General features: G+C 40.8%; 2 protein-coding genes across 9 annotated transcripts; one reads left to right on the forward strand and one right to left on the reverse strand.

Moving 5' to 3' along the window:
- Window positions 1-3,913: 3,913 nt before the first annotated feature.
- Window positions 3,914-11,594, reverse strand: RAG2 (recombination activating 2). 2 transcript variants are annotated; one of them, XM_058688683.1, is made up of 2 exons: window positions 11,434-11,594; window positions 3,914-6,931 (listed from the first exon to the last, which is right to left on the reverse strand). In XM_058688683.1, the coding sequence occupies exon 2, from the start codon at window positions 6,901-6,903 to the stop codon at window positions 5,320-5,322; it is 1,584 nt and encodes a 527-aa protein (XP_058544666.1). In that variant the 5' UTR covers window positions 6,904-6,931; window positions 11,434-11,594; the 3' UTR covers window positions 3,914-5,319. The 2 variants fall into 2 exon arrangements, with proteins under 2 accessions (XP_058544666.1, XP_058544667.1); XM_058688684.1 differs by lacking the exon at window positions 11,434-11,594 and adding an exon at window positions 7,769-8,874.
- Window positions 7,223-73,856, forward strand: IFTAP (intraflagellar transport associated protein). 7 transcript variants are annotated; one of them, XM_058688690.1, is made up of 8 exons: window positions 7,223-7,384; window positions 24,530-24,685; window positions 50,506-50,579; window positions 52,024-52,095; window positions 53,466-53,532; window positions 64,011-64,105; window positions 64,428-64,567; window positions 69,921-69,983. In XM_058688690.1, the coding sequence occupies exons 2-8, from the start codon at window positions 24,553-24,555 to the stop codon at window positions 69,925-69,927; spliced, it is 588 nt and encodes a 195-aa protein (XP_058544673.1). In that variant the 5' UTR covers window positions 7,223-7,384; window positions 24,530-24,552; the 3' UTR covers window positions 69,928-69,983. The 7 variants fall into 7 exon arrangements, with proteins under 7 accessions (XP_058544673.1, XP_058544672.1, XP_058544674.1 ...); XM_058688689.1 differs by lacking the exon at window positions 69,921-69,983 and adding an exon at window positions 73,612-73,856 and having other exon boundaries at window positions 7,228-7,384; XM_058688687.1 differs by lacking the exons at window positions 64,011-64,105; window positions 69,921-69,983 and adding exons at window positions 10,959-11,031; window positions 73,612-73,856 and having other exon boundaries at window positions 7,232-7,384.
- Window positions 73,857-144,179: the final 70,323 nt, after the last annotated feature.

Raw genomic sequence — 144,179 nt, forward strand, 5'->3', positions numbered from 1 at the left:
TCTCTATGATTGTTTTTCCTCTCTTCATGGTGACGATGTATCTCTGCCTTCACAAAATACACACTGAGTTACTTGTAGGCCAAGTATGTGCATTTAAGTTTATTGATTTATTTATTTGAGACAGAGAGAGAGAGAGAAAGCACGAGGAGGGGAAGGGCAGAGGGAGAGGGAGAGAGAGAATCTTAAGCAGGCTCCACGCTGTCAGTACAGAGCACTATGTGGGGCTTGAACCCATGAACCGTGAGATCATGACCTGAGTCGAAGTCAGACACTTAACCGACTGAGCCACCCCGATGCCCCCAAAGTTTGAAGTTTCTAATCAAGGCTTGCTCTCTTGGGTGACCAGCCCCCATGCTGAAGTCATCCAGGGCTGTCTCAATAGAACAAAAGACTCTCCTAGCACCCTTATCACTCAAGAAATGCCAGGAGTTTTAGGAGCTCTATGCCAGAACCAGGGACAAAGACCAAATATTTTCCTCTGACACCACATTCATAGTTTTTAATGGTTAAAAATTGATGATTTGGTCATCTTTAATATGTACACCCACACCCCTCCTCTTTTGGTTATCACCATACATTTTGGAAGGCACTTTGAGCAGTCTTTTCCACATTTTAGAGTTGTCTTGGACACAACATCTCTTCAGCTAAGGTCAATATAACAAAGGAGACTTAGAGATATTTTAGTCCAATTTTTAAATTTTACCACCATATTCCAGGTTAAAAAAAAGAAAACTGTTATTGCAAGGATAGCTTGCACTATACAATTTCAAATTTGTCACCAACTGCTTCCAGTATACGATTTCACTTTCTGTAACTCTCCTGTCCTGCCCCTTGCCCCGTTCTGCAGTAGGACAATAAGTTCCCTAAAGACGGGGCTCTTCTTTTGTTCCTTTTCAGGTCCCATAATATTTATTGTGGATCTTGGATTATATTTTCTTTTTTGTTTTTTAATATGAGAGAGAAAGTGCATTTGAGTGGGGAGAGGGGAAGAGAGAGAGAGAGATAGAGATAGAGAGCGAGAGAGAGAGAGAAAAAGAGAAAATCCCAAGCTGGTTCCACAGTGAGCATGGAGCCTGATGCATGGCTTGATCCCACAACCCTGGGACCATGACCTGAGCCAAAATCAAAAGTCAGACATTCAACCAACCGAGTCACCCAGGGACTTCCAAGGATGTTGGATTTTCAATAAACACTTACTGATGGGTGCCCTGAAATAGCCTATTAATAGAGGAATTAAGCCAGAGATTCAAGGGATCTTTATCCTTAAGCTATACATACTCACAAGCCTTTTTTCCCCCATGTTTATTTATTTTTGAGTAAGAGAGCATGTGTGGAGGAGGAGCAGAGAGAGAGGGACAGAGGATCCAAAGCCACCTCTGCACTGACAGCAGCAAGCTTCATCTAGGGCTCGAACTCATGAACTGTGAGATCATGACTTGAGCCCAAGTCAGACACTCAAGCAACTGAGCCACCGAGGAGCCCCATATCCGCCAGTCTTTTTAAAGGGGTGTTATTGATAACTTTTCTTTCCTACTCTAAAAATAATAATTTAAATGAATATACATTTACTGGATTGATATCTAGAGACAGAATGAGGTATTGGTTCTCTTAGTAATAAACGTGCTGTATTAGATGTTTCTTGACAGAACTAGGTTTGGGAAAATGTAATATCATTTATGGCAAATTCCAAGTCAAAAGGCAATGTTCTATGGTAGAGTAGAATTTGGTGGTGTATAAATCATTTGAAATTCCTGTGACTGTGGGTTAGAATGGCTGCCTATTCAAGCTAAGTTTACCAAGAAATGCCCGAGAGTGGTACAGAAATAGACAAGTCCTAGGTGGTCTCACAGAGAGAACTGTGACCATACTGAGAGAGGAAGGGCAGAATGATCTCCTCCATCATATGAGCCCAGTAGGGACCCAGGAAGCAGCTGAGAGAAAGCTAGATATAATGATGTCTGGTGGTTAAGGCTGAGATACAACTCAGGAGTCATCATGAAGCTGATAACCTTGGCCCTGTGGGGGTGTGGGTATTGTGGCAGAAGCCAGTGAGAAGGGATGACGACCCTTAAGGACAAAATGCTTCAACCCTACTCATTCCCACTTCTGGAAACCCAGTATTATGTTTCTCCCTGGAACCTGGATAAAAAGCTGGGTAAAGAGGGTAGACCCTAAATTTATTGAAATTAAATTTCCAACACACAGTAAAGGTGATGCATAATACGATGTGAGTTATATAAAAATACAGATGGTTTTGTCTCTTGTACTGCTGAGTATATAAGCAGAGATTTGTAAGTGCTATGGCCATCAAGGAGGTAATGAGGTTCAGAACAGCCTTTCTGAGGGAGAAGGTATCTGAACTGAGATGTAGAGTGGGTAGGAATGGGCCAGATAGCCTAGGATATTAGCAGGAGTTATAAAGCACCAGAGGAAAGGCATGCCCAGCAGAAGGGATGGGTTGCTCAAAAGCTTAGTTTAGCATTTTTGGAGATTGAATACAAAATGCGAAGAGTAGTGGGGCGCCTGGGTGGCTCAGTCAGTTAAGCATCTGACTCAGGCTCAGGTCATGATCTCGCGGTCCGTGAGTTCGAGCCCCGCGTCAGGCTCTGTGCTGACAGCTCAGAGACTGGAGCCTGTTTCAGATTCTGTGTCTCCCTGTCTCTCTGACCCTCCCCCATTCATGCTGTCTCTCCCTGTCTCAAAAATAAATAAACGTTAAATAAAATTAAAAAAAAAAAAACAAAATGCGAAGAGTAGTGAAACAGGAGGGGGAGGGGACAGGGCAAACAGTATGAATGCAGTTGTATATGACTTTAGTTTACCGATGAAAACCTCAGGGAGCCGGCCCCTTGCTTTAGGGTCACACCATTCCATACTCCCTTTGTTTACTATGTTTTAACCAGACTGACCTTTCAGTTCCTCAAACGTGATAAGCTTCATCTCACCCCAGGGACTTCAGACTAACTATTCCTTTTCCTTATGCTTCCTCTCTTTCTAAGACATTCAGCCCCTTAAAATGGTCACCTTGGAAAGCCAAATACTTATTTATTGATATTATTCTATGTAAGCAGTTTCCAGACTTATCTTTAGGACATATTTATGAGCCATATCAGAAAGACCATTTGTACTCAGACTTTCTTTTTTCTTTTTAACCTAAAGTGGTAATACTGAGAGTTATACCCTACTAGGGCTTTGGATGACATTTGTCTGTTTCCAGAGATGTTTCCTACTCCATCTCTAATGGTGGAAGAAGGACAGTTGTTAAGTGTCTTCAAAGGAATGAACCATAGGACCCGAAGGTGACTGAAGTGTGAGTTCTATAAATGTTTTAAGCAAAGGCAGTATATCATTAGAATAAGTGAATCCTTTTCTAATGTGGTCCATTTGAATGTTTGCATGTGCTTATCAGAACAGAAACTTCATCATCTTTAATGTCAGCTGCTGAATTCACTTAGGACTTAAAAAGACCTAATTCTACTAAAAAATATGGTAGTAAAACCAAAGTACTTGCTTTCACGACACATACTCATATAACACACACACACACACACACACACACACACACACACACACACACTCTAAAAGTAGCTATGCTGGCGGCATCTGAGTTTAACTATAGAACCCAGTGAGTTCAGAATTAAATCACTTAGATTATCATTGACTACAAAATAAATATGGTAATAATTCTTCAGCTACTCAGTCACTATAGATGAGTTAAGGGAATGTATCTACCTCTTGAAGAAATAACCCTTTTGAACTTTGTAAAGGATATTTCAGTTCTAACTTATGACACTTCCTATGAACAACAGAAAAAAGAAATCAAAGTAGAGTGATCCTGAGAAAATTAAATAGTATAATTTTGTCCTTAATTGGGTAACTATGCATATTAATAATGAGAAATCGATATAAATAAGACATTTTAATGCTTTATTGGTTTTACATAGATGACAAAAACAACAAAAAATCAAAGCAAAGGTATAGCAAATGCTTCAAAAGGAGTATTCATTAAGCAACATTACTGAAACAAACAACAGGACTTAATTCATCCAAGTTAGTTTTAGTAGCTAAGACATGGAACTGGTAGCAGACGAACTTGTATTCCAGGGATTTATCTCCTGTATGGTCATGTGCCCCCTAAATCTGGCAATAGAACTTCACACACTGTGGACTTTCAATGAATACTGATGAATAGGAAGCTGTGGCTTAAGCTCCTAGGATAAAGTAAGATGCTTTTCTAGAAAAATACTCCAAAAGGAAAGACATTGATTTCTAAGGTCATCTAATTATCAGTTGATGTCTTAAAGCCTCAAAGTGAACAGTCTTTTTAAACTCTCTTTCTAGAAAGTATCTAATTGAACCATAGCAAGTTCATTGATTTTGCAATTTTCATTGGCATCCAACACCACATGTCAACTAGACACATACACACACAAATTTATTTTTCCCCACTTAAAATCTTATACCTATTAACTTTAGAACATTCTTTAACTTCTTTTATTGGGGGGAAATAATACTATTGTTCTTTATGAGATTTTAACTGGTGGTCTTTTCTTAGCGTGCTCTGACTTATTCCCTTTTCCCAGACTGCTAAGTAGCAGTGGACTTCAGTTTTCATTAAATCTCTCAAAAAATTGGTTCAAGCAATTGGCCTTGGTCCATCATCTGTGCACCAGACAGGGCAGAGAGGGGGAATCCTCTGAATAAAGTCATGCAGGTAACTTGATAACATATAACACACTTGATGTAGAGTCCTTTTCTCCTCCTTCATGTCAATGGAGACTATGTTACAGCTTAAATAAGCTTTATGGAACTTTTTCTGTTCATAGATATAATCAAGAGACCAGTTTAGAGTTAGAGACATATAAAGAGTACTAGCATGGGATACAGGTGATCTTGGTTTTAATTTTTGGCCAACCATCAAATTGTTATATTGTGCAAAAAATTCATTTAATTCCTTTGGGTGTTAGTTTCTTTACTGGCTTAATTTTGTCTTAACTACTCTATAGCTTATTTGTTATGAAAAATTATATGAAGGATATAAACATATCTTGATTATTACTACTGCCTCTGTATTGAAGATTGCTTGAATGAAAAAATTCAGGTCAGAAATTCTCATTTAAGATACCTTTGACTAAAATTTTTTCAAGCATTTAGCATTGTATTATGAGCACTTTCCCCTGGCACTTGATTCATAAGACTAAAAGAAAACACGGGCATTTTCAATAAACAAAAATAGAAATATAATTTTCATCATTGTTATGATTCTTTAAAACAGGTTTAAAAATTTGATGCACTTGAATTTGGAAGACATTTGTGAAACTAATCAAACAGCCTTCTAAGAAAAGATTTCTTGGCAGGAGTAAAAATTTTCCCAGAACCTTTTTTGTGGAGGGATTTCAGTGGAGGCTTTTTTAAAGGTAGGTCTCTTTTGGGGGTTTGTAGTGCTCTTGCTATCTTCACATGCTCATTGCAGTAATACTTGTTGCTTCCTTCTGATAGATGGATGAGTGTGCGTTCTGCCAGATCCATGCATTGGGCATGGACCCAGTGCCCATCTCCATGAGAGCAGTAGATCATGGCAGGTTTATTGAGCTCAGTTGAATAAAATGGTACCCAAGTGTTGATATCCACATCACAAGTAGCACAGCATGTAATCCAGTAGCCTGTCTCAGACTCATCTTCTTCATCGTCTTCGTTATAGGTGTCAAATTCATCATCGCCATCAAAACTATTTGCTTCTGCACTGAAACAAAATTCTTCTGAGTCTTCAAAGGGAGTGGAGTCCCCTGGGTCTTCTGTTGATGTCTGACTATTTGTGAGTGTTTTCTGATCTTCATTCACATCATCTTCAGCACATTTCAACATATAAAAATAGAATGCCTCTGAAGAAGCCTGTTTATTGTCTCCTGGTATGCCAAGGAAAACATTTCCATTTCCCATGTTGCTCCCAAACCAGATCTTGCTGTGCTTAATATCTGGGGTCCAATCTGGGGTCTCCATCTCACGAATTTCTATCTTGTTGTCCACAAAAGAGACAATGTTGCAGACCATTCTCTTTTGATTTTCAAGCTGATAGCCACCAACAATAACAAATTCATCATTGTTTGTTTGAGTCAGGATCGCACTGGAGACAGAGATGCCTCCTGGCAATACTGTGCAATTCACAGCTGGGCTACCCAGTGGGAGATCAACCTTTATGCTGTATAGGTTGCCAGGGCGGATGTTATTGGCAAGTGAGTGTCCTCCTAAAATATAAATGGTATCATTTCTGGCAATGGAGACATGAAAAGATAACCCATCCTGAAGTTCTGGCAGAATGTATGACGTAGAACACCCAAATTCAAAATCTACCAGGAAAACATGGGGCAGACAGTCAGCTACACTATTCCATTTTTCTGTGATTCTTTGGGCAGAAGGCATGTATGACCGTCCTCCAAAGAGAACACCCATACTTCTCCCTCGACTATACACCACATCAATGGAATGACCATATCTGGCTTCAGGAACATCTCCTACCAAGTCTTTCTCCGTGCAGCAAAAAGTAACTTTTTTGTTGTTCTTGCCAACAACAGACATGACATAAATCTTATCTGAAAGCTCATTATTTGGTGTTTTCCCTCCATGGATGATATATTGATGCTTTTCAGACTCTAAGCTGCCTCTGAAGATGCAAGTGGCTGGGTAACGAAGAGGAGGAAGGTAGCAGGAATCCTTAGAGAAAACTGCAGGCTTCAGTTTGAGATGGTTATGCTTTACATCAAAGTGGAAAACTCCAGTGGGGCAGGATCTCTTGGGCCAGCCTTTTTGGCCAAAGAAGAAAACTTGCCCATCAAAATTCATCAGTGAGAAGCCTGGTTGTATTAAGGCTGTATTATTACTGACTGTTATCATCTGTAGTGACATATTTTCTGATAGTGGATGGATCTTTTATCTGAAAGAATTACACACACAAAATTACTGTATCTCTTCATATAAATCATTATGTTTGCATCACCTTACATGTAAAACGCTTATTTAAAAAAAGTTCTTCCACAAGCTTGTAGAGGGACTGAATTAGCAAAATCCAGGCAGCTAGGTAAGTAAAGAGCCACAGAACCTTCCTTCCTAATAGGATCCAAGCAGTTGGGACATGTTTTCGACATGGACCATCCTCCCTTAGATTTCTGGGAATTGTAGTCCTATCCCCCCCACCCTCTCCACGGATTCACCGCTTGTCGGCCGAAAGAACTACATTTCCCAGGAATCCGTTCTCTATGGGATGCGTGGTTGGAGACAGTTTCTGTTGCTCCAGGAGAAGCGACTCCTGGGATGCCCCTCTGAATAAAGACGCTCAAAGTGCGGAGTGACTAGAAGGGAGCCAAAGCGGAAAACTAGGGAACGGGAGGTGAGCGCGGCTGACGCAGACCTAACATCCGGGTTACGGGAAGGCTGCAGCACCAGGAGGGGCGTCAGGCCGACTGCTGCCAAGTGTTCCCGGTGCCTCTCCGGGGACTCTTAAACAAGTGACCCCGTAGGAAGCACAGTTGTTTCTGGCCCTAGTGGGGTTGCCTGGAAACCGCAGCTTAGAAGGAAGCCCCGGATGAGGCGTCCTAGCGGACTCCTGCCTGGATGCTTTCGAGGACTCGAGTCAGTTACACCCCTGAACGTCCTTAGGTTGCTGGGTCGGGGCGGGGGGTGGTGTGGAGGACCTGAGGTCACAGAAGCTGTGACTGTTTTACGGAAGCCAAAGACCAGGCTCTGAATACCTGGAGCGCGGGGGAGAAATTACCTGATAATGATTTCGTAGTGGAAACACTAATTGGATTTCAACGAGTGTCTTGGCAAAAGCCCCTGGTTTTTCCTCAATCGCTCTTGCTCCTGCATTTAGGGTTCTTTCAGGGAAGCAGAGAAGGTTCCTAAATACCCCCCTGCCTCCATTCTCTCTTCCTCTTACCTCTAGGAAAATACAGCTGTTATTTCAGATCGCTCTTTCCTGCACAAAACATTTGACATAAGCCTTTAGAAACGCTGTCGTAAGCAGGTACTAAGCAAAGAGGTGCCAGAATTATTCAGGATTTAATATTAGTCATAATATTTTTTAAAAAGCTATTTATTAGATGAACTCAGCTGGATACATTTTTATTTTATTATTATCACTTACCTTAGGGAGATGCCAGGAGCCTTAATGAGAAATATACTCTGTTTGCAGAGTGAGGTCCTAGGCACCAAAGGTTAAAGGAATCAAAAGGGTACAGATTCCCGACTGTTCAGAGTAAATTATTACTATGCTTCAAAAACAGGATGAAACAGTGTCTCTGAATATGGTTCTCAGTAGAGTATGGACTCTGAAGGCCGTTGGCTATAATCAAATCCTTTGTCTGTCACCTATTAACTATATGAACTTGGGCAAGTAATTTAACATCGCTCTGTCTCAGTTTCCTCATCTGTAAAATGAGATAATTTACCTACCTCCTTGGTTGATGTAAATTATCATTAGTAAATTACTGCATGTAAATTATTTACAATAGGGCTTTGCACACTGTGTTAGTTATAATTATGCTTGAACTTATCAAAAGTAGCGTTGTTAGTACACAATTACCTACAAGTCATGGCAGATGATACTTAATGTTGGAGATGGTTAAAAGAAATTTAGGATCTGGGATCTGGTCAGTGGGTATAGATTGATGAATTTTTTAGACTAATAAGAATTGGATAAGCATACACAATGGAGGTGCGGGTGGTGAGTTCAATTTAAATAACAGGAAATCATTCAGTCATTCTTCTGTTACCCTTTCTCCAACCTCTCCTTAAAAATGCAGACTTTGGGGGTGCCTGGGTGACTCAGTTGGCTAAGTGTCCGACTTCTGGTCAGGTCATGATCTCACGGTTTGTGGGTTTGAGCCCTGCATTGGGCTCTGTGCTGACAGTTTGGGGCCTGGAGCCTGCTTTGGATTCTGTGTCTCCCTCTCTCTGCCCCTCCCTTGCTCATGCCCTGTCTCTCTCTATCTCTCAAACATAAATAAATGTTAAAACATTTAAAAAAAATGCAGACTTTGCAGCCTGAGTCCAAATCTTGGTCAAGTTATTTTTTCTCTGTTCTTTCTTTTCTGTAAAATAGGAATAGTATTAGTATGTATTCATTGGGTTGTTTTGAAGGATAAATGGGATAACACATGTAAATCACATAGCACAGTGCCTGGCACATAATAAACATTTGATAAATGTTGGTTGATACTATAGTTTTTATCTTGCCTGCAAAGATTCCTTGGCCCATTTAGAATCTATGTGTTCAGTGTAGTGAGATTTTGGTAAGTCTTTTTGTCTTGAAGCACTTCTGTAGATCAGATGTAATTAACCACTAAATGTGCTCTTCTATTTAGTTTTAGTTTACTTGGGAGATTCCTCAAGGTGTGATATTTTAAGAATCACATCTTGTGGGTTATGAAACCAAGTGAGGACATGGTGAATGAGAAGGGTTATTGTTAAAGTCATGAAAGCAAGCCTGCCTCTTCTTCATGATGGTTTGTAGGTTCAGCAACTTGCCCTGCTTATGAAATCACATGGGTGTCTTTTTTATTCATGGCCCATCCAAGTATGCATGAGAGAAGGCCTGGTGCAACTAAGAACATGCTCTCCATAGGGATTAAAAGGAAGTATCGTTCCCTCAATTCAGTAAATGAAAACTGTAAGTGACTCAGCGTGATACATGCTTGTCAGACAGTTGTCCGCTTCTGGGTAGGGAGAGCACTGAAGCCAAAGCCAGTTTGTTTTAAGTATCTCTGAAGACTGTTATTGGAATAAAAAGCAAGCTCTACAGGGGTCATGGAGTCCATATCCCAGGGGGTGAACATATACCAAGAACACTAGCTTTTAAACAGCAGACTTAAAAAAAAAAATTAATGTTTATTTATTTTTGAGAGAGACAGAGACAGAATGCGAGTGGGTTAGGGGCAGAGAGAGAGGGAGACACAGAATTGGAAGCAGGCTCCAGGCTCCAAGCTGTCAGCACAGAGCCCAATGCGGGGCTTGGACCCACGAACCCTGAGATCATGACCTGAGCTGAAGTCGGATGCTCAACCGCTCAACCAACTGAGCCACCCAGGTGCCCCAACAGCAGGCTTTTTAAAAAATAAGGTCTCATTGTGGCCTTTTGGCTTCATTTTAAGGTTGTCTTAGGGAATTTGGCTTCTCATAAGTGAAAATATGACTACTACAGATGAAACAAATACATTTTCTTAGGCAAGACATAAGGGATACTACCCATTTTTTTTTACAGCTTAGTTTGGTTCCCTAAAGATTTCTGACCTGTTCTCCTTTTGATGCCCTGCTCTTGATGCACCTCGTAATTTCAGGGCCCTAAAAAACAGGCGAGGTTTATTACTGTTAAGGTGAATTTCCTCCTCTTGTAATGCAGGTCAAGTATCTGTGTATTTAATGTTTAGATTACCCATTTAAAACCATGACCAGATGGCACACTTATTTAAAGAATAAACAGGAACACTGAAAGTATTTTCACATTAATTTGCCATATTTTTTTAGCTTTTGAAATTTGCTTTATTCACTTAAATATGCCCTCACTGGAGTGGACTATTGTATATTTTCCATAGTTTTAACATGACTATATTAGTCACATCTTGGTTTTTAAGAGTTTTTAAAAGGTAATACTAGAACTAAAATAATCTACTTTCTTTAAATAGTCTAGATAAAAAAGGAAGATTTGGAAAAAAAAAAAGATACTGTTCTTCAACTGAAGGAAGTTTCAAAGTCCACGCATTAAAGATTCTTTTTAAAAGACAGAAATAGAGGACCAATAAATTTATACAATTTTCCCAACCCCATGCTAACATTCCTCAGCAGGGAGGTTTTCATTTATTCACTGTGAAGCTAGGGCACAGTTGAAAATCAAAAGAGGACTAATGGTGTGAGGTCTGGGTTTGTAGTTTCCTGTGTCTGAACTGACTCTTTTTTTCCTTCCAAAGAAAGGTACTGTACTCGGAGGCATTAAATCTTACTGATCAGTGTTGCCCGTGTTTTCTTGATTGCTCCAAAAGAGTAGGTAACCTCATGTAACCACAGTCATTTCGGGCATGAATTAACACTATCTTGCACAGCTAATTGGGTCTGAGATATACGTTGTTTGCTTTTTTTGCTGGCACTGAAGCCAGGATTAGGTCTTTTTGTTTTGTTTTTTTTTTCCTGACACTTATGCCAGAGAAGCATTTATGTACTAAGATGAACACATGGGCTCTGATGCCACAGGAACTGAATCCTTGCAGCAGCCTGACAGCAGAAAGCCCCATAGTTTCCAAATTTTACAGCATCCCTTCCCCATCTGGACACCCAATGCATCTGTAACTCACCCGCTGCTAAAGTGGGGCATCGTCTTTCCCTTCAAGTTGACAAACGTAGGTGCCCATCTTTTAGCTTTGATAGAAATGAAGGTATCGGACCTACCTGAAGGCCAGAGAGGCTGCTCACCCCTCTCTGAATCTTTGCCGCTAAACCAGGTATTAAATGTCAGCACTTGGGGAAGATTCACTGACTGCCCACTCTGACTGTGGCAAGAGGAAGGCTCACAGTAAAGAGAATGTGTATATGTGCCTCCAGATGTTCCAGTGAACACTGATCTAACGGGAGTAACTGACTGTGACCTTTTTTTTTTTTTCTTTTCTTTAGATGGTTGAGGGAGATATCCACCGGGTACATGCTCAAGATTTAACTATTTCCTTACTGGCAAACAATGGAAACACAGTCAGCTATTTGTAAAGACCAAAACAAAACAAAACCTGGCTGAAACCTGACTTATATTTTTATTAAAAACATTTTAGAAAAATATAGAAGAAAATGAATATAATTGCTATGATTTAAATAACACTATTAAGAATCAAATGATAAATTATTTCCTAAAGCAGAGACCACTGATACCAATGTCAGTTATTTTGATCTTGAATTGCTCTTCAACAGTCTCATTTTCTTTAATGCAAAGCTCAGAAGTCATTCTAATTATTGGAGGCCTACTGCCAACTTCATATCATATATCAGGAGCTGCTGTGTAATATTACCCAGCAGAATGATTAAGCAAATGGGCTTTGGAGTCAAACTGACCTGGTTTTCTTTACCAGCTCTGCCATTTTCCACTGGAGTCATCCTAATCTCTAAGCCTCTGATTGTCTGTCTCTGTAGTGGGAATAATAGAAATAGTCACCCCAAAAGATTGTTGCAAAAAGATTAAATAAGATAATGTCTTTATTTTTTTTAATTACAATTTTAAAAAAATGTTTATTATTTTGAGAGAGAGAGACAGACAGACAGACAGAGCGCCAGCAGGGGAGGGGTAGAGAGATACAGAACTCGAAGCAGGTCCCAGGCTCTGAGCTGTCAGCACAGAGCCTGATGGGGAGCTCAAACTTGCAGACCGCGAGATGGTGACCTCAGCTAAAGTTGGATACTTAGCTGACTGAGCCACCCAGGTGCCCCTCAGTTAGTATCTTTAAAGTGCTCAGTGCCCAGTAGCAACAAATGAGCGTTCCTATAGCTGCACATCCTCACCAGCATTTGGTGTTGTCAGTGTTCTGGATTCTGGTCATTCTAATAGCTGTGTAGTAGGATTTCATTGTTGTTTTAGTTTGTATTTCCCAGATCACATATGATGTGGAACATCTCTTCAGGTTTTTTGTTTGTTTGTTTTTGTCATCTGTATGTCTTTGTCAGGTATCTCTGAGTTTTTGTTTTGTTTTGTTTTGTTTTGTTTTGCCAGGTTGTTTGTTTTCTTATTGTTGACTTTAAGAGTTCTTTGTATATTTTGGATAACAGTCCTTTGTCAGATGTGTTTCTGGCAAATATCTTCTCCCAGTCTGTGGCTTTTCTTTCTATTCTCTTGTCAGTGTCTTTAGCAGAGCAGAAGTTTTTAACTTTAATAAGTTATTATCAATTATTTCTTTCATAGATTGTACCTTTGGTATTATATCTAAAAAGTGGTTGCCAGACCCATGAGCTATGAACTTTATGGTTTTGCATTTTTTTTGTTTAGGTCTGTGATCCATTTGAGTTAATTCTTGTGAAGGGTGTAAGGTCTGTGGCTAGATTAATTTTTCACATGTGGAGATGCAGTTCTAGAATCTTTGTTGAAAAGACTGTGTGTATGTCTACTCTATTGCCTTTGTTTCTTTGTTAAAGATCAGTTGATTGTGTTTATGTGAGTCTATTTCAGTGCTCTCGGCTCTGTTCGATTGATCTGTTTGTCTATTTAACTAATACCACACTGTCTTGATTACTATAGCTGACTTAATTTTAAAGCAACTCATTAAAAACAGTTCCATCAGGAGAAATATATACCACTCATTAGCTTATTGCCTAATCATAAAATTTTTTATTTGTGCTCTATTACAATGTTTATCCAAATGTATATACATTTTACCTGATTATAATAAATAAGAATGCATTTAAATTTTATTTTCTCTTTTTAATGTAACATTATTTCATATACACTATGAAATGTATATTTTATTTCCACCTTTATGATTTTTAATAACTTTCTAAAATTCCATTCAGTAAATGTAAGATAATTTTTCTGACTAACCACCATTGTTGGTTATTTAATCAGTTTCCGTGTGGCTTAGATGATAGAATGCATGATCAGAAGTAGACAGATCTGGATTTGAGTCTCAGTTTTGCCACTTACTAGCTAAATTCTCCTTTTGAGCTTCAGTTTCCTTATCTCTAAAACAGGAATGATCCCTGCTTTGTTGTAAGAATTAATGGATACAAAGTGTCTGATATAAAAGAGTGTACTAGTAAATCTTGTCTGATGATGATGATGATGCTATAAATATATTTGTACAAGTGACTGAGTTTTTGCAAAATTTTAGTATATATATGTTCAGGGTTGATTTTTTAAAAAACTAATGAGTAGCTCAGTTGTTTGGCTGATTTTCATCATTTGAAGTGTTGGTCCATCCTTTAAAAAGGCATCATCATCTCTTCTAGTTACTTCCATGATGATTTTTTTCTTTGTCTGCAAAAGAGTATTGGATTATTTCCCTAATCTGTTCATGGTGTTATATGATGATTATAGTACTTGAAATTCCAGCACCAATGACAGCTCTCATAAAGTTGATGTATTGGGTATCTCCACAGTAAATACAAAATAAGAAATGCAACATAGTAACCATGGGTAGGTTTAGGCAAATATTTTAGCCTTTCTGTGTTACTAACATCAGAAAACAGGCAGTTTGTTGCTGAATGGGTTAGTTGTTTTCTGAAGCAGCTGGAATTAGCAACACATTTGGAAATGGATTTTAAAACCTTTAGCCTTTGCCACACCATTAGGAGAGCATTAGATTTGCAGTGATCTCAGTCAAGATCCCAATCTACTGAAATGCTCAGCATAGAAACTAAATGTGAAATAGTAAACTGTATTTATTGTGCATCCACTATGTATAGGGGCATGTGGAGAATTAGAAAAATTATCACAGACACAAATCTTGTCTTTAAGAGACATACATAGTAATGGGACAAAGCAACTTTACATCCTTCCTTACACTTACCCTTAGAAGGTCTTAAAAGTTCACCAGGAAATTGTAATTATAGGTTACTCAGCCCATTCTTAAACCCCTTTGGCACAATCTAATTCAAACTTCTGCTGAGGGGCACCTGCGTGGCTCAGTTGGTTAAGCATCTGATTTTGGCTCAGGTCATGATCTCCCGGTTTGTGGGTTCGAGCCCTGCATCAGGTTCTGTGCTGACAGCTCAGAGCCTATAAAGCCTGCTTCAGATTCTGTGTCTCCCTCTCTCTCTGCCCCTCCCTCACTCAACTCTCTGTCTCAAAAATAAACATTTTTTTAAAATTTAAAACAAAACTACTGAAATATATTAATTTCTCCTACCTTAATCCAAAACACAGTGGATAATTAAAGAATGAGAGTCAGTGCAATTACAGAATAAAATAATTTTTCTTTCACAGTGGGGAGATAAAAGTAAGAGGATATACTGACATAGTAATTGAACAATTAGGAAGCATAATTGGAGAAAAATAGAATGCCAGAGATGGGGGACAGCTTCAAGTCCAGTGCCTTTATTTTCACATTCAAACTACTTTAAGGTCAGAGAAGTTAAATAACAGAACAAGGGTAGCAGAGCTGCAGGGGTGTGTATCCATGGTGGGTTGAGGGGACGCAGGGGAGGGACACTCTTCTGTGAACTCATGATTGGTTTTCAAGAAGTACAGAGTGCCTCTCAAGCATTTCCATCCCCATTTTGCAAATGGAGAAAAAATTACATTGCTGCTCAACGAATTAATAAGTTTGAGTCAAGGACAACTTTTCATAGCATTCGGATAGGAATAGACAATTTTTACTTTTTAAATAAGTGGCTGATGTTTAAGGAAATAATATAAACAGCCTAGGAAAAGGAGATATTTGACTTGTTGAGTGAATCCCGTAATGGGAGCCACAATGGAAACTGGCAGAGAGGAGAAAAGAGGCAGGAAAAGGAAGTCTATGGAAGGAAGCAAACTACAGTTAGTATGATGGATTGTCAAAAGAAGGACATGACAAGTGACCTGTCACTTTTTATTTAGGACAATTAATTAAATATGGCCACCTGACTGCAATGACTGGTATTTTCCTCTTCATTGTTCTGTGATTTAAGGTGGACTCTGCTGTAAAATAAAATGGAGAAAAATTGCAGAGGTGATTTACAATGTTGTACTAAAAAAAATTGACTTCAAAATTTTATTTTTAGAGAAGGAGGGATTTTGTGTTTCTTAGTTACTGTCTTTGGATATAGAAACCACATTTGTGTATGTGTGTTACATTGTGTACATTGAGGCAAAATTGCAATTAAAATGCTGAGATTAATTGGAAGCTAGGGAATTACTGTACTCCCTGTTAAAGCTCATTTATTATTCCACAGTCATAGTCATAGGAGTTTAGAATAAAAAATAGTTGAGAAATGCATCTTTAAAATCTTATTTCTTTCAAGAAATGTCAAATGAAAAGGTCGATTTTATTTGCAAGATCTGGCATTTTGAAGCACTTAGAAATGAATTTCTGCAAGCAGAGTTGGTTTAGTTGGGTTTGTCTACACTTGCTTCTAACTGGCTGTGTGGATTTTGCTTTAAAGCAGGATTTCTGGTATTGTAACAGTACTGTGCACTGTGCAGGTGGCTTACAGACTCAGGACGCTGGAGAGAAGGGGATAGCTTTAATTAAGAGTGGATACCTTTGTGCTGCAATTACTATGCAATACAGGTAACATAGGCATTAATGGGGCATTGCATCCCTTGTGAAGGTGGGATTACAACTGAGCTAAAAAAAATTCTCTTATGATTGAAATATTATTGCATGGTTATAGAGCCATAAAGTTGACTCAGAAACTCTACTGCCTCTACTGGATTCACAGCTTTATCAGGCACCTTGAAAAAATGTTCGATGAAAGACTCGTCACCATTCATAACGCACTGATGTAGTTGATCACATTTCTGAAGATAGGAGATCAGTTTTGAAAGTGGTTGAAGGACATGTGTGGCACATTTTTCTTGATAAATGGACTAGCCTAGAGTTAATGTACTTGTTGGAGTTTTACTAGGGGGTGAAGATAGGGTATTTACTTGTGATTACCCATAATGAAATTTTTCAACAAAGCAAATAATCAAAAGTGGTAGTGAAAAAGTAGTCTTTCTGATTTCCCAAACAGTGGATTTTCTGAAATTTGTCTTATGGGTATATCCTTCAGATTCCATATCCACTGGTAATCTGCTTTTTTAAAAAAATTATAGGAAACGAGTGGGGGGAGGAAGTTTGAATGCTTAACTGTGTGCATTTTTCTTTGCTTAATGGAATTAATAACTGTGTAATTGAAAACAATCTAATACTCAGTTGACCTGCCTCAGTGAGTCAATGCAGACATTTCTGGATTGACTTAAACAGCTTGAAGGAAGAGTATATTTTGGGGACATAAAATTGATTTTATACAATCTGCTGATGAACAGTAAGGCTTAATGAATGATAGCCTCAAGAAACCTCATTACAGTAGCTTGGATGGATGAGCAGGAAAGGGAAGCAAATTTTTCAACAGGAAAGTTTCTGCTTCAACATGTAATTTTATAGATTAGTGTTATTCCCATTCCCCCAGAGCTTTCTGCAGGGGAAAAACAATCAACATGCATAATTTTATTTTCTTAAATCTTTTCTTTTACCTTACTTGCCTTAGCCTTCTTCTCTTGCTCCCCTTTTCCCCTTTTAAACTTTTAACTTTGAAATAATCACAGATCACAGAACGGATTCATGTGAGGTTGCAAAAAAAATGTATAGGGAGGGAGATTTTGCGCACTCTTGTTGCAGCCTTTTGCAATGTTAACATCTTGTGTATCTGTGTACATTATAAAAGTCAGGAAATTGATATTGGTACAATCCATAGAACATATCCCGGTTTTACCAGTTACATATGCACAATTTGTGTGTGTAGTTCAGCTGTCTGACATGCGTAGCCACATGTCCAAATACGACAGTCAAGATACCCAGCTCTATCACCACTGCCAGACTAATGTTACCCCACTTATATCCACAACACAAAATTGGTGTTCTCACAATTTTTCTGATGATTTGTCTCACCCATTCTGATGAGTGTGTAGGGGTATCTCATTGTGGCTTTAATTTACATTCCTTTAATGGCTAATGATATTAACATCTTTCCATTAGATTATTTACAATTTATATATCCTCTTTGGTGAAATGTCTGTGCATGTCTTTAGTTTTTTTTTTTAACTGGACTTTTCTTTAATGTTGGGTTTTGAGAGTTCTTTATATGTTCCGTGTGCTAGTCCTGTGTTGGATGTGTAATTTATAAATGTTTTCTCCCAGCCTGTGATTCTTTTTTATCTTCTTAACAGGATCTTTCCCAGAGCAAAGTTTTGAATTTTGATGAGGTTTAACTTATCACATTTTCTTTTTTTTTTATTTCAAGTTTTTATTTAAATTCTATTTTTTAAAAATTTTAACTAATTATTTATTTATTTATTTTGAGACAGAGAGAGACAGCGTTAGCCGGGGAGGGGCAGAGAGATAGGGAGACACAGAATCAGAAGCAGGCTCCAGGCTCTGAGCTGTCAGCACAGAGCTGGATGCGGGGCTCGAACTCACAAACTGTGAGATCATGACCTGAGCCGAGGTCGGACACTCAACCAACTGAGCCACCCAGGCACCCTGTTAAATTCTACTTAACATATATTGTAAAATTGGTTTCAGGTGTAGAATTTAGTGATTCATCACTTATATATAACACCCAGTGCTCAGCACAAGTGACCTCCTTAATACCCATTACCCATTTAGCCCATCCCCCACCCACCTTCCTCCATCAACCTTCAGTTTGTTCTCTACACTTAAAAGTCTCTTATGGTTTGCTTCTCTCTTTTTTTCCCTCCTTCCCCTATGTTCACCTGTATACACACACACACACACACACACACACACACACACACACACACATATACACCACATCTTTATTTGTTCCTTAGTCAATGGACATTTGGGCCCTTTCCATAATTTGACTATTGTTGATACTGCTGCTATAAACGTTGGGGTGCATGTGCCCCTTTGGATCTGTATTTTTGTCTCCTTTGGGTAAATACCTAGTAGTGCAGTTGCTGGGTTATAGGGTATATCACTTTTTCTTCTTAGAGACATGCTTTTGGTGTCAGTTGTAAGAACTCTTTGCCTAGTCCTATGTCCTAAAGATTGTCTATATATTTTTTTCCTGCTTCTTTTATAAAATCCACTGTTTTGTCTTGATATGTTTTCATTGTTCTTACTATTACAGCCTTCATTAAAAAGTACTTTCACTCCATTCCATATTGCTCTAATTTAAAAATAATCACCAAAAAAATACAAAAAATAAAAACAATCACCATACATATGGATCATCAGAGTCATTCTTGTTACAAAAATGGAGTCCTGTACAGAGTGCATAGATTATAATCCTCTTTAGGAAAGGAACTAGATCTGTTTCTCTTAAGGCATCTCTTGTATCTGTGTTCATGGTGAGCATGTACTTAGCTCGCATGTTTTATTAGATGCAGCTTTTAGTATGGGTGTCTCTTTTTTCTCTTTTCCTCACGGTGAGATTTTGTCAAGGAAAAAAATAAGCTGCGAAATTCCTATTACTAAGACCATTGCATGGATGACAATACAACTTCTCTCTTCTGAAGCTCTGTAGTCGGCAGTAATCCCCAAGCTTTTTCACCTCCCTCCAAGTGCTGCCCTTAAAGCTCAATGCAGAAGTGTGCCTAGGGAAGTCTTTATATAGACATGTAGATGCTTATGCCATCAACATTTTGGTGATAATGAAGAATTCTGTGCCTTTAAGTGTTAGGAAAGTCTCGTTGGGAGAAGCTTATAACTTGAAGTGCAGTGTATTCTTTGATGCTAGAATTGTATGTTTTTATCTCATTCTGGTAAAACACAGCAGAGGAGTTACTGTGCACACACATATACACATATGCTTTGCCTTGCTTTGCCTCAAGGTTTTTGTATGTTGTTGAGGTACAGGATGTAGTTGGGGGCATGGTTACAACAATCCTGATGAGATTGCTGCCTTTTCCTTAACTTCCTGCTGCCTTCATGTTTGCCTTGAAATTCATAGTCATAAGCATGTTGTCATTACTGTTTTGATATGCAAACCATAGTACTGCTCCTCATCAGTAGTCCTTACTTGACAAAAACCCTACCTAAAGTTTCTTTGCCAGATTTATTCATTTATTCTCTGTCATTGGACTAGATGACCTCCAGGTTTCTCTCAACCCTGAGAATCTGTGACAATTTCAATCACTGGATTTCTTTCTCTCTTTAATATGATCTAAAAGACATAAAAAATATTAGAGGATGCAAAATAGGTGTAGTTCAGTCAAGGCAGAAGAAATCAGTTCATACCGGGTCTCTTCTATCATCTAAATAAATCAGTACACTTGCAATGTAATTTTGGTCTTTTTAAAATTTGCCCATTTTCCAAAAAATAAAAGAAGACCCATCCTGTGAAGTACCAAGGTTGATAGTTTCATCTCTGTAGGCAAGGTGAATTCTTTTGATAATATTCCATCTTACCATTCGGCACAGCAGGAGATCCTTGTTGAGCAGAACTATGAACATTTGAGGAAGTGGATTTTGACAGCCTCTGCACAACTCTTTAAAAATGTGTTGTTATTATTTTAAAATATCAGCAGTAAACCTCACAGTTTAAAAAAGACAACCCCATTTTTGTCAACGTACAATTCTTTATGCTGTTAAAAGCAGGTTATACACTTTGAGGGGAGACCAGCTCATGGCGACTTGTTTCCGAAGACTTACCACTCTTGCCTCTGAAGGTTGCAATTTGTTTAGGTAGGTTGCATTAGGCAGAGGTCTGCAGATAAACATCAAAGATGTGTTAAGTCAATGGTGATAATTCCACATGCCATGTTTCATAATTATGCTTTTCAGAGACCACAGAGCACTAATTGGCTTGGGTGGTTGTTAGTTTCATTATTTGGTAGTAGAAAACAGGACCCCGGGAAGGTTCTGTTATTTTCTCTCCATCTCTCAGTGACTGGATAGGAAGAGAACCGATCCTGTGGTCTTCCTGTGAAATTTAGTAGTCCAAGCAGAGCAAAATATCCTCCCTGTGTTTCCCTCTGGAGGCTGTGATTGTGAAAGTGTTGTGTGTGATTTTCCAGTCAATATTTCTACTCATTTACTTATCGTCACAAAAGTTCTGGGTCTTTCATGTGGAGCTCTAAGCCTTAAAATATAAAATCCATGCTAAAATAAAGGATCCTATTATGGGCAAGTCGCTCTCGCTCTCGCTCTCTCTCTCCCCCTTTTTCCTTTTTAGAAATAATACTTCACGATAAAAACAAATAAACGTGAATGGCAACTGAAAAAGCATTGCTTCCTTCTAGAAAACCACTAGGATTTGCATAAACCACTTGACTGTCTGGTAAATGATTACCTGCTCTGTCAGTCCCTGGGGACTTTTAACATTAGGCTATTTGCATTTTTAGAGATAAGGAAAGTTCTAAATTTGAAGGTGAGTATTTGTTACACTCTTCAGATGATGACAGTTTACAAAATTCTTTATAAAGTCAGTAAAAACATTACCTCTTCTGTATTGGGATAACCACATGAATTAAATTAAAGGCCTTGAAGGAGTTTGAATGTGTCCTGTGCATAGCCTGTTAATTATGTCCTTTTGGTAAAACTGAGATGTGTTAAGGCTAAAATCTCAGAATATTACCACTTTGAGAATTGGAAAAGAAGTTTAAAGGATTTTCTATTGTCACTCTTAAAGCATCCACAAGGAGACATTTACAGCAATGTAAAACAGCCTGGCCGCCTCTTTTCGGTATTTATCGGCTGAAGTAGATTTGAGGAAGAGATTGATGTCATACGGAGCTGGAATTTCACTGGGGTTCCATCCTGGAAAAGCAGATTGACGTTAACATTCTTGTAACTAAGTCCATGTCCTACTGACAGTGAAATAATAGCCACCTTTGAATTTATTATTTTTTATCTGGCAACTGCAAGCATAGTTTATTAAACTTCGAATTGCTGAAGCCTGGCAGTGTTATGGGTGAATTTGCATAAACTCTACCTGATACTTTTTCCTGTATTTAATTTTCAGGTTACAAATAGTTTGAAACAGTTTCTTTCATTTTGAGTTCATATATAGTTACATTAAAATTTTTCCTTTTATTTTTATTTTATTTTTTGTGGTTTTCAGACTTCGATAGCACCATATTTTTTCTAGGGTTGTAAAGCATGCGGGCTTATCTTGATTTATCTTGAGGTGACATCAATGCCTTCAAAGTCAGAGGGGGTTACACACAGTCAAGGCAGGTCTTTGTGGAGGCAATGGACAGAATACCAAGGCTGATCCATTATCATCATGATCATCATGGCTAACATTGTTTGACGGTTCATTTATATCCATTTAATTCTCACCGCAATCCTGTGAAGTATGCGAAACTTAACAATTCCTTACTTAAAACCCTTAGGGTCAGATGTGTTTCAGAATTCAGAGTTTTTTGGAGTTTAGAAAGGTAATCAGGGGTAATACCATGTGTCACACAAAATCTCCAGTGGGGTCCGGGAAAACACCTCAAAAGCATCCCCCTTAGAACTTCTTCAGGGAAACGTCTGAGTGGTCACACTGAGTAGAATTAATAAAAACCATAGACACTTTCATGTTAATTCAGGTCAGGTCTTGCCACCAAATGAGGTTGGCCATTATCTTATGAAAACATTTCTGTGTCTTTCTGAACTTCTGGTAGATACCAAATAAATAAATTTAATAACAGATAACAAAATTTTGTGCTTGTTTTGGAAAACTAGAAGAAGCTTGGTGCTTTCTCTCCCTCCTGTACACTATCAGAGAACACCCTCCTTTTTATTATCCCCCACGAATTCTACTTCTTAGGCAGTAATTACTCTTCTGCTTTCTGTAGATAGTAAATTTCTCAAAGCTATGATATTTCATACCGAATGAATGGAGTTTAACAAGGTGAAATGTCACAAGGAAAAACAAAGTTACACTGCAAGGATTGAGGCATTGTGTCCTAGCCGACACGCATTTAGCAGTATGTTAAGTAACTGACAATGTGAAGAGGCCACCAGCAATGTGAACACACTGCAGCATACAGTAGGAGTGCAGTATTCAGAATGTGGGAGTTATGGGGCGCCTGGGTGGCGCAGTCGGTTAAGCGTCCGACTTCAGCCAGGTCACGATCTCGCGGTCCGTGAGTTCGAGCCCCGCGTCAGGCTCTGAGCTGATGGCTCGGAGCCTGGAGCCTGTTTCCGATTCTGTGTCTCCCTCTCTCTCTGCCCCTCCCCCGTTCATGCTCTGTCTCTCTCTGTCCCAAAAATAAATAAAAAAAAACGTTGAAAAAAAAAAAAAATTAAAAAAAAAAAAAAAAAAAAGAATGTGGGAGTTAGTCAAACCTCACTGGATCCAGAGCGTATCTGGAGTCTTGTCTTCATTTCTGGTTGGCATACTTTAAAGGGATGCAGGCGGTGTGAAATCTCTTCCGGGTAGACTGCTCAGGAGAGCGGAACCGCTTGAAGCTGTGTCGTGTTAAGGCACAAGTGAAATAATTGGGCAAGTTTAGTTGAGTTTTGCCCGTTTCTAGCAGTATTTGACTACCCTACCTGCTCAAATGAGTAACGTTAGCTTCATATTGATGGGTGCCAGCTGTATGCCATGTCCTGAGCTATTTAGCACTTGGGATACAAAGAAGGAAAGACATGGGCCCTGCCTGTCACAGGCTTCATGTCTAATGGGACCCAGAAATCTATACAACTATTTCCAATACAGTATGTTAAGTGTAACCATAGACACAGTATGAGGCAGCACAGAGAAATTGTGATTAGCTCTCTGTGGTGATGGGGTTGGAAGGCCAAAGCCTCTGGAGAGAAACTGAATTCTTTTTTTTTTTTTTTTTTTTTCTTCATCGAGAGAGAGTGGGGGAGGGGGAGAGGGAGAGAAACTTTTTTGTAATTTTAAATGTTTATTTTGAGACAGAGAGAGGGAGAGTGTACACGTGCAAGCGGGGGAGGGGCAGAGAGAGAGAGGGAGGGAGAGAATCCCAAGCAGACTCTGAGCTGTCAGCATACAGCCTGACATGGGGCTTGAACTCACTAACCGTGAGATCATGATGACCTGGGCCTAAATCAAGAGTCAGACAAGTGTCTGACTGAACCACTCAGGTGTCCTGAAAGAGAGAGACAGGCAGACAGTGAGAGAGAGAATCTTCAGCAGGCTCCACGCTCAGCATGGGGCTTGACGCAGGGCTCAATCCCACTACCCCGGGATCCTGACCTGAGCTGAAATCGAGAGTTGGATACTCAACTGACTGAGCCACCCAGGCACCCCGAGAAACTGAATTCTGAGCTTGGTTTTGAAAAAAAAAAATTAAGTGAGTGAGATAAAATTGAGAAAGGACAGCATAGGCTTGTTCAAATATTTGGAAGGATGTTATGTATAAGAAGGATTGAAATTGTGCAATATGATCCCCAGGGGCTCAGGGCCCAGTTGGGGAAATGTGCAGGGAGAGAGATTTTGAAGGAGTCTTTGATAGAGCGGTCCAAAGGCTTCTTTGGAATGTTCAGAGTTCCCAGTCCTTGGATGTGTTAAAGCACAGACGAGTCAGTTGTTTGGTGGCAACAGTACAGTAGCACGTGGTGGGGGCAGGGGTATCACACAATGGCTAGAGGTGAAGCACAGTGAAGTGCTTAAGGGCATGGGTTCTAGATTTGACTCCTGGAACTGGTCCTTCTAACTACTGGCTCTGTGACCTGAGCTAGGATTGTTAGGAACTTAACATCGAAGGGCTCAGAACTGCACCCGGTACACAATGAGTGCTAAATAAGTAGCTAATGAATATTAGCTGTTATTGTTGTCGTTGGATATACCCTTTGAAGTACCTCTCACCTTGAAAGACTGAATTTCTGCAAATTTCTACAACATTTTCAAGAGAGGCTGGTACCCCAACTCTCTCTAGCTCATGCTTTTCTTTGTCCCATAGATAAAGTGGCCTCGTGAATAGGAATGCCTGCCCGAATATCAGAATTGGAGATCATGGATGAAGATCGATTAACTGAAGAAGTCTTGGATAAGTTTGTTAATTGTCATGAACAAACATATGAAGAATTTCTGAGCACTTTTCCTCATCTTTCAAAAGGTAAAATGGGGAAGTCAACTCTCTAGAGCAGTAGAGATAAAGAATTTTATTATAATTTTATGTCTTTGCTGTTTTTTCAAAAAGACTATTTAATAAGCATTCATTCATTCCTTTCCTTTGATCAGCTAATGCATATCAGGGATTTGAGACTGATGCATGCAAATTCCAACATTTTTCTACAACCAAGAGTTGTATTATGGAGTCAGAGCCATCGAATTTGAGAACTAAAAGAGACCCGAGAAATCATTTCGTATAATTCATTTGCTTTTGAAGAGATATAAGCGCAAAGAGTGGAGGTTTTTAAAAGCATGTTTAAAATGTTTAAGAAATATAGCGTAATATAGGCTATGGAGTTACACTGTATCCCTTTGGGTCCTGGCATTGCCACTTTCTAGGTATGTGACCTTGGGAGAGGCGGTTGAGTAAGGGGGGTGGGTAATAATGGTGCCTTAAAGGTTTATGAAGGTTAATTGAGAGACTCCAAGTAAAACCCTGAGCAGAGTGGCTAACACAAGAAATACTCAATGCTAGGCATTGTTGGTTGTTGTCACTGGGATGATAATGATGCTATGGTCACTGGAGAATGAAAACACCCCTCCAGACTGGAAGTGATAAACCGAAGCCTAAAGTCCAAGCCCATGTTGTGTGTTTCATTATGTGTCTTGCTCGCCTCATACAGTGGTGTTGTGTTTTTTCGATTGAGTCAACCTTTAAAAGTTGGGAAATGTTACATAAAAAATCTTAATTTATGGTCTTCTTTGATTAAGAGGGAAGACCTGTTACCTCTGATTTCCCTGATGGCAAGATCAGCTAGAGCTGGGGAGCCCTTGCCCTGTGAGCGCCCTGTTTGTCACACCCTCTGGCATTTGCACGTTGTGAAGAAGTGTGTATGCGTTGCCTGCTTCATTCACCGAATGGCTCCTGTAGGCATTTGAGTTTGTAGTCTTTGTTCTGGGTTCTGCCTCAGATGGCCTGCCATTGGCTCGGTCTCAACTTTGGTCCTTTCTGGGTCCCTGATCCACATTTGTGAGACAATTGGTTCTCCCCCTTGCTGCACATAGGACTCACCTGAGGGGTTTTTTAGAGCATGGTGATACCAGGGCCCACTCTAAATCTTAGCTGGGGCCCAGGAATTGGTATTTTGTAAAAATTCCCCTGGTTATTCTAATGCGTACCTGATTGAGAATAGGGAGTTTCATAATCTCTGGGGTGATCACACTTTCAAGATACTTCATGATTTTAAGTCATGATTCATGTGCCCTTAACAAATGTAAAAGAAGGGTATTTATAATGAAGAAAAGGAAAAGTGATTCTAACTGGTTACTTTGTGCAAGATAGTTGGAATATTGATATTTGTTTTGTTTACGCTTGAAAACTGTGGGCGATGTGTTTATTTACACTTAATGGAGAAATTAGGAAATATCTTGTTTACTTTGAGGCTGTGAACGATCTGTTTTGACATGATATGTCGATCAAATTAATCTTGCTTAAGGCCAAATCATCTTTTGGTCTATAAACTTGGGTTTGGGAAGATGTTTGCTTTCTCAGAGCCTAATGATTTAGTTCCATCCTTTCTGTACCTAACAAAGCAGTAGGAATGGTTGGGGTGGGGTGTGGAAACAAGGGCAAAACTAGCAGAATTAATATATTTTTTATGACAATTGCATTTTGTGTGTGGTGGTTTTTTGTTTTTTTGTTTTTTGTTTTTTTTTTGGAAAGAGTGTGTATGCAAGTGGGGGTGGAGTGGGGTGGGGGGAGAAGGCTGGAGAGAGAGAGAATCTTAAATAGGCTCCATGCTCAGTGTAGAGCCCAACGAGGGCCTCAATCCCACAACGGTGAGATCATGACCTGAGCCAAAATCAAGAGTCGAATACTTAACTGCCTGAGCCACCCAGGCGCCCCACCAATGGCATTTTGATAATCCAAATTATTTTGGAAGTTGCAAAGCTGACTTTATTTTCATACTCTGGAAAAGTAAGAACTTCTTGCAAGGACTTGAATGTTTTAAAGGGGTTATGATGTTTTTTGTTTTGGGGGTAAGGGGCATATTGTGTTTTCAGATTTCTGTAAGATCATTGCATGCTGAGAAAGAAACTGTTGCAGATGTGGTGAACTCATTCTGAGTTCAGTTTTGTGCCCCAAATTAGCTGAAATAAATGATGATGCAAGTTACATTAACTGCATCTCCAAGCACACTCTTTTTTTTTTTTCCTTTCAAAATATCCCTAGGCACCAGTTCACATTATAAACTAATGACCTGAAAAAATTCCTCTTAAAGCACAAAGAATCGTGAGTGCAAAAATGTGTCTTAAATCAGTAAGCATCCTTCCCCTCCCCACCCCCGAAACATTTAAGTACCTTCTGAAAAACCAAATAGTACTCAGGGACAGGCCTAGGAGTCCGCAGAATTGATTGAACTGAGTGCGGTTAGTTTTGTTTTAAGGAAGAGATGAAAGCTGTTTGTTCAAAGTTTTCCTGTTCTTTCCAGCCCTTCATTTGTCTTGGTGTGCTCGCTTGTTTTGCTGGTGTGTAGAATCTTCTCTCCGTGAAAGTGGTAATCACCACACAGGCTCATGTACATTTCTTTTTTTTTTTTTTTTTTTTTTTTTTTTTTTTAATTTTTTCAACGTTTTTTATTTATTTTTGGGACAGAGAGAGACAGAGCATGAACGGGGGAGGGGCAGAGAGAGAGGGAGACACAGAATCGGAAACAGGCTCCAGGCTCCGAGCCATCAGCCCAGAGCCTGACGCGGGGCTCGAACTCACGGACCGCGAGATCGTGACCTGGCTGAAGTCGGACGCTTAACCGACTGCGCCACCCAGGCGCCCCATCATGTACATTTCTTGAGTAAGTTTGGTTTCTCAAGTCTATTACAATTTCCTCTGATTGACTGTTCTATTTATTTTTATAATAGTTATATGCCAGAATGCTTATAAGATTCATTTTCTTTCCAAGACTGTTAAAAGGGTCAGTAATCCTATTAAAAATATTTCCCTGGAAAAAGATTAAACTATAGCCTGATTGAAAGAAATTCACATCACTGTTTCAGACTGTTGGAAAATCATTGGAAACTGTGAATATTGTAGCAAAAGTCTCACTCCAATACATTGATGTTGATCCTATTTTGCAAGGGTTTTGTTTTGTTTTTTAAAGCAACTCTGTTTTTTTTTAAACTATGGTACATACTTGATAATAAATACAATGTTCTATCAAAATGTTTATAGAGACACATTAATTATGTGTTTCAAACAGACAGTTGTAATTGAATTCTCAATAGTATCATCAGTTCAAGAGAGTAAGACAAAGTTGTGAGATTTGTATTAGAAAATCAGTGTGCAGACTTTGGTTTTATTCATTATTGGTGAGATGTTTATTATATTGTTGATATTATTGAGGGTAAAGATAAGAGGCTAAGTTTCAATCCTTGGCATCTCAATTTCTTTGTGAATATAATTCTTTTATCCATATAAAGGAAAAAAGCGCCTTTTCCTTCTTGTCTGTCATATTTCTATCATTTGCTTAGGTTAGGAAAACATAGATGTGAAAACTTATATTTGATTTTCTGCTAATGCATTTATTCATTTATTCATTCATTAATTCTGTACCTCCTAATGGTCTAGGTATTGTTTTAGGTGCTAAGGATCCCAAAATAAATTAAGATATACTTTGTGTTTTCAAGCATACATAGTCCAGGATGAGAGGTACATAAGTAAACAAAAAAATTACACTATTGTATGATAAATACCATAATAGAGAAAAGCAGGGAGTTCCGTGAGAGCTCACAGGAAGGCCATTCAGCCCCTGCCTGGGTGGGGAGGGCAGTAAAATCTACTCATTGGCGACAATGTCCATGGTGAGCCTGCAGTAACCACTGAACCAGTGGTTCAGTGCACAAGGTTTTGACAGATAAGAGCCAAATTGAACGATGTTAAAAATGCCTCCATTGTTGGTTGTCCTTTGGATCATATTTCCCTTTGTGTTGGTACTAATATATATATTTTTTAAATAATAGGTTTTTTTTTTTAATTTTTTTATTTAAAAAAAAAATTTTTTTTTTCAACGTTTTTTTATTTATTTTTGGGATAGAGAGAAACAGAGCATGAACGGGGGGGGGGGGGGGGCAGAGAGAAAGGGAGACACAGAATCGGAAACAGGCTCCAGGCTCCGAGCCATCAGCCCAGAGCCTGACGCGGGGCTCGAACTCACGGACCGCGAGATCGTGACCTGGCTGAAGTCGGATGCTTAACCGACTGCGCCACCCAGGCGCCCCTAAATAATAGGTTTTTAAGGTAGAGATGTAGCCTTATCTTAGTGAGGGTGAGAGTTGTTTCTAATTTCCTTCCACACCAAGATCAATCACCACACGAGCTGATAGGGGAGGCATTTGCTCCCTTTTTTTTTTTAATTTTATTTTTTAAAAATTTACATCCAAATTAGTTAGCATATAGTGCAACAATGATTTCAGGAGTGGATTCCTTAATGCCCCTTACCCATTTAGCCCATCCCCCCTCCCACACCCCCTCCCGTAATCCTCTGTTTGTTCTCCGTATTTATGAGTCTCTTCTGTTTTGTCCCCTTCCCCGTTTTTATATTATTTTTGTTCCCCTTCCCTTATGTTCATCTGTTTTGTCTCTTAAAGTCCTTGTTTGAGTGAAGTCATATGATATTTGTCTTTCTCTGACTGACTAATTTCACTTAGCATAATACCTTCCAGTTCCATCCACATAGTTGCAAATGGCAAGATTTCATTCTTTTTGATTGCCGAGTAATACTCCATTGTATATATGTACTGCATCTTCTTTATCCATTCATCCATCGATGGACATTTGGGCTCCTTCCATACTTTGGCTATTGTTGATAGTGCTGCTATAAACATGGGGGTGCATGTGTCCCTTCGAAACAGCATACCTGTATCCCTTGGATAAATACCTAGTAGTGCAATTGCTGGGTCGTAGGGTGGTTCTATTTTTAATTTTTTTGAGGAACCTCCATACTGTTTTCCAGAGTGGCTGCACCAGCTTGTGTTTCCACCAACAATGCAAAAGAGGTCCTCTTTCTCTGCATCCTCGCCAACATCTGTTGTTATCCGAGTTGTTAATGTTAGCCATTCTGACAGGTGTGAGGTGGTATCTCATTGTGGTGTTGATTTGTATTTCCCTGATGATGAGTGATGTTGAGCATTTTTTCATGTGTCTGTTAGCCATCTGGATGTCTTCTTTGCAGAAGTGTCTATTCGTATCTTTTGCTCATTTCTTCACTGGATTATTTGTTTTTTGTGTGTTGAGTTTGATAAGTTCTTTATAGATTTTGGATACTAACCCTTTATCTGATATGTCATTTGCAAATATCTTCTCCCATTCTGTCGGTTGCCTTTTAGTTTTGCTGCTTGTTTCCTTTGCTGTGCAGAAGCTTTTTATTTTGATGAGGTCCCAGTAGTTCATTTTTGCTTTTGTTTCCCTTGCCTCTGGAGACGTGTTGAGTAAGAAGTTGCTGCGGCCAAGATCAGAGAGGTTTTTTGCCTGCTTTCTCCTCGAGGATTTTGATGGCTTCCTGTTTTACTTTTAGGTCTTTCATCCATTTTGAGTTTATTTCTGTGTATGGTGTAAGAAAGTGGTCCAGGTTCATTGTTCTGCATGTCGCTGTCCAGTTTTCCCAGCACCACGTGCTGAAGAGACTGTCTTTATTCCATTGGATATTCTTTCCTGCTTTGTCAAAGATTGATTGGCCATATGTTTGTGTGTCCATTTCTGGGTTCTCTATTCTGTTCCATTGATCTGAGCGTCTGTTTTTGTGCACTCCCATTTTTTAAAGTGTTAGTTACTACTCATGTTGCGGTCACACAAATTGTATACGTAGGAAGCCAGCGACTTAGAAATTGACATTCAGTCTTTTCAACTCCATTTTGTTACATATGGTAGTAACTTTGGTGGGGGGAGGGTTATAGTGGTTACATCCAGTTCTCAAACTCTCTCTATCATACACATACCCCGTCATTGTTCTGGTTTTGTTCTTTAGGCTGCATGATTAGTTTTCATGAAAGTTATGTACTTTACCAACTGTTTAACTTAAAATAGTTTGGAAGTTGAAATGAATACACTGTGATTTTATTAAAACAATTTTTTTAACATTATTTATTTTTTGAGAGACAGAGACAGAGCGTGAGTGGGGGAGGGGCAGAGAGAGAGGGAGTCAAAGAATCTGAAGCAGGCTCCAGACTCTGAGCTGTCAGCACAGACCCTGATGTGGGGCTCGAACTCATGAACCGCAAGATCATGACCTTAGTCGAAGTTGGACACTTAACTGACTAGCCACCCAGGCACCCCTATACTGTGATTTTATGATTAACTCTTAAATAAGTCTTTGGTTTTCATTCTCTCCTTTCAATCTTAAAACACATAGGATCCAGTTCCCAAGTGATTTTACCAGTTTTTAGGATTACCACATAACAGCTTTCTATTCACTGCTATATCTATCTACTTTAGCTTGTTTTCTTATGTCTAGATCAAAGATTTTATTTCTGATTTTGATGTGTAATTTCGTTTCTGGTTTTCCTTATGCTACTCTCATTTTACTAATAATACTTTGTGCTTTTAGCATTTTATTATTCTTTCAATATATCTTTGAAAAAACACCCATCAACTCAACCGCCCTTCTCCCTTCATACTTGTTAATATTTGAATTAAATTCCCCCTGAGGTAGAACGTTCAGTACAAATGGCCATGCATGTGGCTTTATAAGCTGGTGGTGTTCTGGCCTTTGTTCCAAACTCTTAAGAGTTTCAAAACCTCTGAATAGGTTTCAAGTTTTCTTAGATTTTAGTAATCTTATATAATCATAAGAGAGCTTATTCTATATTTTTCACTTTATTCACATTTTGTTCTTTAAGGAGCTGTGCCAGTGCTCTATCACCATTACAAATTTCAGGAATGTACAGTTGCCATAAGATTTGTGATCATTCGGCCTGCAGTGTCCAGCACGAGAGACACAGATGGTGGTTGAGCACTTGAAATGTGGCTAGTGCTGCCCACTTGAGTTTTAGATTTCACTTAATTTTAATTAGTTTAAGTTTAAATAAAAATGCTCATATTCAGCTCAGTTATTGGAAAACTTTTAAATATGTTTAGGACAACTTGGGTATGTGAATTAATTTTTTCAAATGTAAATTTTATGAAATATTGAGGAGTCCCCTTCTGTGGTTTCAATTACCTGTGGTCAACCAGGATCTGCAAGAAGATGGTCCTCCTTCTGAATTATCGTCAGAAGGTCATAGTAGCCTAATACTACATCATAGTGCCTGCCTCATTCACATCATTTCATCTCATCAGGTAGGCATTTTATTGTCTCACCATCACAAGAAGAAGTGAATATGGTATAGTAAGATATTTTAAAGAGAGAGTGACCGACCATTCACACTAACTTTTATTATAGTTATTGTAATTATTCTACTTTATTATTGTTGTTGTTAATCTCTTACTGTACCTAATTTATAAATCAAAGTTTACCATAGGTATGTATGTACTGGAAAAAACAGTTTATATAGGGTTTGGTACTGATTGGGGTTTCAGGCATCCATTGGGGGTCTTGGAACAAATTCTTCATGGAAAAGCGGGGAACTACTCTAAACACAGATCGAGTATTTCTGTGAAAAATTTTCACCTGGGGGCACCTGGGTGACTCAGTCGGTTGAGTGTTCGACTTCGGCTCAGGTCATGATCTCTTGGTTTGTGAGTTCGAGGCCCACATCGGGCTCTGTGCTGACAGGTTAGAGCCTGGAGCCTGCTTCAGATTCTGTGTCTCCCTTCCTCTCTGCCCCTCCCCTGCTCATGCTCTGTCTGTCTCTGTCTCTCAAAACTACATAAACATTAAAAAATTTTTTAAAAAGTTAAAAAAATTTTTCTTCATCTGAATTGAGATAAGCTATAAATGCAAAATATGCAAGGTTTTTGAAGAATTTGTATAAAAATAGAATATAAAATATCTCAGTAATATTTTCATTTTAACTGCATTTAAAATGACAATATTTTAGAAAATTGACTTAAATAAGATATGTTATTAAAATTAAATTCACTTTCTAAAACTTTAAAAAATGTGGTTGCTTGAAAATTTAAAACCACGTATGTGGCTTACATTATATTTCTACTGAGCATCACTGCTCTAGATCAGTAGTTCTCAAACTTGGCTAAATATCAGAAAAACTTTTATAATCTCAAACTTGTATAAGCATAAAGATTTCCAGGACCACCTGGGTCACTCAGTCAGTTAAGTATCCGACTCTTCATTTTGGCTCAGGTCATGATCTCACAAATCAAGCCCCACGTCGGGCTCTGTGCTGACAGCCCAGAGCCTGCTTGGGATTCTCTCCATCTCTCTCTGCCCCTACTCCACTTACACACTCTCTCTCACAAAATAAATAAATAAATAAATAAATAAATAAATAAATAAATAAATAAGCAAGCTTAAAAAAAAAAAGAATAAAGATTTCCAGATGCTTTCTGGGCTTATTAAATTAGAGGCTCTATAGTGAAGGGTCCAGGAATTTTTACATTCATAATGCTTTTCACTAATTCAGCTGTACCACTAGTTTTGAGAACCTCTGGTTTAGACTACAATTCTGATAATGCAGTCCCTTAAAAGGCAGAACTATCTAAATACCTTTTTTAAGGTATTTAGATTTTTTAAACAATACTTATTTAAGTAATCTTTATAGTCAACGTGGGACTCAAACTCACGATCCCAAGATCTAGAGTCACATGCTCTTATGACTGAGCCAGCCAGGCATCCCCTTGTTTCTGTTTAAACTATAATGTTAGAAGAGACATTCCAGTGCTCTTAATTTTAGCTTAATTCACTGATGTATTCACTAAGCATTTGTCTTGAGTAACTTTAATTGTGACAATGATGCAAAGAAGAGCCATTACTTACCCTTCTTATAGCTCAGAGAACTGAAAGCCATTGTAAATTAACACCTTGCCTGAGGACCAGTCAGGGGTTCAGACTCCAGACATCTGACCCTCCTCTGTATCACTATACTCCCACAGAAACATCTGGGAAGGTGAGATTGTAGGAAAACTAGTCTAATATTATTATTGATAAGCAGCTAGCATTTAGTAGGCACTAGATATTGTGCTAAGCACTTTACCTGGGTCATCTCATTTCTTACAATAGCCTAGTGAATTTTTTCTTATGTTTTGATTTTTACGATTGCCAACTTTTAAACAGGTGAGGACATGAAGACTTAAGGTTAATAAACACCTTACTATTGTGGACTGAACTGTGTCCCGCCAAAATTTATACAATGAAAACTGAACCACCAACGTGAGTGTATTTAGAGATAGGGTCTATAACGAGGAGATTGAGGCTAAGGGTGGAGTCCTAACCCAATATGATGTGTGTCCTTATGAGAGAGACACCTCAGGGATGTGCACACACAGAGAAAGGCCCCAGGAGGACTCAGCAAGAAGGTGGCCTTCTGCAAGCCAAGGAGAGAGGCTCAGGAGAAACCGAACCTTGCTAACACCTTGATCTTGGACTTCTAGTCTCCTGAATTGTGAGAAAATATATTTGCGTTGTTTAAGCCACCCAGTCTGTGATATTTTGTTATGGCATCCCTAACAGACTTTCCAAGGTTATGTAGCTAGTTATTGGTGGAATTAGATTATGGACCGAGTCAGTGTAGCTCCAAAGCCCATAATCAACCCACTTTGCTTTTTCTGTCTTCCTCGTAGCATCGGGCAGTTCTTCTCAAGATCTGGGAGTCACTGGCATGCAGATACTGTGGACCACGGGAATAGTTGCACTTCCTCAAAAGATAATTATTTCAATGTTCTTTAGAGTGTAACCTTCATGAAGGCTGGATTTTGTTCACTGATGTTATTCTAGTGCCTGAAGCAATGCCTGGCAATATAGAATAAATAGATGCTTAATAATATTTGTTGAGGGCCACCTGGGTGGTGGCTCAGTCAGTTATGTGTCTGACTCTTGATCTCAGTTCAGGTCTTGATCTTAGGGTCATGAGTTCAAGCCTTGCCTTGGGCTCTGCACTGGGTGTGAAGCCTACTTGAAAACAAATATTTGTTGAATAGATGAAATTAAAAAAAAAAAAAAAGAATGTAGAATGCCAAACAGGAGGGCCTCTGAGATCCAAAGAACATCCACATTTAATGGACGGGTACAAGAAGAAGAAGAAGCCCATGAAGAAGACCATGTCAGATGCCCCCTGTTTGGATTTAGTATACTAGCTAACTGGGAGCCATAGTAGAATTCACACACACATAGACACACACACATACACAGGGAGAGAGACAGAAACAGAGACAGAGAGACAGACATTGCAAGCGATTTTGAAAGGCAGAAGCAAAGAAGGAGAGAAACAGTTGGAGTCAGGGAGACCAGCAAGGACCCTGAGCAGAAATACTTCTTTGGAGGTACGGAGGAGGGCAGTGGAGGGGGATACGGAAAGCGGGGAAGCCTATAATGAGACCCTGACAGCACCTGGCACAAGGTGAGTGCCAGAGGATTAGGGAGAAGCGTCAAAGATGAGTCACAAGTGTCTTGCCTGGAGAGGCTGAGGCCCACGGAGGCCGAGTGACTGGTTTGAAGGCACACAAGTCTCATTTCAGGAGGCTTTTGTTTCTTTCCTTATTGGGCGTCTGCTCTGTCAAGAGCTTAGAATCTTGGGCTGGGATTTGCTTTACGCTTCCGGACTGATGAGTTCTGAGCTGTCAGTTCAGCCAAAGGAATATCACTACTCATACTTGACAACTTCTAAAAACTGTAATTAAAGAGGAAAGTGGTGACAGCGCGTAAAACAACACGTTTCCAAAGTTGACACATCATTTTGGTCCCCAAAGCTGTTTTGAATTTGAACGCTAGAAACGCATCTTTCAACTTCCATAGGGTTCCAAAGAGTCTCTTCCCAGTCTGAAGAATGAATTTAAAATCTGCGATAGAAAAATACCACAGAGAAAAATAGAGAAAGCAGCTGGCACTCTTACCCACTTCAGAGCAGGAAAGGAATTTCAGCGGAGCATGAAAACAGCTTTCTCTCATGAAAGAAAACACAACAACAAAAAATAATCCCTGCTGTGTAGCCTTTTGCAGTTGTTTCCTGTCGAGTATTAGACAGAGACCGGCGGGCTTAACATTGTTTTGATACCCCTGCAACCCGCAGACAGCGGAGGAAGTTGGAAACGAACCGCCCAGCTTCATGCTTCCAGGTGGCACGTTCGCCACATTTTCTGCGCTGTTGTTATCAGTCACTTAATTCCCTACTGAATATTGAGTGGTGTTTTTAGTTCACAGGCCATTTGCAGTGTCTTTCTGTTTCTCCTTTTTTTCTGTTAGCCACGTGAGAAAAAAAAAAGGCAGCTTGGGAGGCGCTTTTGCAAATGGGAGTTTAACAGTGAAGTGCACGATGGAAAACAGCACAGCAAATAGCAGTAAACTTGCCTTGACCTAAGATATAGGCCACTGGGATGTTAACCTCAAGAGGAAGTTGTAGGAAGCATAGTATGAGGGCTTGCTAATAAAAGCCACTAGGCAATTAAAAATCCCTGCTAATTAGTCTGGCATCCCCAGAGAGAGAATAAGGAAGCGGTGTTATTTTTGAAGATTTTTATTGATTTTTTTTTTGTTTGCTTTTTGGTATTGCTGAAAGAATTTTTTAAAAAAATTCATGATTTGGGGCGCCTGGGTGGCTCAGTCGGTTAAGCATCCGACTTCACCTCAGGTCACGATCTCGCGGTCTGTGAGTTCGAGCCCCGCGTCAGGCTCTGGGCTGATGGCTCAGAGCCTGGAGCCTGTTTCAGATTCTGTGTCTCCCTCTCTCTCTGCCCCTCCCCCGTTCATGCTCTGTCTCTCTCTGTCCCAAAAAGAAATAAACGTTAAAAAAAAAAAATTAAAAAAAAATAAAAAAGTTCATGATTTTATATTGACTTATATTAGTTTTATATCAGTAGTTATATGTATGTGACCTCTTTATCAAAACATAGTACCGAGCGGGGAGGGGGGGCGGGGGGGGGGAGGGGGGCACCCGGGTAGCGCAATGGGTTAAGCGTGGGACTCTTGATCTCAGCTCAGGTCTTGGATCTCAGGGTCATGAGTTCCAGCCCCGCATTGGGGTCCATGCTGGGCATGAACAAAACAAAACAGAAAAACATAGTACCAAGCATCACATAGAACCCTCAAGGAGGAAGAAAGTGTTGAATAAAGGGAACTCATTTGTAGCAGAGCCCCATGGAAGAAACAGCACCAGCAGCATTAACCTATTCTTTCTCTTTGAGGGAACATCTGCAAACTGTAATTAAGCAATTTTCATTTGTTTCTCTGTTTCTTTTTGTCATCACTAAATCACTACATTTAGGGAGCAAATTGATAAATTAGATAACACAAAATGGCTGGTTCAGTGGTGGAAGGAAATCTCCCCTCCCTCAAATTATGATGCATTTTGAACTGATTAAGCCATTTTGTTTTAGATACATTAGCGTAAATCTTCAGCTGTGGTTGTTACAATTCACTTTCTACACATGAATATTTGGTGCATAGATAATCATTTGTTTTCTGTGTCTTCTATAACTCAGGTGAAATTGGGTAAGGAAAGAAAATGTATTGGAGTATTTACAATGTTTTGAATTATAATCATTAAACTTATTTTTGGTAATGTTGTTAACACATAGTATTTTGTTGCAATAAATTTCTAGTGTGTTTTTTCAGTGAAGTAAGATATTATGAGCATTTAAATTGGGTTTGTGTGTAAATAAAGGATCATTTTCTTTGATTCTCCTTATATGTTTTTAGTGTATATATATTGTATATATTTTGTGTGTGCATATAAATGAGAGAGGTGAATTTTCTTGGGCAAACGGAATCTTGAACTTTTACAAACTAAAGCAGAAAATTGCTGGTGGCCAAATAAACTTTTAAGGTGGTCACGGTCAGCCTTTAAGTGGCTGATTAAAACAATATTAAGTGAGTGCGCAGTTGTTTTGTATGCATTTGTCTTTAACTTGAGACGTTATTTTTACTTATCGTTGTTAAATGTATTATCATACTTGAAGAGAAAGAGTAAATTACTTAACTTGAAACCGAGTTGGTTTTAAGACTGTGTCCTTGGATTCAGTTGAACGGGCCCGTATTCAAATGTGAGTGGTTTTCAAATCTGGAATCTTTCAGCTGTAGAACAATAATATTTTCTTTGAAATGGTCAGCTAAACCCAACGGGATACAAACAGGAAACTTTATGGTAACCAAACTCATATCTTCTTTGTATGAAAATCAAACCACAGTCTGTCTAGTTTGAGATTGTTAGTGTCTTTTTTCTCCTCTACTTGGATTGCCTCCAGATGAGATGGATTTACGTGACACCACTTAGCTCAGTGTTCTTGGAGCCCATTGTTTGTTTAGCACAGAGAAGAATCATTGTACCATTTTTGTGAGTTTTCTGGACTTAACCTGCCTTTGCATTAGCTATTACAGCATACGGGCTGCTGATTAGAAAAAAGGGATTGTGAATCAAGTACCCTATTTCCTGCCTCTTCTCTATAAATTATACTTTGTGTGACTTGCAGCCCGTCATCTAATTTCAGGGTATAAGGCTTAGTCCCCAATTAAAGTGTCAGTGCAGTTCTTGCAAATGTTGAGATCATTTCAGTATTGACTGTATTCCTGCTATGTTTAGGCATTGAGCTAAAATCTGGGAATAGAAGATGAATGAGACACAGTCCCTACTCTGATATATCGTTCTTCCTTATTTCTGTGTGCCCTGTGCTCCACACGCTCTAGATGTGTGAAGGCACATTAGCAGTCACAGGCTGCATGGTTAGGGGCTGATTGGTAAGGTAATACTAACTATTCTTTACATAGTGCTGATAAAACACTACCCAGAATATTGCGCTTGGTCTGGAGGACTCAGTTTTAGATTGAATAAACACTCTATCTGAGTTTTAAAAAGAGCAATTAGAATGATTAGAACAGTGGATTCTTCAGAATTTTTCTCCTTTTTTTTCTTTCAAGCTTTTTAAATTTATTTTTTATGAAAGATGCCCTGAATTACCCTGAAAAATGAGGGAATGTGAGAGACGTGTATAATTTAAGTGTATTCTTGCATTGCCCTAATGCTGTATGCCAATGAATGGGTCTTGGATTATTACAGATTTGTGCAGAAGATGTTATTCCACCTCATAAAGTTTGAAAACTCCTAAAAAGCATTTATTTGTAAAGGAGATGGAAAAAAAATTACTTTCTCTAACTTTCTCCAACCTGTGTGAATAAAAGAGGTTGTTCTTAAGTTGACACATCGTTGTGCAGGTAGGCAGAAGGGCATGATCTCAGGGTGAAGGAAAGTTTTTTCGGTCGATGGGATTTTGTTTTATGAAGAGTTGGGTATACTGCCCTTGTATTTCTTATTTTGTTGTAGGCAGGGCCAGTGTATGGAAAGGATTCTGTTCCAGCTTAGGATTCAGAAGACCTGGTCTAGGCATTTATTACTTCTTTGACACTACAGGCCTACCACTTAATCTCTCTGAATCAGTAAATCAGGGATAATCCTGCCTTCTCAGTGTGTCTCATATGGTTGTGAGGTGAATCAGCTGAAATATACATGAAGGTACTTGGTAGGTTTTAAAGATGTACACCAGTGTAGTTTTATTTATGGGGCCTATTTAGGATTTCAAAGAGAAACATCAAGGTTAAATATTAAAGAAATCTTGAATCTACAATACAGAAAAAAGAAAATATTGTTTACAGTGTTAGTGGTCCACATCCCATTCCTTGATGGAGTCACAACCAATTCTGTATAGTATATATTGTATAGAGTCTATGTACAGTGTCTATTGTGTAGTGTAAGACTATACAATTCAGGGAATAATCCTACACTGGCCTCTGGTGGATAGAATAAATAGTATGTTTACACATAACCTTCAGGTAAAGGTATTTATCTCCTTTGACAAAGATATCAGATACTACATCTTTATGTGATTTTTTTTCTTTTTAATTTTTATTTTGAGAGACAGAGACTGAGTGTGAACAGGGGAGGGGCAGAGAGAGAGGGAGACACAGAATCCAAAGCAGGCTCCAGGCTCTGAGCAGTTGGCACAAAGCCCGACACTGGGCTCGGACTCAGGGGCCATGAGATCATGACCTGAGCTGAAGTCGGACGCTCAACTGACTGAGCCATCCAGGTGCCCCTTTAATTGAAGTATAATTGACACACAATGTTACATGAGCTTCAGGTAGACAACATAGTGATTCAACAGGTGTGCATTATCGTGTGCTCACCACAAGTGTAGCTACCATCTGTCACCGTACAACACGATTAAAATTCCTTTGACTATGTTCCTTGTGCTGTACCTTCCATCCATGTGACTTATTCATTCTATAACTAGAAGCCTGTACCTCCCTCTCTTTTTAATTCTCAATTTTTACATCCTACTCCCAAGGAATCTTTACTTGGGAGTCTTAAGTATCACCTGGGAGATGCTTATTAAAATGCAGATTCTTGGGGAATCACTCCCCAAATTTTGGTTCAGCAGTGCTAGTGCACAGACTTTTGGATCAGCTTTCAGAAATATGCCCTATATGAGATCAGGGAGAGATATAGGAAGATGTATTCATTCCACAAAATTCTCTGCTTTTGTATATTGTGTTTTCCTGGGGATAAGGTCCACAACTTTCATGAATCTGTACAGTTATTTCACTTTAACCATTTTTTTTTGTGCTTAATGTTACCCTATTTATATTATTTAAAAGGAACTTGGACAGTAAAAAGTGTGATGGGTTACAGGAGCAATTTTACTGTGATCTTGCTAATTGTTAGGACATACTCGCTCACAGAATTTTAGGGTGGGCTTTGGTTTTTGGCATACGTTCTGTCCCAGGTCTGAGGGATTATAGAGCATGTGCACACAGGGTTACTCTAGCACAGGGAAATCTCCTGGATACTTGTGTTGCCAGAAGAACTGTGTTCCTTACGAGCATTTTTCCATTCGAAGTGTGCAGGCAAGAGTCTTGGGAGACCACAGGGATATAGAGGCATCTTGTGTGTACTTTAAGGAGATGCTCCTCCAATAATTTTGGTGCTTTTGGTACATTTTTTGCTGTGTATTTTACACATGAAGGTACTTTTAAAGACTCACTCAAGTGTAAAATTTTATGATTAGGTAACTATGATTTAAAAGAGGGACGTCAAAATTGAATATTAAAAGAATCTTGGACCTATAATATAAAAAATTTAATTGTGAAATATTATGTATGTATATGTATTTTTTTTCTTCAGTATTTCCAGGAAGGGCTTAAAAGTATTTTTTAATGTTTATTTATTTTTGAGAGAGAGAGAGAGAGACAGAGTGTGAACAGGGGAGGGGCAGAGAGAGAGGGAGACACAGAATCCGAAGCAGGCTCCAGGCTCTGAGCTGTCAGCACAGAGCCCAGCATAGTGCTCAAACTCATGAACCATGAGATCATGACCTGAGCTGAAGTCAGATGCCCAACCGACTGAGTCAGTCAGATGCTCCTTCAGGAAGGACTTTTTAAGAAGGAAGGAAATCTATGTAGGTATCCTCCCTAGAAGAAGAGACTTGGTTAGGTAAAATGCTTTTCACCTATAAATAGGTTTATTTTTTTGTTCATGGTAGGAAAGCTAGAAAATACAGAGGTATGAACACACACATACTCTCTCTCTCTCTCTCTCTCTCTCTCTCTCTCTCTCTCTCTCACACACACACACACACACACACACACACACACAAGAAAATAGAAAACATATCCTTTCTATAGCAATAACATTTTTAGCTGCTCCACAGTCACTCAGAATAAAAATGACATGTCTCATTCTCCCTGCAGCTGGGTATAGCTGTTTGACTAAGTTTGTGCCATTAAAAAGTGAGGGGAACTGATATGTGTAACTTCTGGGTGATATCCCTGAGACACGTGCCCAAGTCTCTTCTAATCCTTTCCCCCAGTCTGGAAATAGGCAATCGTGGAGCAGTCCTTAGACACGGAGGTGGAAGCCATATGCTGAGGATGGCAGGGCACCCTGCCAGCCCAGCTCCCTGGACCATCTCATGGAACAGGGCCTGCCCACTTGTCTAAACTGTTACATAACAAAGAAATGAAATTATGGGGCTCGAACTCACAAACTGTGAGATCATGACCTGAGCTAAAGTCAGACACTTAACTGACTGAGGCCACCCAGGCTCCCCTATGAATACCTAAATTATAGTAAGGGCTCAACTTACTATATTTATATACACACACACACACACACATATATATGTATATATATATATATATGTGTTATATATTTTTTCATTCATTTATATATTCAAATTTATTATGACTATTTTATAAAAGTGATACCATACTATACATACCTTTGTAACTTGCTTTTTCACATAATAAACTTCCCAATTAATAAATATTATTTAACAGAATTTTTAAAGACTGCATAGCATTCAATTGTGTGCCCTAATTTACTTAACCATTCTCTTTTTTGTTGGACACGTAGTTATTTCCAATTTTTGGCTATTAAAAACGATGCTACATTGCACATCCTCATTCATTCAGTAAATGTTTATTGAACATCTGTGTGCCAAGTACTGCTCACATAACTGACCAAAAGAGACAAAGGTCATTACTTTCAGGGAATTTGCATCCTAGAAGGGAGAGAGAGCAATGAATGGTAAACATAATGAGTAAGAAAAATATTTGTGTTAGAAGATAGTAACTGCTCTGGTAAAAAAATATACAGAGCAAGATGTGGGATCATGAGTGCGGGTGGGGGGTAGAGGGTTGCATTTTTATGTAGAGTGGTCTGGTTAGGCCTCCTTGGGAAAGTAAAATGTGAATGAAGTTTGGTAGGAAGCGATGGAGTAAAACCTATGCATTCTTGAAGGAAAGGCATTTGAGCCCAAGGGAACAACCAGTGTGGAGGCCTGGGGACAACAGCGCCCCTGCCTGGTTGAAGAGTAATGAAGAGGTCACTGTGGCCAGAATGGCATGAGCAAAGTTGAGCAAGGGAGCTGAGACCAGTGGGTATGGAGGTGGTGGGGCACAGGCAGCCTTGCTGGTCCTAATAATGCCTCGCTCCTTATTTACCTTTTTGGTAGCTCCGGCTTTGCACCCTTCTTATTCATGGCCTTTGGATACATTTTTACACATGGAAATGCTGGTTCAAAGACATGCAAAAGTTTAAGGCCTTGATTAAGTAAAAATTTTCAAGGGAATAGATTAGATATTTTCTTGTGGATAAACTCTTAGACATGGAAATGCTGGCTGAAAGATATGCAAAATGTTATGTCTTTGAGTGAGTAGAAGTTGTTTTTTTTTTTTAATGTTTATTTATTATTGAGAGACAGAGACAGAGTGTGAGCAGGGGAGGGGCAGAGAGAGAAGGAGACACAGAATCTGAATGAAGCAGGCTCCAGGCTCCGAGCTGTCAGCACAGAGCCCGACACGGAGCTCGAACTCACAACTCACAAACCATGAGATCATGACCTGAGTCGAAGTCTGATGCTTAACGGACTGAGCCACCCAGGCTCCCCGAGTGAGTAGAAGTTTTAAGAGAATAAATTATATGTGTCTCACAGGCAGAGGCCAAGTCCTAATAACTTTCTTAACTCCTCCTCCAGTCTTTCAGCTTAGCACTCAGTGAACTCACTGGTTGAAGGGTTGAGTATCAATCTACATTCAGTCTTAAATGTTACATGTCCTTTGGACTGGAGAATGAATGTTTTCCCTTTTAAGAACTGTAAGTACTTTCCTGACAGAGAGGTTCCTGCTTTCTTTAGGCTTACATTTTAGTGGGAAGAGATAGACCATGAAGAGTTAAGAAAGGTAATTTGAGATGATTTCAGATACATTCGAAGAAAACGGGAACATATACTAGAGTGGCCTCATGCTAAGGCTAGACCGTGTGAGGAGATAAGATGATCAGAGAGTTTTAGCTCCAATGACTACTGCATTCCTTCCATTGTCTGGGTGTGGAGGGAAGTTGAAACTATAGTTGTCTTCTGTTTTGGTTTCATTATGTTGTGGCACTGCATGGAACCGGGTTAGCAATGGCGTTCCTGGGATCAAACTCAACATCAGAATCAAGGGGGAGCAAAATGTGGAAACTACCCAAATGTCCATTCACTGGTGAATGGAAAAAACAAAATGTGATCTATCCATACAATAGATAAAAAGTAGCAAAGTGCTAATACATGCTGAACCTCAAAGATGTTATGCTGAGTAAAGAAGTCAGGCACAAAGACCACATATTGTTTGATTACATTTATGTTGTCTAGAAAAGGCAAATCCATAGCTATAAAAAAGTAGATTAGTGGTTGCCTGCCGTTGGAAGTAGGAACAGAGAGAGACTCCAGATGAGCAGCAGAGACCTTTTTGGGGTGATGGAAAAGACGTAAAATTTAATTGTGGTGATGGTTGTACAACCCTGTGTTTACTAAAAATCATTGAATTATGCATTTAAAATAAGGAATTTTGCAAATTATACCTCAATAAAGCTATGGAGAGGTGGAGCTACCATTCATGGGTACTTAGATCCATACTGTGAGTTCTTCACTGGATGACTATATGACCTTGTGACTCTGGATTTGGCTCGAGAAGAGGAGCATCCCATTTGTCTGTAAATATTTCCAGTTAAGAAAATGAGTTGTTTGTGCACAGACTTGAAAGTTCTAAGTAGGTAAACTTGTGATACAAAAAGAAAGAAACTTTTGGATGCAGCAAGATCCTGCCTTGTGTAGACAATGTCAGCAGCAACTGTCACCCTGTTACGGACTCTGGGAGCTGAGGGAGGCTGTGCTCACGCATGAGGTATCTGCTACTAAGGCAGGCCACCTCCCTTCTGTGGCCTTGGCTAAATCAGTTGGGAAGGTGAGCTTATCTTATGGGATGATATGTGTAGCCTCTTTGCACCAAAGTGTAATCCATTTCACAGGTTGCAAGCATGCCGTATTATCTACTTCCATCATCACAGAGCTTGTTAAGAAAAAAGAAGTTACTTAGGGTGTACCAAATTAAATTAAAAGAATAGTACAGGTTGCAGTGGAGAGAGAAGGTGAATATTTGGAGATATCTAGAGGGAGGAAATATAACCACCTGGAGATAGTGTCTTCATTTCTGTTTTGGAGACAAAAAATAAAAATAAATAAATAAAACGAAAGAACTCCCTTTGTGAGCTCTTTTTTTCCTTTCTTAAATCCTTTGCTGAGGGTCCCTTTAGCTCTTACCTGGATTACTTCTTGTACTTTCTGCTTTTCGCTCCAGTGTCTGATCTCCTCTGCTCCATTCTCTCCATCATCTCCTTAGAGCACAGCTCTGATTGTGACTCCCAAGGGCCTAGGTTAAACTACAGAGTTTTTGTTTGGCCCTCCGAGTATCACCCCTTCCACCTGTCACTGAAGGTGTGCTCCCACCTTCCTGGAATACTCTGTGATTCTTCCTCAGGCCCCCTGTTTTCCCACCTTGGGAGCTCTGCTCATGCAGTTTTCCCTTTTTGTGGGATAACCTCAGCAGTGCTCCGCTGCTGACATTGTAGCTGTAGTTTTCCAAAGCCCAGCTCAGATGCTCCACGCCTATGTGAAGCCTTTTGTGATTCTTCCAAACCTGTTGTGATTTCTCCATTCTCTTACTTTGTACTCCCTTACATCGTCCGCCGTAGTTGTGTTCTGTCTTGGTCGTTGACATATCCAGCTTAACTTCTCTGGAGACTCTGTAAGCGTGGGGACGGGGTCTTGCCCATTTTTGTCACCTTGCATATAGCCGATGCCCACAATATAACTTTCAGATCGAATGGATTGCACGGCTCAGCGGCCACTCGGATTCTCTTCTTGTAAATCACCTTTCGGCTACTTTACACTCCCTTCACAGTTTTCTCTCTGTAAGTACCTAATGCTGGACATTTCAAAAATTTCAACTTATTCCTGTTGTGTCCCTCATCTTGGTCTTTTGACACATGTTTTTCCAGGCCAGGGTTGTACATTTGTGTCTTGGCAGCTTGAGAGCTGACTGTGAATAATGAGTCAATTATCATCCAGCCTCAGGGAAAGCACAATTATTCCTGACTGGTCTGGCTGAGGTAATCCTCTCCTCCCTGTGCCCTTTCAAATGAAGAACATAAAGCAGTTGGAATTCAGAGCACTGCAAAGGGAATTTAGACAAAACCTTTGTCTGCTGAATTTAGCTTCTTTGGATTTATTCTGATTTATGATTGATTGGTTTTTAAATTGCTTATTTAATCCTAACGACTATCGCTCCAGGGGAGGCCGGATACGAAGGAGCATGTGATCAAGAAGCAGTGGAGTGAAGTAGTTTGGCTGGACAAATCAAGAGCAAATATTATTGTCCAGAGAAACATTGCTCTAGGCTAGGAATATAAAGTGAAAATCACCCCCTGACTTTCAAAGTACCCAACCTTGTTATAAGCATGATTGCTTATCCCCTATTCTTTTTGCAGAAGGCTTTTTGCAACTGCCCAGTGTTGCACAGAATTTCCCCCCATGTATTTTTCTTTCCTTCCAGCAACATAGCCAATACCTCTTCGTGACTGAGCACACGCTCTTGATTTATATTGCCGTGGATCGTGGGGCAGAAGGACAGACTCTCGAGGTTGCCGTCAGGAATCAATGGGTCATGAATTCTGATGTCGGTTGTGTTGATCTGTGAAAACTCTCCCACGAGCGTGGTGCTGCTATTCTCAGCACATGGGGTCTAGTCTAGTCTGGCTTTTGTATGGGCAGAATTTGAATTTTTAAAAGCTTTTTTACAAAATTGAGTTCTCTGAAAGCGATCACTTTCATCTGGAAGAGACACAACCAATATGTGGTTAATGTTTAACTTATCAAGGCATCTGTGGTTTCCACCTTTTCAAAGAGTGAAATCTTTTTCCTTGGCCTGAAATTAGACATGGTAGGTATAGTTGGTGGTCTTGTAAGGGACATCTGTTAGAAGCTTATCTGTTTGGTACCAAAAGAAAATTGAAATTCCATTGTTTCAGAATAATGAAACCTTAAAAAACCTTTAGGAAAAAACAAACAAACAGACAAACGAAAAAACCCTTTGTTTCATCCATATTGAAGTTTTGACTCAGAAACACCCCAAGAAACTGTCTTTCAGGTCTCAATAACCTACTTGCATTCTGAAATATTGCTGCTAGATTTCTAAAGTGTATTATGTCTGATACTTATTTCAAAGCAAGAAACATTACGGATGAGATGAAAGGGGTAAAAGGACCCCGATGGAGCACAGAAGCAGATGAGACGGGCGCTTGGGTGGCACGTTTGGATTGCCACCAGGATAACTCTAGGAAGCAGCAGCTGGCTCTCTGATCAGGCTTTAGGCCACTTTGGATTCTGGGCTGTGCCAACATCTGCCATTTTGACATTATCATATCGAAAAAGAACTTTTTTTCCTATCTTATTCTGCCAAGAGATATAGTATTTGCTGTTTTTTCAAAAAATGATAAAAGCTTTCATAAGAAGCATTCTGGGTCTTTGGAGTGATAGAATATACATTCTTATGAAACTACTTTCAAGGTTCAGGAAGGAGGCTTAAAACTGTAGGTTCCGTCAGAGAGAGAACAAGTTCTTTTCTGAATCTTCTGGTATTTTTTCTTTTTCTTTTTCCTTTTCTTTTTCTTTTTTTCTTTTCTTTTTTCTTCTTTTCTTTGCTATTCTTAAGTTTATTTATTTTAAAAGGAGGGGGGCGCAGAGAGAGAGGAAGATAGAGAATCCCAAGCAGGCTTGGTGCTGTCAGCAGAGCCCAACGCAGGGCTCGAACCGACAAACCATGAGATTAAGAGATGATGTTTAAATGACTGAGCCACTAGGCATTCCTCTTCTGGTATTGTTTTTAGTGAAAGCTTTATGTTTACAAAAGGAAGTTTTAAAAGAATGAAGATGTTTTGTTAGATCTGAGATCCCTGCAATAGCTCAACATCAGCATCAGACGATGGGACTTTGTTATATATTGCTCATTATTTTGAAGGAGTCTCATTTGGTTATCTGTCAAATAACCTGAGCGTTTCATTGGAAATGGCAGAGGAGTGCATTGAGTGATTATGGGAACAATCAGAACTTGTCCTTACAGAGCATCTGTTCTTCTCAGACATCACTGCTTCTCAGGTGTTTAAGTCAATAGACTATTACAACAGTGTGCTGGGACGTAGTGTGTTCTTAGTAAATACTAGCTTTAGGTTGTGCTGGATTTAAAGGAAAAGCAGGGAGAAGAGAAACTATTCCACCTCCTATTAGGACAGGGCACTGAAGGGGGTGCCTGGGTGGCTTAGCTGGTTAGGCGTCCGACTTCGGCTCAGCTCATGATCTCATAGTTCGTGGGTTTGAGCCCCATGTCGGGCTCTGTGCTGACAGTTCAGAGCCTGGATCCTGCTTCAGAGTCTGTGTCTCCCTCTCTCTCTGCCCCTTCCCCGCTTGCACTCTGTCTGTCTGTCTCTCTCTCTCAAAAATAAGTAAACATTAAAAAATAAAAACAAAAACAGTGCACTTAGGAATGACCGCTAGCCACAGGAAGTCTTCTTGTCTCTAACTTTGATGAAGTTTGAGGAGCCCTTCCGTTCCTCAGGTGAATCCTCCTGTCTCCAGGCATTTCTGTTCAGATCTTGCTCTACCCTGCTACCTTTGCTTATCTTTCCCCCAGGACCGATTTAGGACAGCTCTGGTCGTAAAAGGGGAAGAAATCGGGGAGGTAAGTCCGAAGACCACCACTTCCTCACCTATCTGATCTTTTCTAGTGCTGGTTGCTTACTCCAGCAGTATTATTGGCAACATTCCCATTACCTTACTCACTCAGCCCTCCACCCCCTGACCCCCACCCCTCCATGCCAGCTGCCAAGGCTAGTGCTTCCCATCAGAATTTCTGCCTTCCCAGTGGAAGCTACTTAGGAGTCATGGATGCTGGTGTAGGAGTAAGGAGAGAGAACTGACCTCAGCTTGTGTTATTTATTAACACAGACTTTTTAAGGAAAAAAAAATGATGCATTCAGTATTTGCACTTTCCCTCTCTTGTTTATTGAGTGTTAATAACGTATTACAGACTAGGTTACCTTACCTCTGTGCCCCAACAGTATTCCAGCATTAATGTCCTGTAGATACCCCTGCAAGTCTTAATTCTGCCAATGATGGGGTAGACGGAAGCAAACAAAGGACTCTGACTGAACTTGCACTAGGCTGTAAACAACAAGAATCTCACTGCTTTTGATGCCATGCAAGTCACAGCTCCAGAGAAACAAACATGGCCACTCTGCTGGGTTAGGCTGTCTCCTACCGCTTTGGTTAGATACACGCCTAGGAAGCACACAGATCAAAGTTCTCCTGGCTCTACGACTACCATTGGTTCTTCTTGTGCTGTTGTAAACTTTTCTTTGTCTCCTTTCTGGGATTTTTTTTTTTTTTTTTTTTTTCTGTTTCATTCTTCTGTACTCTAAACACCCTTTCCCTTCATTTGCTATATCACTCTAAGTGGCATAGCACTGTGATTGGGAGTGTGGATTCTGAGTCAAAAGGCCTGGGTTCAAATCCCCACTCTGTGATTTGCCAGCTATGTGACTTTGAACGGGTTACTTGATCTCTCTAGTAGGTCTTGGTTTCCTCGTCTGTAAAATGGGGATAACAGATAGTATCTACCTCTAGGGTTTCTGTGTGCCTTAAATGAGATGTATGAGGCCCTCGTAAAAGAGGATTTGACACTCAATCCATGTTAACCCTCATTATTAGTTCTAATACTGAAAATAATTTTATGGTTTAAACCCCTATCCCAGTGTAATTTTGACCAGATATTTACCTCTAGCTATGATACAGCCTATGTCTATGCTGCCTCTGGGATGTTTCCCTCACTATTTCTACTGGCACCTCAAATGAGCATGATCAAAGCTTAATTCATTACCTCTCATCCAAATTTATCCCCCACATTTCTGTTAATGGCATCATGTTATCATAATCTTTTCAGTCTCTTAATTTAGGATTACTCTTAGACCCTTTCCTTATCCTAAGAAGATAATCACAAATGTGAACAGATTTAGCACAAAGATACTATAATTATAAATAGTCAAGAATGGTCCAACATTGCTCTTTAGAATTACATACGTGGACACACAGATAAAATATGAGAAAAATAGCCATTGGGAAAAAATTTTGTTACAGCTTTTCTGTTTTGTAAGATTAGGAGTGATTTTCTAATTTTAATTTTTTCTCTTGCAAATTTTCCAAAATCATCCATACATTGCTTCCGCATAAGGAAAACCTACCCTCAATTTTAGAAAAAAAAAAAGAGAAATATAATATCTAAGAGTTTTGCAAATACTGTACTTTACTGACCTTGTAATGGTGGCTGAGAACAGTGTTGGATATATAGTAAGCACTTAATAAGTATTTATTGAAAAGTGAATGAAATAGTGTTATCTTTCTATGTATTTTTAGAAATAATTTTATAAGTTTTTTTTTTTTTTTTTAAATAAAAGTTTACTTATTTCTTTTTGAGTGGGGGAGAGGCAGAGAGAGAGGGAGAGAGACAGAATCCCAAGCAGGCTCCATGTTCAGCATGGAGCTCAATGTGGGGCTCGATCCCATGACTGTGAGATCATGACTGGAGCTGAAATCAAGAGTCAGGTGCTCAACCAACTGAGCCACCCAGGCACCCCAGAAATAATTTTGTAAAGTTAAGAGTGCTCAATCCCTCAAGCATTCAGCTTGTAGATTTCTTTGAAAAACATTTTTTTTTTTTTTGGTTGTTGTTTGCAAGAAAGATTCCCAATAAATGTAAAATTAACTAGACTCCGTGTGGTGGATGTTTTATAATATCATTTCAGAGGATAACGTGACCAAAAGAGGAGCATTTGGAACTGATTCTTCAGAAAACGTATTTCCTTCAGAAGAGGAACAGGTAATACCCCACATTTATAGAAACAGGAAAAAAAAACCATTTTTTATGAATTAGAAGAAGAGAGAAAGAGAGTGTAAGAACATAAGAAACATTGGACAGTACTGGATCAGTAACTCAGACTCTTAATTCTAGGCATGGCATTGGGATACTTCATTGAAAATCATCATTACATTTCATGATTTCAGCAGCCAAAGTTTATGACAGTAACATAGTTATCCCCCAATTTTTAAGTTCCCTTAAGAAACTGCCATCTAAAAATTCTTATCATTGTTTACATATTTTAGCTTGTCCTCTACTTGGAAAAAAAAAAGCGTTCCTTTTTATGATTCTCTGTGTAAAATAGGAATTTCTTTTACCTGCTCTGGATTCATCTTTTTTTTATTGATTTTTTTTTTTTAATGTCTAGTTTTGAGAGAGAGAGACAGACAGACAGATGGCAAGCAGGGGCGGGCAGAGAGAGAGAGGGAGACACAGAATCCAAAGCAGGCTCCAGGCTCTGAGCTGTCAGCATAGAGCCTGAAGCGGGGTTTGAACTCGCAAACCACGAGATCATGACTTGAGCTGAAGTTGGACGCTTAACCAACTGAGCCACCCAGGTGCCCTTGGGTTCATCTCTTAAAGTGAAATCTATTATCCTGGTTTTTCCAAGATTTGGTCAATAAATATTGGATGCTCTCTTCCCAGTTTTAAAGACTTAATAGACTATATTCGTATTCTCCTTGGCTATGGTTCTTAACTATCAAGGAATCCTAGTGGAAGCTAGTGTACTTTTTACACCATTTGAGTTTCTACTTTCTAGTTCATCATGTCTTCCTTGGGGTATTGTGGACAAAAGTGTACATGAGATTGTGGTTTCATACAAGGGAACAAAGTTCTCTGTGTTATTAAAGTGTTTATACATAGCAGAGTCCTACAATTCTTTAATTCCAGAACTTGCTCCCAATGAGATGATTATGGGACCTAACCATTTTTATCCCCTGTAAAGGATTCACTTTCTACTGGCAATCACTGGCAATTGGTATATTTTCTATTGAGTCTTTAACCAGCATGTGAGAGGCAGAGAATTGTCCAATGATATTGTTTCCTAATAACTTGGAAATGTTGTACTAGCATTCTCTGGTTTGTCCTTCAGAGGTTCAATGGGATGGAATGGGAGGTGGGGTAATGAGGTGGGGAGTGTTCCTACTTTACACATGAGAAAACTGAGGTTAAGTAGTTTACTCTAGGTTATACTATGGATGAGTGTAGAAGCAGAAGTAGAAGTCAGACCTCCTGAAAACTATTCCCTGACCACTACTATGACTTAGTGGATCTGGTCCCATCACGCATAGCTAATTAACAAAAACTGGAAGGGGAGTTTTATTGCCCGAGGGGCTACAATGTCAGCTCCTTTATTTTTGGTTCTTTCATTTTCCCATCAATGTGTCCTCACTGTTTTTTTCAGATAGTGATAGATGAAGGCCAAAAAGTTGGCAGTACCTTTCAAGGTGATCTGAATCGGGCAGGAAAGGTGAAGGTAAGGCTTGATTCAATTTTCTTCCGTGGTTAAAAAAAAAAAAAAACCAAAAAACAACCACAAAGAAAAAGAAAAAGTCAAAACAAAACAAAAAACCCCACAGGACTCATTTGCTATCTCTCATACAAAATTGGATAATTCAGCACATTTTACTGGTGTTTAAATATCTTTGAAGTATGCTTGGTTGGTGGGGTTCCAGATCTTTTCCCCTGGAAGCTTAGCAAATGGAAGGGGTGTTTCAGTAGAGAAACATGACTCTAGTCACCCTGAACATACACCATTATTAAGAGAAATGGCAGTCTAACAGTTTTAGTACTGAAACCATCATGGTGAAAATAAATTCTTGCTGTCACTTGGATGCCAGGAAATAACTACAGTTATGTACTTACAAGCAATGGAAGCTTCCATTTTTAATTCATATGCCAGAGCCACGGTCTGGGAAGTAGAGCTGGGGGAAGAAAAACCCAGGCTGTGTTTTGAATTCCATTTACGAGATCTGAATTTCTAACTTTATGATATTTCGTTATGAGCATGTTTTAGGTCACGAGCATTTCGACATTATGCCTTTACTCTACTAGGTCTCCTTTAAGCCGGTGGTGAAATCATTTTCTTATTTACACTCTGGTATTCACCTGAGATGAATTAGTTCGTGTCTGAAATGTTACCGTTTTGTTAATCTAAAATGTCTCATTGTCAGCTTGCTGTGGAGAGCAGGATTCCACGAGGACTAGTCTTTCATTGAAATGCTGCTATTGTGTCTGTAAAGGTCATTTGCTCTGCTTTTTACCTTTGAAGTAATTTTCAGTTTTATTTGTTCGAAAGAGAGAACACTTGATTTTTGGCCCTGCTCACCTCTCTTGTGATTTACCTGGGGCAGGATGATTTTATTTCCAATGAACCTTTCTCTTCTGCTTTCTTTAGTTTCTTCTCTCTGACTCTAGAGTGAAAAGCCCATTATGGTAATAGCCAGACCCAACACCATCATTTGGTTGAGAAGCAAAAGCAATAAAACAAAAACAAAAAACCAGAGTCACTGTTTTGGACTGTCTTGGTAGTAGTATATATCCTGGGAGAGAATCTGGGAACAAAGTCCCTTTTCAAAAACTCCTCAGACCATCCTTTCCCTTTCAGTATAGAGATCTTACTATCGTGCCTATAAAACCCAGGCTAACTTCCAAATTGACTGCTTCTTTCAGATGTCTTTGGGAAAGCACAGTGAACACAAAGACAGTTAGTTGAGACTCAGAAGTTAATGAGAAAAGTGGATTCAGTTGCTTACTTTGAATGCTGTGGAAGGGGGTTCATTGATTCTTAATTGTATTTTTTCAGTAGGTCTCATATACATAACAATGATGTTAATCCTTTTTTAGGTGGACAATTTCCTAGATTTAGAAGATTTGGACGTAGATGAAGAGACTCAGCCCCAAATGAGCAAGGGTATGCTTTCTGTTTCCTCTCTCTACTGCTTGACCTCTTTCCAGAAACTACAAATAAGACTTTAGACAGGTTTTTCTTTCTTTTTTTTTTTTTTTGGCAATCCCTACCTGCACTTACCCTGACGTAGGGAAAACTACAGTCCTGCAATTTCTTTTTCAATAACAAAGATTTCAGCTGAAAGGTCAAAGCCTGTTGAAGGTTGTAAACTCTTTGGTAAAATGAAATAAAGATGCCCCTCCCTGCCCCCACCCCATATGGTTGAGTTTCAGATAATTTTAAGCCATTTGAGTCAAACCCTTATTTCTTAGAAGTACCGTGTAAATTGAATTATTTTTGAGTGATACCTAAAGTATCAATCGATCATAGAAATCATAAAAATAGCAGAATTCATCGTAAAATAAAAACATAAAATCAAAATCTTCACTAAGTATTTATTAAATATATAAGCCAAACATTTACGACTAAAGATATATTGTAAATGTTTCTTTCAGGGCATTTTCCCATTTGGGCTGGGCTGGGAGAGGCTTAATGTTAGTCCATTGATGTTTATGTAGATGAGGCCTTTTTCCTTTCCTGCTTAACATTACTGTGTAAACATAGGTGTCCTTTTGTTGCTCAAAAAACCTTCGAAATACATTCAAAATTGGAGTCGTTTGGTTTGGAAATTCCTGTTCCTAATTTAATATGCAAGAATATCTTAAAGTTTATGTTGAATGTTAGGAAAGGGGCAGTTTCTCTGGGGGTTTGGTTGCTGGTGTTGAATTGTTGTTTACAGTCTTTAGGTAATTATAAACATGGATGACAGTGATTATTGTTGGGGAGGGTGATTAATTTATAATCACCTACACATTACAGTGTGGGTGTTGTTAGTTCCGGGGATGGTGACTCTGTGTAAACTGGTTGTATGAAAGTCCCTGCTCTGGCTCCTCTGGTTGCCCAAAATTGAGAGGTTCTGGTAATTGGGAATAATGAACATTTTTATTCTGCTCTGAAACATCACACTACTCCACGGAAGGGAGTGTTTCTCATGCACCCTGTTAACCAGTAGACTTTACAGATTTTTTCCTTACTTACTTGGTTCAAGTGAGATCAGAGACCTAAAGGAATCATGCTCCAGAGAGAGGTTCTTTTAACTTTAATACCCCAGGCAGCTCTGAATGTCTCTATATAAGCAGCTTAAGGGGACCGATTGGATTAGAAGGGGTAACTAAGGACTTATCAGGAAGCCAAGTTTGTAGAGAAAACACACTGTTTGGGGGAAGAAGAGATGTTTAAAACGCAGATTCCTGGGTCCTATTCCCAAGACAGAGTCTAAATCAGAAGGTCTTTGGTGAACAGCTAGTGCTCTACATTTTTAACCACTATCCCAGGGGATTCTGATTCAGTTGTCTGTGGATGACACTTGGGGACAAATGGTTCTAGTTCGCATGTACTACATTTGCAGTATAAACTTAATATTCTAGGAAGGCACAAAAGTAGACAGGTTGGGCATTTTTTCCATGCCTCAGATGTCTTGCTTCCTGCCATTAACAAGAATGTGTGTATACGGGCATAAACCCACTTAGGCCACACATCTGATTTTGGTGATAGCAGTCTTTCAGTTAGCCTTTTTACCTTTCCCATTATTTTTACATTGTTTTCTTTAAACATTTTTTCAAGTTGTATGTTTTTTTTTTTTATTACCAGAGCTATTTCTTTAAAGAAAATAGCATATAAACATCTCCCTGCTATAGCAGATTTTTCCAGAAATCAGATAACAGGCAGTATTGCATTTGTGTATAAAAGGTTGCTGAGGCTAAACCAGGTCTCAGTGGACTTGAAGGAGCTAGTCCCCCCTGTCCCATGTGGAAAGCAATGTGCAAAGGCCAGACAGAACAGCAACCCAGGCTTCGGTGATCGATTCCAATTTCTGAAAAGACCACCAGGACTTCACAATTTTCATAATGCACAATCTGGGTCATTTGAAAGGAAAAAAAAAAGTTAGTTTGTGCCAAGGTGAATTTTCGTTTGGGCCTAATTTGTATTACACTTCAGGAATGTGAGCAGAAGGCAGATATTTATATCAGATGGGAAATGTGACATTTGAAATAGGCAAGTTGCTTGTATAATCTTGGCAGCTGAGAGGTTTACTGATTAGATTCTGTTGTTATTGTTTAAGCAACAGATTTGCCCAGGGCAACAGGGAAGAGTTGCGTATTGTTTTTCTACCATTGATTTTATTTGCTCACCTTATTTGCTTTCATAAATATTCTCCAAGATTCAGGAGCATGATTCTTTCCCGGGATTTGGCTTATCATTTTGGCAGCTTGGGAGGAGACGGTGTTTCCGAGGAGCCAACTCGGCGCAGCGGTCTCGAGCTGTTGTCTGAGGGACACATTGGCCACCAAGTCTGGTGCCCGGTGTGTCTTTGACATCAAATTAACCCCTTTTGCCTCCTTTGAATTTGAGATAGGTGGTTAACCTGATGGTTACTGTCATACCCGACTCTTACCCAGAAAAATCGTTATTTGGCACAGGTATTAGTTATTGTGCTGAAGCCTTAAAGCAGGAAGAATCTTTTGGTCTTCTTTCTTTATTTTTTCCCCTCATTTGGTCCAGCCTGTGTTCTGGCTGAGTGCAAGTTGACTGAAGAGAGTCTTTCGAGGTTTTATTCTCGCATGATGCCGTCTTACACAGGTCTCTTGACTGGTGGGTGTGCTTATGCCGTGGTTATGTTGGGTGAAAAAGGGCAAGTCATTCTGGCTCAAGCATTGGCAGCCTTATCTGATTTTCATTTTCAAGCTCTCTGGTACTCCCAATTCTAAGGAAGGCACTAGTCACCGCTTGTTTCAAAAATTCTTTCCTTGAGGCGCGTGTGTGTCCCAGTCAGTTAACTCTTGATTTCGTACAACTCTTGATTTCGGCTCAGGTCATGATCTCACGGTTCATGGGATCCAGCCCTGCCTTGGGCTCTGTGCTGTCAGTGCGGAGCCTGGTTGGGATTCTCTCTCCTCTCTGCCCCTCCCTGCTCATGCTCCCTCTCTCTCTCTCTTTAAAAGTAAATAAACATAAAAAAAAAATTCTTTCCTTCTCTGCAACTTCAAGCAGCTTGTGCAGTCTGTGAATGGCCTGGGACTCATTCCACAGACATATAACAACTATGATTGGAGCCTGGAATATAATGAAGAATAAGTAGATCCAGGTCTGTCCTCATGTAATTCATTAACCAGATGTTAACCAGATAATCACAAATGTAGGATTATAAGTTGTTTTAGATCTCATGGGAACATATGGTGGGGTAACTTAAATTTGTCTGTGGGATCAGAGAAAGCTCTCCCAGAGCCTGAGATCTAAAGGATTTGTACCTGTAACTAGATGAGAGGGGTGGGGGTCAGGATGAGGGGAGGGTGGAAGAGTATAGGAACAGCATAAGGAACAGCATGTGTAAAGGTCCTGAGCTCAGAAAGACATATTTCAGCCAACTTATAGCTTAGGCATTTTGTTTCTTTTATACTTAGGACTGTTAATAATCATTCTTTTATTGCTTAGAAGACTACTAAAAACACTGAGAGAGAAAAATCCTTGCTTCAAAATGTCTCTCTATCCCTGTTCCTCCAATTTTGTTTTTGATTTTTCCTGTTCTTCCAATTTTTATATGTGCAAACTTACCTACCTATGAAGGCCCAGCTTGAAAGCCACATCAGCCACAGGGGCAAATCTGCCACCCGATCCTCATGATTGTATGAAGAAACTTCCACTCCATTCCTGAGAAGAGAACAGAATTGGGAAGACATTTCTGCCCTTTCAACATCCTCTACCTTTTTCTCTCCAAGGGAAATGTAAGGCTGTATCTACTTAGAGAGATTGGGAAAACAAACTGTGTATATATGGTTCAGTCCCTTTGTTTCTTCTTTTGGGTTCATGCTCTTTGGAAGATGTATGTCTTCTTGTCTGGGTCTTTGCCATCTTTCTTATAATAGGCACACTAATTTGATGGGGCCCATGCCTATCTTATCCAGTGGTTTTCAGCCTTAGAGACACAATGGAATCACTTTAAAAAAAAAAAAAAGATACCTGGATCCTACCTTTGCAGATTCCTTTTCAGTGGTTTGGTGCATGTCCATTTTAAAGCTTCTCAGTGATTCTCCTGTGCAGTTGAGGCTGACAATTGAGATCCTCCTGTGCATCTCTAGACCTCTGGAGGCACTGCTCTCTGAGGTCCTACTTGAAGGGCTCTAGGGATGTGAAGCCGTTCTTATACTTGGATAGATATGTGTCCGCTGTGTGGACTTTCTGTCAGGTGGAATAGCCTAACGTCTAGACTTGTAGGGAAGCTTGATACATAAGAAGCCCACTTTGTGACTACAGGACAAACGCTATTTTCAAATTCAGCTCTATTGGTTGTAAAGCTCCTATTTTAATCCCCATCTTTTGACTTCTGTATGTATTTCTCTTTTGTTTCTGTATTTAAAGATAGAGGGATATGACCTATTATAACTGTCAAATCCCAACCCCACACAGTGAAATGAGTCTTCCTTCATTGTCCCCACCTTGTCCTTGGATGGGCAGTAATCTTCCTCCTTTTGCACTTCCATTTTATTTATTCTGCATTTTTTTCTCAAAGCAAGTGTTGATGTGTCTCTTGAAAGCAGCATATGGTTTATATGTCTGCATCTACATACATACTATAATTTTGAATTTTAATTGGAGTGTTTAGTTCATTTATACTTAATGTAGTAACTGATATATTTGGCTTTAAATCTAGTATCTTACTATTTTACTTTCTACTTGTCCTGCCAGTTTTATGCATTTTTCCCCTCTCATTTCTGGCCTATTTTGGGTTAATCAATTATTATTGTATTATTTCATTGCCCACTATTTTTGCTGGGTTGAAAATTCTAGGGTTGTAATTATTTTCTTTCATTATTTTATAGATGATATTGTATTCTTTTCTGGTGTTAATTGTTGAAACTGTTGAAATCCAGATGTCAATCTTACTGTTGTTCCTTTGAAGATTATGTTTTTCCCCTCATCTAGCTGCTTTTATATTTCTTTCTTTTGTTTTTCAGTAATTTCACTACGACTTGGCATTGTTTTATTTGAATGTATTTTGCTTGGGGTTTGTAGAGATTTTTGTTAAGTACTGGGAAATTCTCAGCTCTTGTCTCTTCAGATATTACTTATGCCTTGAACTTTCCACCGTGTCCCATATATCTATCGTTTATGGGTTTTTTTTCTGCATTTTCCATCCTTTTTAATTTCCTTTCTTGCTTCAGTTAGAATATTTTCAACTATCTGTATTCTAGGTCACTAATTCTTTTTCAAATTGTGTCTATCTTCTGTTAAAGCCATCAATATTTCAGTTATTTTAGGTTAAAAAAAATTTTTTTTTAAGTTTATTTGTTTTGGGGGAGGGACAGAGAGAGGGGGGGAGAGAGAGAGAATCCCAAGCAGTCTCCACACCATCAGCGCAGAGCCTGATGCAGGGCTCAAACTCATGAACCATGAGATCATGACCTGAGCCAAAACCAAGAGTCAGAGGCTTAACCAACAGAGCCACCCAGGTGCCCCTCAGTTATTTTAGCTTTTAAAAGAGATCTGGAATATCTGTTTTTATAGATTTCAGTTTTGTACTGAAATTCTCCATTTTTGTAATGTATTTGGGGGGAACATAATCAGTTGTTTTAAAGTTCGTGTCTTATAATGCCAATACCTGGAATCTCCTGTGGGTCTGTTTATTTTATTCATTTTCCCTTTTGATCTGCTATCTTTGTATACCTGGTAATTATTGTTTGAATGCCGAATATTGTATATAAAATATTATGTAGGGTCTGGATGATGTTATCTTTTTCTAGCATAGCTTTTCTTCAACGTCTTGCTAGCAGTTAGAGTAGGAATAGATTACCTTAATCCATTCTAGGGATAGGATGATATAGGATTGGGTTTAAGGCCTTGTGGGGGCTGCTTTACTTCCAGTGCTTGCTTATTCCTAGGGTTTGGCCCTACAAATAAATCACAGCCCCTCCTGTTTGGAGGCCCTAAACTCTAATTTTATCTTCATTGCACTGTGACTCTGTTGGTAAATTCTGCTAAGCTTCTCAGCATCTTAGCCTCTCTCTCCTTTGCTTTTTGGCTTCTCAGCTTCTGCTTGCAAATCAGTAAATGCCATCAGTTGAAAAGCATTTTTCAACTGCTTGGACTGTTGGCTGTTGGACTCATTTCTCAGTATGTTCCATCTCTCTAGGATCTTGGCACCTCAAGTCCCAGGCTGCCCTGGTAGCTTGCCAATGCCTTTAAGTAGTTGATTTTTTGGTAACTTATCCAGCTTTTCCAGTGTTATTGGTGGGAGAGTTGGACAGACATTCGTTAGACCAGCAGACCCCTAGGGATGTGGTCTGGGAACTCCTAGGGAAATCCCAAGGTCTGAAGGGCAAATGCGTTGATGTTTGCATTGATGTAGCAAAAGCACTGTGGGTAAAGATTCTGGTAGCTTAGTGAAAGTCAAGGTAGTGGCACAAAACTATACTAGTAGTCATTGTAATCTTCACTGTCATGGATTTGTAGTTCAAATAAATGCTAGTTTCCATTGACAATGTTTTTGATGAAGTGGTAAAAATGATTAGTTTTGCTAAATCTTGATCCTTGACTACACCTTTTTTAGTGTTTTGTGTGCTGAAATAGCAAGTATGCAAAAAGCACTTCTGCATTCTGAAATACAGTGGTTGTCTCATGGAAAAATGCTTGTGTGATTGAGTGTATGCTGAACTAGTTTTTTTCTTTCTTTCATGGAACAACATTTTTACTTCAAAGAATGACAGACAAACTATAGTTCTCAAAAATGAATGAAGTGAGCCTTCAAGAAAAACAACTGGTAGTGTTCATGGCCAATGATAAAATTGGCAATGGATCCAGTGAAAATTCATTTTTGGAAAACTTGTAGCTAGTACTGTGAGCTTGACAGCTTCCCAATATCTAAAGGCTTTTCTGATAAAGTTCGTAATGCTAACTAATGTGATTTTTATACTGTATAATGAAATGTGTCAACATTTGGAAGATCTACATAAACAGTGAACCAATATTTTCCAAATGACCAATTTATGATGTTATAAAATTATGCATAGGAGAAAGATCCATTCAGTGTGTAAGATAGACCAATGAATTTTAATGTAACAGTATGAAAAATTCACTGAAATAGTTTCAGATTGCACACTGAAACTATTTTTAAAAACGTTATCATTTGTCAAGATCTGGTATAGCATCAAAGAAGAATATCCACAATTATATAAAAAGGCTATTAAAGTACTCCTCTCTTTTCCAACTACATATCTGCATGAGACTAGATTTTTTTCATTTACTTCAACAGAAAGAGCGTATTCCAAAATTGAATGCAGAAGCAAATATAAAACGTAGTTTTTTTTTTCTCTTAAGACAGACATTTACAAATTTTAAAATTGTAAAACAATGCTTTCTTTCCCACCATTTTCCTTATTTTTGGAAAAGAGATTTTTCATAAAAATATTTATTTTACTATGTAATAGTATTATTGTTACTAATTCAATAAGTATGTATAAATTTGTCAGTTTTAATTTCTAATATGGCGAATGTTGATAAGATCTAACCCACATAAACAAAACAGCTCTTTGGGGTCTTCAAAAATGTTTAAGAACAAGAACCAGTGAGATGGACTATCATAGCCGAAAACTATGTGCTGCAAGCAGTTCTTATCTATATTCTCTTTGATCTGGGGGTTGCCCAAATTTTCAGAAAATTTTGGCCATTTCTACATGGCAACAAAGGAACAAATTGGTTAATTTTTATGAATATGCCAGGCAGGGGCGCCTGGGTGGCTCAGTCGGTTAAGCGTCCAACTCTCTCTCCAAAAACAAATAAATAAACTTAAAAAAAAAAAAATGCCAGGCAGATTGAAAATTATCTAAATGATCAGATGTCAGGTAAATTGCTTAATTTTTTAAAAAAAATTTAAGTTTATTTATTTATTTTGAGAGAGAGATAGAGAGCGAGCGAGCATGGGTGGAGTAGGGGCAGAGAGAGAGGGAGAGACTTTTGTCAGCATAGAGCCTAACGTGGGGCTTGAACCCATGAACTGTGAGATCATGACCTGAGCTGAAATCAAGAGTCAGATGCTTAACTGAACCACTTAGGTGTCCCTAGATTGCTTACTTTTTAATGTTGTACTAGACTATGTGATTATAGTTTTTGAATTGTGATTATTGGCTTAATACAGAAGGACACGTGGCATCAACACACAGTTTGTACATGTTGAAATTCTTATCATTTAGTTGAGAAAGAAGATATTGGAATGTTTTCAACCCGTCTTGCCCTATGACATCGAGATTTGCTTTTGAGAGATGCCTTGATTCTACAATGCACATGAGCCAAGATGGTGGTATTTAGTGAAGATGAAAACAAGGCCTTTGGTTGTTTCAGAAACAACCATTAATAAGATCGGATTAAGTTTCACAAAGCATTTCAGTTTTAGAGAGTGAGAACTTCAGAAATTCCATTTCCTCCCATCAATGAATACAATCATTTTCCCCCCAAGAGAATGTAACTTACCTATGATTTTAAAATGGCTGAAAGATAAGATAGTCTTCTTAAAATATGCCTTACCAGACTATTTCTGTATGTATTAGTTTCATTCTTCTATAAATCTGTCCTCTTTAGGGTTAAAGTTGTTCAATTCTGTCCTTAATTATTCTCGGATTGATTTTATGTATGAAAATCTTACCCCTCTAATAAAATTTATTTTTTGTGGGGAAGGATTATATACAGTTTACATCATCCACAGTGTCCTATTGGTAGACAGACTCTTGACATTTTCTGTTTAGTTTAAAAGTCGAGATGCAGGGAATTCATTTCCTATCTCAAGTATTTGTTGAGAATTTGCTATGTGTAAGGTGCTGTGTTAGGCATCAGTGAATATGCATTTGTGCATTTTCGGAGGAAACCGAACCTTATTGTTTTGAGAGAATTGTTTCCATGGCAGTAGAATCTTTATGAAAGAAACCATTTTTGTTGAAATCCTACTTTCTCTGCGAACATATTAGGAAGGCAAAGAGTTTCAGCATAGGAATTATAGAGTAGTCTTCCTCGGCGCATAATATTGTCAATCAGATTTTAAATAGCTCCGAAAACAGAATTGATTTTGATTCACATTTGAACTGATGTTTGCACTGGCAGCCAGTGGGTCTGGTAGTTACTGGTTTTCACATTAAGAGGCCTGCACCTTTCTCTGCTTGCCTTTGTTGTTGGCAGGCCCTGACCAGCCTTGTATCCATCGTAGGCAGTTCCACCAGGGAGATCAATGCGGGGAGCTGGCTTTGAGCTCATAAATGGATATATTAGAAAGCCAATCTTTCCATCAACCTGATTGAGTTTAAAAATGCTTCTTCTCCGGGTATAAAATCTTTCAATGTAACCATGCTAATGTGCTATATAGTAGTGACATTTCTTGGCTCTGAGTTTGGACGTATCATCTGATAGACTTAAATAATTTATGTAATGAAAATGCTTGCTTAGAAGAAGTTCATCATGTGACATAGCGGGCTAAGAGTCTGGGCTGTGCTGCCAGACTGTCCAGCTCTGACACTTTCTAGCTGTGGCACCTTGAATGAGGTTACTCTCAGTGCTTGAAGCCCATTGCCTGGAAAACAGGAAGTAATAGCACTGTTGGGAAGATTAGCTGAATTAATGCATATGAAATGTCAATTCATATAAGTGTTGGCTATTACTGTTGTTTTTATTTCTGCTAACTAATTAGGTCCTATTTTAAGGTTCCCGTAATTCATCATAGCAAAACTACCTTCTTCACCATACCCCTACCCACACGCGTTCCGTTTCTAGGCTGTGTTCTGTTGCTGGAGTCCTAAGAACTTTGTAGTTACACGTTTTGTGAAGGTGATATCTGCAGTGGTGAGAGATGTATTTCAAATAAGTTTCGGTTTTTGAATATTAATACCTGCTTAATTATCTCCCTATACGTGCTGCCATTGGCAACAGCCACGGCATGCCTGTTGTTAATTAATCACTTCCACTGAGAACTTAATTAGTGTCTTCATTAGGATCATCATGGAGTAGCAGGCAGCGTCATCCTGAGCCAGCTGCAAGTTATTGGCTAGGTCCAGCAGCCCTTCTGGTCCTATGAAAGCTTACACTGACCAGGAGGCCTGGTGTGCTTCCCTTTTTTTTTTTTTTTTGTCCTCTTTAGAGAAAGTTGTGGAAGATCTGACCATGATGCATCCATGTTCTGTCACACATGCAAAAATAAGGCAACATATCCACTTACAATGGATAGATCAAAAAACCCAGATTGGTTATTGAATTCTTGTCATGGTGCTGAACAAGCTGGAAACAAGTTGTTGTTGTTTGCAATGTCGAAAATCAGACCATGAATCCTGTCTATGACAGAGTGTTTCATTTTTCTGCTGAAAGTCAAAACTCTTTCCTTCTGGCATCATTGTTTTTTTTAATACACACAGAGTCTGAAATATTGCCAGAGTGTTATGGGATGAAATCAGCCCTCCCATTTCCTGTCTCTCCATCCCTTAGGAAAATACGGGGAAATGAGGCAAAGGTAGGCATCTTCTTGCCTTACTTTTCTGCAGAGGTAGAGTCTGGGTTGGGGGTGAGAGGCATGAGCAAGTCACCCTATAAACAATACTTCTCCCAGACCTTTTGGATGGAATGTAACTCTGGGACAATAAGATAAAAATAAATGCACCAATGACTCCTATTTAATGGAAAACAGAATCCCTTGGGTCAGTCCCCAAATGAGCACAAGCATTGTGAAATGAACGACTTTACTTGAGCATTTCTGCTTCATTCTTTTGGCTATTGTAGGCTTCTAGGTAATTTAGGTCAATTGTGAACGTGGTGAAATATTTTGTATCTCACAGATTTGCTGCTGCTTCCAGGAGAAGTGGAGGAGGACATCCACACACCTGTTCCACCTTACATTCCTTCCGTGGCCCAGCCCTTCACCCCTGAGGTCGAGCTGGTGCCCACTGGGAGAGGGGCACACAAAGAAATGGAAGAGGTACCCCACGGGGAGTTCAATCGGTTTTGAAATTGCCTTGAGTTTGTAACTTGTCCTTTCAGAGAAATGCTGCTATATCTGTGTGCTTTTTAATTTTTCTTAGATTTGGGAAAATTTTAAATTCAAGTTGCTTAATTGCATCACTCTGAGTGCCATCTGTTTCTAATGGGTGTATTTCTTTTTAAACGTGGGGAGCAGAGTGCCTGGGTGGCTCAGTAGGTTGATCCTCCGACTTCAGCTCAGGTGGTGATCTAGAGGCTCATGGGTTTGAGTCCTGCATTGGGCTCTTGGCTGACAGCTCAGAGCCTGGATCCTGCTTTGGATTCTATGTCTCCCTCTCTGCCCTTCCCCTGTTTGCATTCTGTCTGTCTCTCTCTTAAAAATAAATAAACATTAGAAAAAATTTAAAAATTACTGAGAGCTATTATGTTTTTATGTGGAAACTATTTTTATTTCATGATGTATGTCGTGCTATAGGACAGTGTTACCTGGAGGAGGCGCTTATGCAATAGATTCTCTCTTTTTTGTTCTGGACTGGCCATTTTCTTTTTATTCTTGTTTCCAAGGTCCTGTAAACATCTGGTGGTCATTAAGGTAAGGCCAAGCTGTTGTCGCAGAGAATCCCAACAATAATGCAGTGGCTGAAAAGAGACTGAAAAGAGATAGAACTTTGTCTCTCATACAACAGCCTATGGAAAACCTTTAAAGCGAGCATCTGGCACTGTTCCCTGGGGCCATCAGGGGCCCAGTTTCTTTCTCTCTGGATCCCCACTATGCCTTAGGACATTGTCATATTCCCCTGGCCACTGTTAGTTACATGTTCCTATCGAGCACAGGGGGTATTGGGAAGGGTCATCCAGTCATGTCCTTCACAATCAGGGAGAATGACGCCCCTGCCACATGTCTCTCCCACTTGTACATCTAGAAAGTCGTCTTTTGTCATCCTCTGCAACTCTTCTGTATATACTTTACAAACATGCACTAACCAAGGCTGCCGGTGGTGTTGGGTCAGGACCTTTATCACCCTGTTTACTCCAGCATCAAAGAGTATCAGGTACAAGAAGCTGTGAAGGGCTCTTTATTATTGCTTCCTAATAAAACCCCTAGGGATTGATTATTTGATCATTCAGTTACTACTAGTCTTGTCACCTGAAGATATTCTGTTATGGAAGCAGTCGTTCAGTCAAAGGTAGTCCACACATTTCAATTTTAAATTGCCTCTTTCTCATGGAACTTTAGTTTACTGACAGCACAAAAGTATGTCTAGGATGCTTGCAGGCTTATATTAAACCCCCAAATTGGTACCAGATAAACTGGTAGGGACAGCCACTTTTCAATGTGCTTTTTGGATTACAGATTGCTTTCTCTGAGTAATAAGAAATAAAATTGCAATGTTATTTCTGGCAGGAATCAGTTTCTTTTAAAGACTTGTTCATACTCTTGGCTTCAGCTGTGACCATACAAATGACTGGACCAACCAGTGGTCATGGCACCTAGTGCCATAGAGGAATTATTATACAATTGTTTCAGTTGATAGGTTACAGAAACGGAATGATTCCTAGAATCTATCAAATAGCCAGTAAAAATGCAAGTTAAAACCTTGTACATGATTGTATCTTTAAAAGGAATATAGATTTCTTCCCAGAAAATGTGAACATTTTTTAAATGTTGGAATCAAAATGCTGTGAACAATTTCTGTGTTGGCAAACTTCTGAAACGTAGATGAAGAACTTTTGCTGTTTTTCAGATATCTGGGATATCTTGGTTGGGATTTTTATTTCCAACCACTATTTGTTAGAGAAACTTTTCAGAACTGTCTAGAATCATAATGCTGTATCAACTGTACCTTGGTTTAATAGTCTTAATCTTATTTTAAGGCACCTACTTCCAGAAAAGATCATAAGAATCATTTTCTAGCAAATATGTCTTGTAAGGACCTACCAAGGGACTACTGTGGGCCCGAGATGATAGCTGCTTTCTGTAACTTCAGTCTCAAAAGACGAAAGTGTAGCCTGGATGTCTTGACTTCCTCTTAATTGCCTAAGAAGAGGCCACAAATTACCAGGTTTTACACATACGCATCTCCCCCTTCGAGTCAAACATTTTCCAAGAACCTTCTATATTCTATTTGTGAATACCTTCTTGCCTTAGTTATTCTGTTTTGATGAACTTTGGACAGCTTTATAGATGAAAAAAGAATCCACATTAGGAAGATGAAAAATTGTGTGTTGTTCCTCATAGAAGAAACTTTTGTAGTATTTCAACGGGAGATCTCCTGCTTTTCTAGTGCATAATGAGACTCTAAATTTTTTCACCTATAAAGACGGTTTATTTACTATATTACTTTGTAAGATAGCCTACAGCTAAATGCTGCTCTTATTGATTTGAGCATTAGTCCTGTTTTCTTTAATTTGCCTGTGTGGTAATCTGAATGAAAATGATTCCTCCTGTAACAGGGTCTCTCTTAGAATAAGTCACATGAGCAATTGTAAGGAAACTAGCTGTTTTCTAACAGTGTGCAAATTCTATTCCCTGAGAGGCTACAAAAAAGATTTCAATTAGATTTGAAATGAGACCCCTCAAATCCACATATTTCTCTCAGCTCCTTAGGCAAAAATAACAAGTTAATAACTTAATTCACAGTTGTTTTCTTTTTAGTAGCAGGGGATTTGGTTTTCCATTGCACAAATTATTCTCTTTGAAATAAATCAGAATTTCAGTTTGTAATCCAAAAACCGTGGAGTCTTACAGCTTAGAACCCTGAAATGAACCTAACCTGAAGGAAGAGAATTCCCAGTGTGTGCCACAGTAGCCAAGAGCTGAAATACATAAATAGAATTGCAACTTTTATTGTATTAGAAAAAAAATTTTTTTTTAATGTTTATTTATTTTTGAGACAGAGAGAGACAGCATGAACAGGGGAGGGGCAGACAGAGAGGGAGGCACAGACTCGGAAGCAGGCTCCAGGCTCCAAGCTGTCAGCACAGAACCCGACGGGAGCTCGAACTCACAGACCGTGAGATCGTGACCTGAGCCGAAGTCGGACGCTTCACCGACTGAGACACCCAGGCGCCCCCCTACTGTATTTTAAAAGCTGCCATTTAGAAGATCACAGTGATGTCTTCTGAATTGCAGTATACATCTGCTTTGAATTACGTATGTGACCCTCGTCCTGGAGAACTTTGAATTCACTGATGTGTGTCTTCGTAAGCTTACTTTTCGTTAAAAAGCAAAAAGGTAGGAACCAGTGCCGAGTTCAGTGCTATGCACATGGTAGGCACGCAATAAGTGTTGAATGAACAAATAAATAAACAAAAAACCTCACTACCTACCGAGAGTGTTTTTTTCTGGTGTGGTAACATGGTAGGGCCCTTCTCTCTTTTCTTCTCTGTTGGTTCATTCTCCTCAACGTGTAAACGTGTGCAAGTCTCTCGCATCCTTAATGGAATGGAATGAAACAAAGGAAAAGAAAAACAGCCTTCTCTTTACCTCAGGCCCTCTTTGGCTACGGTCTGTTCTCCCGTTCTCATCTAGACTTGAGGAACTATTAGACTAGCTGCTTCCTTTCCCGTCATGCCTCATTCAGTCTACCACAGAGTGTCCTTGCTCCAGCACCTGCTGGAGTGTATTCAGAATAAAGGTCCCGATTACTCCCTAACTGCCAGATCCCAGTGGACACTTCCCAGCTTTATTATAATCGACCCCTCTACTGGGCTTCTCACTCCACTGTGCTGGGCCCTTGTGGTCCTTCTGGTTCTCCCCTCACTGCTCTCCGCAGATGCTCTGTGCATTTCTGTTTGTTCTTTCCCCGCCTCCATTGGGGGTTTCCCTGCATCCATCCCCGATGAGGTGGTGTTGCTCAGGGTTCTGTGCCAAACCTCTTCCCACTTACATACTTGAATCCATTTATCTCTAGGCTACCACCTTCTATGATTGTGCCTCCAAATGTGTATCTCCAGCCTCAGACCTTTTTCTGAGCTTCAGGTTTCTGTTTTCAGTTGCCTGTTGTTATCTCTATCTGGATTCCTTTAGGTGCCTTCAACTCAGCATGCTAGAAACAGCTTACCTTTCTTCACCTGCTTCCCTCCTTGCGTTCATCCCCTCCTTCCCTTTCCGTATCCAGATCAGTCGTCAAGTGCTGCCAGTTTTACTTTCTGATATTTTCACATCTCGGCTCTCAGCTTCCTGTTCTCATTACCTCTTGCCTGGACTGCTTCAGCAGGCTCCTAACTGGCCTCCTTGACTCCAGATCTACCCTTTGTAATCTTCAAAGGAACCTATCTAGATATAACCTCCCAAGAGGGCCGGGCATCTTTCTGTTTTGTGCAGACCTATCTGTCCAGCACTGTCTCATTATAGGTGCTCAGTTAAAATTTGAATGCATGAAGGAATTTATCTGAAATGCACAGATGACCAAGTATCTACTTTGCTTTCAAAAAATTGGGGCGCCTGGGTGGCTCAGTCGGTTGAGCGTCCGACTTCAGCTCAGGTCACGATCTCGCGGTCCGTGAGTTCGAGCCCCGCGTCAGGCTCTGGGCTGATGGCTCGGAGCCTGGAGCCTGTTTCCGATTCTGTGTCTCCCTCTCTCTCTGCCCCTCCCCCGTTCATGCTCTGTCTCTCTCTGTCTCAAAAATAAATAAACATTAAAAAAAATTAAAAAAAAAATCCTTCAGTGACTTCATCATCTCTAGGATAAACAGCATATTAGACCATCATGATCTGGCACCACCTTTGTCTCTCGCTTCTCTCTACCTTGACATTAACACTTAACTACTTGCAGAGCCTCACATGTGAGACTTTGTATCTTATTTCCTTGGCCTGTTCCCTAGAACTCTCCTTATCTGCAAAGTTCTTCTTCCCTCAACCTTGTTAACTGATATGACGCTTTAAGATTCTGTTTAGATATCACCTCTGCCAGGAAGCCGTCTCTGATTCTTTCCCGTTGCCTTCCAGTCTGCGCTGGGTTAGGTATCCCTTCTCTGTTCCCAATACTCCCTAACTATGTGGTTTGTACTTACTGTATTTTACTATACTAACTTGTTCATATGTCTATCTCCTTTCCCTGTGATTTCGTACAAGTCTTCATCTTTGTATCCTCAGCACCGAGCACAAAGCCTAGAATTTAATAGGAACATAGTGTTTGTGGAAAGAATGGAAAATATCTGAATGACTACGGGAGGCTCATCCTCTGACATTTTTGAATCAGGGATATACTGGCCACATTACAGTGATATCCCCAAATGGTTTAAAATGTCTGGAGTATCATCACATTTTGGCATTTTAAATACGAAATTATTCCATTCTTTTTTAAAACAATTATTGATATTCTTGGTTTCTTGCTATTGTATTTCAGCATTTAACTGATTGCCTAGGGAATTAATCTAACAACAGCTACCATTAATAATTCAGCTTCCAGGTGAAGAAATTTATATTTTTAAGTATGCTTTTATAGCTTTAAGCGTATTATGAATGAATAATTCTTGCATTGGCATCAAATTTATTGACTAGCTAAAAACTTTATTCTTTGTTCTTGTTTTGGCTAGTACCAAATGATTGATGAAAAGAATCATGCTCCATGACAGAGAAAAATTTGTGTATTAAAAAAAAAAACAACCTTAAAGGAAAGTAAGATTTTCCCACTTAAGGATAAACTTCTACATCTCCAGTACTGTAATGTTGGATATTACGGCTGTAAGATATGTTGGGACCTTAGGGAATAGGGAGGTGATGGGTTAGACCATATGTAGAGCTAAGTTGGCTATGGGAGTGAGCCCTTATCAGAGAGTCTAGATGTCCACCATGTGAACCTTACTCTGTCTGGGTTGCTAATACAAGGTGGGTCATGAGTGGGGTGATGAGTAGGGAGGCAAGTAGGATTTTTCAGAGAGTGGCAATACTCAGCTGAGGGTAAGGTAAGCTTCAGCACTTCCCCCTCTGTGCTTCTCTAACCTTTTTTGCATTGCTCTGTTGGAGAGCATGGCACATGATGTTGAAATCATTCATTTACTTCTATCTTCTCCCTGAAGTTAGGAAACTTTGTGGACACAGGTTTTGCTGTTTTCATCCTGTGTTCCCCATATCTAATACATATTACACATTCAATAAATGTTTATGGAGGGAGCAACTCAAGGGGAGTGGGGTGGGAACATGAGAGTTGTTTATGTGTTGTGTAGGGGGAATGTGAGGAGTGTGGTCCGGCATCACTGGGATTTTAGCACGGCAAAGGGATTTGTCTTCTTTGAAACCGCATTCCAGCCTCCAGGGGAGGTGGGTGAAGACAAAGCAACCTCTAATCTAGTGAGAGTGGCCAGTAAGGTCTAGGTAGGTTTTAGAGACCAGAGTGGGGGTGGAGGTTTCAAATTCCCAGAGCCGTAGGCCCATATGGGTACTTGCAGCCTGAAACTTGGTGGACAAGTAGGTGCCAGAACTTTAACCGGGCACGAAAGGGCAGCAAGAATCCCGTCAGACTGGATACATGGTAGAGATGGGGTTCCTCCTCGTCCTCTCCCAGGATCTTTTGGAATCAGCTCAGGATGCAATGTGGCCAGGCCTGCCAGCCCCAGCGCTCACTGCTGAGTAGAAGTAGAAATGACAGGGAAGCTGATGTTCAGGAAATGAACATATTGTAGCATTGTTTGTTTATACGTTTCCTCATTTGAGATGTTCTTAACAATGTTATCACTCTGTCGCTTTAACTTAACCTTAGAAACTGACCAAAATGGACAGATCCACTTACGCCGCAGACTCACGGGTTTCCTGTGTACAGCCACTCTCTTGAAGGCAGTCACGGTGTTACATGGAGCCTTGAATGTGTTTTTGATGATAAGCTCTGAGAATTGCTTAGCTTATTTGGAAAAATTCTTTTCTTCCAAAGAGCTATGTATGACTTGGCTTAGTGAAAAGCTCAAGGTTAATTCTTGCTGGTATTTTTGTTGAAAAGGTAAAGATTTAGCGAAAGCAGATTGCCCTGGATTCAAATCTTGCTTCTCTCCCTTACTAATTGTGTAGCCTTGGGCAAGTGGCTTAATCTTTCAGAACTTCAGAAGATGGCTTATTTGAAGATTACTGCTAATGCCCACACCGTTCCTGGTACCGGGGCTGGCACGTGGTGGGAACTCACTCAGCAGCAGCTCCCATCATTACTTTTGTCAGGAGAGCGTGCAGACACTTTGAAATGAGGAGGAAGTGAACAAGCCTCTGAAATTTGTTCTCTTGCTGGTTTTACTGAGAAAGGATGGTACATGGCTATGTGATTGCTGTCAGCACTGCACCCCTAACCCCGAGACGCAGCTTGCCCAATAGATGGGGGATGGCCACTTTCCATGTTTTTTATTTCACCTTTAATAACAGCACATAGCTTCTCAGCTACGTGCTCTATTTTCAAGAACATTGCAAAATCCACTCAATGAGATAATTTTGAATGCAAGAATATTTAAAGCTGATTATAGTTTCAGGGCATTTTTTTTTCATTCTTCCATAAACCATGGTTTTCAATTATTTTAGTATCACCATACATATTACAACACAGAGGTGCTAGATAAGTTCATTGTATCACACACCATTTGCTTTTGGAGAGTCTCTTTAAGGGGTGATACAATGTGATTTAAGGTATTCTCTTTTTGTTTATTGGAAAATATGCTTCTTTATCTACCTTCCTCTAGGAAGTCTTTAAAACTCACAGATTATGAATAAATAGATGCAAAACTATTACATCGCTTTGCAGCTACTCTGACTTATAGATAAATTCTGCAAAAGTTTAAAAATTCTTAGTAGGAGATTGGGGCGCCTGGGTGGCGCAGTCGGTTAAGGGTCTGACTTTGGCTCAGGTCATGATCTCCCGATTTGTGAATTTTTTTTTTTTTTTTAATTTTTTTTTTTCAACGTTTTTTATTTATTTTTGGGACAGAGAGAGACAGAGCATGAACGGGGGAGGTGCAGAGAGAGGGAGACACAGAATCAGAAACAGGCTCCAGGCTCCGAGCCATCAGCCCAGAGCCTGACGTGGGGCTCAAACTCACGGACCGCGAGATCGTGACCTGGCTGAAGTCGGACGCTTAACCGACTGCGCCACCCAGGCGCCCCCCGATTTGTGAATTTGAGCCCCACATCGGGCTCTGTGCTGACAGCTCAGAGCCTGGAGTCTGCTTTGGATTCTGTGCCTCTCTCTCTGTCTCTCTCTCTCTTTCTCTCTCTCAAAAATAAATAAACATTAAAACAATTTTTAAAAATTCTTGGTGGGAAAAAGGGGTCCTGGACTTTTAAAGGTGATACTAATCCCACTGTTATTGGCCCAAGAATTATAGGTAGTTTCTGAAGAAGTAAGTTTATTGAGTGTAGAGTATTTTTATCTTTGAAAATAGTTTTTCTGAGGGTTGCCTGGGTGGCTCAGTTGATTAAGCGTCTGGCTAGCCATTTTGGCTTGGGTCATGATCTCACAGTTTCGTGAGTTGGAGCCCCGTGTCAGGCTCTGCACTGACAGTGCGGAGGCTGCTTGGGATTCTTCCTCTGTCACTCTCTCTCTGCCCCTCCCCTGCTCATCCTGTCTCTTTCTCCAAAATAAATAAACTTGAAAATTACTTTACTGATATAAGGTGTTTTTGTTTTCTTTTGTTTTGCTTTTGTTTTTTTTTTTGGTTTTTTTTTTTTAGTAAATGGTGAAGGTGTATTTAAGGTTGATCAAAATCTTAAGGTGTATCTTCTCTAATGTAACTCTTAGTTTTTCCATATGCCTCTAGCCCTAACACTACAAGTGGTAAAAATATAATGAATGTGTGCAAGAGAGACTTTCTGATTCTTGCCGTGGGTGGAATTAGTTAATGATATTCATTCAGATTCAGGGTGGTACAAATGGGGCATATCAAGAGACTTAAATTAGGTCAAATTGAATAATTGAATGTATTCCTTTACTTAAAAACATCTTCATCAGCGGAGAGTGCTGAAGTCTGAAAAAAAGTTGAATTAAATATTAATAGGGAGTTTATGTTTTCAACTTTTTCTTTGTTTACAGTGATTCTAGGATTTTTCTCCTTTGTTACCTTTTACAGGTACTTGGAGATGAAGTTCAGCCCTTCTCACTTGATGAAGAATTTGATTATGATGCTGTGACACTAACCCCCAAGTTCACGCCTGCCGAGAGAGAGGCGATCACAGAGCTATCCAAGCAACAGAGGCAGATCACCAAGACAGATTTAGAGGAACCCCACGCCTGATTTCACCAAGACATCTTTGTGTTAATGTTTACTGTGTTGTTATGCAAGCAGCATCGGAATAAAAGGTAGACCTACCAGAACTCCCTTTGTGGAAATTTACTTGTGCGTTGTTCAATCAGGGTTTTTATCTGTAGGGAGATGTAACTAAGAAGACCAAAGAGATCTCTGCACTTACAGGGTTCTCTTCTGTCATGGTGTTGCTGAATCCCATGGCAGGTAGGGGGAGATGGAGGTGGCAGATGGGGACAGGAAGTGACGCCTACAGAGGGCTTCTTCTTTTTTTTTTTAACTAAATTTTTTTTTATTTGAGTATAGTTGACGCACAACGTTACATTAGTTTCAGGTGTACAACGTAGTGATTGGACAAGTTTGTACATGATGCTACGCTCACCACAAGTGTAGCTACCATGTGTCGCCATGCGATGCTGCTACACCGTCAACCTTGACTGTATTCCCTATGCTGCGCCTTTTGTTGCTGTCACCGGAAGCCCGTATCTCCCGGTCTCCTTTGCCTGTTTTGCCCATCCCCTCAGCCCCCTCCCCTCCGGCAACCTGCTTTAGTTCCAGCTGTCCCGCCAGGGTACCCTCTGCTCAGAGAGCTCAGGGACCTCCTGGCCCACACCTGCCTCAGCTCCAGCCGCCCTGCCAGGGGACCACCTGTGCAGAGTGCCCCGGGACACCCTTGCCGTCCCATTTCAGCTTCAGCTGTCCTGCCAGGGTGCCCACGGTGCACAGAACAGAAGGGTCCATTTTGATGAGAGCACAGCAACTAAGTAATATACCGGCTATTCCAAGATTGGAAACCACATCCCACCTCCTTGGAGGTGAAGCATCAAAGCACACTGTAGCACATAGAGAGGAACCGATGGGGTCGGGAGGTCCCTGGTCCCGGCCATGCAGAGACAGTCGTGTGAATGTGAGTGCCGAGAGGCTGGGCTTCTAGGATCGATCGGGAAAGGCTTTGCCAAGAAAGAAGGCGTCTGAGAATTGATTATGTGTCATATGTTTATTTCTTGTACTTTATTATTGCCGTTAAGCCGTGTGTGTGATGATGGTTACAAAGTACAAGGAATGATGTCTATCTATCTCCAGAAGCTTAACATATAATTTCAGAAGGCAAGACCTAGACAGAGAAGGTAACTGGAGAATGTGGAAACATATTATGAACTGCTAATTGTGAGGAATATGCATAAATGTGTAGGAAGAAGAAAAGAACAGTGAGGGCACAAAAAGGGGGAATAGCATGTCAAAGTAATTTTTACTATTAAAGGGATCAGTGACAAATCAAATGTACGAAGGCTTAATGAGTTTTCACGCAGGCTTGTGCTTGTGGGTGCCTCTTACATTCCTCATAGAGAATGTTCTTGATTTAATGTTGGGATAGAGTCAAGTGACTCCCACTTCTCTTTTTCTTTATCTAGTCAACAAGCTTTCATAAAACACCATTTACGTGCCAAACATTAAGCTAGGCGCTGGGGACGATATAGTAAATTGGACACGGTCTGATTTAGTGGGGAAGACAGACCCACACACTAATTATAGCAGAGTTACACTGTCCAATATAATAGACAAGAGCTGCACGTTGGGCTATGGGGCATTTGAAACATAGCTAGTATGACTGAGGGACTGATTTTTAAATGTTAATTTTACTTTAAATTAAAAAGTAGATGTAATGTACACCATGGGGCATGTAGTCAATAACATTGTATTAACTTTGTAAGGGGACAAATGGTAGGTAATTAGACTTACAGTGGTAACCATTTCACGGTGTATACAAATATCCAATCCTTATTTTGTACACTTGAAAGCAATATACTGTAGGCCAATGACAAAGGAAGAAAGGGCACAAGTCTTTTTTTGTTTTGTTTTTAATTTGAGAGAGAGAGTATGTAAGCGGGGGGGGGGGGGTTGAGAGAGAGAGAGAGACAAAGAATCTTAAGCAGACTCCATGCTCAGCAAGGAGCCTGATGGGGTCTCGATCTCATGACTGCAAGATTTTGACCTGAGCTGAAATCAAGAATTGGACACTTAACCGTCTGAGCCACCCAGGAGCCCCACAACTCTTTTTTTTGAAAAAGTTGCCATTTGATGCAGTTACTGTAAAACTTTCAAGTAGGTTTGGAACAACGTGGGTGCATGACTGTACGTTTTCATCTGTAAATTTTATGACAGGTAAATACAATTCAATTATTTTTTATGACAACTTAGTACCTAATTTAAAAATGCTATGGGGCGCCTGGGTGGCTCAGTTGGTTAAGCATCCAACTTCAGCTCAGGTCATGATCTTGTGGTCTGTGAGCTTGAGCCCCGCGTCGGGCTCTGTGCTGACAGCTCAGAGCCTGGAGCCTGTTTCAGAGTCTGTGTCTCCCTCTCTCTCTGACCCTCCCCCGTTCATGCTCTGTCTCTCTGTGTCTCAAAAATAAATAAACGTTAAAAACAAATTTTTTTTAATGCTATAAATGTAAGACACACATTGGATTTTGAAGAATTAAAATGAAAAATTATAGACTATTGTATGCTTTATATTGATTACATGTGGAAGTGATAATATTTTGGATATACCAGGTTAAATAAAATGGATTATTAAAATGCATCAATTTCTTTTTACCTTTTTTTTTTTTTTAAAGTTTATTTATTTTTGAGACAGAGAGAGAGCATGAACGGGGGCGGGTCAGAGAGAGGGAGACACAGAATCTGAAACAGGCTCCAGGCTCCGAGCTGTCAGCACAGAGCCCGACGTGGGGCTCGAACTCGCGGACCATGAGATCATGACCTGAGCCGAAGTCGGACGCTCAACCGACTGAGCCACCCAGGCGCCCCTCTTTCTACCTTTTTAATGAGGCTACTATCACATTTAAATTTGCACACATGGCTTGCATATTTTTGACAGCACTGCAGGAGGGAGAAATCTGTGTTGTAGGAGCGGTGTGTACCAAAGGTTACCAGGGCAAAGCAAGTGGAGTTGTTTAATCATGGATGGAGAGCTGGGGAATCTTCATGGGGAGGTGACATATGAGCCTGCTCAGGACAATCAGTAGTTTTTGGCTGGAGGCTCTTGGAATAGTTGTATGGGAGATAAGAGCTCGAATCAAGGCGGTGGAGGTGGAGGGATTTGATTAGAGATTTTGAGGTAGGACAAGCAATAACAAGCAAGGATTATTGATTGATACAGTGTGGGAAAGGAAGAGCAACTGTGAGAAGAAGACAAGATTTTAGCACACAATCTGTCTACACGCTGACTTGAGGAGACAACACATTGTGATATAATTGTTCACAAGACCAGAAACTCACTTGACTCAATATATATGCAGTATTTTGGTATTTTGAATAAAAAAAAAAAGACGTCACCATTTTTAAGACACCTCAATTTTATGGACTTAAATGTTTTGTAATAGAAAAAAACACTATCTTTCTACGTGTTTAAGAACTGCATTTTAGTGGAGTATTTCAGTAAGCAGCCAGGCTAAATGCAGGCGGACAGTACCACAGAGCATTCCGTCTGGGTAGCCGGTGCACTAGGTTTTGGCTTTATTCCTTTTAGCAATTTTTGATTCCTGTATTACTTGGGGCAATTGTGCGTTACAGCAAAAGCGACACTGGAAAATGGGTTCCTTAAAGCCTTTGCTTTCGTGAAATAGTTGCACCGTGACTCTTGCCCTAACTAGCAAATGCTCCTCCATGACTTTCGGCTTTAGGTATCCCTTGAATTGATGTAAATGGTTCGTTTTACGTCGGCTGGCAAACCCCTAACCAAGCACCTTTAGAAGAAGCCTGCACTTGTATCGATGGATAATGCACACCTCGATTAGGGAGTGGCATCAGAGGTAAGATTAATAAAGAGCAAAAGATAGAAGCAAAAAATATATTCCCTTATATATTCTGCATATATATATATATATATGCAGGTGTGCATATATATACACACACATATATATATATATGTATATGTGTGTGTGTATATATATATATGTGTGTGTATATATATATGTATATATATGTGTGTGTGTGTATATATATATACATATATATATATATATATATATATATATATGTATATATATGTCTGTGTGTGTGTATGTGTATATACCAAAATGGGAGGGAAGAACATGAACAGTTTAAAAGCGTCTTGAAATAACGCAGGAGTTGCAACACAAGCTGGCTTGAATAGAGACCATTTCGCCTCAAGCCTGCAGTGCCGTCCTGCCTGCTCTCTGTGGTGGCCCGTGCATTGAGCAATCGTATGCTTTCAGGTTCCACCTCAAGTGGATCAGCACAAGAAAGTGGATAAGATCTTTGGATCTGATACTGAATTCCCTTGATTCCTTCATCAAGGATTCTCTTTTCTTTTGCCATGAACGTGATGGAACTGTAGCCTCATTTCAAAAAGAAAGAAGAAAAAGAAAATTTCTTTAGTCAGAGAAAGACAAATATCATGACTTCACTCATATGAGGAGTTTAAGAGACAAAATAGATGAACATAAGGGAAGGGAAGCAAAAATAATATAAAAACAGGCAGGGGGACAAAACATAAGAGACTCTTAAATACAGAGAACAAACTGAGGGTTTCTGGAGGGGTTGTGGAAGGGGGGATGGGCTAAACGGGTCAGGGGCATTAAGGAGGGCACTTGTTGAGATGAGCATGGGGTGTTATACATAGGGGATGAATCACTGGGTTCTACTCCTAAAATTATTTTTGCACTATCTGCTAACTAACTTGGATCTAAATTAAAAAATAAATGTGTAAATAAACAAAATTTTAAAAATTTCAAAAATTTTTTAAAAAAGAAAATTTCCTTAGTGCTCAGCAACCGTATGGTTGAAATAAAATGTGAAAACAACAGTTGAAAAAAACTTCATTTGCTTGTTTCTTGGCAGTTGATGGTGAGTGAATACAATAGTATAGTCAGTCTTATTAGGAATTTTCTAGAAAAATATTTCTCCATGTGTGAAGAGAAATCCATACTCTTGACCATGGCCTACCCAGCCCTTACATATTATGGCCCTTGCTTACCTCTCCAATCTTATCTTGAATTGTCTTCCTCATTTTTTGTTACGTTCCCATCAGTTCCTATTCTTTTTTATTTTTCTCTTTTTTTAAATGTTTATTTTTGAGAGAGAGAAACAGAGTGTGAATGGGGGAGGGGTAAAAGGAGAGGGAGACACAGAATCGGAAGCAGGCTCCAGGCTCTGAGCTGTCAGCACAGACCATGATATGGGACTCAAACTCATGAACTGCGAGATCATGACCTGAGCCAAAGTCAGATGCTTAACAGACTGGGCCACCCAGGTGCCCCTCATTGTTCATTTTTTAAACACACCACTTCCATTTCTTTACTTTTGTTATTTTTTCTGCCTGGTCTTCCCTGGTCTTCGTATGGCTGGATTCTGTCACAATTCAGGTCTCCGGTGAAATGTATCTCCCCAAAGTGTGTCTCTGACCACCCTATCCAAAGCAATTTCTTTCTCACAACCTTCACCCTGTCACTACACATCCCTACCCTACCTTGCCTCGTTTATTATCAGACGCTTCCATGAGAACATAAGCTACAAGAGGGCATGGGCTTACTCTGCCTTTTTATTGACAAAAAGGGCCCGGAGAAAAGTAGGTGTTCAATAAGTATTTACTGAACCTGAAAGTGTAAGTGTATCAGTTTGAATAATCCGGAGATCCATTTCATCTAGTCAGTTTGGTTAGACATATATTGGGCACTTTTTGTATTCACCTTATCAACTTCTGTATAGGAATATGTTAAGTTCTTACTTCCTAGACTCATGATAGTCTGATGGCCAATGCAAATGTGGAACACCTAACCTAATCGAATAGAATGGTTCCATGTTCCACGTTGCCTTCTTCTCCTCACCATAGCCCCATGGAGAGTTGAGAGAATCTTGGAAGCTTCACCTACTTCTCAACTGCTCTTTTGAAATTTTGTTATGACTTCTTCCACTAAAGATCTCATTCTGGAGCCATTCATACAATCCTGGTATGACCAACAATCTGCATTAAAAGATTGCATTGATGACTGAAGTCAAACTGAAAGGGAAAAGAACACAAGCCTCGAGGAGGGAGGTAGGAAGAAGAAAAGCTCCATTTTGGTAGCTGTTTGTAGAGCAGAATCCTTTATCCATTCATTCAAAAATGTTAATGCTCATGAGAGTCATCCGACTTTAGAAGTGGTCTTAAAGTCCAATTCCCCTGTTTTCTTTCTATTTTTATTTTTTCTGAGAGCACAGAAGGTTTGAAACAGAGGAGGGACCTGGTCTGACTTCTATTTGGGGGGAGATGGGTGGGAAGGGGGCTGGGCTGGATTGTGCTGGGGAGAGGTGACCCTGGAGGGGGTGGCATGCATGGCTGGATTGTGAAGGAAATGTATGCAAGTTCGTTATCCTCAGCATTCTGAAAATGTATGATGATGTGTGTTGACATAAGACTGTTTTTGTCTTTTTATACTGGGCATTTCAGTAGCCTTTTAGTTTGGAAAACTATGTCCAGAGTTCTGAGAAATTGTCTTGAATTATTTTTTGATTATTCTCTTCCTTCAATTCTTTTCCTCTTTCCTTTCTTCCTAGAATGTCCACTTTTCAGATGTTGAATTTCTTTGATCTCTGATCCCTTCTCCTATTTTATATTCCCTTCTCTCCTATTTTCCTCTCTTTTTGCTCTATTTTTCTGAGATTGTGTTCAACTTTATCATCCACATTTTTTAAAAATAAGGGCTTTAAAAATTTTTTTTAACGTTTATTCATTTTTGAGACACAGAGTGTGAGCAGAGGAGGGGCAGAGAGAGAGGGAGACACAGAATCTGAAAAAGGCTCCAGGCTCTGAGCCGTCAGAACAGAGCCTGATGAGGGGCTCGAACTCAGGATCTGTGAGATCATGACCTGAACCTAAGTCAGACACTCAACCGACTGGAATCCCCCAGGTGCCCCAAATAAGGACTTTTTAAAAAGTTTATTTATTTACTTGAGAGAGAGGGGAAGAGAGAGAGAGAATCCCAAACAGGCCCCACACTGTTGGTGCAGAGCCAACGCGGGGTTCGAACCCGTGAACCGGGTCATCAACTGCACCGAAGTTGGACGCTTAACCAACTGAGCCACCCCGGCTCCCCTATCACCCATGTTTTTTGTTGCAATATGTGTATTGTTTTCTTTTTGAATTTTACATTCCTTTTAAATCCATAAAACAGCAAAACCATTTCCGTGAGCGACAAAGGACAAACAGCAAGAAAACACATCCTCCTCGGCCAAGTGCTGCAGCAGGACAAGACTGTCAGAACTGTGAAGGTGAAGACAGCATGTCTTGTCCTCGGTCGTGTTGAGGAAGGTGCCTGTTGGTGGGAAAGCTCTTGTGTTTGCTCTGTTGAAATGACTGGGCAATAGGAAATGGGGGTAGTAGGTATCCCTGCATGGGGTAGAAAGCCTCAGGTGTGCACGTGTGGAAGCTTGGATCCCTGTTCTGGGATCCTTGATGCTGACGGAGGGGACAGGTGCTTTAGGGTGGTGGATCTCCGGGTGCTTGCCGTTAGTATGTCCCAGGCATTCGTGCGGTAGGCGCCCCATCCTCTAAAGCACCTCCTTTTTCTCTTCCTGATGCTCCTGTTTGTGGCACCACTTTGGTTGCCAGAGTTTGGTGTTTTTGCCTCTGTGCTACCTTTTGATCCCATTCCCTCCCCTGTATCCCCCTTGCTGTTATTCAAGCCTTCATTTTTTACTTATCTTCTCCCAGAAGCCTCCTTACTTCCCAATTAGACTCTAAATGCCTCTGTTCTCTCAATTCTGGGTTGTTTTCCACGTTGCTGTCATACTAATCTTCATTGTCGCTTATCTTGTTTCGAAACTACCACAGCTGCTCATTGTCTACTTATTCCAGAACTCCTCAACCTGGCACTCCATGCCGTATACCCACGTACCCCCATGATACAGATGAAGCGGACTACATGGGGCTGCCAGATGTTTCCTTCCATCTTCATACTTTCCTTCTTATGGTTCTTTCTTTCTGGATGGTCACCCTTCATTTCTGCCCAGTGAATTTCTACTCTGCCTTTCAGATGTCCCCCAGTGGTCACCTCCTTCATGAAGACTTCCTCATTCTCCCACCCAGGTATAATTTCATCTTCCCCAGAACCTTGATATTTGTCACTTGGTTAGTACTTGTCACATTCTGCCTTGTATTGTCTGTGTACACATTTTCCTCCCGGGCCCAAGGGCAGGCACCAAATCTCATCCATTCTTACATCTTGAGTAAGCACTGTCCCGTGAACATCATGGCTCTGGTCACTGGCATTACTTACTTAGAAAATCCAGGTCGAGTGCTATAAAAATGGATCAGTTAAGATTTATTCATTCAACTAATGCTTATCTAGTGTCTGCTTTGTTTGTTAGAGTTTGCTATAGAAACAAATAATTAATGTTACAGTTTATTAACTCATTGAACTTAACGGTAAAGAAACTAATGCAAAATATCTATACAAGCTATGCCAGATTGTTGATGTACTGAGGTAACAATTAGAAAAAATAATTCCATCCAGTAAAAAAGTTGGAGGGGAAAAAAAGCAACAATGTAATTCCAATGTAAGTAAGTTTTGCATGAACAGATATAGGAGGACATTTTAGTATCAAAATAATGGCAAGTCAGTAATCATGGTTATGTACATGATATATAATTATAATTTTTCATGTCTATAAAAATGTGCATTCTTTCCAAAGAGTTTTGTTGTTGCTGGTTCCACTTCAGATGGCAGTAGATTATCTTCATTTCATGCACTTAGAATATTGACATCCCTGTTAAGATTAAAAAAGTAAATCCAATAACTCTCCAAATTGTGTTAATATTGGCAATATTCTCAGAAGAAATTAGCATCAATTTTAGTTTAGACTGAAAAGTATTTTCAGAGGACGGCTTATGTGCAAGTGGCGGTAATGACGCTTGAAGTAATTAGGGTGTTTAACAACCAGGCAGAAAAAAAACCCCACTAATTATTCTCTTCTTCTTCCCCTCCAGCCCCACCCCCACAAGGATGGGGAAACCTGGAAAGGATTTCAATCATACACAGTTTGGGGCATTTTTATTTTAAACCAGGATATCAGATGACTTTGCAAAAATGATTTCCAAAGTCCTTGGGTTTAAGAAGGTTGGTGTCACGGACCTGCAGAGGACTTAGCTTTGGAAAATAAAGTCAACTGATCCCTGAAGAGGCTTTAGTTCTTACAGAATAGTTTATGCCTTTCTTAAATGATTTGGCTATAGGGTCATCCCAAAATTGATGCATATTCATATGTATATGATATATATTTTATATGTACAAGCATGAAAATGATTATTTTTCAGTGAATCCAGCTTACTTCCACATGTCAGTAAGTTCCGCAGATTAGTTCATTTGTCGTGCCTTTTTGTTTTGCTGAAATTGAGTTTGTTAACCTTTTTCAGGGAAAAACGAGCAGCATCGGTCTCTATTCAACTCTGTTCCTTTTTATTGTTTTGACCTGGTCTTTGCCTATAGCATCTGTGTCTGCTTCCCCCAATCCATCAGTGTAAGCATAACATAGAGAGATGTGTGTTGCTTGTTGTTTTGTATTTAAACAGCTGAACACCTGTCTGCTCATGTGCAGGTGCACAGAACTCGGGAGAAGGGGTTTTAATTTAAGACAAACAAACAGAGGAATATATGCAACTTGCAGATGGGGTCTGGGGTGTTGGACTTGAGATGCTTCTGGGTTCAAAAACACTAAGGACGTGTGAATTTCTTATATGTCGGTGACCATGTAAAGTACTGGTCATTGTATCTCTGGAACATTTGTTCCCTTACATCATGGTTTCCATAGTTGTCAGCCTGAGCAGGTCTATTGTATCTTAGTTAGTCATCGTCTTCAATTTACAAGGATCACAGAGAGTTTTACACAGGTGGCACCCAAAGCGATCACTCATCATGCTGAAATTAAACTCTAATATGCTGTGTATCAAATAAATAACCAGTCCCACGCCATCACAATGGTTCAGAATGAGAAGTGAAATACATTTTGCAAAAAGTGTGCTCACATGTTCATTTCCCCAAAATTGGACAGTTATCACATGTTACCCCATTTAGACAATAATTAATCAAAAGAGAAAGTGTTAAGAACATAGTATCACTTGGGTGTCTACCGAACGTCCAGCATCATCTTAGGCGAGATGTGGGAGAAGGAGAAAAGAATGAATATACACTTTGGAACACGACACAGTGGCAAATTTTGACCCAGGAAAGAGAAGTCGATGCAACACCCCAGGCAAGCCAGTGGTGAACCAGTGCCGCGCTGGCTGGACTCGTTGCTGCAAATACTGACTTTTTGTAGCTAAGAGAAGTAAATCGACTTTCTTTATAACTTTCTAGAAGTTGAGCTCAGTGTTCTTTTGGGCAGAGATGTCTCCTCTAGATTATGTAGCATCAAAGGCAAATACCATGTGTGTGATGTATTGGGCAGGTATTGTGAGATTGTATTTTCTTAGCCTGTCCTGCTCCCCTGTGAGACGCTTCGCTGCACCACAGCTGGCACATGCTTATCCTGTGGTAGCGAAGGGTTGACATCAAAGGCAAAGAAACCTTTGAAATCTGTCCCTGTCAGCCCACAAGAGCAGCTTCTCTCTACCACAGCGATGAAAGCCCACGATAGCAGGGGCATTCCCACCGCTGCGCCCTCTCTTGTGGGCAGCTGACAGTTGACACAGGTGGGCGTAAGGTGCTGCCCGTCTTTTGAAGGTTGTCTGTTGAAGGGAATGCCACCTCTTTGGGATCGGTGCCCTGCTTTGGCACGTGGAGCTGCTTCTGAGAAGTGACCAGGTGGTGAATACCTGCCTGGCTTTTCAGAAAAGCACAGGTGGCTATCAAAAGACCCAATATCCGTTCAAAGGCTGTCAGGCAAAGTGGTGAGTCTTTGACAAGTGGCTGTTGGAGGGGCCACCTTGATTCTTGCATTTTTCCGAGGTCAAATCCGATTGCTCAGCAGCTGGCTCATCTACTGCCTCCCATGAGTAGATGGGAGAGAGGCCGGGTCTGTTCGACTTGGGGAGTACACGGCTAAAGTGCATTAGGAAGGAAGCAAATGTTAAATGAGTGTGCCGTTCACCAAGCAAACATCATTTCGTTTAAATTACACCGTGCTATTTTATCTTGACCCACAACCCAGTGGAGCTCATTGTAATACATTATCACATACAAGATAGTGGCTCATTAATAAAACCCTAGGAAGAAGTCAGGGGTAAACAATGAAAATTCCCACACATTAGCACCATAATGTACTACAATATTTTTCCTTCTTTTCATCAAAATCCTCCACGTAATTAAATCTCAAGTAAGTCAGCAAACAAATCCCTCAGCTTCCATTACTACATTTTTTTCTAAATAAGTGATTCGTTATTTTTCATACTAAATAGCAACTCAGACAATAAATATTTCTTGAGTGCTCATTATATGCAAGGCACCGGCACTCCGGACTTAAAGCAGGGAGTAAGACGGAACGCATATTACCGACAGATGCTGGGATGAACATCCGTTTGGGTGAAGTGATGGAGAGCATTGAGGTGGGAAGGGCATACCTCATGAAGGAGGTTTCAGGTAAGCAGGGCGTGGAATGGCGAGACGGAGCCAGGCTCGCAGTGACCTGACAAAAGCCAGCTTCCCGGCTGAGCCAATAGTCAGGCTGAAACCCTAAAGTGGGAACAAACGTGGCGGCCAGAGGAGAATGAGGAAAGCCTGTGTGGCCGGAGTGTAACGAGGGAAAGCAGAGGTTGTGGGAGATGAGGTCAGACAGGTAGGGGAGATCCCGAGACGGTAGATCATGCTGGAGAGTTGGGTTTTAGTCTCAGTGCCATGGGAAGCCATTGGGTTGCTTGCTCAGTCTTTGATGGGCTTTGTAGTTCAAGACGTCGGTTCTGCTTGATGAGGTTGTATGAAGTGGGGAGAAGAGGCAGGGAGGCCAGCTGGTGTTGCAGGAATTCGGGTGTGAGAAGGTGGCGGCAGGGGTGTTGATGGCGGAGGTGGAGCCAGGTGGATTCAGGACGTGTTTTGGAGGTAGAGTTGATGAGGGCTTCTTGAGGGGTTAGGTATGGACAGGGTGAGCCAACTCCTGAGTTCTTGCCTCACAGGTTTCTTTCTCACCCTCCGAGGGTTAAAGCCAAGATCAAGAAAAACGTGTGGCTAGGGGGTTGGGATTTGTCTAGAACTTGCAAACGTAGCACTGCATGATGATACAGGAGGTTTCATTCTCGATTACACACCATCTTCTCTGACTTGGATGTGCTATTTCTCAAGCCACACGCAATCCGCCCTGTTTTCAAGTTAAAACCTATGGATTATTATTTTTTTAAAATTTTTTTTTAAGTTTATTTATTTTTGAGACAGAGAGAGACAGAGCATGAATGGGGGAGGGTCAGAGAGAGAGGGAGACACAGAATCGGAAGCAGGCTCCAGGCTCCGAGCCATCAGCCCAGAGCCTGACGCGGGGCTCGAACTCACGGACCGCGAGATCGTGACCTGAGCTGAAGTCGGACGCTTAACCGACTGAGCCACCCAGGCGCCCCAACCTATGGATTATTTAATGATAGTCTCACTTTGAATTGGCCCAGCCTCATTCTGGATTCATCGCGGCATCTGAAAGAGGCTTCAAGCCAGCCGTCTAAATATCATTGGTGCCCACAGCTCCTAGCACACACATAGAAATTGCCTAATAGATGCCTGGAATTGAATTGGAAAGGGATTGAGGGCAATCCCGCTCGGTGTGGTCTTCCATCCTGCGTGGTTCTGTGAACTGGTTGTTCTGAGCGGTTTGCCACGGGTCCGTGGCAAGACAAACTTGGAAATGAAGAGTGAACATTTAGAAACTTTTATTGCCTTTTGAAGTTGCTGTGCCATCTAGGCAACACTTTTTTTTTTTTCCAGTAAGTTACTTTTATTCTATTTTATAAAATATCCGTCTGAGATGGATTGGAAGTTAAACAAATAAACAAAACTGTGTTTTTACCCCAGATAGTTGAAGAAGCAGTGGCTGAGGCCAATAGACAGCGTCGTTGTGTCTCCAGGCAAGAAAAGTAAAGTGCAGGTGGCGACCTGACGTGACAGGTGGAAGGCATTGTGGGAAACAGAGCTGGTTCTTGCGTGTTCCAATTCCACGTGGGTTGTGGGGAGTCGAGGACTCTTGCGGCACGTGTTACCCCTGTGGGTACCCGAAAAGCAGAAACAAGAAATGACTGGGAATCCCAGAAGTCCAGATTACAGGGAAGCGTGAAACTGAGCTTGAATAGGTGATTGAAAGCCCATGTGTGGACTGGACCTATTTTACCTACAACTCCTTCCAAGAAAGGTTCTATCAGCCGCTCCCAGTGGGTGATATGAAATTGGTTTTGCCATTTCAGAGACTCATAAAATTTGGAGTTTGAAGGCACCCGGAGACTGTTCACTTCCATTCTCTCATTTTACAGATGAAGTAACAGATATCCTAAGAGTATCTTTTGAGAGGAGAAAGGTCCGTAGGGTCCAGAAGCCCAGGATCAAGGACCCTTGCTGCTCTCTGTCACCACAAACTGGGCAGAGGCTGTGCGTGCTTCTTCACCGTCCTCATTTCTCAATGTTGTGATTCGATGAGCTTTCTTTACAAGTCCTCATCTCTGTGAAATTGGGGCGTGGGCACCCATTTTTGCCTCTTGTTTTGACATTAGCCAAAGTTCTGTTCAGTCGTAAATTCGGGCCGGAAAAACACAATCGTGTGCCATAGCAGCCTTCCTCGGTTTGCACATCTGCGGTTGGAAGTGTTCGCAGAGAAAACTTCACGAGGTGCCTTTCACGAAGGGAGCGACGCCGTCGATCTGTCTGTGCCTGCTCTTTCATCCACTATCCAGTAGGACTCGCCAAGCATTTCACTGCTTTCTTGAGGGTCTTCAGGGCTTAGTGGGTCAAGAGGATGAGTTTTGGGGTCAGGAAGAGCAGAGTTTGAGTTCAGCACATATTAGTTAGGTGATTGTGTGAATGATGTACCCGCGATGGGCTTAATTTACTCGTCTTCAAGTGGGGGTAATATTATGTACTTCACAGGGCTGTTAGGGTTTAAAGGGAGGGAACGTGTAAGCACTTCGCACGGTGCCTAGCACAGAATAATTGCTCAATAGTGGGATGTTGTAGGCAGATGTATCTGATAAGGGGAGGGGTACTGAATGCAGAGCGGATCAAGTGACAAGGTAAGCTGCCCACTCAAGTCCAGTGTGGGGACCACCTGTCGCTCTAATGTGACAACAGAGGCCAAATCTCCAGAGTTTACTAGGTGCTGAATGGGGGGAGGGGACACAACCCAGACAGAGCTGTCCATCTGGCAATGCCTTCATCTGCTAGGTGGCTGTCCTCCTAAGCAGAACATTAGAGGTGGTGACATAATCCACCTGGGAGATCTGAGGGTGAGCCTGAGCTCCAAGCTGTGGATCTCCACCCCAGGGGCTCGTCTGGGGGAAAGAGGGAGATGGGTGAGCCTGTGAAAGGATAAGGGAGATGCGGGTTAGATATCTAGACAGAGGCCGGGCCCTTTGCTACCAAAGAGAAAATCAGGTCTTCAAGGAGGACAGATGTCTACAACCAGGATTTGAATCCAGTGGGAGGCTCTTGGTTTTTTACCCCCTTGCCCCATTTGCCGGCAAATGGACCTAGGTGAGCACATCAGGCTTCACTGGGGTGTGTGGATCTGAGCAATTTTCTCAGCGTCTCCATGTCTCACTTTTCCTACGGTGTAAATTGAGTTACTTCCTGCTTGGCTGAGTTGTTGTGGGGACCGGAGAAAATGTACATTGGGTGTCTAGTACAGCATCTGGAGTGTCCTTGATAAAAATGGTAGCTGCTACTAGTGCGTCTTCTGGTTCCTAAGGGGTTCAAAGTCCCTAGGAGGTGAGTGGTCCAGGAAGGTAGCATGGCAGTTCTTTCCAAGATCCGGTAAATGGGATGGTTGGCTTAGACCAGCACTTCCAAAGGTGGGTTCCTCAAGGCCTTGAGATACTCTATAATAAAAACTTCTACGGTCAAACGTTGACATTCAAACTGAATTTCAAATTGCGCATCAGAACATTAAAGACACTGTGAAGTCCTGCAGTAAAGAAAACTCTTTTTGTTGAATCTTGTGTGGGGCATTTCCCAAACCATGAGGTCTCTTTTTTCTTTTTCCTTCCTCCTTTCTTTCTTCTTCTCTCTGTTCCTACCTTTTCTCTTCGTCTTTCTTTTTCTCCTCTTCCTCCCTCCCTCCTTCTTTCCTTTATTTTCTCCTTCCTCCCTTCTTTCTTATTTTCCCTCTTCCCTTCCCTGCCTCTCTCTCTCCTTCTCTCCCCTCCCAACTTCCCAGGACACCTCTACAATCTGGGGGAGCTTTGACTAAGACCTACTCTGGATGTCTGAATAACCCAACACAGTGACTTATCTAATGAAATTCCTGCAGTTCTCCATCATATTTAAATAAAAAAAAATTGCCTAGAGAATAGTGTTCAATCTTAATCTTTGTCCATATGTCAGCTTTCTCTTTTGTGGATGAGCACGAATCTGATTGGACTTTGTGGATGAGCACGAATCTGACTGGGCTTTTTAGAGCAATGTTTCTCAAACTCTCTCGTTCATGCAAGCTCCCCAGAGAAACTGTCACAATACAGGTGCTGACCCAACAGATCTGTGGTGGAGCTAGAGATTATTCTACAAGCTCTCTGGTGATGCTTTTCACAAAAACAGACTCCCAGGCCTCACCCTAGATCTCTGGAGTCAAAATATCCACTTTCATGAGATCTCCAGGTGATTCATATGCACAGAAAAGTTTGAGAAGCGTTGGTCCAGATCAGGGCTTCTCAAATCTTAGTGACATTTTGGGGCTGTCCTGTACATTGTAGGATATCTAGTGGCACCACTGGCTTATACCCGCCAGATGCCAGTCACACTCCCCTTCCAATGATGACAAGCAAAATTCCTCCAGAAATTGACAAGAGTGCTCTGTTTTTGTTGTTGTTGTTTTTTGGAAGGGCTTATGTGGCAAAATTAATCCCGGTTGAGAACTGGTGGTCCAGATCCATCAAACTGTCTCATATTTCTGTTTCTGGGGCATTTGGCAATATTTGTTTCTTCTTCCTGTGAAGTGCCTTGTTTCTTAAAAAAAAATTTTTTTTTAATTGAGGTATAATTGACATATATCATTAGTTTCAGGTGTACAACATAATGATTTGATATCTGTATGTATTGTGAAATGACACAATAAGTCTAGGCAACATACATCACCGATACAGAGAGAGTTACAGTTTTTTTCTTGCGACTAAGATCTCGGCAACTTTCAAATACGCGACACAGTATTATTTAACTACAGTCGCCATGCTGTACGTACACAGCCCCAGGACTTATTTATCTTAGGAAGTTTGTAACTTTTGACCCATTTGGAGATAAGATAACCAAACGATCATCTCCCTTAAAGCTGGGTTGCCTGGGTGGCTCAGTCGGTTAAGCGCCCGACTTTGGCTCGGGTCATGATCTCGTAGTGTGAGTTTGAGCCCCGTGTCAGGCTCTGTGCTGACAGCTTGGAGCCTGAAGCCTACTTTGGATTCTGTGTCTCCCTCTCTCTCTGCCCCTCCCCTGCTCACACTCTGTTGTCTGTCTCTTTCTCAAAAAATAAACATTAATATGTATATATTTTTAAATAATAGAGTTGCCCATCTGTAGTTCCCAAAGCTGCCTAACGTCAGAATCACCTGAGGAGGCTTGCAGATTCAGATTCACTAGAACTGGGGAGGAGCTTAGGAATCTGTATTTTTAAAAAAATAAATGTAACAGTTTAGACTTATGTAACACTTAATCTATGTCAGGTGCTGTTCTAGAAGTTTTACATCCATTAACTCATTCAATCCTGGCCCCTATAAGGTAGGTACAGATATTGCCTCTATTTTACAAATAAGGAAATTAAGCCACAGCATGGCTTCTTAAGATTTCAGAGCCAGTATTGGAAACTGATGGGGGCAGGGAGGTGTCTGTCCACAGAATCTGTTCCCACGTGCTGGGGACCCTGAAGATGGCTGGTATGGGGACTGCATAGCCCAGCTGTCTTACCCTCTTGGTAGTTATCCTTTTCAGCACTTGGAAAGATGGGACCACTATCATTTAAAAAGTTGTTCTTTATGCCAAGGTTACTGTTATCTTCACTTCATCTGGGCATAGTAACACAGTTTACCATTTAGGGCATTTTGATCGATTTCCCCCAGAAATCTGACAGAAGCAACAGACTTTTCCTGCCTTTCTTCTACTGCCCCCTTTCCCCACTGCTTGTGTTCTATTAGACAAAAGCTTATATCTTGAGTTTCCAAATAAAATGGGGGAAATACAAACAATGGGTATATCCTAGTAACTCTTTATGAAAGAAGAGTTATTTAAAAAGATCTAGAGTTTAAATGATTAACAGTGTGACTGACACAGTCTATTATGGATAACCTTTATTTATCTTCACCTCACCTGGGGCAGAATGATGGTATTGAAGCTGTGATTAATCACAGCGGTGAGAGTCACATGAAAACAAGATTAATTTTTAAAAGGCCTTAATGTCAAGTCCTTCACCCAAGTCCCAACATCCAGGAACACAAGTTTCTAGGACTATGTCCTGGAGTTATTTCTAGAACTAAAGTTGTTAAAAAAAAAAAGTTAGAGCTTGCATAAATTAGCATTTAGCATATTTCAGTATTATAAGTTCTTTAACACATTTAGTCTCTCAGACAACCCTATTGGTTGGTGCTATAATTACTAGCGGCTTACAGATGAGACGATTGAGGCACAGAGGGGTTGTGTAACTTGCCCAAAGTCACACAGCTGGCAAGTGGCTGAGCTGGGATTCTAACTGGGTTGCTCTGGCTCCAGAGTCTGGGCTCTGAACTACTTTTACTAGATTTTGGTTAGGATTATGTCAACTCACTGTCGTGACGTTGGTAGCTCTGTGCTGACGACAGCTTACATTGTCATTCCCTTTGTCCTTCATTAATTAAAAAAATGGGGAACAAAGGAACATTAGTCAATACTATTAGTTTGATTGGCAATATATATCAAGACATAGATTCCGTGGAGGAAGGTAGAAGGCTATGATAAAAACGATCCTTAATTGTGAAGATATTGGGCAAACGTGCATGACGACTGCTCGTGGGACCATAATGTTGCCCCTCCTGCAATATCTCTGTGTCAGAGGGGGCTTAGCTGGCATGACTCAGGAGTACATTTAAGGGGTTGTGGAAATGCTAGCATAGAGATTTGGGATCAGGGAGATGTTTTAGAATCGCCATTTGCAGTGGAGATGGCCGTGTCTACTGTCTAAATAAGGCTCTCAACACAGGGTATCAGTACTCCTGATGGAACTATTTCAGGTGAACAGTTTTTTGTTTGGGGGTTTTCGCCCAAGAGAATCAGAGATGAGCAAACACGGCTAGCAGTTTCCCCCACCCCTTGCTACTCTCTCTAAAGCCAATGATCTCTCCCCCACCTGAACTGTTAAAACACATAGCTCCAAGCTTTCCTGAAAGGACGTGTTTTCATCATTCTTTCGGCCCCTTTCAAAGGATGCAGAAGGCATTCTGACCCAGAGTTCCAGGACCCTTGGATTCAGCTGCTGCAGGCCTGTGACAGATGCACCAAGTGCCCCCATGTCCCCCATAGCCTGGGAGCTCCTTTTTGGTGGAAAGGGTGAATCTCCTTTGAAGTATTTCAACTCTGCTGAGCTATTTTAGAAAACCCAGTCTTTCAGAATCCTTATTTGAAACATTAAAAAAAGATGAAAATCAGTTAACTTCACACGTGAAAAAATTCTTCATAGGGTTAATCTTCCTTTACATAATTTCTTGATTATGTTTGGAAGGAAATTGCCTTGATTATACCTTGGAATGGAAAGGAATGTCTTTTAATTAATTTGGAACATGCGATCGTGATGCTGATTTGTACCCCAGAATGATAAATTGGGTTGGGAGCAATAAGTCTGTCTGATAAGGAGTGAGCTTCAGTTTTTAGTTTATTTTTGGCCGAGTGGTGATCCAGAGTTCTGCTTTCTTAAAGGGAAAAAGCAAAGGATCTGTTTTCTTATTTGGAAGCCAGGCTGAGTTCTATTGGCTTTTGGTTGCAGGATCATTTGTGAGAGCGTTTTGGCAACGTCTGCTTTCTTTCTTTAAAACAACAAATTGCTGGGGTCATAAACTGAGACACTGGCAACTACAAAGCTAAGAACTGTGATATCTTTGAATGACAGAGCTGGATGGGGCAATTATATGACAGTATCTAGTGACTACTCTTTATTGAGGGCATTATCTCATTTGATTTTAACTCCCTTTCACTTGAGGAAATTCTGAAGCGAGATCAAATACCCTGACCAAGTTCCCACTGTTAGCTAATGGTTAACCCTGGTTTTAAACCCAGATCTGTTTACTCCAAATCTACTGTCTTTTATTTTACTTTCCTTTACTTTTTAATTTAATTTAATTTAATTTAATTTTATTTTATTTTATTTTATTTTATTTTATTATTTTTTCAAGTTTTTATTTAAATTCCAGTTAATTGACATACAGTGTATTATTAGTTTCAGGTGTACAATATAGTAATTCAACACATCCATACTGCACCCAGCGCTCATCACAAGTGCCCTCCTTAATTCTCATTATGCATTTAACACATCTCCCCACCCATTTCCCCTCCAGTAATCATCAGTTTGTTCTCTATCATTAAGAGTCTGTTGGTTTGCCTCTCTTTTTTTGTCCTTATGGTCAAGGCTATGGTTAATTGTTCAGGCGTTACAATGTTAGGAATCTGGGGACTTCTTATGTGACTAGTGGTAGATACTAAATTGCTAAAATTAATCTCAGTTTAAGTGGGTATAAATAACAAAATATACCTTGTAAAGTCTATCTGATGTTTAGTCGAATAATGTATCCATGACTTTCAATGTAGGGACTCATTTACCAGATAGCCTATTGTTTCTTTTGTTGATAGCATGACTGTGTTTGAATTTAGGGTTGATAAAAGGTTTAATGTAATAGAAAGTATTTTTTTTTTTATTATTATTTTTTTTTAATATTTTTTTTTCAACGTTTTTTATTTATTTTTGGGACAGAGAGAGACAGAGCATGAACGGGGGAGGGGCAGAGAGAGAGGGAGACAGAGAATCGGAAACAGGCTCCAGGCTCCGAGCCATCAGCCCAGAGCCTGACGCGGGGCTCGAACTCACGGACCGCGAGATCGTGACCCGGCTGAAGTCGGACGCTTAACCGACTGTGCCACCCAGGCGCCCCTGTAATAGAAAGTATTATTGATCTTTATTATGAGGCCATTATTCATTGCTGTAGCATTCCTTAAATGTAGGTAAAGTATAAGAAGTATTTATTTCTAGGATTTTAGAATACATTGTTTAATTAAAAAAATAAACTGAATATTCCCAATAAGCAAATCTGAGTGTATTGCTGATAAAAATACAATAGATAATGTGATGAGGTAGAGTGGTGTCTTATACCAATGTCAAAGCGACCCATTTATTTACTTTTTGTGTCCTGACTACTTGTAAATCACTGGGTAATTCTTGCACTGTTTTGTTTTTTTGTTTTTTGTTTTCTTCCCCCCCTTAACAGAAGAGCCATAGTTTCAAAAGAAGATGTCCTCCATCTGAGAAAAACTTTATAGTTGGTGTGTGATTAAGCCAGATGTTTACTGTACTTTGGGACATATTGAGAAGATGTTTAAACATCTTCTAAAACCTGTAATTGATAGGGGTGCCTGGGTGGCTCAGTTGGTTAAGTGTCCAACTTCAGCTCAGGTCATGATTCCATGGTTCGTGGGTTTGAGCCCCACATCAGGCTTTGGGCTCACAGCTCAGAGCCTGGAGCCTGCTTTGGATTCTTTCTCCCTCTCTCTCTCCCTCTCCCCTGCTTGTTCTCTCTCCCCCTCTCTCTCAAAAATAAGTAAATAATAAAAAAAATTTAAAAAGTTATTAAAACCTGTAATTGATTAATGTGGGTTGCATAATCTTCATCTTTCGGATGGAGAAACTATGGTCTATAATAGCTAATTGTGTTCAAGATTATCCAGAGTATTTCAGAATTATCCCTCCTTCCTGATATTTAATTCCTACTTGTTTGTTAATCCAAGACAACCAAATAGCATTCAGAGGTGTTTAGTTTTTATATTAGTTCCATGACATAATATTAAAATATTTTTAAAATCACAGGCATGGTAAATATTTGATATAGAAAGTTTGGAGCATAAAAAAAAAAGAAAAAGGAAAAACAAACCTCCTGGCAACTCAGAAAACCTCTCCACAAAGGTAGAGGAGAAAGAAAACAGTTTTTTGTTTTGTTTTGTTTAATGAGTGTTAAACTAGAATGTGTGGGCATCACAGGTAATCTGTCAAGAGATTACAAAGACAGAAAGAAATCTCACCCTTTAATATAGCCAAGCAGATACAACCCATTTTATACATGTTCTCAAGATAAAGGATAACTAGTCCTCAAGTTAGGGGACATGACAGCACTATTTGCTACACATAGTTCATCCCAAGTTCACCTGATAATTGGGATGGCCATCTGTGTTTGCGAGGTGACTTTATCCAAAGGAAGAGTAAGTTTCTAATATCTTTACGACAGGAGGTAGGTTTGTAATATGGATCCAGGAAGTGAGGCTCCTATCCTTCCAGGACGCTGAGAGGCAGCCTATCTTTCTTGATGATTACATTTCAGAGAAATGACTCCTTGGTCCTTGAGGAAACATTTCTAGATTGTAAAATTGGCAAGAGGCTTACTTAGCTTTTAAAAAGATTTACAAGGGCACCTGGGTGGCTCAGTCAGTTAAGCATCCTACTCTTGAACTCAGGTCATGATCCCACGCTTTGTGAATTCAAGCCCAGAGCCAAGCTCTGTGCTGAGTGTGGAACCTGCTTGTGACTCTCTCTCTCTCTCTCTCTCTCTCTCTCTCTCTCTCTCTCTCTTTCTCTCTCTCTCTCTCTCTTTTTCTCTTTCTCTCTCTTCTTCTCTCTCTGTCCCTCCCCTGCTCTCTCAAAATAAATTTAAAAACTTAGCACACACAAAAAAAGATTTACATACATTTCAAACAGGCAAAGAGCTTATAATGATTACTTTTTCAAGGTAAAATCTCAAAGAACAAGGCAGCGGGAGATGGTCTTTTTCTATTTTCTTTACCTCAAGGAGAATTAATTTTTTTTAAATTTCTAATTCATATTGACCCTTATCACAAAAGCATCAGCGTCACCTAGGAACTTTAGTTAGAGATGCAAATTCTCAGATCCCAACCCAGACCTACTGAACCAGGAATTCTGGGGATGGACGCAGCAATCTGTTTTCATAAGTTCCTGATGTTCCCTGAAGCCCAAGCATCTTCACTGAGAAATGTTGACAGCAGGTCATAGGAAAAGGATGTGGGGATGGTGAAGGATTGTATTTTACTTGATTTAAGAGTTAGCTGCATTTGGCATTAGACAGTCACCTGTTTGGCTAGCATGCTACCCTTAGTTAATTGGCAAGAAATTAAGATATCTGACTTAAAGATACTAGGTAAGCTTCAGCCAAGATCACCAACTCTTAATGACTTGGGTAATGGAGAAGAGCAAAGCAAAAACATTATTAAAAAATACTAATAACCAATGTTTACATTCTTTTGTCTGTAGAGTGCATTCTCTGATTTGAAGAGTTGCCTGATTTTCCAGCAAATCACAAAATACTTAAATTAAGCAAAGCCATAAAAGCCAAACTCAAGAGGAATGAGACATCTGTGTAATTTTCTCACATACACCCCTTCTTAAATCCACCTGGCTCTCCCCTGGGGACCAAATCTATGCTTCACTAGTCTTCACAATGTTGGATGCAAAATAGAATCACCTGAAGATTATTTAAAACCAAAACAGCAGCAGAGGCTAGAAGGAGGGAGGGACAGTAAGTAAGCATGCTCCTCACTTCTCAGCAAGGACCAGAACCTCCATGGACCTTCAAGACAAGACATTCAGAGACGTTGTTGGTGTTCTAGGCACAGGACGGAGGAGGGTTATTTGAAGTAGTTTGGAACTGTCTCATTTAATGAGTGTGTCCTGAGCAGTTTTTATACTTCAAATCTGACTCATTCCTGAAAGACAGCCCTAATACCTTGGCCCCGTTCATGTGGACCTCACTCTCACAACCACATCTAATCCTCATCACCTCCCAAGTGTCCTACTTCCTAATACCAGGACATCGGGGGTAGGGACATGGACGTTCAGATCATTACAGGATCCACTTGCTGGAGAAGGTTGTGAAGAAGAAGGATAAAGAAAACCAGGAGATTCTGTGGTGACCTGAGTTCGGAGGTAGAGAACCTTCTGTGGAAGTCCCTGATCAGTGACCTCCTCCTCCTATCTGTCCATCTGTCCGTGTGACCCTGTTAGCAGACAGGAGTGTTCTTGTCATTTTTTTTCTTTTGGTGGAAATCTAAGTGATCCTCAAAAAAGTTATAGAAAATTCAGCATAAGATATTTTGACTTTCGAAAGTTACTTTTCATGCTCTATTTGGCTTGTTACGTGTTGATGCTAATCTTAAAAAAGGCACAAAGGGGGAAAACACACACACACGATCCAGAGTAACTCCTGGCAATATTTCGTTCTGTCCTTTTAAGTCTTCTATCCATGAGAGTTGACTTGAAAAAATCGACCTCTACCATTCTCCTAGGGGGTCTTTCTGGAATTAAAGCAGCCAGGTAAAAAATCACTTGATATAAAACTTAACTTTTAGTGGACTGTATTTCACATATAGAAGACTGCACAGGAATGAGACATTTTGCATAATATTTAATTAGTGGCTGTTTGCTTGGTAAATCCTTACGTGACCCGTGAAGCAATCAAAATAATTGTGGGCACAAATTGCATATGCAAAATTGAGCCCCGGTGGGTGTCCTCATCCCCTGTGCTTATACCCCAGGGAATTACTGGTTCCTGACAATAGGGTTGTCTGCAGAAAGTTGCTGGCTTTTTCTTTGCTTCAGTGCTTTGCTTTGAAGCAGCTGAGAGATTAAAAAAATAAAGAACTTCACAATAGCAGAAAAGGAGGGGGACTCAGGGGTCGGGAGAGTGCCTTTTGAACTGCCAGTTAGAGCTTTTATTGACTTCACTCATTCAGAGGAGTGAGGTCTTACCTTTCATTATTATTCAAGAGGCTTTCTTACTATCAGATGGTAGTTTCCTTGGGGTTGTGGCCATGTCCCGTTTCTTCTGTACTCCCTGTAGTACTTTTTCTAGCATTGGGGAAGTGGCTCAGGAACGGCCTGGAGAATTTAACTGAAGACCTGGGGTAGTATCACAGGGTGATATTTTGATATTTTTGTCTTAACTGAATTTTGCATTTTTCTGTGCATAATCTTCCCCCCAGATTACCAAGCCCTCTTCCTACCTCTTAGAGTGGTTACTGGAGGCATGCAAAGGGAAAAAGTTAATATTCCAGGTTTGGTATTTAAAGTTATGTTTTTTGATTCTGCAGTAAGATAAGGCCTTTGTCAAGAAAGGACAAGGTTTTCAGAGCCCCTGTTACTGCCCACCCCCGCCACGTGAAGAGAAGTCCTCAGTGGATTAATACACAGAGATTTCCATGTGCAGAGTCTCCTCCCCGTGCCTAGGACAGGTAGGGCAAAGACTTGATGTCCGGAAGGAGGAAAATTTGCAGAGCCAGGGAACGTGTGTGTAACACCTGCAGTGAGTTGGGGATTCTGGGTGTGGATTTGTTTCACAGGCTGCCTTTGCTGTAACCTGTGGGCGTCTTCATTAGAGGACGCTGCTGAGCACAGCCTGGGTAGGTGGCCGAGGGCCTGGCTTTTCTCAACCAGCCTGAATTCTCAAGTGACTAAAAGGGGCCTAAGAGTTCCTCATGCCCTCAGGGAGAGCCACTGAGTAGGCCCTGGCTTGCAGAGCCTGACTGGGGAGCTTGGCAGAAAGGGGTTGCTTCAGTGAGTAGGGGAGCTACTGTTGCTGAGGATGGCCGGTCAGGGATCCCTGGCCACGCCTCAGAGGTTGTCCACTGTGCCGCAGGAACTGAGGTCAGGCTAGTCTACAGATGTCATGTGAGGCCAGCCATAGTCTTCAGGGGCACCAGCAGAATGTCCAGGGCACAGGGTCATCATGCTGCTGTGGTCTGCAGTTCAGGGGTCAGCCCAGCCTGAACCCTCTGCAGCAGAGGCCAAATGACCACCTAAAGGAGCCCAGCCATCTCCCTTCTGTCCCTGTCAGCTCACATAAGCCACATTGGTCTTCCCATCCTCCAAGGTGCCATCTTAGGAGGCAAAGCAGGTCAGACGCAGAAACACTGAGCATTAACCAAGCCATCCAAGCAGAGATGTGATACCAACAAAACCTGAATTAGTAGGCTGGACAAACATTTCATTTTTTCCTCCTGCCATCAACCGGGTGGAGAGGCCTGTGAGGGAAACCAGATCAATTACAGAGGAATAAAAAGGCTATTTGTTTTGGTACATCTGAGTATAGTGTAAGTGAATATTGATCCTGCTACAGTGTGTTTTATGTTTCCTAAAATTCTGTAGGAATGAATGTTTCCCAGCTTTCTCTGTAAGCTCCCAAGTTAGATCTCTGTTTATAAAGGCGTCAGCAGGAGGCAGTGCCTCCCAAGGTGGAGGGAATGTGGGACAAAAGCTTCCTGGCTGCTTCCGAGGGTCTGGGAGCCTGGGACAACTGGCCTGAGTGGACCAAAGCTTCTGGCAAGCAGATTCCAGCAAAGAAATATGCTTATTCTCCTAGAGGGATCCCCTACCCTGCCTTCTCCCAGTCAGCCCAAATGTTTCAATTTGCATTCAATGCTAACTCATCTCCAGGGATAAGGATAAAAACCACTTTGAATTTAACTTTTTAAACTAGGAAACAATAAAGCTGTCAGCTTCTATGGGAGTGAAAGAGATTCTCTGTCTCCCACTGCAAATAATGCATTTTTTTCCAGATACTGGAGGGTATGTGGGTGTATGTGTGTGACAGTCGCATAAAAAAGACAAGTGTTTTGAGAATTAGAAACAGCATGGACTGTAGGACCTAGCCAGACCCTGGCATGCAATGAGGTTATTAACAATATGGAGATAACTGTAAAAATATGGGGTGACCAGAATTTTCTTGGGTGGATATTCAGTCAGCCTTCAGTCTTTAAGTTCACATCAGCTGCAAGGTGAGGCTGTGAGAGAGAGTGCTATCAAGTGATTCTGGTCATCAGAAGGGTGCTGGTTGAAGTGCGGAAGGGGGCTACCATTTATTATCCCGGGCCAAGAACTTGTGCATGTTTTCATGCAATATCACATTTAATCCTCTTAATATCACGAAGTAGAGATTTAAGTACTGATTCTATTCATAAGAAAACAGGCTTCAGTGGTTTAAATGACCTGACCAGATCCCCTGCTGATGGGTGGGAAGGTTTGAATTCAAATCTAAATCTGAATTAAAAGACTCTTTTGCTATCCTACACTGCCTCCTCTTGGGAGAGATGAGAAAATCTCCCAGAGGGATCTAACCGTCGTATTCCGTACTTCTCCTTTGTAGAACAGATCTCATCTATACTTTTTTTTTTTTTTTTTTTTAATTAAATATCTGTCTTTCCTTCTGGATGGTGAGCAATGTGAGACCTGGGGCCATGTCTGTTTCGCTTACTAGAACACACGACACGTGCTTGGCATGTAGTCCGTGCCCAAGTTTCATTGGCTGACTGTAAGTAATCATATGATATTGGAACCCTGAAGGTACACTAATGCAAATTTTGGGGATTGTTCTTTGTGGATAAATAAGTTTCCTGATCTATGCCTTTGATTAATTTAACAAAATAATTCTTTTTCTCCTAGGTTATAGGTGGCTGGTGAGATTCTTTGATATTTATACTAACTCAAAAGTCCCACAAGATTGATAAAGAGGTAAGAAATGTCAAAGAACAGGCAGGTCATCTGCTGGAGGGATCACTGTGAAAGTTTTATGAGTTTTCCTGCCTTTTCCCTCCTCCTCCCTCCCCCCCCCCCCCCCCCCACCTCTGGCTCCTTGTCCTCCTCTTTTCCTTCTTACAGATCAGGTTGAGATTTGTCTCCTAATGATTGGGCATGGACTTTGTGATCAGAATGGTTGTGGGGCTTATGATTTGAGGTCGGGAAAGGGGAGGCTTAAATAACCAGCCGTGGAGATTCAGAAATGGCTTGGAGGTCCATTAAGCTGATAGCTACTAACCAGAAAGCAACAGGGTAGGGAGAGAGCAGACTATACTGAACAAGAGGTGAAAACGAGTTCCTAAGGGTAAGCTGATTACCCAGTATTGTTGCCCTGACGAATGCCTTGTGTCCATATGGAAATAAGTCTAGTCACTCCTTGCCCAGCTGATTTCTGAGCTGAACGCGCAAAGGTTAAGCACGTAGGGAAGGCTGGGAAAGCAGTGCGTCTGTTTTAGTGGGGGTGGATATTATTTCCGCCTAAGCCGTTTTTAGCTGGGGACCACATGGTGGCAATGTTGCATCATTCCTTGAGAAACCTTACCCCACAGCCTGACTCCAGGTAAATTCAATTGCTAAGCAATAAATTGGGAGATGCAGGACGGTGTTGGTTTAACCAGTGAACATTATACTTGTATTTGGTACCAACGATTGTGTTTTCCATGACAAAATATAGTATACTCCAGGTAAAGTAATGCATTTTCACCCCTTGTTAGAACACTCCTGTAATTCAAGCCAATAACAAATGCAGACAACAGTCTGAATTCCAGCCTTATAGGCTCCGTTTTCCCCAAGATCAAACTAATTAGTTTTGTTCTATCCAGTCAACACCTGTTTGAGAAGAACATTTAGTGTCATAAAACAAACCACCCACCAAGAAATAAGGAGACTGTGAAAGGCCCACATACCAACATCATGTTGCCAAGCTCAGCTCTTAAACAAAGCCTTACAATCTACCCTGGTGGTTCTCTTGGAGAAAACTCTATTTTCTAACATAAACTTCTCCATAAAAAAAAAGTGTGGAGTTGTGAAATGTTTCTAAGCAAATGATTCTGTTGGGAATCTTTTCCCTCCTCGCTAAGAAGCAGTCTCTCAGGACATGTTTGGGGCTGAGTTCTTTGAGCAAGTCTTGAGTCCTCTGATTTCTGAATGTGTTTGGTGGGGGGAAGGGACTAAAATGAAATTATGCGGCATGATCAGATGCCACAAGGTTTGGAATCCTGCAAAGATTGAGGGACTTAGAGAGAATGCTGAATACTTTTTGATGGTTTCGAAGGTGAGGTTACAGGTGTTGGAATTGTTCTATAAAAGGATGAAATATAAATAAGTTTCTTTTATGGAGGGGGGTGAAGGGAAAGTATGCTGCTAGATCAGCGGTTCTCAAATCAACCTGGTGGACTTGTTAAAACAGTGCTGGATCCTATTCCCCCAGAGTTTCTGATTCAGTTGGCCTGAGGAATTGCCATTCTGACAAATTCCCAGGTGGAGTGAATGCTGTTGGTCTCTTGGAGAACCTGTACTCAAGACCTGTTTTTCTTAATAAATGGGCAGCTGGGTGAGTCTCATTTAGATGCTCTGCATGTCATGTCGAGAAACATGGACTCCATGGAATTAACAGCTTACTGTAGGATATAAAGATGTGAGTTCAAATACAGGATCTATAATTCGGGACCTGCATGAATGAGGGCAGTAAATCAACTTCCTGGAACTTCCATCTGTCATCTGCAAAACAGGGTTTCACTCAGATATCAGGATTTGAATCCTGGATCTGCTAATTACTCTGTGGTCTTGTACAAATTACTTAACTACTCTGAGTCTGCTTCCTCATGGATTAAAAAGAGAGGTCTTTATTCAGAGTTATTTCGGAAATAGAACATTTAATATTCAGGATTTGCTGCTCCTTCCTTCCCTTCTATGTTTCCTTCCTCAGTTTTGTGTACCTGAAAGCTCGTTATGACCTATAAAACCTCATAGACACAGTAGTTAATATTTTACAGAGAAATGGCTTTAGGAGAAGCCTTTCTGGGTTCTTCAGATGGTCAGTTTTCATGGGCCAGACTAGTTCAGAAAAATTTGCTATTTTCTTTCCTTAATCTCATATTTGTTTGACTGAAATCACTGGGCAAGCCAAAAGTTTGCATAACATAGTTTGGGTTGCAGGAGGAAGCTCTGATAATTCCTGGATTCTTCTCCAGCTTGGGTTGGCCAGCTCTGCTTCTGTCCTTCAGCTCCCATTTTTAAAAATATGAATGAAGATTCAAGAATTAGATGATTAAATGCAGCATGGTTTAGAGAATGGGGGTTGGCTGGGTGAGGAGATCTTTCCAGATCCATTTTCTGGGTTCCAGGATAGGCTGGAGCCCAAGCAGAATATACTGACTGGTTTCTGCCTCTGGCTGGGTCTTCTAGATGTCAACATGACTTGTTATAAAGTGAAAAAATAGTTGGTCATAGGAACGTTGACTTGAAGATGTTAAGACCTCATTCTGTTTCTGCCTGTACTAGAAGTATAATCCTTGAGTTAGTCATTTCCCCTCACCAGGCCTCAGTTTCCCCATTAATGAACTGAGGGGTTTGTGTGAGATCAGGCTTCTTAAGCAGCAGTCTATAAATGGGTTTAGTGGACCACCCCAAACTCCAAATCTTGTGGTTGTGCAATTTAGTGGAGAGAGGGCCCATAGCTTTTATCAGATTCTTAAAGGAGTCTGTGGCACTGAAAAAGTTTAAGCTTTAGTGTTACTGAAAATCATGAAGTCTAGTCTTGTATCTCTGCCTGTGCTGCTAAATAACCATTTTAAATGGGCTTTTAATCACACAATTAAAAGGGATGAACTAGCTCTTTGGTATTGTATAGATACTGCCTATGAGTCCTACCATTAAAGGAAATTAGCCTTTTAAACAACAGTGCAAGAATGGAAAAAGATCAATGGCAAAGGAAAGGATAGAGTCATAGAAAGTCTCCTTGGTAAAATACAGCAGCAGCTTTGTAAATGTGTCACTGTCCATGGACTATAGAAACTGGGCTTTATCAGTATACTTAGAATTGATCAGATTCAAAGCAGTAAATACTCGCTAGTCAATTCACATGAGATTAGTGGACAAACTAGAAGGCCAATGTGACTGTTTACAACAAGAGAGGACCCCTTGTGTGTGCCTGGGTGGCCCTTGTTCTAGGCATCGAGCTATATTATTAATCAGTAGATGATTGAATAAAGATTCAAAGCAAAAGGATGAAGATTCCTTTTCAAGGAACATTTATTTGGAGTCAAATTGAGGTCCCAATGTGCCAACATCATTGATTATGTTTCAGAAAAACCCTGGTAGATTTTTTGCTTCCTTCTATACAGGGATAAGTTTATTTGGTTTGTCCGTCAGTGGCCACCCTTGTTTCCAAGTTCTTTGGGGGGAAAATTCCCTTTGCTCCCAAGTACTGCCTTAAGCTGATTATTTAAAAAAAAATTTTTTTAATGTTTATTTATTTTTAAGACAGAGAGAGGCAGAGTGAGAGAGGTAGAGGGGCAGAGAGAGAGAGAGAGTGGGAGACATAGAATCTGAAGCAAGGTCCAAGCTCTGAGCTATCAGCACAGAGCCTGACACGGGGCTCAAACCCATGAACTGTGAGATCATGACCTGAGATGAAGTCGGACGCTTAACCAACTGAGCTGCCCAGGTGCCCTGCTGATTATTTTTGTTATTGAAAATATTCTTAAGGATCATCATATGCAAACCCAGTTATGTTGATGAGATATAAGGTATGCTTTTGTATTAACAACACCCTTTGGATTATTGACCTGTGTTGGAAGAAACTTGAGTGTCTAATCTTATGTAACACAGTGGTAAATATCATTATTCTTGAGTTTCCATAACTATTTCAATGAAACTGGGGCATTTGTTCAAATACCTTTTTATCAGTTACTTTTACAATAAGAGCCTATAGCCATAAGAAGTGTCTTATCTTGTTCCTGGCATCCTCCGTGTTTCCAAAGAGCCTGACTGCTTGGCCCTCTACAACTTGTCAGATGAGCTAATCTCTTACCAGTTGGGGATGATTATATTTATCCTATGCATTCCATACAGGCATATGAGATCATCAGGACTCAGTGCAGAACCTTGCCCACCTGAGCAGACATTTTGTAAATTAAATGCAGCAGTTGTCATAGAGTTCTAAATATTCTGCCTTCCAGAGAGAGATGCAGGGCACATTGTAAGTGTACCTCACAAACCTCATGTAAAAAAGCATGCCCTTATCCAAACTAGTCAAGACATTTTCACTGTTCAAGATGATCTCACAAGTTTTCTCCTGGAGTACCTATGCTGTGATTTGACTTACTAGAAATTATTTACCCAGAGCTTGTCAGAAACATATACTGTAGAAAGTGAAATACTAAGCTGGAATTGTAATGCTGATGCAATATTAGAGGCAGAAGATTTTAGTAACACAATCCTGCAGAATAGGATGCGAGCTACAGTTAGACACCTCAACCTCTTTTTTCCATATATTTGTCTACATGCAATTTTATCAAGGCCAAGCAAGAAGTACATACATGAAACAAGTGAGGTTTGCTCTCTTGGACCCTCATTCCTCTTTAGCCTTGCTTTTGATGTGTGGTGATGGACCTGCCCCAACTATTCAGGTCACCACCTCCACGTATTCTTTCCAGCGCCCTAGAAAAATGGCTAAATTTATTCAGATCTATCTAAGGCGTAAATGATTGACCATGGCTTGATATATGCTTTACCTATATGGTATTTGAATTTTACCAGAAAAAAAAAAACCCTAAAGGAATACATTTCTGGTTCTAGAATTTCATACCATAGCAAAATGGTAGGTTAAATTTGGGGGAGCTGTAGTGAGGCAAACAGCACATCGCATTAAATCAGACTTCGTGCCATATTTCTAGACCTGAATTCTCTGTGCTCATTACTAACTGTGCAATTGATATTAATAACATAATGGTTACCGCCACTCCTTTAGGATCAAGCATGCATTAACCTGTGGGGTTGTTTTATAGTAATTAAGTGATAAAACCTTTCTGAGGTTGGTGTGTGTGTATCGAAAGCTTTTGTAGTTGATTAGCAAGGAAGGAAGATGAAGGGTTTAATCAACCACCAGAATTGGTATGTTCAAGTTTATACCAGCACATTTCCTATTCTCTATTAAAGGAAGGAAGGCAGAAAGGTATGCGGGAAGGGAGGAAGGGAGGCAGACTTGCATCCACTGACATGCAGCACACATACTTTTTGTCGTTTTATCACAGGTTGGAGAAGATCCGTCCTTATGTTTCTCAACCCCACTGCCAGACTATGTGTAAGCTAAAGAGCCTGGGTTCAACTGAGGAGGGAGTGATGCTGATGAGGAGGCCAAAATCAGAATTTTCTTCAAGGGTAGAGCCAGTTGGCTTTGTCCCTAGGCTCATACTGCTGAGGGCTCTCAGTCAGCCATTCTGTGATCATTGGGCCCAAGGTAACAAGGATGAGGAAATATGGTCTTCTCCATATAATCGATCTTGATGTTGGGAAACATACAAAAGTGAAATCTGGGGGCGCCTGGGTGGCTCAGTCGGTTAAGTGTCCGACTTCGGCTCAGGTCATGATCTCACAGTCCGTGAGTTCGAGCCCCGCGTCGGGCTCTGTGCTGACAGCTCAGAGCCTGGAGCCTGCTTCGGATTCTGTGTCTCTCCCTCTCTCTGACCCTCCCCCGTTCATGCTCTGTCTCTCTCTGTCTCAAAAATAAATAAACATTAAAAAAATTTAAAAAAAAAGTGAAATCTGTTGGTAGGATTGTAGTGATGTAATCTTTGTATGTAAAGAATAGCACCTTCCTTCTCCCTCATTCATGCATTCATCAAATGTTCCTTACAGCTCATATTTTCCTCTGGGCTTGGTGCTGAGAGAAGTGCAAAGATTGATAAAACATGATCCCTGACCTCAAATAGCTTACAGTAAAGTCAGAGAGGAAACTCCATGCTGTTTCCCATAATGGATGTACCAATTACATTTCCACTAATGCAGTACCTGGGTTCCCTTTCTTCCCACATCCTTGTCAACACTTGTTATCTTTGGTTGTTTTGCATAACAGGCATTCTAACGGGTGTGAGGTGGTAGCTCCTTGTGGCTTTGATTTGCACCTTCCCGATGGTTAGTGATGTTAAATATCTTTTCATGTACCTGTTGGCCATTTTTATGTCTTCCTTGAAGAAAGATCTATTCAGGACCTCTGCTGATTTTTTTTAGATGGGCTCTTTTTTTTTTTTTTTGCTTTGTTTTGTTTTTTTGCTATTGAGTTGTAAGAATTCTTTATACTTTTTATATGTCAGCCATTTCAATAGAGTGGTTTTTTTTAAAGGTGGGAGAAAGTCTAGAAAACTAATATATAGAACACTTTGTCATATATATTGTATTAAGTGAATAGAGAGGAGGATATAATTGATTATTTCTGGGAGGACCCATAGAAGGCTTTTAGAGGACATGTCTGCTTACAACAATGGGTAAGAGTTAGCAAGGTGGAGGAATGGGAAGTTTGAATATTCCTGTTGGAAGAAACATACAATACAGAGAATGGGAATGGTTCCTGATTTTCTGTGGCTACAGTGTAGGGTAGTGGGTAAGTGGAATGGTAGCAGATGAGACTGAAAATGTAAGTAGGGGCTAGAGGTGGGTTTCTGGGCCATGCCAAGAATTTTAGAATACACCTGTTAGGTAACAGGGATTCTCTAAATATTTGTTATCTGGAAAAATGTTTAATTTGTGATTAAATATTTAGAAAAAGCCTATGTCAGCACTGTGGGCAGTAGGTTGGATAAAGTATTGATTGTGTGACCAAGTAGGAAGGCTGATGTCACAGTCCAGTGAGAGATGAAGGGGTCTAAATTCAGTTGCAGTGAGTATGGAGGGCAGTGATAGCTTTAGGAGATTGGCATCTCACTACTCCTTAGTATAATTGACACACTCCATTGGCTATTGATGTATGAATGCTATTGGAGTAAAAGTAGAAAACTCTAAAAAAAAAAAAAAAAGAAACAGAAGATAGTGAAGATTTTTTTTGTTTGTTTTTTTTCTCAGAGAAAATGGAACAGCCTCTCAGGTAAGCACTCTCAGAGAGTGCTACTACCTTGGAGTGAGTTCTGGATAGGTATTGATGGGGAAGTTTGCAGGAAGCTCCCAGATGCTTGGGTGCTGGGGAGGATGCAAAATTTAAAAAAGGAGGCAGGAGAGAAGAGCAGAGTGGAGATGAATACCTATGTTTTGTCAGAGACCAACCCTATTAAGCCCTTCAAGCAGGATTTCATATTGTAACAGTAGTGGTAATGATAGCAGTAAATTACATAACTCTAAGCATTTGGGTATAGTAGCTCACTTAATGATCACAACTCTGTAAGGAAAGGGAAGCTCAGAGAGGTCAATGACACCTAAGGCAGGGCTAATAAGCAGGAGAGCTGGGCTTTGCACCCAGACAGCCTTGCCCACGATCCATGTGCTCATGGCTGAGCTGTCTCCCAAACCATTGGTAAGAGAGGACCTCCGCTCTAAACCCCGGGTTATGTCTGTTTCTTTATCTCAACGATTCCAAAGGGAGCCATTCCAATTCTGTATTTAGGTTAGAATGGAGAAAGACAGGGAAGGATATTATCCTTACGTCTGTGAATTCCAGGTGATAGCCAATTAAAGAAGAGGACATAATCCCATGCTCTGGGATGCCTAACAGGCTGGCTGGTCCTTTGGGGGATGAACTGACCACATTTGAAAGAATGTTGTCTTTTTAGATCTAAGAGTGATGTTATTAAACCTGGGTCATTCCCCGTCAGCCCGCTTCTGGAAATGGTGGGCAGCTGAGCCAAGATAACAAAGAAGATTAGAGGCAACTGAGACCTAACCAAGTCACAGACCTGGAAGATGAAAAGGTGAGTCTTGTTTGAAATTGCATCTCCTGGGTCCACTTCGATGCCTGCGCTTTCAGACAGAATTGTGGCACACACGCTTTTCTTTATTTTTAAAAGGTAAAACATTGATTGTTCTGGAGACAAGAAACTCACCTTAGCTGTGAACTAATGCCCTGGTGGAATGTGGGGATCAGTCTCTCCACGGCTTTCTAACCCCTGGGCAATGTTTTATAGCAATTACCTGTACAACCAGTTGCTATAGTTACCTATTGTCTACACTTCAAGAGGAGAAATATCTAGCTAGGCTAGTTAGCAGGAGACAAATATGCACTGGGGTGTGACAAAGAAGAGTGGGACATGCAGAAAAATATCCTTACCCACACAGGGACAAGTGTTAGAGCATCTACCCTATTCACAGGCCCATGATCATGCATCTCCATCCCCCCCTTTTCCTGTAGGAATCACCCCAGAACAGCCATGTTTGAAGCAGGTGACCACATCACCTGGTTATATTGGACCATGGTGAACACCTGACCCAAGCTGGCACAATCAGATACTCTCCTCTGGAGATTGGGGCTGAAGTTTTCTTAGCCAATCTGTCTGCATAAATGGTAAAACCTGTCCCGTGTACACTTGGAAGCCTAGGGACCATTTTGTATCCTGTGGAATAAGAAGGAAAAGGAGGCATGTGGATAAAGAAGAAGCCTGTTAGCAGAAGGAGTAGAAAGGGAGAAGATTTTGGGTGTTTTTCAGTTCCTGGTTCATCTCCCTTTGAGTCATGATTATTTTCTTGCCTTTGAGTTTTTTCTTTCTTTTGCTTCTGCTGCTGCTGCTTTGCACTTGCTGGCAGGAATTGGTTTCTATTGTCACTAAACACTTATAATCTGTTCTAACATAGGTTATCCTCAAGATTACCATTATGGGTTGAATTCCCCAATTCATATGTTGAATGAAGTCCTAATACTCAGTCTCCCCATGTGACAGTATTTGGAGGTAGGGTCTTTAAAGAGAATTAGGTTAAAATGAAATCATTTGGGTGGGTGCTACTCCAATATGTCCTTGTAGGTAGAAGATATTAGGACCCAGATGTACACAGAGGGAAGACCATGTGAAGACATGGGAAGAAGGCAGCCATCTACGAGCCAAAGAGAAAAACCCTCAGGAGAAACTAAATCTTCAGATATTTTGGTCTTGAACTTCTAGCCTCCAGAATTGTGAGAAAATAAACTTTTGTTGTTTAAGACACTCAATTTGTGATACTGTGGTATGGCAGCCCTAGCGAACTACTACAACTACACTCCAAGATATGAGACTATAATTCCCGCTCCCTCTTCCTCCCACAAAGACAACTCAATACTTGGCTAACTGCTGCTTCTTTTCTTAATGGTGATTTTTAAAGACAGCAGCAAAAAGCTCTTTTGCTTTGGCTAAAAAGTAAGCCAATAACTGGCATTCAAGGACCCTGAAGGAGCACAGCTCTAGAGAAATACATCTTCTTAATGCTCTTGTTTGGCTTAAATTGAAAGTGTTCAGCTTCACGTCTTCCTGAAGAGAGGTGCCTGCTAAGCTTTAATTTTACATGAGAAAATGATTATTTTTTTTACTAATTGGAATGAAGGGGAACTCTTTCTTCAATTTATTTAAACTCAGGTGAAGACAAAGTGAGTTGCTCTGCAGGAAGTACAAGGGCCTTGCAGATTCTTGCCATTGTACTTGAGTTCTGAGGTCAGTGTATGAAAAGGCTTTTCCATCAATCATGATCACATTAGAGAATTATGCAGAGGAAAGTGTCCAGGTCTTGCTTTTCATCAAGACCAGGTGTTTAGGGAAGTGCTGTAGAGATATCAAAAAAAAAAAAAGTTTCAAGGAGAGGTGAAGGCCAAGAGTGAATAGAAAAAGAAAAAGATGTTGACTTACCTGGACTACAGTGGCGTTTCAAAGGTCACTGAATAGAGACAGGCTGCAAAAGAAATGGGAATACATGGTTTGTAGACTCAGGGAACACAATATGCGCTAATAGAAACAGGCACCAAAAGAATTCTGGCATTTATGTGTGTGTGCCCCAAGGCAATTTCTCTTGAAGAGAGGAGAGGAGAGGGGCCTTGGGGACATTTTGTGATGTCTTCATGGTTCTGCGCAGCAGCATTGGTTACTGCTAGAATAGACATGGCAGGTAAGTTTCAACTCCTGCAGCTCTTAATACTTTGGAACATGATCTCCCTTGGAGGATTGTGTTGAGATAGGTTCTGAGGATGCATTCAGACTCAGTGAAAGGATATCAGTTAGGGATGATTAATGCATTAATACATAAATACTGTACATGGCCACCCTTGAGATAAAAATTACAAACTGGTGGCCCATGGGACAAGTGGAAGCTGTGAGAGATTTCGTTTGGCCCAGATGGTCTTCTAAAAAAAAAAAAATAGCAGTGAAACATTTAAAAATAGAGATTTAATTAAAAAAAACACCTCACATTTTTAGCTTCTCTTAAAAAATTGTAAATTCCAGTAATACTAATTATTTCCACATAGCAGGATAGAATTGGGTAGTGGTTCAGTTCAAGCCTGACCCCTGTGGACTTTGGAGTATGTCATCCAGGATAGGCAAGTGTGGTAGAGGCACAGTCATTTGGTAGAGTGTGTGAGGACTTGACCATGTTCACAGCATTTCCAAAGTAAGTATTTTTTTTTTTATTTTTTTTTATTTTTTTTTTATTTTTTTTTATTTTTGGGACAGAGAGACAGAGCTTAAGAGGAGGAGGGGCAGAGAGAGAGAGAGGGAGACCCAGGCTCCAGGCTCTGAGCTGTCAACACAGAGCCTGATGTGGGGCTTGAACTCATGAGCTGTGAGATCATGACCTGAGCCAAAGTCAGACACTTCACTGACTGAGCCACCAGGCACCCCTCCAAAATAAGTTTTGAGTGCAGTCTTTTCTGGAGGGGTTGGCAGCCTGAAGTTCTACAGGAATGAAATCCTCCTTGGTCTACTTATGTACATATGCTACTTCTGGGCATCATCTTTTGTAGTTGAAAAAGGAGACATTTGGGAGCACCTGCGTGGCTAAGTTGGTTAAGGGTCTGACTCTTTCCGTTCAGTTCATGATCTCACAGTTTGTGAGATAGCTGTGCCAATAACACGGACCCTCCTTGGGCTTCTCTCTCTCCCCTCCTTCTGTCCCTCCTCTGCTCATGCACATGCTCTCGCTCTCTCTCAAAATAAATAAACATTTCAAAAAAGGAAAAATGAGATTTTCATCAAACTACTAGTTTATCTTTTTCTTAAAAAAATGGAATTAATGGTATCGACTAAACCACTCCTTTGAGCTCTAAAGTCACGTGTCCACCTATCCACTTGCCATCCTCATTGTGTCAAAGACACTGCAAATATGTCTCCAAAATGAAGCTTATGTCCTACCTCATTTCAGTCCTTTCTGATGTCTATCTCAAGGAATAAGTCCTCCCTGCATTCAGCTATAAAGATTGAAACCTCTTGCTCATCACCTGCTGCCTCTTTATTGCTGATCATTGTGAAGCCCTGGTAATTTTGCTCTTAAATATCTGTTGACTCTGTCCCCTTCTCTTTGGCTCTGCTGCCCAGAGTCCTCATCTCCACTCACTTTTTGCCATAACAATGACCAAGACCTCCTAAGTGGTCTCTCACACACCCTTTTGCTCCACTCCAAACGTTTTTTCACACGTCAGCCACCCACAGCCATCTTTACAAATCCCAGAACTGATCATGTCTCCTCCCTGCTCCAAATAGTTTACTGGCTTCCTGTTGTTGTCGAGAAATAACTCCTTTGCACGCACTCGCTCTCTCACAAAGGCTTGGTGTTTGCTTTTTATGTGCCTTGTGTAGCTTCCTCTCTTCCTTAGCAAACTGATCTTCATGGGAAAGCAAATCATTCTGGTCCTCAGGCCAAAGCAAGACTGGGGATACATTTATGTGAGGGATAAAGAATAGAGACAAATGGGGGCGCCTGGGTGGCTTAGTCGGTTGAGCATCCGACTGTTGGTTTTGGCTCAGGTTGTAATCCCAGGGTCATGGGATCGAGCCCCATGGTTGGGCTTTGCCCTGAGCATAGAGCCTGCTTAAGACTCTCTTTCTCTTTCCCCTCTCCCTCTGCCCCTCTCCCCCCCCCCCAAATACATAAATAGTAAAAAAAAAAATAGAGACAAATAATTCTGCTTTTCTTGGGGTGATACTTGATTTTTAATTTCTTCTTTCAGGACTTGCTGTGACTGCAGCAGTTAGTTCTGGACTTTTCCTGCCACTGAAATGTTCATCTTCCCATAAAACTGATAAAGAATAACTATTCTACATGCCTGAACTGAATAATGATAACTCGGCACAGGGCCAATTTGAGAGTCAGACTTCTAGCTCTTCTGCAAGCAAATTTTAGAAATATTTGGTTTGGGGACACAGCTCTGTATGTACTCTTGCCTTCAGAGGACTAGCCTCCTGTAAGTTGACATTTTTTTTTGTCTTAGGAGGTCAGATCCTGAATTTTGAGTAGCCATACCACACTGATTAGTTGAAGTGGATAATAGTCTATGGAGTTGGCTCTGCCCAATATGGTAGTCACTCCCTATATGTGACTATTTACACTTATTAAAAATAAATGAAGTTAAAAATCTCATTCCTGGGCACCTGGGTGGTTCAGTTGGATAAGTGTATGACTTCAGCTCAGGTCATGACCTCATGGTTCATGGGTTCAAGCCCCATGTCAGGGTCTGTACTGACAACTTGGAGTCTGGAGTCTGCTTCAGATTCTATGTCTCCCCCCCCACCCCCCGCCTGCCGCTTGTGCTCTGTGTCTCTCTCTCAAAAAAATGAATAAATATTTTAAAAAATTAAAAAAGAGATCTTTACAAAAATCTCATTTCTTAGTTGCAGTAGCAATATGCACATGGGACGAGTGGCTGTCATACTGGACAGTGAAGATAAAGAACATACTGCAGAAAGTTCTATTGGACAGCATGCCATAGAGCTGCTGTCCAGAAAGGGATCTTCACTTGACATATATGATATGTCTGAAGGAACAAGTTTTTCTTTTGATTAGAAGTAATTAATCTGTTATTTTAAGTGACAATTGTTGTTAATTTGCTTTCTGTAAAAACATAAGGAAGGAAAATGAATCCACCTGGTCTGGAGGGGAGGAAATAAGTGAAATAGCAAAACATGGAAGGCTGTTGAATTTGGAAAGAGAGCCCACTTTGGAGGTTCTAGGGGGATGAAGTGAGGAAGGCTGGGTTTGGGAGGGTTTCTCTGTGTCATGCTGGCTCCCATTGGACACAGACAAGATTATCACATGATCTATGTGTCCACAGGAGAACCCAATCTAGGGTACTTTCCACTTTTCCATAGGATTGGGCTAATTGTTAGGGAAGAAACTGAGCAGTCCCCATACTGGGAACAGGACGATTAAATGCCGGTGATGTGACACCCTTCCAAAAACTCCTATCTCTGTCATGGCACCTCCATTCATTTTCTGACGTACCCTTTACTTCTAAGTTGCCTTCATATCTATACTCTTACTTTCTTTCTACTTCCCCTCCTTGCTTCGTTTACCTTATGAAGCTGTGAAAAAGTGGATAATTCTATTTTGGTGCTTGGTGTGGGCAGGTGATTAGAGTACATTACAGTTCAAGTGAATGATTGCTATTGTCTTCCTAACTAATAGTAATGGGAATAGGAACAGCCAATGTGTATTAAGGATTTACTATGTACCAGGATTTGTACTGAGGGCTACATATGGTTGATGTCTTTTAGTACTTAAGAAATTCTTTGAGGTGGTTTCCATAGTGGGTAAGAGTACAGGTCCCCATCCTGGCCTTACCAATTGTTAGCTGTGCTTCAGTTTCCTAATTAAAGGAAGTTCCTAGTGTTTCCTTCATTTATTATAGGATTAAGTGAATTATATGGAAGTCACTTAGAATTGTGTTTGCATATAAGAAACACAATGAGATATCATCTCACACTTCTTAGAGTGCCTGTTATCAAAAAGACAAAAGATAAGTGTTGGTGAGGAGACGGAGTAAGGAAGCCCTTAAACACTGTTGGTGGGAATGTAGATTGGTACAGCCAGTATGGAAAACAGAATGGAAGTTCCTCAAAAAATTTGAAACAGAGCTTACTATATGACCCAGAAATCCCACTTCTGGGTAAACGTCCAAAAGAGTTAAAATCAGGGTCTTGAAGAGATACTTGCACTGCAGCATTATTCACAGTAGCACAGACGTGGGACCAATCAAGGTGTCCATTGATGGATGAGTGGATAAAGGAGATGTGGTGTATATACAATGAAATATGATTTAGCTTTAGCAAAGAAGGAAAGCCACCATTTGTGACAATGTGGATGAGCCTGGGGGACATTATGCAAAGTGAAATAAGCCAGACACAGAAAGGCAAATACTGCCCGATCTCACCTATATGTGTAATCTAAAAGTCACTCATGTAATATTGTGTCAACTATTATTCAGTTAAAAAATTATAAATTAAGAAACAGTTCTTTGACAAAAATGGCCAAACTCATAGAAGCAGAGAGTAGACTGATGATTGTCTGGGGTTGGGGGTAGGGAGAAAAGGGGACCTGTCAGCCAAAGGGCACAAAGTTTCAGTTATACAAGATGAGTAAGTTCTGGAGATCTAATGAACCTCATGGTAACCAGAGTCTACAATACTGTATTATATACTTGAAATTTGCTAAGTGGTTAGACCTTAAGTATTCTCTCTCTCCACACATACACACACACACACACACACACACACACAAATGGTAACCATGTGAGGGGATGGATATGGTAATTAGCTTTACTGTGGTGATTATTTCACAATGTATATGTACATCAAAACATCAGGTTGTACATCTTAATTATATACAATTTTTATTTGTCATAAAACAAAACTTTCTTGAAGAAACAATAACAATAATTATTCTCACTGTCACTATCTCTATTTTTATTGGTGAGAAAATGTGGCTTGAAGGAGACTTAAGGAGGTTAAGTAGTGTTCTCAAGGCCAAATATTTAGTAGGAGGAGGTACTGGGGCTGGATTTTGTCATTTTGATACCAAAGTCCAAATGACTCCTTGCTACTGAATATGACTATTATCCAATATGTTGACTATTATGTCAATATGTTATCAAGTAAGATAATGTATATGTAAGTGGTTTAAAAAATATTTAGTCAAGATGAGATTATCATAGTCATCTTCAACCAAAGGATTATGTGCTAAAATTTTCTCAGATTTATAACATCAGCTATTTTTTTTAAGTAAGTAAATTCACTTTCTTCAGCTACTTAAAAAGGGATATTATCATGTCTGTGACTTTGAGCAGAGGTCCTGGAGGGTTTCCAATTTGTACTAAAATAACACATTTGGGGAGTCATTCTGAAGAGCAGGAATCCAGCCTTTACAGAAGTGAAGATACCAATTAGGATTTCAGAATACTAAAGAATCCTGGATACTGGTTGGCAATTATTCTTCACAAAGATTTGTTGATGCTGATGTGTCAGAAACTGTATTAGGCACCAGGAGTATAATAATAAATTAGACATGGTTTCTACCTTTGAGAGGCACAAAATTTAGCAGAGAAGCGGATCCCTAAGCATTGATGGATGAGTAGGAGTTTTCTGAGGAGAGTAGAAAAGGCATTTTAAATGGGAAAGGAGGAAAAAAGACCACAAGGCCCTAAAGGAGTATTTCTTGATTAAATGATTAATTGTTTGGAATGGCTAGAGCTTAAGACATACAAGGGAAAGTTTCTGGAAATGAACTTGGGCAGGAGAGCTGTTGAGAATTATGCTAAGAAATTTGGACCAGGTGCTAGGGAACCATTGAAGGTATTAGACAAAAGATAATGTGATTAGACTTTTGAGAATGGTAACTTGGCACCTGTATGGGAGGGAAGTTGGAGAAGAGGGTGAGCCTTGAGTCAGAGAGGATAGTCAATGGAAGATTTTGGATAGGCCAAGTGAAAGTGACAAGGGTGCAGATATTGAGGGAGAGTATGGATTCAGGAGACATTTCAGAGAGAAAAATAAGCAGGACTTGCTGACCAGAAACAAAGAGCTAGGGAAGAGGAAGAATTAAAATTCATTTACCTGGTGCTTACTCTGTGTGAGCACCAATGTAAGCACTAGAGATCCAAAACACAAGTAGGGAAGGTGTTTAAGTAGCTGGAAGGAGAGGCAAAGATAATAATAAACATACACAGTACAGTGCCACGTATGCAATGATATGGGCATTGAAATTGTACACAAGAGGCTGCCAAGAATGATTCGTAAGTTTTTTAGCTCCAGTGACTTGGTGAATGTTGATGTGTCCTTGAATAAGAGAGGAAAAATGGAAGAGGAGTAGGTTTCTGGAGGTCTTTAATGCATTGGTTTTGATGTTCATGAGGTGGTTGGAACTTAAGATTTTCCAGCAATAGTCACAGTCTAGCCCATCCTGGATTTGCAAGAGTTACAGAAAAAGAAAAAAAAAAAACCTACTGGCAAAGCGCTTTTCCTTTTAAATGTTTTTGTTATGAATATAAGGAGAGAGAGAGGGAGAGAGAGACAAAAAGAGAAAGAGACAGACTATTAATTGCCTCTTTACCTCCCACAGTCCTGGCTCGGGTTTAAAAAATTCTTCCTGCATTAATTAAGGGTTCTGTCTATTCACCCTGAAAACTTCTGGTTCAATTATTTAAAAAAATTAGAAATAGCACTGAAGGCGAAATTTGCTTTTATGTTGCAGGCGAGAGGATGATATCCTAAGAGGGCCTCATAATCAGTGTTGCCTTCTAAAGGCCAGATGACCTATATCTTTACAGTGATCTTACCTAATATGGATTCTATAGTAATTTATGGGTAGGTGGAGATTTATGCAAAACATTCCATAGTTTGTAAAGATTAATGAAAGCCAAGTGTAAATACATTAACTTAACCAACTATCTGGAAAGCAAGTTTAACAAAAGGTAGAGACGAGTATAATATCAAAACTAACTTAGAGACTGTTCTAAACTCCGTATTCTTCTTCTTCTTTTTTTTTTTTATTTTTAAATTTTTTTTTTTCAACGTTTTTTATTTATTTTTGGGACAGAGAGAGAGACAGAGCATGAACGGGGGAGGGGCAGAGAGAGAGGGAGACACCGAGTCGGAAACAGGCTCCAGGCTCCGAGCCATCAGCCCAGAGCCTGACGCGGGGCTCGAACTCACGGACCGCGAGATCGTGACCTGGCTGAAGTCGGACGCTTAACCGACTGCGCCACCCAGGCGCCCCCCCTTTTTTTTTTTTTTTAAATAGAAAGTTTCTTCTATGGAGCTCAAAGAATTTGGCCAATGCTGCCCCAGGTTCAATACTCATCTGGAACCTCTAATATGCTAGTTTACTAAAGAGCAATTATTACCCTGATGTTAGGAACCAAGGATGATGTATGATTGTAGTCTTTCCATACAAGAGTGGAGAGAAGTTTTATGCATCACTGTGTTCAGGAAGAAAGAGGACAACTTGTAAACCAACGTTAACGGATCCAGGACCTCACTCTATGTGAGCATAGAGAAGTCATCTGAGAGCAGCTGTTTTCACAGAAGAGTAGTTCTCAACCTTTTTGATTTCACTGACCTACTGAGTCCTGGGGTTTGCGGGACAAGCAACCTTTTATTTTGCCAATATGGAAACTTATCACCTACTATCACCCTAATTCACGAAAGGAGGTTTTAACACCAAGTGTAGGAAGGACATTGCTGCAGGGATTGCCGCGCAGTCCACAAAAGCCGGACTACATTTCCCAGCTGCCCTGCAGGTAGACCACGGCGTGAGGCGGAAGTGAGGTTCAGCACTTGCTGTCCTGGCCCAGAAACCCCCCGCCGTCCTCTGCACGTGTGGGGCAGATGCTGAGCATGCCACAGAGGCCCCGAAGCCCTAGTAGTGGCTGAGTCTCAGGGTGGTGGGAGCCCGTGTGCCCAAGAGGCCACTGCCAACGCAGAACATCCTCCCCGGACTCCAAGCGAGCAAGCGCGGAGCTGAACCTCAGCCTCTAAGGAGGGGACATTGGCCGGCGGTGCGGTGCGCACATCTCTGGGAGCTTGATGAAGCTCATTCTGGGAAACAGGAAAAAAACTGGAGACCGGAACCAGCTGCTTCCAGAATCAACTGCCGCCTCCAGGTAAGGAATTGGTGCTCAAATAACATCGACAGGTATAGATAGCAAAAAACCAAAACAACCCACAAAAACACAAACAAAAAATCAAAACAAATCTAGGAGAGAGCATGTCCCTTATCCCTCCTCCAGTCTTGTAATCACCTTTGGCCCTTCCTTCTGGCAAAACCTCCAGGAAACAGCTGTAAAAAGGAGAATGTGGTTTGCTGAATTCCAACCACGGCATCCTAAAGCTGAGTATGGAAAGGCGGGTTTTAAGAAGAAAGAGAATAGTTTAATTGCCAGCAGAGTAGGAAATATATTTTTATTGTATTAAATCACCAAGATATTTGGTATTTGTTACAATAGCTAGTCAAAACAAATCCCCAAACTTAACTTAGATTGAATAAATGTAATTTCATGAAAACCCATTATACTTCACTTTTTCCCCCTTTATTTTGCTAAGGATTTAGTGAAAATTCACCTCCGGGCACTGTTCATGGGGAGGTGTGTGAAAACCAATGGTGCAGATAATTCCACCCTTTCTTCTAAGTATTTGTTTGTGTATTCAGACATTTATAGACTCCCGCGTTTACTGTGTGGGTGTGGGAAAGGAAGGAAGAATTTTGGTTGGGGCTGGGAAAAACAGGGAGAATGGAAAATGAAATGATGGTTTAGTACCTGTTTCCTTTGAACTCCTTGGACTGGGTTTGAATTCCTCTGATTAGTGGAGTATGAATGAAAACTGACTTGTCTGTTGTGGGGAGTTAGGTGGAGGGTCTGTGGTCAGCAGCTGGCAGAACTGTTCAAGAGAAACGTTGGATCCAGGAAGAGCTGCTCTGGGGTCCAAAGTGTGGCATAGAGATGGGGAAGAGTTTATATTCTGGTAACTTCTTCATGGGCGTTAGCAATGCTCTGACACCCTAAGAATTGAGGGTTTTGAGTATTTCCCAAGAAGTCACATGAGCTGGCCTCTCTGGCATCAGCTCTGCACCTTCTCCCTCTCTCCCACTGCTCCAACTGTACTAGTCTCCTGTTTCTGGGACAGGCCTGTTCCTACCTCAGGACCTTTGCACTTGCTATTCTCTTTCCTGGGGTGGTCTGGCCTCAGATTCTACCAGTCCATTCCTCAATTCCTTTATGTCCCTGTTCAAATGTCATTTTATTAGCAAGTTCTCTGTATAACCTACCCACCCACACTCGTTCTGGACTCTAGTTGCCATCTGACGTATTATATATTTCTTGATTTAAGGACTGCATCTCCCCATTAAAATACAGGTGCTGTGAGAACAGGGTGGGGTTTTTTGTTCATTTGTTTGCTTTTTGTTTTTTCTTTGTCTGTTTTGTTCACTTCTATATCCCTGGTACCTAGAACAGTTCCTGGCCTATAATAAGCCCTTAATAAACATTAGTTGAATTAATATGTTTGCCGTTGCTGAAGGTACCCCTGATGTGGGCACCCTGCTTATTCCCATGAACTTTCTAAAATATACTTCCTATTTTGTTAGTCCTTTGTTTAGAACTCCTCAGGTGGTTTCTTTTTGCTTTCAAAATAAATTTCAAATTTCTTTACATGACCTGAAAGGCCTTCTAAGGTGATCCCTGCTAATATCTTGAGTCCCACCTTTGGCCATTCAATTCTTTCTACTCTATTCTTCTGCCATATTGAAGCAGGTGCAGTGCCCAATGAAGCCATGGTCTTTCTCACCCTCTGAGTTTTGCACATACCCACTTCTCCTTTGAAGATACTTTCTGTTCCTTTCGTCCTTTAGGATTTAGCTTTAGATATCATTTCTTCTGAGAAGATTTCCTACCCTCAAGGCTGGGTTAGTCCATTGTTGCATGATATTTACCTGCATCATAGTACATATCATGGTGTAATTTATTAGCCTAATTTATTATAATTTAGGAAAAGACTGTCTTAGGCAGCTTGGGCTACCATAATAGATGACTGGGTGGTTTAAACCACAGAAATTTATTTTGCACAGTTCTGCAGGCTGGAAGTGTGAGATCAGGGTGCCCTCCTGGCTGAGTTCTGGTGAGAGCTGTCTTCCTGGCTCGCAGTTGGCTGCCTACCCTCTGTGCACTTACATGGCCTTTCCTAGCTGCATGTGCCTGGAGAGACAGAGAAGAGACATATCTTCCTCTTATAAGGCCACCAATCTTACTGGGTTAGGATCTTACCCTATGACCTTATTTAGCCTTAGGAATATTAACCTTAAACCTTAGGAAGTTTAACTTTTAACCTCCTAAAGTCCTTTATCTCCAAATACAGTCACATTGGAGGTTAGAGCTTCAACATACAGACTTTGTTGGGGTGGGGATGGGGGCACCATTCTGTTCATAACAAAGATCCTACTTTGAATTCTGTTAGTAAAATGTCAAACATTTATTGGATAGGGGTTAATATAAATATTTCTGGCAAAGGCCAATGAGAATGAAATGGGGAAGAAAGATGAAACTGAGTTATCAGGAACCCAGGGGAGAAAGAGGAGAGTCTGGGCATATGTGCCCACTGGAATGCTGGGGTCCTATGGGACTCTCCACCAAGGCCACACTGAGTGAGGATAAGGCTCCTTATCCTCACTGTGTGAAGGCTGTAGCCATCTTTGGCATGTTTCAGGCAGTGTTTGGTAATGGGAAGACCAGTATAGATCAGTGATATTCCAGGATGCCATCAATTAAAAATGAACAGATGAACAAGACCAGTGCTGGAGATCTGCAAGGAGGCATAAGATCCAACCCTCAGAGGCTTGAACCGGGTGGGGATCAGGACTGTGTAACCAACCTTATACTGAAGGGTTTGGTGGGGAAACAGGGAATCTGGGTGTTTTGTACGAGACATTTTGTTCCGAAGGTGCTTGGTTTGGTAATGGGGCATAGGGGAGCTCAGCTGGGAGGGGCCCAGGGGTATTTCGGGGTTCTGAGGGCACTCCTGGGAATTTGGCAGTGTGGGAGTCTCAAGGGGCTCCGAAGGAGTGTAGCAGCTATGACTAGATCCTGGATCCCCAGATTGGAAACCTTAGTTAATGTCTCATGATGATTCCCGTAGTCCCAAGAGCCGTCTTCTCACAGTCATGGCCTGCTGGAGTTTCAGAGTAACCTCAAACATACAAAGAAAAAGCCATTTCATAATAATTGGCAATTTCATTATCAGAATGTCAAGAGCTTTCAGGGGAGAGAGCAGTGTAATGTTTTGAGCTTTGGACCCAGGTTTATAGCAATCACAGAAGTATCTTCTCCCCAGGAGAAACCTTCCTACCGTGATAGGAGGGAAGAGTTTTGAGGTGAAAACGTGCTATAACCAAAGCAAATAGTTCCTCCGGATTCCTACTGCCTCAAGCCTTCTGTAGTCAAGGCCTGTATCAGGTTTCTGCATATCCAAATTGTCTAACTTTTAGATACAGTAGGGGAACACGGAGGATTGTCAGGATGTCTTAACAGAGCTGTCTTTCCTAACAAAAGGAATCAAGCATTTATCTGCAGATTTGTAGGGAAATGAAATAATTCTGCCTTCTAACTACCAAATCCCAAGCAGTGGAAGAGATATGGATGATTTCAAGATTGTTCCAAAATCATTTTATGGTTTAAATTGTTCCTTCTCACTTTACGGTTTCTGCCATTCTGATTTACTCTTCAGGCCTCATGCCCAAGGTGCCTGTAAATCGTGACCAGCTTTCATTATTCTTTAGGATGCGGGACAGTACAGAGGTTAGGAGTCTTGGGTTATTGACCCTGGGCCATCAGCTTGTTAAGCCTTAACTTTCTTGCCTGGAGAATGAGTTTAGTAAGAGTCTGTCTCTTATAAGATTGTTAATGAAATGCTGCATGTAGATGGCCACATAGTAAGCATCCAATAAATGGGAGCTCTTCTCACATTTACATTTCCCCTACTGGAGCTTATACTCCATGAGGACAAGAGATGCTCTTAGTTATCTCCAGGTCTTCACACAGTTGGTAGCACATGACCAGTGGCCAGTGGTAGTTCGGTGCATAAGGAAATAAATTATTGCAGCTATCTGAACCACATCAGGCCACACCTGTCCCTTAGCTCTGTGAAAAGGTGGAGATTCGGGGGCCTCTCATCAATGACAATAATATGCCTTATAAAATATCTTATAAGTTGTGAAAATGCAGCCTAAAATTTTAGTACCAACATAATATTTCTTTGCATGTACTACTAGTCTGTGTGCACTGAAATGCTGTTTTCAGTGATCTTAAACATTTTTAGTCTGAGCAATAATATAATTGTTTTATGTTTCTTTTTTTAATGTTTATTTGTTTTGAGAGAGAGAGAGACAGAGCTAGCAGGGGAGAGGGGCAGAGACAGGGAGAGAGAGAATCCCAAGCAGGTTCCTTGCTCAGCGTGGAGCCTGATGTGGGGCTTGATCCCATGACTGTGAGATCATAACTTGAGCCAAAATCAAGAGTCAGATGCTTAACCCCAATAATAACTGTTTTAAGTTGTAGGTGCTCAAGAGCCACCGGGCATCCTTGTTAAAATGCAGAATCCTGGGCCCCATTACTGCAATTTTGAATCATAGGTCTAAAGGAGAGCCCAGGAAAATCGAAAATTTTGAAAATACAAATTAAAAGAAATTTTTTTAATGTTTGTTTATTTCTGAGACAGAGAGACAGAGCATGAGTGGGGGAGGGGAAGAGAGAGAGGGGGCACACAGAATCCAAAGCAGGCTCCAGGCTCTGAGCTGTCAGCACAGAGCCCGAAGCGGGGCTTGAACTCACAGTCCGTGAGATCATGACCTGAGCCAAAGCTGGACACTCAACCGACTGAGCCACCCAGGCACCCCCAAAATACAAATTTTTAAAAAGCTCTTCAGGTATTTCTGATGACGTTTTGAATTTTCAAAAATACTAGTTGGTTCATTACCTTACAGACTGAATTGTACTTGGGAAAAGTCATCTCCTGTAGATCAGTTGGGCCACTAAAAGTGTTGTGGGAACAGGGCTTGACCATAGTAATTGGAGCTCACACAGTGTTGGAGGAGCTAAGGAAGTGAGTGTTGAAATGGGGGTTGGAGAGCCAGATAAATAGTCGTGAGACATAGAGACAGATGAGCAGGTCACAGCTTGCAGGAAATCGCACAACCTGTATGTGTTGGCTACTGCTGTGGACCTGTTTAGACTCGTTGAAGATGTTCCTTTCTACTTAGAAAACAACTCAGATACCTTGCCATGGTTGACAAGGCCTTCCTGATCTGTCCTTGCCCTCTTGCCACTCTAATCTTTAGCTCTGGTGCCCGGCACCTGGCTCAGTCAGTTAAGTGTCTGATTTTTGATTTCGGCTCAGGTTGTGATCTCATGATTCATGAGATCAAGCTGTCATGCTGACAGCACAGAACCTGCTTGGGATTCTCTCTCCCCCTCTCTTTCTGCTCCTCTCTTCTTTCATGTGCTCTCATTCTCTCTCTTTTGCTCTTTCTCAAAATAAATAAATAAACTTTAAAAAGTAATAATGATGCATTATTTTCCAATAATGGATTGGAGAGGGTTATAAGAGTAAATGAAGGGAGACCAGTTGGGAAGCCATGCAATGGCTTGGCTGGAGGTGGAGAGAAGAGGGAAGTGTTGAGAAATAGCCAGAGGTAGAAGAAGTAAGACTCAAGTTCACACTCCAAGATGTATCAGTTGCATGACCTTGAGCAAATCAAACTCCCTGAGCTTCCAATTCTTCACCTGTGAAAACGTCTCAATATAAATTCTCTAATTCACACTGGTAGTAAAAGAATCTCATGAAAAAATATTTTAAAAAGCACCTTGTCAAACTCTGTGTTGCAAACTCACGTGAAGAGGCATGACTGTTACGACTGCATTTTTTCCCTAATGGCCCGATGGGTTCTCAGAAACACAGTCACTGGTTTTCACCGCGTCTCCTAGGTTTCTAGGGTGGTGAGTATGTGAGCGCAATCCCTCTGGTCTCTGAGACTGGCACCATGATGTCATGAGCCATTCTGCCTCTTGAAGCTCCTCGCCAGGGTCATGAGAAGCCCCTTTCCGTTTAGAGCAACAGTTCTCAAATTTGAACACACGTCAGAAGCTCCTGGAAGGCTTGTTGATCTAGACTTGGAAGATAACATATATCATAAATCTAACATTAAAGCACAGGGGCGCCTGGGTGGCGCAGTCGGTTAAGCGTCCGACTTCAGCCAGGTCACGATCTCGCGGTCCGTGAGTTCGAGCCCCGCGTCGGGCTCTGGGCTGATGGCTCGGAGCCTGGAGCCTGTTTCCAATTCTGTGTCTCCCTCTCTCTCTGCCCCTCCCCCGTTCATGCTCTGTCTCTCTCTGTCCCAAAAATGAATAACAAATGTTAAAAAAAAAAAATAAATAAAAAAAAAAAAATAAAGCACAGACCACAGTAGACACCAAAGTCTCAGACAATGCCTCTCTGCAAAATCAAATCCATTCTTTTTTTTCATGTGTGAGGGCTCGAGGCAAGTGCCTCTTTAGGCCTTAGGTCTTAACAGTCCTTGCTCTCTTGATGAACTCCATGGAAAGTGCTGATTTTGAACCTTACATAAAACTGCTAGCTGTGTGGGGCCCACTGGTCTCCTGAGGGCCAGTACTGTAATTTGCTACAGTTGTCAGCCTCCAAAGGCTCTACGGGTCATTATCGCAGGCTGCTTACTCAGCCTTTCCTCAACCCATGCTTCCATGGAAGGAATGCTGCCTAGTTTGCCACCTAACCTGCCTCCCCAGCAGCCCTGCCCTCTCTCTTCTCACTAATTATATTTCCCTGTCTAGTGTTACTTTTTTGCATTACTGGGTCCAAAGATCCCTCAAACTTTTATCGCTCCAACTGTCGTTCATGTTACCCTGCAGAAAAGCAGCATATTAGGGAGAGATTCGGGGTGCAGACCTTGAGGTTAGCCTCCCTGAGTGCGAAGTCTGCCTCTGCCTCCCTCTGCCTGTTACACTACAACCTTGTGGTCTCCAGGCTTCCATTTCCTCAGCTACAAAGTGAGGGAAATGGCAGTGCTTGCTTCAAGGGTCAGTGTAAGGATGAAAGAGAGCATTCATGGAAAATGCACAGAATAGTGCCTGGCATGTAGCAAGCGTTCATTAAGTGTTGCTGACGTTTATATTCATAGCAGGTACCTTGTGGTACGGTAATAGCCTACCCGTTTATGGGTCTGTTCATCAGATTCTGAATTCCTTGAGGACAGATAAGGTCTTAAGCACTGTTACCTGCCTTATGCCCTGTGCAATGTGTGACACGTATTAGATGCTCAGCTGCTTCTTGAATGAGTGTCACAAAAACAACTGGAAGACTGTGTTCTAGCAATGGTAGGTCAATCATGTCTTCATAAGAGAAAGGCGGCAAATGCTGGATAGCATACTCTCCATCATTCTAAGAATCAAAATGACAGAAAGTTGGTCGGGAGGATAAGTGTAACACAACTGTATTCCTATGTGCACTTGTTGTATATGTTTTATTACTGTGTGCTTAAGGTGCTGGAACATGTAAAGCGGTAATGACCAGGTTCCTGAAGAAGTTGGGGTGTAGGGATCTTGAACCTGAAACACCTTGACCATTCATGAAGAAGCTGCATAAATGAATGGAGAACCATTTGTTTTTGCATAGGACTCGCTTTGTTTAAGAAAGTGGCATAGAGAGAATCATATAGTAATTCAGTAAGACAGACTGAAGAGAGGGAACAGAGACCTAAGGAAAATGTAGGTTAAAAGCAAGATGGAGCGGGGAGTGAGGTTTGTCCCTGAAATGCTTGCCGTCCAGTCCTATGCATTTTTCAGAGGTGGATCACACATTTGAAACAGAGTTTTCTATCGGTTTTTGTGTGAAAACCATAAAACAACCAATTACATGAGTCGTCACATTGGAATAATAATGCTAACAGCTAGCATCTATCAAGTGCTTACTCGGTGCCAGCTTTGACTCCAAGTGCTTTGCATGTATTAACTCTTAGTCCTTGCATTGATCCTAGGAGGTAGGAGCGGGCCAAGGTCATGCAGCTGGTACACGGTTTTGAAACCAAATATGTTGGCTTCATGCTTTTAAAGTATACCAGTTGTTTTAAACAAGAACAACTAGATCTCATATAAAAAGATATGGAGGAAGCTTTGGATGACATTTTTTCTTTTGGTTCTTGAATTTTCCTGGGGATTGTATCTGAGAAGTATAGGAGACCCTCCAATCAGAAAAGGCAGTTGAATGTATGCTCACCTAAGGCAGTTCTCAAAGTTGACTGCACATCAGTAGCACTGAGCACCTTGTTAGAAATGCAAATTCTTGCTTCTTTTTCCAGGCTGACTGAATCAGAAGCTCTAGATTTGGAGCTCAACCGTCTGCATTTTAACAAGCCTTCCAGGAGCTTCTGACGTGTGTTCAAATTTGAGAACTGTTGCTCTAAACGGAAAGGGGCTTCTCATGACCCTGGCGAGGAGCTTCAAGAGGCAGAATGGCTCATGACATCATGGTGCCAGTCTCAGAGACCAGAGGGATTGCGCTCACATACTCACCACCCTAGAAACCTAGGAGACGCGGTGAAAACCAGTGACTGTGTTTCTGAGAACCCATCGGGCCATTAGGGAAAAAATGCAGTCGTAACAGTCATGCCTCTTCACGTGAGTTTGCAACACAGAGTTTGACAAGGTGCTTTTTAAAATATTTTTTCATGAGATTCTTTTACTACCAGTGTGAATTAGAGAATTTATATTGAGACGTTTTCACAGGTGAAGAATTGGAAGCTCAGGGAGTTTGATTTGCTCAAGGTCATGCAACTGATACATCTTGGAGTGTGAACTTGAGTCTTACTTCTTCTACCTCTGGCTATTTCTCAACACTTCCCTCTTCTCTCCACCTCCAGCCAAGCCATTGCATGGCTTCCCAACTGGTCTCCCTTCATTTACTCTTATAACCCTCTCCAATCCATTATTGGAAAATAATGCATCATTATTACTTTTTAAAGTTTATTTATTTTTAGAGAGAGAGTGCAAGAGAGAGCGAGAGAGCACATGAATGTGGAGAAGGGCAGAAAGAGAGAGGGAGAATCCCAAACAGGCTCCATGCTGTCAGCATAGAACCAGATGTGGGGTTCCATCTCATGAACCATGAGATCATGACCCGAACCAAAATCAAGAGTCAGATACTTAAATGACTGAGCCAGGCCCCCCTCCAATCCATTCTTATTATTTGTTTTTTGAATACCTTCTCAATATGCCAGGTACTTTTCTCAGTGCTGAGCAACAGCAGTGACTTAATATAGATCATGTTGCTTTTGTTTTTAGAATTGTTGAAGGTGTACCCTTTCTACTTAGAACACAGCTCAGATATGTTGCCTTGGCTGACAAGGCCTTCTTGATCTGTCCTTGTCCTCTTGCCAGTCTAATCTTTAGCTCTTGACCTTGCTCCCTATGCTTCTGCCCCACTGGGTGAATCTCAGCTCCTTGAACATCTCAAGAACTCTGTCTCTGGATCTCAGACATTTCTTTCCACTGCCTGCAATGCTGTTCCTCTTGGTGCTTGTGTGTCAAAATCCTTCTCATCCCTTGGGTCTCAAACTAAATGCCATGTCTTCAGAGGGGCCCTTTACATCTGTTTGAGTCAATTTTGGATTCTATAACAAAATACCACAGACTGGTTAGCTTATAAACAAATTCATTTTTCATAGTTCTGGAGGCTGGAGGTCCAAGATCAGGGTTCTAGCATGGTCCAGAGAAAGGTCTTCCTCCGGGGTCATAGCTGGTTCCTTCTTGCTGTGTCCTGACTTGGTGGAAAGAGCTAGGGAGCTTTGTGAATTCTTTTTGATAAGAATGCTAATTTCATGTATGAGGGCTCCACCCTTATAACCTAAGCACCACCCAAAGGCCCACTACCTAATGCATCACATTGGGCATGAGGATTTCAAAACATGAATTTTGGGGAGAGACAAACATTCAGACCAAAGCGCCATCCAACATGAAATATCCAAGATGGCTTCTTCACCTAAGTGTTGCCACCTGGCTGCAACAGCTGATGAATCAGGACTCGCTGGGCCTCTCTCCCCACAGCCTCTCTACACAGCTAGCTTGGGCTTCATACATGGAAGCTAGCTTCAGGCCCATTACATTGGCATTGCCATTACAATGGCATTACATTACATTGGCCCATTACTGGCTTCCCCTAGAGCAAGCATTGCAAGAGAGGATCCTGCCACTACTTTAAAGCCTCAGTGAAACATCACTTCTGCCATATTCTAGTGGTCAACACAATCCCAGAACCAGGCCAGATTCAAGAAGAAGGGACATAACTATCCCCCCCCCCCCCCCCCCCCCCCGCCCACACACACACTGAGGGGGTTTGCAATATCAAAAAGTTTGTGGACAAACTAATTCTGTCACAGGGCCCTTCCTACAACCACTACTGGCACACTGTGTTTACTTCACCATTACATTTAAGCTTAATTATAACTACCCAATTCTAGTCAACATTGTAACCCTAGAGACCAGCACAGCACCCTCAATAAATCTTTGCTGAATGAATGAATGAAAATGAGGAAGGAACAAGAATTTTCTGTACTTTAGGTATCCCTGTGGGTCTGGGAAATGGGAAACAAGACACGAAGCTCCAGGAGAGACCATGTCTGTCTTGTTTTCTGTTGCTTCTGCTACAGGAGGCATAGAACCTGGCACATATTTTAGGTACTAAATAGCTATTTATTGAATGAATGAGTGAATGCATGCATGCATGTATGAGCCTAGTTCCACTGTACTTTAAATGGCATGAAGTCAAGCCTCTTTTTTCTGCACCGGTTACAGAGCCACCCCCATCTCTGCCCTGCCTGGTGTTCTTCAAACTGTAGCCCCTGGGGGACTTGATATGCACTCACATCCTCAGCACCTTATAACCTCCTTCATGCATGTATTCTCAGATTCTTGAAGCAGGAGTAGGAGTGGAACATTGTGAGTTTTAAAATTCACTCAGCTCAGAAAAAAAAAATACCTTCAAAGCTAAGAGGTCTCTCAGCGGTAATATTTAGACTCCTGGAGCTTATTCAGCTTTCTTACAGGGGCACATTGGAAAATAGGAAATCGGAGAAAGCCTTCGAGAAGGATGTAGAAAAGCCTAAGCGCGTGAAACTCTTTTCTCTGTGCCTGGAGGAAATGCAAAGGAGGACTATGGGAACATTTGCAGGAGTTACTGAGTGGCTCAGCATTGGAGTCAATTCTGCAATGGTGGCTTGCTTTTCGACTCAATAAGATGATTTCTTGTTGGGGCTTTTTACTCTGGTGAGTTTACTTTGAGTACTTTGGATTCAGGGTTTGCTTGTAAGGGACCAGGACAATTGCTTTTAAGGTAAGGGATTCCTGTTTATCTTTGGTTGAAACTTCCCTTTTGAGGGGCACCTGGGTGGCTCAGTCAGTTAAACATCCGACTTCAGCTCAGGTCATGTTCTTATGGTTTGGGGCTCAAGCCCTGCATCAGGCTCAGTGCTGATGGCATGGAGCTTAGAATCTGCTTCGGATTCTGTCTCCTCTCTCTGCCTCTCCCAGGCTTGTGCTTTCTCTCACTCTCCCTCTCTCGAAAATAAATAAGTAAACTTAAAAAACATAAAAAAAAACCAAAACTTCCCTTTTGAGCTGGAGACCTTTATATCAGACTTCTTACCTGATCTCATCTGGATATCCCACAGTTATTTCAAACTGCAGTTGCCCAAAATAGAATTTATTCTCAGTTTCCAGAAATGAATTTCTCCTTCTGTAGATCCTATCAGGAGCAAAGGCACCAGCCTCCAAGCAGTCAGTCTCTTGAGCAGAAGTGTGGACATCACTGTCCGAGCTTCCCTCGTATTGGTGGTATTATGATACTAGTATTGATAACTTCCTTTTGCTAGGTACTGTGCGCTGTGTTTTGCATGCATTAACTTCCTTAGTCATCACCGTAGCTTAGCTGCTGACCAGGATGTTGTTGTTACGTCCATTTACAGATGAGCAAACTAGATGCCTCTTTACCTGCAATCCCTCCCCACCACACGGCAGCCTGACTTCTCTTTTAACCATGCAGATGTGATTATGTCATTCTCACAATACAGCCCTCACCCTTGGCCAGGAGTACAGGGCTTTTCACGATCTGGTCACTGAGCACCTATCCATTTCTGGCTGCTCCTATCTGCTGCTTTCCCCACCCCTACACTAGTCATGCTGGATACTTGCAACCTCTTGAAATATACACATTTTCCCTAGCCTCATTCAATTGTTTATTCATTCTACAAATCCTTTTGGGGAGCCTGCCTTGTGACAGCCCTCTTCTAGGCACCGGTGACATAACTGTGGACAAAACAGACCAAGCGCCTGCCCTCATGGTGCTTAAATTCTAAGGGAGAAATCAGATAGTACACAAGTGACTAGCTAAATACGTGATGTGATATCATAGTCCTGATTGTTGTGCAGAGAAATCAAGCAGGACCAGGGGACAGAATGATAGGAGAGTTCTGCTTTATGTAGGATTGCCAAAGGAGGCATAGCAAAGACCCTGAGATAAGAGCTTGCGTGGAATGGTTGAAGACCATCAAGGAGGCCACTGTGGTTGCAATGGTGAGCTGGGGGAGCGTTGAAGGAAGGGAGGAGGTCTCTAGTATAACAATGTGCCATCATGTAAGGTTGAGGACTTTGGATTTTATTCCAGGTGTGTTCAGAAGCTATTGGAAGTTTGAGATCAGGGAGTGATGGACTCTGATTGACATTTTACAAGGATCATGCCAACAGCTGTGTGACTGGCAAACAAACCACAGTGGGGCCAAAGTGGAAGTGGCGAGACCACATAGGAGACTTTGTCTCTTGTAATGATAGCAGCGGTGTCCATTCTCTACCCCCTTCTTCACTTTTTTCTGGCCGCAGCTCTCCAGCTTTCTACACCCATCTCAAGGGTATCTTTATGCAAAAACCTTTCTCAGTTCTCTTCTCCGTCTTCCTGACAGAATTGTCTTGCACTGAATCTCACTGGCAGTAATTTATGAGTACATCTGACTTTCCTAACTGGTTGTGAGCTCCTGTGGGAAGATCTATTCTTATTTTTCCTCATGTTTCTAGCTCTCTAGCTTGGCACCTGACATTTGGTAGCACCCAGTGAGGGTTTGATGAATAAATGAATGAAGGAAGGAACAAAGGGACAGCTTGTTTGGCCAACACCAAACATTCAAATGCTTATTTGGTTGAACAAAGGGAGGCTTTAAATAATTCACTTCCGTCAAAATAGGCGATGTACCTATAGACAGCTTTAGAGTATAATGGACAGATGTAAAGGCATCAGATTTCAGAAATCCTTGTGGAAATCTGATTTGTGGCATTACGGAGCAGTCCTTTTGATTACAGTCCCATCTGTTGGAAAAGAGCTTAAGGCTGTTAGCTCTCTTACCAACCTTTGTTCGTGATTTCCATCACCACTCCAGCATGCCGGAGGACCAGTCCACTTCATTGCCGCCAGTAGCAGCCAAAGAGAACCAGAAATCACACCTTTTTGCTTCAGGTGGTCTAGGACTTTTGTAAAACTCACTTCAGCTTCAGGAGGGTGGAGGACGTGACTTAAGGCTTCTCAGGTTACTCACTTGCCAGATGGCCTTCAATTGGTTTTTGTAGGTCTGTGCTTTGCCTAAACCTGATAGAAGAATTTTTTTTTTTACACAAATGACTGAAAGGTGATTTATTTGATAAATGAGTTAAATCACAGTAGGATTCCTTTAACTAACAAGGTTCTTTAATGAATTTAAAATGATAGGATCTGTTAAAGAAAGCATTGACATGCAGCTTCCAAGAGTCCTTCCCCAATTAGCCTTGAGCAGTCCTAACTTGGACAGTTTCCATCCCCAAAGCTTGTTGAGCATACCTGCCAGGAACTTCTGTGCGGGCTGTGGGGGGGCGCAAAGAACGTAAGAGACCTGGTTTCTGGCTCTCAGTCTACACCTGCTGTGTCTGAAATGCAGCTCCCACTCATGTGTGGCTACTGAACACTTGAGATGTGGCTAATGCAGCTGAAAAACTGAAATTTTAATTTAATTTAATTTCATTACAATTAATTAAGCATTTCAAACTGATATTTGATTCCACTCCCAGGGAAGTTCTGAGTGTGTTGGGAACAGCTTGGGTATATGGGTTTGCTTTTTCAGTTATAAATTTTGTGAGCTCTTAAATGCAGGTCAAGTATTTCTGATGAAAATTTTAGTGTACCGCTGAAGACGTATTTTATACACACTGATTTTGAGGACTGTAGTACAAAAGGATGTAAAATTTCTCATTATTGTTTTTTTTGTACTGATTACATGTTGAGGTAATATTTTGGATATGTTGGGTTAAAATATGTTAAAGTTAATTTTGCTAGTTTATTTTTACTTTTTAAATGTGACTGTTAAAAATTTCTGAACATGATATCATGTGATATTTCTACTGAACGGCACTGGTGGTCTGTGCTGGGGATGCCCACTACCTCTCCACCACACATACTGTGTTCTGTGTGAGACCCTACAACCTGAACAGGACAGACCAGTCTATGGTCTATGATCTTCTATGGTCTATGATCTTCTGTAATTAGACCACCTTTGAACAACAAGATGGAGAACCAGTGTTACTTAATACTTGGTTACTTTTGGGGTCCCTGATGGGGGCTTTGTCTCTGTGGATATAAATAAAACATCAGAAATGCTCTACCACCCCTCCTGGGAACTTCTTCACGCTGGACCAACCAGATTTCTCAGCTAGGATTTTAAAACACAGACTTGCTATTAAGTTGTTGGACATGGAACTCTAAGGTTCATCAGAGATACCTTCGTGGTAACCCAAAGCCTTCCCTGAGAGGGTGAGAGCCTCGCTGAGGACCTATATGGAGAGTGAGCCCAGAGCCATGAGGTCTGGGAAGAAACACAGTGGGGACCTTGCTGCACCTCCCGTGTGGAGTTTTGTAAAATTTCCCTGTTTCTTCACCATAAATCTTCCTTGGTTTAACCTAGCTTGAGTGGATTTCTATTCCTTAAAGCTAATGATTGAGCGCGCACACACACACACACGATTAGGGAAACAAGTCAAACATTTGTAAAAATTAAAAAGGGATCAGAATGCACAATCGCTGAAATTAGAAAAGTGAGCATGTGTGTGAAGGCAGAGAGGATGTAGTGTGAGAACAGGGGGTCCTAGACCCCCTAGAACAGGGGGTCCTCACGGTGTGATGTGGGGACTACCGGGGGATGCTGAGACCTTTCCAAAGGGTCTCCATAAGGTCAAACTTATTTTCCTAATAATACTAAACCATTATTTGCTTTTCTTGCTCTCATTTTCTCATGAGCGTCCAGTGTAGTTTTCCAGGGGCAGCATGATGTGTGATACAGCCACAGATTAAATGTAAAAGCAAATCTAAGAAGCTGGCTGTCTTCTATTAAGCCACATGTTAAAGAGATACCTAAAAATGTCAAACAGCATCACTCTTCTCACTGTTTTTTTTTTAAATTATGAAAAGTACAGTTTTTAAATTTTGTATTTTTATTTATTTTAAAATTTACATCCAAGTTATTTAGTATAGTGCAAAAATGATTTCAGGAGTAGATTCCAGTGATTCATCCCCTATTTATAACACCCAGTGCTCATCCCAGCAAGTGTCCTCCCTAATGCTCCTTTGCCCATTTAGCCCATCTCCACCCCCCAACCCTCCAGCAACCCTCTGTTTGTTCTCCATATTTAAGAGTCTCTTATGTTTTCATCCCCCTCCCTGATTTTGTATTATTTTTGCCTCCCTTCCCTTATGTTCATCTGTTTTTTATCTTAAAGTCCTCATATGAATGAAGTCATATGATATTTGTCTTTCTCTAATTTCACTTAGTATATACCCTCTATTTCCATCCACGTAGTTGCAAATGGCAAGATTTCATTCTTTTTGATTGCTGAGTAATACTCCATTGTATATATATATACCACATCTTCTTCATCCATTCATCCATCAATGGACATTTGGGCACTTTGCCTACTTTGGTTATTGTTGATAGGGCTGCTATAGGCATGGGGGGGCATGTGCTCCTTCAAAACAACATACCTGCATCCTTTGGATAAATACCTAGTAGTGCAATTGCTGGGTTGTAGGGTAGTTCTATTTTTAATTTTTTGAGGAACCTCCATACTGTTTTCCAGAATGGATGCACCAGTTTGCATTCCCACCAGCAGTGCAAAAGAGACCCTCTTTCTCCTTATCCTCACCAGTATCTGTTGTTGCCTGAGTTGTTAATTTTAGCCACTCTGACTGGTGTGAGGTAGTATCTCATTGTGATTTTAATTTGTATTTCCCTGATGATGAGTGATGTTGAACATTTTTTCATGTGTCTGTTAGCCATCTGGATGTCTTCTTTGGAGAAGTGTCTATTCATATCTTTTGCCCACTTCTTCACTGGATTATTTAAGTGCAGTTTTTTTAAAAATAAAAGTGTATTATGTTAACATGGAAAGAGTTTATTAGATATTTTAAAGCTTCTCCATATTAATTGCTAACATGTTACACATCAGTAGATATAACCCACATAAACAAAAGCACTGTTACTCAGTTACTGTTGTTTTCAGTAGGTTGCAAGGATATAAGTGGTCCTGAGCAGAAAATAGCAATATAAATCCGCAAAGACTTCTTGGAGGGAGACCTGGTGTCAAGTTGCTCTGAGGTTTCTGTTCATGATGTTTGAGTCTCAAACAAGGGCCAAAGGTGTGATCACAGTGGTTCTCAGCCTTGGCATCAACATCAACTTACAGGACTAAACGTAAATACAGATTCCCAGTCGTCCGCCCCTAGTTATTTGTATGATGAGGTCTGAGAAGAGCCCCAGGAATCTGTATTTTTTAAAAAGTGCTTTAAGTATTTCTCTACACAACTTGCCAAGAAGAGCAAAGACCAGACACCATTTAACTGCAAAGAAATGGGCTGCAGATGAGAAGCAAATGAGGGTGCCTGCCCCCTGCCTGACTACTGCCCTCTTCCTGGCAGCTCTATGGGTGGACTGGGAGGGAGTGGTGGTGTGGGAGGGGCTGGTTGTTCAGGTCAGAGGGAGCGACATGCACCAAGGTGGCCCGTACTCACTTGGCTGCCTCCCCAGTGGCCTGCCAGCGAGTCCCTGGAGCTAGTGGCATGGGGTAATTCACAGGTTCTCAGGGGCACATCATGAATCCAGGAATCCATTCGAGTTGAGAGTTGGAAGAGATGAGATGTTGCAAACATGAGCTGGTCCTTGTGCCTTGCTTCTAGAGTTTTAGCTCTTTACAAAAAAAAAAAAGGGGGGGTTTCTCAGGACCAAAAGTGGCTTCTGAAGCAGACACTAGCTATATTTTAAGAGGTGGGCTGGACTTTGTTGTTTGTATCATAAATCAGCGTTTTTTCCCGTGTGTGTGTGTGTGTGTGCATGCGCGCGCGTGTGTGTGTGTGTGCGTGCGCCCACACACGTGTTGGTGTTCTTGTTTCCTTAAAGGAGAGGAGACTCCTCACTGCAATATCTTGCAGACACAATGATTTCTTCTGAGGGTTGAAAGAGTTCTGTATTTACCTCTGGTTCCCCCATTCTACTCACATACACAGAGAAGGCATAGGGAGGGTTGGTGTGGAATTTTCTTTTTTATTTCTTCTTACTCTGGGGTTATTTATTGAGGTGGATTTTCAGTTTATTTTGGCTCTCCAGATATTTTCCCATCATTCGCTTTCTTCTGGAAACATACACTGCCCTCCTGGATACAGGGGTACTGTATGCTACAGGCCTGTCTGTTCTTAATATCCTATCTTTGGGGACAGGGTCACCATGTAGCACAGCTGTAGTAACTCCAAATGCCACCCCTGTCGTGGACTTGGACTTGGATGTGAATGGTGCCCCCTGGTGTTGTGTGATAGGACAGCCATGCCCTGGAAATTAAGTGGTCCTGGTGTGGGGGCATGAGATCATAGGACCAATCAGACTTTATACCTAGAATTAATCTATGGAAATTAGGAGAGAAAAATCTCTCTTTCCACTGGGATTGCTAAACAGGGATGCTGGATCTGGCGATCATCCTCTTGACTGAATATAGGAAGATCATTGTTGGAGAAAGTGATCCAATATGTGCAGCAGGAAACAGATGAAAGATTGGTAAGAAAAGCCTTGATGACATAGTTTGAGCCTCTGGATCCAAATGAACCTGAAGTGAGACCCATTTTTGGACTCATCAACTCCATGAGTCCAAAAATGTACTATTTTTCTCAACCAAGTTTAAGCACTGATTAATAATATGTTCTCATAGACAAGTGGGTATGTGCAACCTGGATGGGATGTGGATGTCCAGAGAAAAAGAAAAAAACCCAACATAGCTGAACATTCATACATGTTAACTATCTCACATTCTCTTTAAGAAACTTTAAGAGGTTCTTTAAAGAGCATGGCAGACTGGTTCCTTTTGATTTTGTTGGCTTTAGAGAAGAGATTTCATACAGAAATAATATTGATGATAAAGGAAAATAAAGCATGGTCATCATTTGAAAGCATGATAAGAAAATTTGTAAAACACTTTAAACCTTTGTTTTTGGGAAAAATGTCAGTTTCTAAATCTATCTCCCATTTTTTGTTTATGATCACATATAAATATATATGACTTTGTAAAAATGTCAGCACCTGGTAAAACACCTTCTGTAACTTGTTGGTTTCATTTAATTTATCTCATTGCTTTTCATGTTTTAAAGCATTGATATGCTGATGATTGTCTCATGAATTTTGCTGTCATTTTAATTTCTTTACTTCAATTATCTATTGTTATGCTTTGTCTAGTACATAGGTTAATTTATGAAGCATAATAACAATTTTTTGGTAATCTACTTTGTAGATATCTTCTAAAATTTCGCTTCCCTTTTAATAACATTTCATGTTTTGTCTTGGGAGTGCCTTCCTTATTTTCTACTGATTTTTCTTTATTTTTTAAATTTTTTAATGTTTATTTTTGAGAGAGAAAGACAGAACATGAGTGGGGGAGGGGCAGAGAGAGAACAAGAGAGGGAGACACAGAATCTGAAGCAGGCTTCAGGCTCTGAGCTGTCAGCACTGAGGCTCGAACCCACGAGGCTCGAACCCACAAACCCCGACATCATGACCTGAGCTGAAGTCGGACATTTAACTGACTGAGCCACCCAGGCGCTTCTACTGATTTTTCTAATAAAAACATAATGTAGCTCATTGTAAAGCAGTGGAATGATATATGTGGCACATTCACCTCTACTTGATGGTCTAGATCAGCACTGCCCAGGGACTGACCACATATGGCTATTGAGCTGTACCACTGAGAAAATAGCTAATTTTATTCAATTTAAATACCCACTCATGGCTAATGGCCACTGTATTTTTATATTATTCTATTTTGCCTTCTGGCTTAACTGGGAAACAGTTTCTTATTAAGCCTGAGAAGAGATAGATAAGACAGAGGAGCAAGGTCAGAGCAGGACGTGCAGGGAGTGTAAGGAAACCCTGGTCCCAGGCCAGACTCCTCAACCTACCCCTTCTCGCTGAAACGGAATTACGTCCTCTCATGGAGGTTGGGGCACATACATATTTTGGTGTCAGAGAGGCTTGGCTTAAGAGCTGGTTTCACTAGGAAGTAGAATCATGGGGTCACAAATTTACTTCTTGTGATCCGCTGTCCAGTGACCTCGTTGCTGTTTTACTTTTCCATGGTTTAATAGTGGACTGCCCTCTTCCTAGATTGAGAGGGATGTTAAAATGCACTTTGGCCCCGTCCCTTCTCTCTGATGCCCTAAGACAAATCCTTAACGGGCTTTTTGGGGGAATGCACTGGCGTCTACCTGGATAGTGACTGTTGAAATGCAGTTGGTTTCTCTGGCTTAGTGAGGGGTTGGAGGGGACGTACTTCCTCCTTGCGCCCTTATGTCATCAGGGCCATTAGAAGTCTTGATTTGTAACATATTATCATATTGGAGTCTTGAAGGAACTATGTGAGATAAACGGCAAAGTTATTACGGTATGAATTTTGTTATTCCCATTTTTTCAGGTGAGAAAATATCTAAAAGCCACATGGTGAGTCAGTGGAAGAGCTGAGCCTAGAAACTGGCCCCACTTGCTCCACCATATCGTGGATGATTTCCCACCACATCATGTGGCCACATGCTGTGCATGTGTACACCATTCTATCTCTCTTCTTGCTGAGGCTCCTGTGTGTGTGTGTGTGTGTGTGTGTGTGTATTTGGGGAGAATGCAAAGTAGTGGATGAAGGCTGGGTTTGGAGCTATAAAATGAGTGATCAATATAATGAATGCAATTGGGATTATGACATATAAAGCCCTCATCAATTCAGCCTAAATCAGTATAAAAACTAATGAAATATTCAAGACCATTTTAGCGCTAGTAGTCAAAACACTCATTCCAGCAGATTCAAAATGTCTACCCTGGTTGTTGTTGTTTCTGGAGTCTCATTTCCCTGTTAGCACCAGGCTGTGAGGCGATGATGTACTTGTATGAAGGGATCAATGTGTCTATTCAGCAATCACAGAAGCTAAGAAACGGGAAAGTGAGTGAGTTTTTGTCTTAAGTACCAACTCTAATTGATTCGCAGTGGCTTTTTGGAGAACTGGATTGCATTGAGGACTTGAAGGGGCTTTGGGGCTCACAAGGACAGTATGCCATTTACTGATTAGTGAATTCTGCCATGAGACTAGATTATGGCATCCATTAGGGCATGGATTTGTTTATGTCTGTTGCATTTACTGTTAGGTCCCTACACACAGCACATGAATATTCATCCTTTAGGAACCGTCATTGGAAGAGAGGAAATGATGGCATGAAAGTCAAGTACCTGCCATTCCTGGTAAAGAGATCGAAGCAGAATGAGAAACCGTAGGAAGCCCTCAGCACAGCCTCAGTTGGACACTGGGTCCACTTCCTGTCCTTAGCAAGTTGCTTCTCAATCCCTACCTTGTTCTTCCAAGCCACAGGTAGCTGTACACGTGATATTGCAAAGTGTTTCAAGTGTTAGTCCTCCCGGGACTCTGGTGCTTTGAATATTGATGCTGTCAGTTTGGCGCTGCTCACTTGCTTATTTCCTGGCCCCGGGTTCTCTTTACTCTGTGGACTTCTTTGCTGCTCTGGGTCTTTAAAGTTCTATTGCCAACACTCTTGTCTGCTTACCTTGCTCTAACTCACAGCCAGGCCTGACCACACCTAGCTAGAAAAGACAATAACTATTTCTTTAATGAATGCTTATTGTTTTCTAGCAGAAAACATAGAATGTTACATAGAAAACATTCTGTTTTGTATGTAATATCGCATTTAATCCTCACAAGAGCCTAATGGGATAAATGCTTAGTATTTGCTGGGGAGGAAGTAGAAGCATGTAGATGTTAACTTGCTTAGGTCACACAGTAAGTGGCAGAACTGAGATTCAAATTCAGGACAGCCTGACCTGAAAACCCATGTGCTTGACTGTTATAGGATACTGGTTGTGGGTTCACACTGAACTGCTTGGTCCTGACACATGGATGTACTCGGACCTCTAAGGAAATTATGGATGCCCCTTGGAACCATCCTAAACTACCCCAGCTCCTAGTAGGTGGTACATTTTGTCATAACTGACACTTCCCATCCTAACCACATGCAGAAGCCAGCCGGGTCAGCTCCGTGCAGGCCCCTGGATTTCATGCATGTTTTAGAAACACATCTACTCAAACAACAGGCATCCCTGGCTCCCCAACCCTCCTAGCAGAAGTCCAGAAGTCCGGTACTTATAGTCTCTTCTAACTGCACAGTGTACCCGAGGGCGCCATTTTGCCTTTCAGCAACTCTAATTAAATTCCTAATTGTTGCCGGTGCTTTCCTTCAGGAAGCCCATTAAAGAATTTTTGCACCATCGCCTGTGGAAATGCATTATAGTTCTCACCAACTTTGACTAGTAGCAAGTTCCTCTTTAGTGCCAATCAAGATTTCTCTGGATTCATTTTGGTCCAGTTCCCCCTCACATCACTTTGCTAAGAGAAGGAAAACTACTGACCTTTGTCCCCCTCTCATCCTTTATGATGAGGGAACATAAGACAGGCTAAGGGCAAAGCACAAGCTAACTCCCCCCTCAGGTGGGATATGTGTGACATTACTCAGGCACTCCTGGCTGCCCAAGAACAAAGGAAAGGAAAAAAACCAATGGTTGTCTGATAGAGATCACTGTCAGGCAGTACAGGAGTCTCCATCAATTTACAAATGCCTTAGTAAATTACAAGAAAAGGCAATCTTATCAAAAGCCTGATCTCCAGAAACCTATAGACTCCGTTTCCTGGAACCTTAACATCACCCTCCCTTCCACAGTGATAGGGGAAACAAAGACAAGAAGGAAATGGTAAATAAGAGTAAAATTTCCTTATAACCTACAGCCCATTGACAAGTACTTGAGGCAAATTCAGAGTATAACATTACTCCAAAAAATGCCCAACTATCTTGTCTTAATGTTAATGCCTTACTATCAGGGTAAACAACATTAGCTTGACAATAGCTAGGCCTCCAGCATCTTGTGAGTCCTCCTTAGCATATGAAAGTCCTGTTAGAAACTTCCCTTTTGCCTTTACCTCCCAGTGCACCTCTTTCCGTTCACAGGTCCTTCCCTGTGCTTTAATAAAATCACCTTTTTGCACCAAAGACGTGTTCAATAATTCTTTCTTGGCTGGCAGCTCTGAACCCCCACCATTCCAGAACTGCATCACTTTATATAGTTGAAGATCTGAGCTTTCTCTCCTTTCCTGAATTTGGAAAATAATGATTATTCTTCCTTTTTTTTTTTTTTTTTTTTTGTTAGCCTTTTTGTCTGGAGTGATGTATTAGTTTTCCATGATTGCCTTCACAAATTAACATTATTTAAAGATGTTATTTTAATAACATTTATTTAAAAATAAAAGAAACATTTATTTTAAAAATAAATTTGCTGTCTTACTGTTCTGCAGATCACAAGTCTGAAATCAGTCTTACTGAGCTGATGTCAAGGGTGTTCCCTCTGGAAGTTCTGAGAAGGAGCACATGTTTCCAGGCCCTTTTCAGCTTCTAGGAGTCACTTGTGGCCCTTTCTCCATCTTCAGAGCACATTCCTGCCGTCTCTGCATCCAGCATCACTTTGTTTCTTCCTGTAACTGGGACCCGTGCTGTGTCCCTCTTACAAGGACTCCTGTGATTATTTTGGGCTCTTCCAGATCATCTAGGAAAATCTCTCCCTCTCAAAATCCTTACTCACTTCTGCGACATTCCTTTTGCTGGATAAGGTAAGGCTTATGCCTTCTGAGAATTAGGATGTGGGCATATTGGTGGTGGTAGGGTCGTTGTTCAGCCTACCACAAATTAACATGTCCCAACTGAAAGAGGCTTCTTTTTCTGCTGAATAGCTCATGGTATTTCTGTTCTGCCAGGCAGGTCAATTTTTGCTGATTACCTTACTCTTCAGAAAATAATGTTTCTGCAAAAGTAATGCATAGTCAGTGTAGAAAGTTTAGAAAGTAGAGATAACTAAGACGACAAAAACAAACACGCATTTGATACTAACACCCAATACTACCTACATTTTTTGGACGAATCTATTCATTCACATGAAGGAAATTCTAGAAGTCACTAGTACTCCCTGAAAGTTTTCAGAAGTTCTCATTTTCCTCAGTGGCATCCTGATCCTTAGATCCTGTAAAGATGATCTCATCTCATTATTCTGTGTTAAAGATGAGGTGTGGCATGGTCAGCAACAGTAAATGACTCCTTCAAGGCCTCATAATCAGTAAGTGAAGAACTAGTTTAGGAATTAGCTTCCCTAGTTCCCAGTTCATTGTTCCTTATCTTCACCATGCTAATTGTTTCCCCAAGGGGAGTTGTTCATTGTTAATTAATGAATTCACTTATCATTTATTTAGTAAACAATAATAAATGCCTCTTCTGCACGGGCAATTTTGCTTTGTTTTGGGAATAAGATGGATATCATAGTTTCTGTATTCACAGACATTAGAGTCTATTGGGAAACAGATGTGTAAGCAAAATATTAAGACCGTGGTGTGGTAAATGCAACAGTGGGAGCATGTGCAAGGTACAAAGGTGTTCCTACAGATGGAATGATTACTTTTTATTAGAAACCAGGGAAGGATTCTTGGAGGAAAGACATCCGAGCTGGGCGTTCATCAGGAATAGGAGGTACTCCCAGCAGCAGAAAGTATATGCCAAAGCCTGGACAGAGGAAAACTAACGTAAGTTACGGGAAACTGTGTGATGTTTACCATCTCTGGAATGTAGGTCTTGAGGGTTGAAGATGAGATTGTCAGGATAGTGGAGAAGATTGAGGTTCCCGTAGTTTTTTGTTTAATTGCTCTGCAATTCTATTCCCCATTTTCTGGCTCTTGGTGAATGTCCAACTCCGTGAGGCTCTGTCAGTAATGATGTCCTGCCTCCCTCTACCACAGTGGTTGGTTTAGGGAGGGGCGCATGGCAGGGACAGGGCCAATTGAGGTCTTCTCTGAGATTAATGTATGTTCACTGAGTAAGAGAGACTTCTCCCCTCTGTAGCAGATGAGCTGGAAAGGAGGTGGGTCTTTGGCTACAGACCATATTTATGTATTTTTGCACCTTCCTGTGGGGTAAAAACAAGTAGAGTGTGAGGTGGATGGAGACAGAATCCGGTAATGTTGTTGGATCCCGCCCTCCTGAAGATTCATTTGTGGAGTTCCCAGTCATATGAGCCAAAACCTTCTTTGGGCTTAAAATGTGAGCTTTAGGTTTCCATGAGTTAATAACGAAGACTGATCAGACCAGGAACTTTGACTCTACTCAATAGGTGAGGGACAGCCAGGATGGATTTTCAGAGGAAAACTGAGGGCTGTGACACCCAATGTCTTCAGTTTCTTGGTGAGTAAGAAGGTGGGAACATGCTGAGAGTGCAGGGGCCAGGTTGGGTAGGATGCCATCTGTTTGGAACAATTAATCAGGACCCTGGAGTGGAGGCTGCCCAGTGTTTGATGGTCACCGTTGAACAATAGATTAATGTGATGAGTAGATTTCTTGTGAAAGTTGTGAACAAAATTCATTTAAATTGGGGTTTGAGGTGACAATTCTAGATCTACTCCTAAAATAAATTGCATTTTTAAAACATTTTTACTTTAAAAATATTTTTAGTTTCTACTGCCTCATGGTAGCAAAGTGTAGTAGTTAACAATCTTGGTATTTTGAACCCAGATGGACCTGGATACGGATGATGTTTCTGTTACCTACTTGCTGTATGACCAAGGGAAGGTTGCTTGGCCCCACTGAACCTCAGTTTCCTAAAGTATAAAATGGGATAATAATGGCAACTACCCACATTGAGAAAGGATATTTTAGGTTGCATGAAACTGAAAAATTCACATCAAGTCATTTAAACAGTAAATTCCAAGAGTTAACATAACTTCAGGTAAGGCTTGGTCAAGCATCTCAAACCCCTTGTT

The sequence above is a fragment of the Neofelis nebulosa genome, chromosome 10 (genome assembly GCF_028018385.1).
Source record: "Neofelis nebulosa isolate mNeoNeb1 chromosome 10, mNeoNeb1.pri, whole genome shotgun sequence".
Lineage (NCBI taxonomy): Eukaryota > Metazoa > Chordata > Mammalia > Carnivora > Felidae > Neofelis > Neofelis nebulosa.

What these genes read in the sequence shown, in the direction of transcription:
- RAG2 (XM_058688683.1), bottom strand. Translation starts at nt 6,903, where the DNA reads ATGTCACTACAGATGATAACAGTCAGTAATAATACAGCCTTAATACAA.
- IFTAP (XM_058688687.1), top strand. Translation starts at nt 24,553, where the DNA reads ATGCCTGCCCGAATATCAGAATTGGAGATCATGGATGAAGATCGATTA. An exon ending in TTCCTTCAGAAGAGGAACAG is followed by an intron (nt 50,580 to 52,023) that starts GTAATACCCCAC and finishes TGTTTTTTTCAG; the next exon opens with ATAGTGATAGATGAAGGCCA. An exon ending in ATCGGGCAGGAAAGGTGAAG is followed by an intron (nt 52,096 to 53,465) that starts GTAAGGCTTGAT and finishes ATCCTTTTTTAG; the next exon opens with GTGGACAATTTCCTAGATTT.